Genomic DNA, 124,663 nt, shown 5'->3' with positions numbered 1-124,663 from the left:
AAAGTTCCTGGGTATCTTGGTGGTCTATAAATGATTAGGAAGATAACTTTTGGATCCCCCTTTACAAAAAACAGAGATATTCAAAAGAGCTAAAATCACCAAGTAAAATTTCTTTGCACTGAAAGACTGATTTAAAAATGGCGGCAACTCCCCCGCCCTTCTTACCACTTCGACACTTATTGATAAAACTGAAATTTGTTGGTGCGGCCTCATTGAGAATGGTATCACAGCTACATTCAGTCAGCCATGTTTCACTAAGAAATAAAAAGTCTAGATTATAGGTCATGATCATGTCATTTACTACGAGGGATTTGTTGGCTAGTGATCTGATATTGAGTAGGGCTAATCTCGTGGAGACAACAGGTGATACTGGTGTGTTTCGGGGTTGACACACTATATTCAATAGATTGGTAGATTTAACTGAACCTTTTTTATTTCCCACCAGTTTGACCACTTTTCTGTTACCTGTCATGCAGTGGTGTCAAAAGTACACACATTTGTTACTTAAGTAGAAGTATAGATACTGCAGTTTAAAAACACTCTGGTAAAAGTTGAAGTATCAACTTGACCTCTTTACTCAAGTAAAAGTGAAAAAGTATGTGCTCCAAAACCTACTTAAAGTATAAAAGCATAAAGTAACCTTTAAATTAAAAAAATTTTAAATTTAAAAAAAAAAAAAAAACACACACAAAAAGGTAGCTGCCACTATACGAATTGCAAGCTTAATTTGAAAACTGGTTAGTTCTACATGTGGCCCAAGACAACAATCATAAAACCATTCCTGTCAAAGACAAAGTCACTCAAGGAGCATGTTCTTTCTCAAACTTTATTGGAATTTAATTACACGTGAGGTAGTATTCAAGAGGTAGGTCGTGAGGTATTCATGTTCGTCCCATCCATGCGCGTCGAGAGACCTGGTCATTCGGGGCTTCAGCCCCGAATCTCTCTGGACTGACATAAAGAAAAATATGTATAATAATAAGAAGAAGAAGAAGAACGAAGAAGAAGAAAAAGAAGGAGAGCTCCGTCACGGGACCACACTTTGAGCGGTGATAGACTACCGCGGCGCTGCTGTCATCATGCAACTTTGTAACCAGCTCAGACCGCAGGATTCTGAGGTGCAGTGAGGAGCGGTGCGGTGATGCGGTGGCCGCCGCGCGATTGAAAATATGCGATTCGCGCGAGTTCAAAAAATCCAACTTTGGCGATATATTCGCGCCAGACAGCCTATCAGCGTTGAGATTCTGGACGACAGTGACGTGGAGACAGATGGACAGGCGCTGTCTGTGACATGCAGATGGGACTGCAGATGGAAATTAGCTTCTAAGCTACAATCTGGTGCAGGTCATCTCTTTACTTTGTAATTAATGTACTTTGCACATGGTCCCTGACAAAATAAAATAAAAAAATTAAATCACCGCCTTTTCCAGGAGTTCCGTCTGGATGACGGCCGCCTCCAGCGGCACCCCAGGCCCACCAGGACCCAGCCCGACGACCCGCTCGGGAGGATCGGTGCCGTGATCTCTCGGCGGGACGCCGGCTGCAGGCGCCGGTCCTCCCGAGCGGGTCGTCGGGCTGGGTCCTGGTGGGCCTGGGGTGCCGCTGGAGGCGGCCGTCATCCAGACGCAACTCCTGTAGAAGGCGATGAAATTATCCGAGCTGAATGCACCACCGGATGATGTCACTGACCCAGACACGACGGCGTGTGCGTTTCAGACGAATCTCGGACTGCCACAGCAGGTACAAGGAGCGATCAGCCATGGATAGCCCCTTGAGCTATTCACTCGTTTTTTACTCGCGCGAAAGAGGCGTTTGAGGCGATGGAATTTAATTTACACCTGCGGCAACGATCGCGCGATGAAGGCGGTGCGAATATTCGCATCGCGTTTGGTGTGAACGCACCGTTAGGCTAACAAAGACACAATGTCAGCATTTGGATATATGGATCTCGGCATTTTATCAAAACATGAATGCCAACATTCACAGCTCGGCATTCAACATGTTAAGCAGCTGGTCATGAACTGTGTTAAATTTTCATTTTAACACCCCCTTTTTTTAAAAAAAATCCTGGGGGAAAAACCCCCTGACCCCCGTTAAAAATTATTTTCATGTCTGGGCTACAGCCCCAAATGTTTGCTCAAGCTACAGACGCCCCTGGTCCCATCAAAAAAACAAACAAAAAGTCTTACTGCCTGAAAAATTCAAAGAAAAAATGTTATACACACGCACGTTCCCCCCTTTGTCATAGCTGACAGTCAAGACAAAAACTGAAATGAAAATGAGCTCTTTATCACTACATACAGAGCACCTAAAACGCTCTGAAAATGGCACGGAGTAGGAGAGTGCAACAATTTTGCATACACACTAAGATTATGTTAGACGCTTCACGTTTGCAGTTTGTAGAACATCTGCTTGCTTCTGACGAATGACGATTTCCTTGTGTGTCAGCACAAATTTGATGAATAGCCTAACCGATGAGTGTTTGCGTTATATGATTCATCCAATTACACTCGTTCTCACTAGGTGTGGATGGCGCCACTGATCTGTATTGGATGGCGCACATGATTTGAAATACATAAACATTAAACTGAAGCCAAGAGTAACGAGGCTGTTTGTTTTGAAAATGTAAGGAATAGAAAGTACAGATACTTGTGTGAAAATGTAATGAGTAGAAGTCAGAAATAGGCAGAACAATAAGTAATGGAGTAAAGTACAGATACATAAAAAGTGTACTTAAGTACAGTAACAAAGTATTTGTACTTTGTTACTTGACACCTCTGCTGTCATCACAGGGATTGAAAAGGCTGTCTGAACTCCATAGGGCCCTGACTTTATCTGGGGAAGAGCATTCTTGATATCAGTATTACAGCCTGGACCCGGCACATATCAGTCAGACTCACAGATATGATGATTCAGAGGAGGTGGGGGGGCTTGGTGACTTTTGTTTGAGGGTTGTTTCCAACGTGATGGACGTGGTGGAATGGGAGGGGCTGGATGAGGTGGGATGTTAGGGGGGAAGAATATGGGATTTTGGCGTGGAGTCAATTGGATTCCAATATTGAGAAGGCTCTTCATCCTGTCAGGGAAATCCAGAAGTGAGGAGTCCAGAGTTGGGGGCTGGGTGGGGTCCGGGGGGGGCGAAGGCTGGGGGTTTCCCACTGGGGCTGGGGGAGACTCCACTTGTTGGGCTGTTGGGGCTGGTGAAGGTTTTGATTAATTGGTTTTGATTGCATTTCTAGTGTTAAAAAGTTGTGTTTTTCCAAATCTTGTACCTAATTAAAATGTTTTAGTATTCCTTATGGTAATAATTTCCACCTTACATTTAGGATCCCATTAATTATGTTTATATTCTAATAATGTAGATATTTCACATCCAGAAGAAACTAAAGTATCAGCTGGTGCTCATTTTACTCTTTAACTCTGTTTTCTGACAGATTTACCAACCTGAGCAGCTGAAACACATCATTAAATATTGAAAGCTATCTTTACCAGCTCCAGCAACCAAACGCTGATTTGGAAAATAACTGGGTCGAACTGTTTGGACTTTAAAAATAAAGTTAAAATGACTGAAGGTAAGTTTATAAAGTTTACGACATTCCCAACTAATAAATACCAAACAGTTCAACTTATTTATCCCTGTTTTAATAAAACAACAACTGCATTATCTTCTATGTTGCTAATAATTAAAAAGAAAATCATTAATGTTGTTATAAAGGCAGGAAACAAAATAAATCTGAGTCTGGTCAATATTTTCCTGCTGTTCGCTGATTTAAAACATCCAAACTTTGGTGACATCTGGTGGAAACAACTAACATAACAACACTGTAGAACTTTAGTTTTACCACCTTTCATATTACAGCAGATGTTTAGCTCTCAGGTGAGAGAATGAACACATCCTGTTGACCTAATTCATCTCCAAACTACGCCGAGGAACACAGAGTTATGTCACATCTACAGTAAATGTTCAGCCTGCCTCCTTGTTCAACTCCTTAAAGAAGACAAAACTGAGACTTTAAAGAGTTTGAAAATGTTCTCACATTCATTGTTTGTCTTTGGTTTTGATTAATTGGTTTTGATTGCATTTCTAGTGTTAAAAAGTTGTGTTTTTCCAAATCTTGTACCTAATTAAAAGGTTTTAATGCTCCTTATGGTAATAATTTCCACCTTACATTTAGGATCCCATTAATTGTGTTTATATTCTAATAATGTAGATATTTCACATCCAGAAGAAACATTTTACTTTTTAACTCTGTTTTCTTTGACAGATTTACCAACCTGAGCAGCTGAAACACTTCATTAAATATTGAAAACTATCTTTACCAGCTCCAGAAACCAAACGCTGATTTGGAAAATAACTGGGTCGAACTGTTTGGACTTTAAAAATAAATTAAACAAGTTTAATTAAAGTGCTTTGAGATGTCTTTTGTTGGGAATTGGTGCTATGAAAATCAAATTATTTGAGCTGATCATCAACACAAAGATATGGCACCTGCACGAGGCCATAAATAAAAATACACAAATAAACTATTAAAGAGTAGACTCTGATGGAAGAAAAAGTCTAAAAGGCTTATGTTTTGTGAATTATTTTGAATTTTTAAGCACTTGTTGTAAATATCAACACACTGACCTCACTTTCAAATAAAAATATCCAATTTTATATGTAAATGTTGATTAAATGTCTCTTTCTCCAAACATAGACATTGTGCACCAAGACTCCATTTAAAAAATGACCGTTTTAAAGCATTTTCTGGTCTCCTGGTTATTTTACAGAGTTGTGAAAAGAACCCGCTAAATCATAATAATCTCTAATGTCTTCTAAAATGTTCGGCATGGATTAAATCTTGTTATCCAATAACAGATTTTAGATTTTAAAGAAATATTAAGAAGTTTTCAATTAACGTTTGGTTTTAAAGTAGATTTGTGTCCTGATTTACTTGAATTTTTCACGGAGCTTTTCAACATCAGTCTGTCCATATTCGCTGTCACTCTTACTGTATTTAGAGGATGAATCTTAAATGATCTATAACAATATTTTTCTGTTTAACACTTCTAACGATTTCTCTGAGCGACGAGAAGGCAGGAGAAACTTCTCGCAGATGACGTCATGACGCAGAGCGCCGCGCCGAGCTGTGATTGGACAAGAGAGTCGACGGAAAGCTCGAGAAACAACGAGAAGGGAGCGAAGAAGAATAAAAACGGTGCTGGAGGTGAACACCGGCAGTTCAGACAAGAAGAGATCCGAGAAGAGACACAGAAGATTGGAGCTGAAGACGAGCTGCGCCGCGGAGAGGAACTGATTTTAATTCAAATCCAATCCATCTTCATTTTTAACTTCCAGCCAGAGTAAGTGCTCATCTAAAGTTTTCCCTATTTTAAAGGTCTACTTATGTATATTTTTCTGTTTGTTAACTCCAAAATAAATCATTTACGACTACTTAGTTACTTTATTTAAAAAAAAATGTTTGTATAATCATACTTGTTTTGTACAGTAAGAATATAAGAAGCTCTGACTTATCACAGAACTGTTCAAATCTGTCAGTAACCTGCTTTTCTGACTAATTTTGCGGTTCTGTAACATTAAAGTGAACAGAAGCTTATTGTGTATATCTAAATAATTGTGTCTTGTTGAAGATTTAACAGTTTAATGGTTTTGTTTTTGTTCTGTGTTGATATATTTAATTCATGTGATTTGAAGTAAAAAGACTTGATGATGCATTCACTCTGTATGACCTCAGTCCTCTGATGCTGGGACTCAGTTTCTTTTGATAGAAAACAGCTGAAGCTCCAACAGCTGCTGCAGATGTTCACTTACTTTTCTCACGCTCCTCCTCATTTGTGTCTCTGCACCTTTAGGACACAAAGCCAACACAGCCAAGATGTCTGCAGCCAAAGGCGTAGCGATCGGCATCGACCTGGGCACCACCTACTCCTGTGTGGGGGTTTTCCAGCACGGAAAAGTAGAGATCATCGCCAACGACCAGGGCAACAGGACCACCCCCAGCTATGTGGCCTTCACCGACACCGAGAGGCTGATCGGGGACGCAGCCAAGAACCAGGTGGCCATGAACCCCAGCAACACCGTGTTTGATGCCAAGAGACTGATCGGGAGAAAGTGTGACGATCCGGTGGTGCAGGCGGACATGAAGCACTGGCCCTTCAAGGTGGTTTCAGAGGGAGGGAGGCCCAAAATACAAGTAGAGTACAAAGGGGAGGACAAAGCCTTCTACCCCGAGGAGGTTTCCTCCATGGTCCTGGTGAAGATGAAGGAGATCGCCGAGGCCTACCTGGGCCAAAAAGTGTCCAACGCCGTCATCACGGTCCCGGCGTACTTCAACGACTCCCAGCGACAGGCCACCAAAGACGCAGGCGTCATCGCGGGACTCAACGTCCTGCGGATCATCAACGAGCCGACGGCGGCCGCCATCGCGTACGGTCTGGACAAAGGCAAGTCCGGGGAACGGAACATCCTGATCTTTGACCTGGGCGGGGGCACCTTCGACGTGTCCGTCCTGACCATCGAAGACGGCATCTTTGAGGTGAAGGCCACGGCCGGAGACACTCACCTGGGCGGAGAGGACTTTGACAACCGCATGGTCGACCACTTTGTGGAGGAGTTCAAGAGGAAGCACAAGAAGGACATCAGCCAGAACAAGAGAGCCCTCAGGAGGCTGCGCACAGCCTGTGAGAGGGCCAAGAGGACCCTGTCCTCCAGCTCCCAGGCCAGCATCGAGATCGACTCTCTGTTTGAGGGCATCGACTTCTACACCTCCATCACCAGGGCTCGCTTTGAGGAGCTGTGCTCCGACCTGTTCAGGGGAACCTTGGAGCCGGTGGAGAAAGCCCTGAGGGACGCCAGAATGGACAAGGGCCAGATCCACGACGTGGTCCTGGTGGGAGGCTCCACCAGAATCCCCAAAATCCAGAAACTCCTGCAGGACTTCTTCAACGGCCGGGACCTGAACAAGAGCATCAACCCGGACGAGGCGGTGGCCTACGGCGCCGCCGTCCAGGCCGCCATCCTCTCGGGCGACACCTCGGGCAACGTTCAGGACCTGCTGCTGCTGGACGTGGCGCCTCTGTCCCTGGGTATCGAGACGGCCGGAGGGGTGATGACGTCCCTGATCAAACGCAACACCACCATCCCCACCAAACAAACCCAGGTGTTCAGCACCTACTCTGACAACCAGCCCGGGGTCCTGATCCAGGTCTACGAAGGGGAGAGGGCCATGACCAAGGACAACAACCTGCTGGGCAAGTTTGAGCTGACGGGACTCCCACCCGCTCCCAGGGGGGTCCCGCAGATCGAGGTCACCTTCGACATCGACGCCAACGGGATCTTGAACGTGTCGGCGGTGGACAAAAGCACCGGCAAAGAGAACAAGATCACCATCACCAACGATAAGGGCCGACTGAGCAAAGAGGAGATCGAGAGGATGGTGCAGGACGCTGACAAATACAAAGCCGAGGACGACCTGCAGAGGGACAAAATGGCCGCCAGGAACTCCCTGGAGTCCTTCGCCTTCAGCGTGAAGAGCACCGTGCAGGACGAGAGCTTGAAGGGCAAAATCAGCGAGGAGGACAAGAAGAAGGTGGCCGAGAAGTGTGAGGAGACCATCGCCTGGCTGGAGAACAACCAGCTGGCTGAGAAAGACGAGTACCAAGACAAGCAGAAAGAGCTGGAGAAGGTGTGCCAGCCCGTCATCAGCAAGCTGTACCAGGGAGGGATGCCCCAGGGAGGGATGCCCCAGGGAGGGATGCCCGCTGGGTGCAGAGAGCAGGCGAGGGCCGACAGCCAGGGGCCGACTATTGAGGAGGTGGACTAAAGTGGCCCTTAATGTGGACTCTGATCTCTGCTCAACTCTTAGCTCCGGCCTCGTGTGCCACAGACACTTTAAGAACTGTAAATATTTTTAATATCTTCTGGAGTTTGAACAGACACTATAAATTTATATTTAATGTCAGTAGCCTATGTTTGGTTCATGTGGAATAAGAATGACGAATGTTTGGATGAGTGTTTTCATCCCTGTTGTGCTGGGCATTGCAATAAAGATGAAAATGAATTGAATAACTAAAGTTGTTCTTGTGAAAAATATTTAATTTTCAAATATCAGATGATTAAAGGGACAGTTCGCCTCTTTTGACATGAAGCTGTGTAACATCCCATATCAGCAACATCATTTATGAACATCTTCTTACCCCCTGCTGCGTCCTGTGAGCAGAGTTCCAGCCTCGTTTTGGTGTTGATGAAGGTAGTCCGGCTAGTTGGCTGGGGTTTAAAAAATAAAGCGTTTTGCTTCTCAAAACAATATGCGTTCAAAAGAGTAGATGTCGAGGACAGGATGTCGATGGTTTAAGATGCTGGACTGTTTCTTCTATGGTTTTTTGGTCAACTGTATTGAATTCTGACATCATAGTTGATTGATTCCTAGGTGGTTTTAAGGATTGCGTCATTTTATTATGTTGATATTTAGCCTTATAGATTTGATGTTTTCATTGAAAAAAGAAACAAATTCATTGCATTTTTCTGTGGAACAGAGTTCTGAAACTATCTGTTTTGGGGGAGTTGTCAGCTTATTAACCATAGCAAACAGAGCACGAGTGTTGTTGATGATCTTATTAATCATTTCAGATAAGTGTTGCTGTCTAGCGCGGAGTAACCCGTGGTTAAAATTACAAAGACTTTGTTTGTAGAGGTCATGGTGAATTTGAAGTTTAGTTTTTCTCCATTTACGCTCTGCTTTCCTGCATTCTGTTTTCAAGGCCTTTACCATAATAGTGTTCCTCCATGGTGTTCGCTTTCTGCTCAAGATCATCTTATTTTTAACAGGTGCAACAGTATCCATGACATTTGAGATTTTCAAGTTAAAGTAATCTAAGAGTTCATCAACTGTCTCTGCACTCGCAGTTGATGACATAGCTATAACTTCCATAAACTTAGCACTGGTATTCTCATTTATGTACCTTTTTCTAACAGACACACGGGTTAACTGAATGTTTGGAGTTAACTGTAAGTCAGAGAACACACAGAAATGATCAGAGAGCGCCAAGTCCTTGATATCAACAGAAGAAATGTCAACACCTTTACAGATAACCAGATCCAGTGTGTGGCCTCGAGTATGTGTGGGTCCATTCACATGTTGAAGGAGGCCAAAAGTGTCAAGTAGAGAGTAGAGTTCTTTGGCATTAGTGTCCATGTTATTGTCCATGTGAATGTTAAAATCCCCAGTTATGATAAAAAAGTTATAGTCAGTGCAGATAACTGACAGCAGTTCAGCAAACTCATCAAAGAAAGTTCCTGGGTATCTTGGTGGTCTATAAATGATTAGGAAGATAACTTTTGGATTCCCCTTTACTAAAAAACAGAGATATTCAAATGAGCTAAAATCACCAAGTAAAATTTCTTTGCACTGAAAGACTGATTTAAAAATGGCGGCAACTCCCCCGCCCTTCTTACCACTTCCACACTTATTGATAAAACTGAAATTTGTTGGTGCGGCCTCATTGAGAATGGTATCACAGCTACATTCAGTCAGCCATGTTTCACTAAGAAATAAAAAGTCTAGATTATAGGTCGTGATCATGTCATTTACTACGAGGGATTTGTTGGCTAGTGATCTGATATTGAGTAGGGCTAATCTCGTGGAGACAACAGGTGATACTGGTGTGTTTCGGGGTTGACACACTATATTCAATAGATTGGTAGATTTAACTGAACCTTTTTTATTTCTCACCAGTTTGACCACTTTTCTGTTAGCTGTCATCACAGGGATTGAAAAGGCTGTCTGAACTCCATAGGGCCCTGACTTTATCTGGGGAAGAGCATTCTTGATATCAGTATTACAGCCTGGACCCGGCACATATCAGTCAGACTCACAGATATGATGATTCACAGGAGGTGGGGAGGCTTGGTGACTTTTGTTTGAGGGTTGTTTCCAACGTGATGGACGTGGTGGAATGGGAGGGGCTGGATGAGGTGGGATGTTAGGGGGGAAGAATATGGGATTTTGGCGTGGAGTCAATTGTATTCCAATATTGAGAAGGCTCTTCATCCTGTCAGGGAAATCCAGAAGTGAGGAGTCCAGAGCTGGGGGCTGGGTGGGGTCCGGGGGGGCGAAGGCTGGGGGTTTCCCACTGGGGCTGGGGGAGACTCCGCCTGTTGGGCTGTTGGGGCTGGTGAAGGTTTTGATTAATTGGTTTTGATTGCATTTCTAGTGTTAAAAAGTTGTGTTTTTCCAAATCTTGTACCTAATTAAAATGTTTTAGTATTCCTTATGGTAATAATTTCCACCTTACATTTAGGATCCCATTAATTATGTTTATATTCTAATAATGTAGATATTTCACATCCAGAAGAAACTAAAGTATCAGCATGTGTTCATTTTACTCTTTAACTCTGTTTTCTGACAGTTTTACCAACCTGAGCAGCTGAAACACATCATTAAATATTGAAAACTATCTTTACCAGCTCCAGCAACCAAACGCTGATTTGGAAAATAACTGGGTCGAACTGTTTGGACTTTAAAAATAAAGTTAAAATGACTGAAGGTAAGTTTATAAAGTTTACGACATTTCAAACTAATAAATACCAAACAGTTCAACTTATTTATCCCTGTTTTAATAAAACAACAACTGCATTATCTTCTATGTTACTAATAATTAAAAAGAAAATCATTAATGTTTTTATAAAGGCAGGAAACAAAATAAATCTGAGTCTGGTCAATATTTTCCTGCTGTTCGCTGATTTAAAACATCCAAACTTTGGTGACATCTGGTGGAAACAACTAACATAACAACACTGTAGAACTTTAGTTTTACCACCTTTCATATTACAGCAGATGTTTAGCTCTCAGGTGAGAGAATGAACACGACCTAATTCATCTCCAAACTACGCCGAGGAACACAGAGTTATGTCACATCTACAGTAAATGTTCAGCCTGCCTCCTTGTTCAACTCCTTAAAGAAGACAAAACTGAGACTTTAAAGAGTTTGAAAATGTTCTCACATTCATTGTTTGTCTTTGGTTTTGATTAATTGGTTTTGATTGCATTTCTAGTGTTAAAAAGTTGTGTTTTTCCAAATCTTGTACCTAATTAAAAGGTTTTAATGCTCCTTATGGTAATAATTTCCCCCTTACATTTAGGATCCCATTAATTGTGTTTATATTCTAATAATGTAGATATTTCACATCCAGAAGAAACTAAAGAATCAGCATGTGCTCATTTTACTATTTAACTCTGTTTTCTTTGACAGTTTTACCAACCTGAGCAGCTGAAACACTTCATTAAATATTGAAAACTATCTTTACCAGCTCCAGCAACCAAACGCTGATTTGGAAAATAACTGGGTCGAACTGTTTGGACTTTAAAAATAAATTAAACAAGTTTAATTAAAGTGCTTTGAGATGTCTTTTGTTGGGAATTGGTGCTATGAAAATGAAATTATTTGAGCTGATCATCAACACAAAGATATGGCACCTGCACGAGGCCATAAATAAAAATACACAAATAAACTATTAAAGAGTATACTCTGATGGAAGAAAAAGTCTAAAAGGCTTATGTTTTGTGAATTATTTTGAATTTTTAAGCACTTGTCGTAAATATCAACACACTGACCTCACTTTCAAATAAAAATATCCAATTTTATATGTAAATGTTGATTAAATGTCTCTTTCTCCAAACATAGACACTGTGCACCAAGACTCCATTTAAAAAAATGACCGTTTTAAAGCATTTTCTGGTCTCCTGGTTATTTTACAGAGTTGTGAAAAGAACCCGCTAATTCATAATAATCTCTAATGTCTTCTAAAATGTTCGGCATGGATTAAATCTTGTTATCCAATAACAGATTTTAGATTTTAAAGAAATATTAAGAAGTTTTCAATTAACGTTTGGTTTTAAAGTAGATTTGTTTCCTGATTTACTTGAATTTTTCACGGAGCTTTTCAACATCAGTCTGTCCATATTCACTGTCACTCTTACTGTATTTAGAGGATGAATCTTAAATGATCTATAACAATATTTTTCTGTTTAACACTTTAACACACAACGATTTCTCTGAGCGACGAGAAGGCAGGAGAAACTTCTCGCAGATGACGTCATGACGCAGAGCGCCGCGCCGAGCTGTGATTGGACAAGAGAGTCAACGGAAAGCTCGAGAAACAACGAGAAGGGAGCGAAGAAGAATAAAAACGGTACTGGAGGTGAACACCGGCAGTTCAGACAAGAAGAGATCCGAGAAGAGACACAGAAGACCGGAGCTGAAGACGAGCTGCAGACGAGCTGCGCCGCGGAGAGGAACTGATTTTAATTCAAATCCATCTTCATTTTTAACTTCCAGCCAGAGTAAGTGCTCATCTAAAGTTTTCCCTATTTTAAAGGTCTACTTATGTATATTTTTCTGTTTGTTAACTCCAAAATAAATAATTTATGACTACTTAGTTATTTTATTTAAAAATAAAATGTTTGTATAATCATACTTGTTTTGTACAGTAAGAATACAAGAAGCTCTGACTTATCACAGAACTGTTCAAATCTGTCAGTAACCTGCTTTTCTGACTAATTTTGCGGTTCTGTAACATTAAAGTGAACAGAAGCTTATTGTGTATATCTAAACCAGTGATACTCACTAATTTATTTCACCAGAGCCACATTGGCAGCAAAATCAAGGGAAGAGCCACTTTTACCACAACATACTAAAGTCCCCTTTTGCAAATATGCATTTCTACATATAAAACATCCCACAAAAAAAGAAACAACACAGCCAATACATTTTCAATTCAGACCACATTTACCTTAATACTGGGATGAGTGGAAGCTGGCGTGCATGTGCTCGACTTTCTTCATGTTGTATTTGTAGTTTGTTGTTGTAATCATAGTGAGACATTCAGGATGAGCATGGTTTTTGTGCTGATTTTTGCCCTTTTTTAATTAAAAACCGATCCATGGTGCCTGCATCTCGCGCTGGCTAAAGGAGCTAGCGTGCTCTGCGGTCAAGTCTGAGGTGGTTTAAGCGGGCTGCGTTGCCAGGTTTAACAGTTCCCTCTTTAGGAAACACCATTAAGCCTTAATTAATAATTAATAAAAATACTTAATACTGTGCAGTATTCTCTGTATGTTATTTGAAAAAAAATATTGTTATTTTTACCAGATTGTTATAAGCTACTATGCGAGTGCGAGCCGCCAATTAAAGCTTGAGGAGCCGCGCAATGAGTATCTCTAATCTAAATAATTGTGTCTTGTTGAAGATTTAACAGTTAAATGGTTTTGTTTTTGTTCTTTGTTGATATATTTAATTCATGTGATTTGAAGTAAAAAGACTTAGTGATGCATTCACTCTGTATGACCTCAGTCCTCTGATGCTGGGACTCAGTTTCTTTTGATAGAAAACAGCTGAAGCTCCAACAGCTGCTGCAGATGTTCACTTACTTTTCTCACGCTCCTGCTCATTTGTGTCTCTGCACCTTTAGGACACAAAGCCAACACAGCCAAGATGTCTGCAGCTAAAGGCGTAGCGATCGGCATCGACCTGGGCACCACCTACTCCTGTGTGGGGGTTTTCCAGCACGGAAAAGTAGAGATCATCGCCAACGACCAGGGCAACAGGACCACCCCCAGCTATGTGGCCTTCACCGACACCGAGAGGCTGATCGGGGACGCAGCCAAGAACCAGGTGGCCATGAACCCCAGCAACACCGTGTTTGATGCCAAGAGACTGATCGGGAGAAAGTGTGACGATCCGGTGGTGCAGGCGGACATGAAGCACTGGCCCTTCAAGGTGGTTTCAGAGGGAGGGAGGCCCAAAATACAAGTAGAGTACAAAGGGGAGGACAAAGCCTTCTACCCCGAGGAGGTTTCCTCCATGGTCCTGGTGAAGATGAAGGAGATCGCCGAGGCCTACCTGGGCCAAAAAGTGTCCAACGCCATCATCACGGTCCCGGCGTACTTCAACGACTCCCAGCGACAGGCCACCAAAGACGCGGGCGTCATCGCGGGACTCAACGTCCTGCGGATCATCAACGAGCCGACGGCGGCCGCCATCGCGTACGGTCTGGACAAAGGCAAGTCCGGGGAACGGAACATCCTGATCTTTGACCTGGGCGGGGGCACCTTCGACGTGTCCGTCCTGACCATCGAAGACGGCATCTTTGAGGTGAAGGCCACGGCCGGAGACACTCACCTGGGCGGAGAGGACTTTGACAACCGCATGGTCGACCACTTTGTGGAGGAGTTCAAGAGGAAGCACAAGAAGGACATCGGCCAGAACAAGAGAGCCCTGAGGAGGCTGCGCACAGCCTGTGAGAGGGCCAAGAGGACCCTGTCCTCCAGCTCCCAGGCCAGCATCGAGATCGACTCTCTGTTTGAGGGCATCGACTTCTACACCTCCATCACCAGGGCTCGCTTTGAGGAGCTGTGCTCCGACCTGTTCAGGGGAACCTTGGAGCCGGTGGAGAAAGCCCTGAGGGACGCCAAAATGGACAAGGGCCAGATCCACGACGTGGTCCTGGTGGGAGGCTCCACCAGAATCCCCAAAATCCAGAAACTCCTGCAGGACTTCTTCAACGGCCGGGAGCTGAACAAGAGCATCAACCCGGACGAGGCGGTGGCCTACGGCGCCGCCGTCCAGGCCGCCATCCTCTCGGGCGACACCTCGGGCAACGTTCAGGACCTGCTGCTGCTGGACGTGGCGCCTCTGTCCCTGGGTATCGAGACGGCCGGAGGGGTGATGACGTCCCTGATCAAACGCAACACCACCATCCCCACCAAACAAACCCAGGTGTTCAGCACCTACTCTGACAACCAGCCCGGGGTCCTGATCCAGGTCTACGAAGGGGAGAGGGCCATGACCAAGGACAACAACCTGCTGGGCAAGTTCGAGCTGACGGGACTCCCACCCGCTCCCAGGGGGGTCCCGCAGATCGAGGTCACCTTCGACATCGACGCCAACGGGATCTTGAACGTGTCGGCAGTGGACAAAAGCACCGGCAAAGAGAACAAGATCACCATCACCAACGATAAGGGCCGGCTGAGCAAAGAGGAGATCGAGAGGATGGTGCAGGACGCTGACAAATACAAAGCCGAGGACGACCTGCAGAGGGACAAAATGGCCGCCAGGAACTCCCTGGAGTCCTTCGCCTTCAGCGTGAAGAGCACCGTGCAAGACGAGAGCTTGAAGGGCAAAATCAGCGAGGAGGACAAGAAGAAGGTGGCCGAGAAGTGTGAGGAGACCATCGCCTGGCTGGAGAACAACCAGCTGGCTGAGAAAGACGAGTACCAAGACAAGCAGAAAGAGCTGGAGAAGGTGTGCCAGCCCGTCATCAGCAAGCTGTACCAGGGAGGGATGCCCCAGGGAGGGATGCCCGCTGGGTGCAGAGAGCAGGCGAGGGCTGACAGCCAAGGGCCGACTATTGAGGAGGTGGACTAAGGTGGCCCTTAATGTGGACTCTGATCTCTGCTCAACTCTGAGCTCCTGCCTCGTGTGCCACAGACACTTTAAGAACTGTAAATATTTTTAATATCTTCTGGAGTTTGAACAGAAACTATAAATTTATATTTAATGTCTGTATGTTTGGTTCATGTGGAATAAGAATGACGAATGTTTGGATGAGTGTTTTCATCCCTGTTGTGCTGGGCATTGCAATAAAGATGAAAATGAATTAAATAACTAAGGTTGTTCTTGTGAAAAATATTTAATTTTCAAATATCAGATGAGTTAAAGGGATAGTTCGTCTCTTTTGACATGAAGCTGTGTGACATCCGATATCAGCAACATCATTTCTGAACATCTTCTTACCCCCTGCTGCGTCCTGTGAGCAGAGTTCCAGCCTCGTTTTGGTGTTGATGAAGGTAGTCCGGCTAGTTGGCTGGGGTTTAAAAAATAAAGCGTTTTGCTTCTCAAAACAATATGCGTTCAACAGAGTAATACATTTGCATCACAAAATCGTTCTACAGGAAAAAGTCAGACCTCACAATCGCTTGGCCCTATTTTCTCTCCCTTCGTATCACTGCCTGCTGTGCAGACCGAGCAGCAAACACCGTAACAGGCGCGGCTGTCGGCAGGCATCAGCAGGCAAAAGAGGCGAACTATCCCTTTAAAAGCAACAGTTCCGCTTCGGTTCTCATTTGGAGGGAGAAGGACATTTTAATTGTGCTGAAGAAGCCACAGCTGAATATTTCTGAGTTCGGATGCAGTTTTTTATTCATATTTATATCTGAAATTTGGTCACTTGCTGTTCAGTCTTTGTTGGACCTTCTTATAAAAAGTTGGTAAATAAATCTCAATGTGTTTTTCTATTTTTAGTTTGAACTCTGGTTTAAATCATTCATGTCGGCAGATTAATCACATTCAAACTTTCACTTTCCCCCCATAAGCTGAGATGAAATCACAGCATTTCCACCTTCTTGCTCCTTGTTGACGAAACCGAAACGGGCAGCACAGTGTGCGTTAGCACCACTAGATGTCGCAGTTGAACTGTGTTACTTCAGCAGCCTGCATGACACGTTTCATCAGGAAACACGGGCTTTCAGATGCTTCACATTTCAGAAATATCCTTGGCAGTGAGACCCTGTGAACCGGTCCAGCTGCTCTGCAGTCCTCTGAGGGATAACCACACTCGGCTCATGGATGGAGTCCACACTGAATATCCAGTCATGAACAGCTTCTTCCCTTTTATTTACCATTTTGGTCATTTAAAGTGTCATGTTGTGAAAGCTCCTCCTTTAAAGTATGTTATCCTGTGAATTGACTTTTAGAGCATGAAAAGTAGTGCAAAGGCAGGGATGGGCGTATCCGGGTCCTTTACTTAAAGAACATAGAATAGTTCCCTCCAGATGTAAACGATGCCTCAATGATAAACGTGTACAGAGTGTATTTATGTCATTCTGTCACATGCTCTGATGTTTGATTTGATAATCATCTTATAGACCAAGCTCAGTTTTAACAGATTTAATGTACTTTTTAATTGAATAATTCCCAATTTTGTAGTAATACCTGCTCCTGTGAATATCTGTTATTAAAAAAAAAGATTAAATGGTTAGTTTCCAATCAACCTGTTTCTGCAATGCCGCCAGCGTCTTCTTAGCAGACGTCTTATTTCCAACAGACACATGTAATCTGGGTATGTACAGCCCAAAGTTTATGAGCTATGTCTTACATGGGTGATCCAAAGAAATGCAGATTTGTGCCATGTCTGTTAGAATTGTGGATGAGTTGAAGCAGCTACGGTCTTTCAGGGTCAAATCTGAGCAAAAAAGATAGGCAAGGCAAGGCATCTTTATTTATATAGACTGTTTCTTCTATGTTTTTTTGGTCAACTGTATTGAATTCTGACATCATAGTTAATTGATTCCTCGGTGGTTTTAAGGATTGCGTCATCTTATTATTTTGCTGATTTATGTTGATATTTAGCCTTATGGATTTAATTTTTTTTCATTGAAAAAACAAACAAATTCATTACATTTTTCTGTGGAACAGAGTTCTGAAACTATCTGTTTTGGGGGGGTTGTCAGCTTATTAACCATAGCAAAAAGAGCACGAGTGTTGTTGATGTTCTTATTAATCATTTCAGATAAGTGTTGCTGTCTTGCCCGGAGTAACCCCTGGTTAAAATTACATGGGTGATCCAAAGAAATGCAGATTTGTGCCATGTCTGTTAGAATTGTGGATGAATTGAAGCAGCTACGGTCTTTCAGGGTCAAATCTGGGCTAAAAAGATAGGCAAGGCAAGGCATCTTTATTTATATAGCGCATCTCATACCTCAGGCAACTCAATGTGCTTTACATAAAGACAAGGCATTTAAAAGAACAGCATAAAGCAGCATAAAAACAAGCAATTTAAAGAGAATTTAAAAATTAAAACACAGTTAAAAGCAATCAAAGAAGAAGGGAAAAGAAAAATATAAACTCAACCATAAGCAGACGGAAAGAGAAATGCTTTTAACCTGGATTTAAAAGTGCTTCCAGTTGAGGCTGATTTCAGTTCTGCTGGTAGTTTGTTCCAGTTGTGTGCAGCATAACAGCTAAAAGCTGCTTCACCGGGTCCAGTTTGAACTCTGGGCTCCACTATCTGACCTGAGTCAGCAGATCTCAGAGCTCTGCTGGGTTTATACTCTGCCAGCATGTCATTCATGTGTTCTGGACCTAAACCATTCTGTGATTTGTAGACGAGTAGCAGAACTTTAAAATCTATTCTGTATCTGACCGGGAGCCGATGTAAAGACCTGAGAACTGGGGTGATGTGATGTGATCTCTTTGTTCTGGTTAAAACTCGGGCTGCAGCTGTTTGAGACTCTTTTGGGGGAGTCCAGTCAGAAGACCGTTAGCATTAGCATGTAGCATGAATTAGCTTCTCCCGATCTGTTTGGGACATGAAACCCTTAATTCTGGATATGTTCTTAAGTTGATAAAAGGCTGATTTGGTGACTGATTTGATATGATTGTTGAAGGTCAGGTGTGAGTCTATCAGCACGCCGAGGTTCCGGACTTGGTCTTTAGTTTCTAGAGACAGTGACTCAAGATGTTTACTGACAGCAAACCTCTTCTCTTTGTTGCCAAACACAATGACCTCAGTTTTTTCTTGATTTAACTGAAGGAAATTTTGGTTCATCCACTTTTTGACTTGCTCTAAGGAGTCGCACAATGACTCTATAGGACTGCAGTCATCTGGAGACAGTGCCAGATATATCTGTGTGTCATCTGCATAGCTGTGGTAGTTGACTTTAGAGTTCTTCAGAATTTGACCCAGAGGCAGCATGTATAGGGTGAACATAAGGGGTCCAAGAACTGACCCCTGAGGAACTCCACATGTCATAGCCACTCGATCAGATTGTTTACTTTCAATAGTCACAAAATAACTCCGCTCCTCCAAGTAGGACCTGAACCATTCTAGGACTGTCCCGCTGAGTCCTGCCCAGGTTTCCAACCTGTTCAGCAGTATAACAAACAAATTCATTGCATTTCTCTGTGGAACAGAGTTCTGAAACTATCTGTTTTGGGGGGGTTGTCAGCTTATTAACCATAGCAAACAGAGCACGAGTGTTGTTGATGTTCTTATTAATCATTTCAGATAAGTGTTGCTGTCTGGCCCGGAGTAACCCGTGATTAAAATTACAAAGACTTTGTTTGTAGAGGTCATGGTGAATTTGAAGTTTAGTTTTTCGCCATTCATCTGCTTTCCTGCATTCTGTTTTCAAGGCCTTTACCGTCATAGTGTTCCTCCATGGTGTTCGCTTTCTGCTCAAGATCATCTTATTTTTAACAGGTGCAACAGTATCCATGACATTTGAGATTTTCAAGTTAAAGTTATCTAAGAGTTCATCAACTGTCTCTGCACTCGCAGTTGATGACATAGCTATAACTTCCATAAACTTAGCACTGGTATTCTCATTTATGTACCTTTTTCTAACAGACACACGGGTTAACTGAATGTTTGGAGTTAACTGTAAGTCAGAGAACACACAGAAATGATCAGAGAGCGCCAAGTCCTTGATATCAACAGAAGAAATGTCAACACCTTTAGAGATAACCAGATCCAGTGTGTGGCCTCGAGTATGTGTGGGTCCGTTCACATGTTGAAGGAGGCCAAAAGTGTCAAGTAGAGAGCAGAGTTCTTTGGCATTAGTGTCCATGTTATTGTCCATGTGAATGTTAAAATCCCCAGTTATGATAAAAAAGTTATAGTCAGTGCAGATAACTGACAGCAGTTCAGCAAACTCATCAAAGAAAGTTCCTGGGTATCTTGGTGGTCTATAAATGATTAGGAAGATAACTTTTGGATCCCCCTTTACTAAAAAACAGAGATATTCAAAAGAGCTAAAATCACCAAGTAAAATTTCTTTGCACTGAAAGACTGATTTAAAAATGGCGGCAACTCCCCCGCCCTTCTTACCACTTCCACACTTATTGATAAAACTGAAATTTGTTGGTGCGGCCTCATTGAGAATGGTATCACAGCTACATTCAGTCAGCCATGTTTCACTAAGAAATAAAAAGTCTAGATTATAGGTCATGATCATGTCACTTACTAAGAGGGATTTGTTGGCTAGTGATCTGATATTGAGTAGGGCTAATCTCGTGGAGACAACAGGTGATACTGGTGTGTTTCGGGGTTGACACACTATATTCAATAGATTGGTAGATTTAACTGAACCTGTTTTATTTCCCACCAGTTTGACCACTTTTCTGTTACCTGCCATCACAGGGATTGAAAAGGCTGTCTGAACTCCATAGGGCCCTGACTTTATCTGGGGAAGAGCATTCTTGATATCAGTATTACAGCCTGGACCCGGCACATATCAGTCAGACTCACAGATATGATGACTCACAGGAGGTGGGGGGGCTTGGTGACTTTGGTTTGAGGGTTGTTTCCAACGTGATGGACGTGGTGGAATGGGAGGGGCTGGATGAGGTGGGATGTTAGGGGGGAAGAATATGGGATTTTGGCGTGGAGTCAATTGTATTCCAATATTGAGAAGGCTCTTCATCCTGTCAGGGAAATCCAGAAGTGAGGAGTCCAGAGCTGGGGGCTGGGTGGGGTCCGGGGGGGCGAAGGCTGGGGGTTTCCCACTGGGGCTGGGGGAGACTCCGCCTGTTGGGCTGTTGGGGCTGGTGAAGGTTTTGATTAATTGGTTTTGATTGCATTTCTAGTGTTAAAAAGTTGTGTTTTTCCAAATCTTGTACCTAATTAAAATGTTTTAGTATTCCTTATGGTAGTAATTTCTACCTTACATTTAGGATCCCATTAATTATGTTTATATTCTAATAATGTAGATATTTCACATCCAGAAGAAACTAAAGTATCAGCATGTGTTCATTTTACTCTTTAACTCTGTTTTCTGACAGTTTTACCAACCTGAGCAGCTGAAACACATCATTAAATATTGAAAACTATCTTTACCAGCTCCAGCAACCAAACGCTGATTTGGAAAATAACTGGGTCGAACTGTTTGGACTTTAAAAATAAAGTTAAAATGACTGAAGGTAAGTTTATAAAGTTTACGACATTCCCAACTAATAAATACCAAACAGTTCAACTTATTTATCCCTGTTTTAATAAAACAACAACTGCATTATCTTCTATGTTACTAATAATTAAAAAGAAAATCATTAATGTTGTTATAAAGGCAGGAAACAAAATAAATCTGAGTCTGGTCAATATTTTCCTGCTGTTCGCTGATTTAAAACATCCAAACTTTGGTGACATCTGGTGGAAACAACTAACATAACAACACTGTAGAACTTTAGTTTTACCACCTTTCATATTACAGCAGATGTTTAGCTCTCAGGTGAGAGAATGAACACATCCTGTTGACCTAATTCATCTCCAAACTACGCCGAGGAACACAGAGTTATGTCACATCTACAGTAAATGTTCAGCCTGCCTCCTTGTTCAACTCCTTAAAGAAGACAAAACTGAGACTTTAAAGAGTTTGAAAATGTTCTCAGATTCATTGTTTGTCTTTGGTTTTGATTAATTGGTTTTGATTGCATTTCTAGTGTTAAAAAGTTGTGTTTTTCCAAATTTTGTACCTAATTAAAAGGTTTTAATGCTCCTTATGGTAATAATTTCCCCCTTACATTTAGGATCCCATTAATTGTGTTTATATTCTAATAATGTAGATATTTCACATCCAGAAGAAACTAAAGTAACAGCAGGTGTTCATTTTAGTATTTAACTCTGTTTTCTTTGACAGTTTTACCAACCTGAGCAGCTGAAACACTTCATTAAATATTGAAAACTATCTTTACCAGCTCCAGCAACCAAACGCTGATTTGGAAAATAACTGGGTTCTTTAATTAAAGTGCTTTGAGATGTCTTTTGTTGGGAATTGGTGCTATGAAAATCCAATTATTTGAGCTGATCATCAACACAAAGATATGGCACCTGCATGAGGCCAAACCATAAATAAAAATACACAAATAAACACACAGTAACTATTAAAGAGTATACTCTGATGGAAGAAAAAGTCTAAAAGGCTTATGTTTTGTGAATTATTTTGAATTTTTAAGCACTTGTCGTAAATATCAACACACTGACCTCACTTTCAAATAAAAATATCCAATTTTATATGTAAATGTTGATTAAATGTCTCTTTCTCCAAACATAGAGACTGTGCACCAAGACTCCATTTAAAAAATGACCGTTTTAAAGCATTTTCTGGTCTCCTGGTTATTTTTACAGAGTTGTGAAAAGAACCCGGTAATTCATAATAATCTCTAATGTCTTCTAAAATGTTCGGCATTGATGAAATCTTGTTATCCAATAACAGATTTTAGATTTTAAAGGAATATTAAGAAGTTTTCAATCAACGGTTGGTTTAAAAGTAGATTTGTTTCCTGATTTACTTGAATTTTTCACGGAGCTTTTCAACATCAGTCTGTCCATATTCGCTGTCACTCTTACTGTATTTAGAGGATGAATCTTAAATGATCTAAAACAATATTTTTCTGTTTAACACTTCTAACGATTTCTCTGAGCGACGAGAAGGCAGGAGAAACTTCTCGCAGATGACGTCATGATGCAGAGCGCCGCGCCGAGCTGTGATTGGACAAGAGAGTCAACGGAAAGCTCGAGAAACAACGAGAAGGGAGCGAAGAAGAATAAAAACGGTGCTGGAGGTGAACACCGGCAGTTCAGACAAGAAGAGATCCGAGAAGAGACACAGAAGACCGGAGCTGAAGACGAGCTGCGCCGCGGAGAGGAACTGATTTTAATTCAAATCCATCTTCATTTTTAACTTCCAGCCAGAGTAAGTGCTCATCTAAAGTTTTCCCTATTTTAAAGGTCTACTTATGTATATTTTTCTGTTTGTTAACTCCAAAATAAATAATTTATGACTACTTAGTTATTTTATTTAAAAATAAAATGTTTGTATAATCATACTTGTTTTGTACAGTAAGAATACAAGAAGCTCTGACTTATCACAGAACTGTTCAAATCTGTCAGTAACCTGCTTTTCTGACTAATTTTGCGGTTCTGTAACATTAAAGTGAACAGAAGCTTATTGTGTATATCTAAACCAGTGATACTCACTAATTTATTTCACCAGAGCCACATTGGCAGCAAAATCAAGGGAAGAGCCACTTTTACCACAACATACTAAAGTCCCCTTTTGCAAATATGCATTTCTACATATAAAACATCCCACAAAAAAAGAAACAACACAGCCAATACATTTTCAATTCAGACCACATTTACCTTAATACTGGGATGAGTGGAAGCTGGCGTGCATGTGCTCGACTTTCTTCATGTTGTATTTGTAGTTTGTTGTTGTAATCATAGTGAGACATTCAAGATGAGCATGGTTTTTGTGCTGATTTTTGCCCTTTTATAATTAAAAACCGATCCATTGTGCCTGCATCTCGCGCTAAAGGAGCTAGCTGCTCTGTGGTCAAGTCTGAGGTGGTTTAAGCGGGCTGCGTTGCCAGGTTTAACAGTTCCCTCTTTAGGAAACACCATTAAGCCTTAATTAATAATTAATAAAAATACTTAATACTGTGCAGTATTCTCTGTATGTTATTTGAAAAAAAATATTGTTATTTTTACCAGATTGTTATAAGCTACTATGCGAGTGCGAACCACCAATTAAAGCTTGAGGAGCCGCGCAATGAGTATCTCTAATCTAAATAATTGTGTCTTGTTGAAGATTTAACAGTTAAATGGTTTTGTTTTTGTTCTGTGTTGATATATTTAATTCATGTGATTTGAAGTAAAAAGACTTAGTGATGCATTCACTCTGTATGACCTCAGTCCTCTGATGCTGGGACTCAGTTTCTTTTGATAGAAAACAGCTGAAGCTCCAACAGCTGCTGCAGATGTTCACTTACTTTTCTCACGCTCCTGCTCATTTGTGTCTCTGCACCTTTAGGACACAAAGCCAACACAGCCAAGATGTCTGCAGCCAAAGGCGTAGCGATCGGCATCGACCTGGGCACCACCTACTCCTGTGTGGGGGTTTTCCAGCACGGAAAAGTAGAGATCATCGCCAACGACCAGGGCAACAGGACCACCCCCAGCTATGTGGCCTTCACCGACACCGAGAGGCTGATCGGGGACGCAGCCAAGAACCAGGTGGCCATGAACCCCAGCAACACTGTGTTTGATGCCAAGAGACTGATCGGGAGAAAGTGTGACGATCCGGTGGTGCAGGCGGACATGAAGCACTGGCCCTTCAAGGTGGTTTCAGAGGGAGGGAGGCCCAAAATACAAGTAGAGTACAAAGGGGAGGACAAAGCCTTCTACCCCGAGGAGGTTTCCTCCATGGTCCTGGTGAAGATGAAGGAGATCGCCGAGGCCTACCTGGGCCAAAAAGTGTCCAACGCCGTCATCACGGTCCCGGCGTACTTCAACGACTCCCAGCGACAGGCCACCAAAGACGCGGGCGTCATCGCGGGACTCAACGTCCTGAGGATCATCAACGAGCCGACGGCGGCCGCCATCGCGTACGGTCTGGACAAAGGCAAGTCCGGGGAACGGAACATCCTGATCTTTGACCTGGGCGGGGGCACCTTCGACGTGTCCGTCCTGACCATCGAAGACGGCATCTTTGAGGTGAAGGCCACGGCCGGAGACACTCACCTGGGCGGAGAGGACTTTGACAACCGCATGGTCGACCACTTTGTGGAGGAGTTCAAGAGGAAGCACAAGAAGGACATCAGCCAGAACAAGAGAGCCCTCAGGAGGCTGCGCACAGCCTGTGAGAGGGCCAAGAGGACCCTGTCCTCCAGCTCCCAGGCCAGCATCGAGATCGACTCTCTGTTTGAGGGCATCGACTTCTACACCTCCATCACCAGGGCTCGCTTTGAGGAGCTGTGCTCCGACCTGTTCAGGGGAACCTTGGAGCCGGTGGAGAAAGCCCTGAGGGACGCCAGAATGGACAAGGGCCAGATCCACGACGTGGTCCTGGTGGGAGGCTCCACCAGAATCCCCAAAATCCAGAAACTCCTGCAGGACTTCTTCAACGGCCGGGACCTGAACAAGAGCATCAACCCGGACGAGGCGGTGGCCTACGGCGCCGCCGTCCAGGCCGCCATCCTCTCGGGCGACACCTCGGGCAACGTTCAGGACCTGCTGCTGCTGGACGTGGCGCCTCTGTCCCTGGGTATCGAGACGGCCGGAGGGGTGATGACGTCCCTGATCAAACGCAACACCACCATCCCCACCAAACAAACCCAGGTGTTCAGCACCTACTCTGACAACCAGCCCGGGGTCCTGATCCAGGTCTACGAAGGGGAGAGGGCCATGACCAAGGACAACAACCTGCTGGGCAAGTTTGAGCTGACGGGACTCCCACCCGCTCCCAGGGGGGTCCCGCAGATCGAGGTCACCTTCGACATCGACGCCAACGGGATCTTGAACGTGTCGGCGGTGGACAAAAGCACCGGCAAAGAGAACAAGATCACCATCACCAACGATAAGGGCCGACTGAGCAAAGAGGAGATCGAGAGGATGGTGCAGGACGCTGACAAATACAAAGCCGAGGACGACCTGCAGAGGGACAAAATGGCCGCCAGGAACTCCCTGGAGTCCTTCGCCTTCAGCGTGAAGAGCACCGTGCAGGACGAGAGCTTGAAGGGCAAAATCAGCGAGGAGGACAAGAAGAAGGTGGCCGAGAAGTGTGAGGAGACCATCGCCTGGCTGGAGAACAACCAGCTGGCTGAGAAAGACGAGTACCAAGACAAGCAGAAAGAGCTGGAGAAGGTGTGCCAGCCCGTCATCAGCAAGCTGTACCAGGGAGGGATGCCCCAGGGAGGGATGCCCCAGGGAGGGATGCCCCAGGGAGGGATGCCCCAGGGAGGGATGCCCGCTGGGTGCAGAGAGCAGGCGAGGGCCGACAGCCAGGGGCCGACTATTGAGGAGGTGGACTAAGGTGGCCCTTAATGTGGACTCTGATCTCTGCTCAACTCTGAGCTCCTGCCTCGTGTGCCACAGACACTTTAAGAACTGTAAATATTTTTAATATCTTCTGGAGTTTGAACAGAAACTCTAAATTTATATTTAATGTCAGTATGTTTGGTTCATGTGGAATAAGAATGACGAATGTTTGGATGAGTGTTTTCATCCCTGTTGTGCTGGGCATTGCAATAAAGATGAAAATGAATTGAATAACTAAAGTTGTTCTTGTGAAAAATATTTAATTTTCAAATATCAGATGATTAAAGGGACAGTTCGCCTCTTCTGACATGAAGCTGTGTAACATCCCATATCAGCAGCATCATTTCTGAACATCTTCTTACCCCCTGCTGCGTCCTGTGAGCAGAGTTCCAGCCTCGTTTTGGTGTTGATGAAGGTAGTCCGGCTAGTTGGCTGGGGTTTAAAAAACAAAGCGTTTTGCTTCTCAGAACAATATGCGTTCAAAAGAGTAGATGTCGAAGACAGGATGTCGATGGTTTAAGATGCTGGACTGTTTCTTCTATGGTTTTTTTGGTCAACTGTATTGAATTCTGACATCATAGTTGATTGATTCCTAGGTGGTTTTAAGGATTGCGTCATTTTATTATGTTGATATTTAGCCTTATAGATTTGATGTTTTCATTGAAAAAAGAAACAAATTCATTGCATTCCTCTGTGGAACAGAGTTCTGAAACTATCATTTTTGGGGGGGTTGTCAGCTTATTAACCATAGCAAACAGAGCACGAGTGTTGTTGATGATCTTATTAATCATTTCAGATAAGTGTTGCTGTCTAGCGCGGAGTAACCCGTGGTTAAAATTACAAAGACTTTGTTTGTAGAGGTCATGGTGAATTTGAAGTTTAGTTTTTCTCCATTTACGCTCTGCTTTCCTGCATTCTGTTTTCAAGGCCTTTACCATAATAGTGTTCCTCCATGGTGTTCGCTTTCTGCTCAAGATCATCTTATTTTTAACAGGTGCAACAGTATCCATGACATTTGAGATTTTCAAGTTAAAGTAATCTAAGAGTTCATCAACTGTCTCTGCACTCGCAGTTGATGACATAGCTATAACTTCCATAAACTTAGCACTGGTATTCTCATTTATGTACCTTTTTCTAACAGACACACGGGTTAACTGAATGTTTGGAGTTAACTGTAAGTCAGAGAACACACAGAAATGATCAGAGAGCGCCAAGTCCTTGATATCAACAGAAGAAATGTCAACACCTTTACAGATAACCAGATCCAGTGTGTGGCCTCGAGTATGTGTGGGTCCATTCACATGTTGAAGGAGGCCAAAAGTGTCAAGTAGAGAGTAGAGTTCTTTGGCATTAGTGTCCATGTTATTGTCCATGTGAATGTTAAAATCCCCAGTTATGATAAAAAAAGTTATAGTCAGTGCAGATAACTGACAGCAGTTCAGCAAACTCATCAAAGAAAGTTCCTGGGTATCTCGGTGGTCTATAAATGATTAGGAAGATTACTTTTGGATCTCCCTTTACTAAAAAACAGAGATATTCAAATGAGCTAAAATCACCAAGTAAAATTTCTTTGCACTGAAAGACTGATTTAAAAATGGCGGCAACTCCCCCGCCCTTCTTACCACTTCCACACTTATTGATAAAACTGAAATTTGTTGGTGCGGCCTCATTGAGAATGGTATCACAGCTACATTCAGTCAGCCATGTTTCACTAAGAAATAAAAAGTCTAGATTATAGGTCATGATCATGTCATTTACTAAGAGGGATTTGTTGGCTAGTGATCTGATATTGAGTAGGGCTAATCTCGTGGAGACAACAGGTGATACTGGTGTGTTTCGGGGTTGACACACTATATTCAATAGATTGGTAGATTTAACTGAACCTTTTTTATTTCTCACCAGTTTGACCACTTTTCTGTTTCCTGTCATCACAGGGATTGAAAAGGCTGTCTGAACTCCATAGGGCCCTGACTTTATCTGGGGAAGAGCATTCTTGATATCAGTATTACAGCCTGGACCCGGCACATATCCGTCAGACTCACAGATATGATGATTCACAGGAGGTGGGGGGGCTTGGTGACTTTTGTTTGAGGGTTGTTTCCAACGTGAGGGACGTGGTGGAATGGGAGGGGCTGGATGAGGTGGGATGTTAGGGGGGAAGAATATGGGATTTTGGCGTGGAGTCAATTGGATTCCAATATTGAGAAGGCTCTTCATCCTGTCAGGGAAATCCAGAAGTGAGGAGTCCAGAGCTGGGGGCTGGGTGGGGTCCGGGGGGGCGAAGTCTGGGGGTTTCCCACTGGGGCTGGGGGAGACTCCACTTGTTGGGCTGTTGGGGCTGGTGAAGGTTTTGATTAATTGGTTTTGATTGCATTTCTAGTGTTAAAAAGTTGTGTTTTTCCAAATCTTGTACCTAATTAAAATGTTTTAATGCTCCTTATGGTCATAATTTCCACCTTACATTTAGGATCCCATTAATTATGTTTATATTCTAATAATGTAGATATTTCACATCCAGAAGAAACTAAAGTATCAGCATGTGCTCATTTTACTCTTTAACTCTGTTTTCTTTGACAGTTTTACCAACCTGAGCAGCTGAAACACATCATTAAATATTGAAAACTATCTTTACCAGCTCCAGCAACCAAACGCTGATTTGGAAAATAACTGGGTCGAACTGTTTGGACTTTAAAAATAAAGTTAAAATGACTGAAGGTAAGTTTATAAAGTTTACGACATTTCAAACTAATAAATACCAAACAGTTCAACTTATTTATTCCTGTTTTAATAAAACAACAACTGCATTATCTTCTATGTTACTAATAATTAAAAAGAAAATCATTAATGTTGTTATAAAGGCAGGAAACAAAATAAATCTGAGTCTGGTCAATATTTTCCTGCTGTTCGCTGATTTAAAACATCCAAACTTTGGTGACATCTGGTGGAAACAACTAACATAACAACACTGTAGAACTTTAGTTTTACCACCTTTCATATTACAGCAGATGTTTAGCTCTCAGGTGAGAGAATGAACACATCCTGTTGACCTAATTCATCTCCAAACTACGCCGAGGAACACAGAGTTATGTCACATCTACAGTAAATGTTCAGCCTGCCTCCTTGTTCAACTCCTTAAAGAAGACAAAACTGAGACTTTAAAGAGTTTGAAAATGTTCTCAGATTCATTGTTTGTCTTTGGTTTTGATTAATTGGTTTTGATTGCATTTCTAGTGTTAAAAAGTTGTGTTTTTCCAAATCTTGTACCTAATTAAAAGGTTTTAATGCTCCTTATGGTAATAATTTCCCCCTTACATTTAGGATCCCATTAATTGTGTTTATATTCTAATAATGTAGATATTTCACATCCAGAAGAAACTAAAGTAACAGCATGTGTTCATTTTACTATTTAACTCTGTTTTCTTTGACAGTTTTACCAACCTGAGCAGCTGAAACACTTCATTAAATATTGAAAACTATCTTTACCAGCTCCAGCAACCAAACGCTGATTTGAAAAATAACTGGGTCGAACTGTTTGGACTTCAAAAATAAATTAAACAAGTTTAATTAAAGTGCTTTGAGATGTCTTTTGTTGGGAATTGGTGCTATGAAAATGAAATTATTTGAGCTGATCATCAACACAAAGATATGGCACCTGCACGAGGCCATAAATAAAAATACACAAATAAACTATTAAAGAGTAGACTCTGATGGAAGAAAAAGTCTAAAAGGCTTATGTTTTGTGAATTATTTTGAATTTTTAAGCACTTGTCGTAAATATCAACACACTGACCTCCCTTTCAAATAAAAATATCCCATTTTATATGTAAATGTTGATTAAATGTCTCTTTTTCCAAACATAGACACTGTGCACCAAGACTCCATTTAAAAAACGACCGTTTTAAAGCATTTTCTGGTCTCCTGGTTATTTTTACAGAGTTGTGAAAAGAACCCGCTAATTCATAATAATCTCTAATGTCTTCTAAAATGTTCGGCATGGATTAAATCTTGTTATCCAATAACAGATTTTAGATTTTAAAGGAATATTAAGAAGTTTTCAATTAACGTTTGGTTTTAAAGTAGATTTGTGTCCTGATTTACTTGAATTTTTCACGGAGCTTTTCAACATCAGTCTGTCCATATTCGTTGTCACTCTTACTGTATTTAGAGGATGAATCTTAAATGATCTATAACAATATTTTTCTGTTTAACACTTCTAACGATTTCTCTGAGCGACGAGAAGGCAGGAGAAACTTCTCGCAGATGACGTCATGACGCAGAGCGCCGCGCCGAGCTGTGATTGGACAAGAGAGTCAATGGAAACCTCGAGAAACAACGAGAAGGGAGCGAAGAAGAATAAAAACAGTGCTGGAGGTTAACACCGGCAGTTCAGACAAGAAGAGATCCGAGAAGAGACACAGAAGACCGGAGCTGAAGACGAGCTGCGCCGCGGAGAGGAACTGATTTTAATTCAAATCCATCTTCATTTTTAACTTCCAGCCAGAGTAAGTGCTCATCTAAAGTTTTCCTTATTTTAAAGGTCTACTTATGTATATTTTTCTGTTTGTTAACTCCAAAAGAAATAATTTACGACTACTTAGTTACTTTATTTAAAAAAAAAAAATGTTTGTATAATCATACTTGTTTTGTACAGTAAGAATATAAGAAGCTCTGACTTATCACAGAACTGTTCAAATCTGTCAGTAACCTGCTTTTCTGACTAATTTTGCGGTTCTGTAACATTAAAGTGAACAGAAGCGTATTGTGTATATCTAAATAATTGTGTCTTGTTGAAGATTTAACAGTTTAATGGTTTTGTTTTTGTTCTGTGTTGATATATTTAATTCATGTGATTTGAAGTAAAAAGACTTAGTGATGCATTCACTCTGTATGACCTCAGTCCTCTGATGCTGGGACTCAGTTTCTTTTGATAGAAAACAGCTGAAGCTCCAACAGCTGCTGCAGATGTTCACTTACTTGTCTCACGCTCCACCTCATTTGTGTCTCTGCACCTTTAGGACACAAAGCCAACACAGCCAAGATGTCTGCAGCCAAAGGCGTAGCGATCGGCATCGACCTGGGCACCACCTACTCCTGTGTGGGGGTTTTCCAGCACGGAAAAGTAGAGATCATCGCCAACGACCAGGGCAACAGGACCACCCCCAGCTATGTGGCCTTCACCGACACCGAGAGGCTGATCGGGGACGCAGCCAAGAACCAGGTGGCCATGAACCCCAGCAACACTGTGTTTGATGCCAAGAGACTGATCGGGAGAAAGTGTGACGATCCGGTGGTGCAGGCGGACATGAAGCACTGGCCCTTCAAGGTGGTTTCAGAGGGAGGGAGGCCCAAAATACAAGTAGAGTACAAAGGGGAGGACAAAGCCTTCTACCCCGAGGAGGTTTCCTCCATGGTCCTGGTGAAGATGAAGGAGATCGCCGAGGCCTACCTGGGCCAAAAAGTGTCCAGCGCCGTCATCACGGTCCCGGCGTACTTCAACGACTCCCAGCGACAGGCCACCAAAGACGCAGGCGTCATCGCGGGACTCAACGTCCTGCGGATCATCAACGAGCCGACGGCGGCCGCCATCGCGTACGGTCTGGACAAAGGCAAGTCCGGGGAACGGAACATCCTGATCTTTGACCTGGGCGGGGGCACCTTCGACGTGTCCGTCCTGACCATCGAAGACGGCATCTTTGAGGTGAAGGCCACGGCCGGAGACACTCACCTGGGCGGAGAGGACTTTGACAACCGCATGGTCGACCACTTTGTGGAGGAGTTCAAGAGGAAGCACAAGAAGGACATCGGCCAGAACAAGAGAGCCCTGAGGAGGCTGCGCACAGCCTGTGAGAGGGCCAAGAGGACCCTGTCCTCCAGCTCCCAGGCCAGCATCGAGATCGACTCTCTGTTTGAGGGCATCGACTTCTACACCTCCATCACCAGGGCTCGCTTTGAGGAGCTGTGCTCCGACCTGTTCAGGGGAACCTTGGAGCCGGTGGAGAAAGCCTTGAGGGACGCCAAAATGGACAAGGGCCAGATCCACGACGTGGTCCTGGTGGGAGGCTCCACCAGAATCCCCAAAATCCAGAAACTCCTGCAGGACTTCTTCAACGGCCGGGAGCTGAACAAGAGCATCAACCCGGACGAGGCGGTGGCCTACGGCGCCGCCGTCCAGGCCGCCATCCTCTCGGGCGACACCTCGGGCAACGTTCAGGACCTGCTGCTGCTGGACGTGGCGCCTCTGTCCCTGGGTATCGAGACGGCCGGAGGGGTGATGACGTCCCTGATCAAACGCAACACCACCATCCCCACCAAACAAACCCAGGTGTTCAGCACCTACTCTGACAACCAGCCCGGGGTCCTGATCCAGGTCTACGAAGGGGAGAGGGCCATGACCAAGGACAACAACCTGCTGGGCAAGTTCGAGCTGACGGGACTCCCACCCGCTCCCAGGGGGGTCCCGCAGATCGAGGTCACCTTCGACATCGACGCCAACGGGATCTTGAACGTGTCGGCGGTGGACAAAAGCACCGGCAAAGAGAACAAGATCACCATCACCAACGATAAGGGCCGACTGAGCAAAGAGGAGATCGAGAGGATGGTGCAGGACGCTGACAAATACAAAGCCGAGGACGACCTGCAGAGGGACAAAATGGCCGCCAGGAACTCCCTGGAGTCCTTCGCCTTCTCCGTGAAGAGCACCGTGCAGGACGAGAGCTTGAAGGGCAAAATCAGCGAGGAGGATAAGAAGAAGGTGGCCGAGAAGTGTGAGGAGACCATCGCCTGGCTGGAGAACAACCAGCTGGCTGAGAAAGAAGAGTACCAAGACAAGCAGAAAGAGCTGGAGAAGGTGTGCCAGCCCGTCATCAGCAAGCTGTCCCAGGGAGGGATGCCCCAGGGAGGGATGCACCAGGGAGGGATGCCCGCTGGGTGCAGAGAGCAGGCGAGGGCCGACAGCCAGGGGCCGACTATTGAGGAGGTGGACTAAGGTGGCCCTTAATGTGGACTCTGATCTCTGCTCAACTCTGAGCTCTTGTCTCATGTCCCACAGACACTTTAAGAACTGAAAATATTTTTAATATCTTCTGAGTTTGAACAGAAACTATAAATTTATATTTAATGTCAGTATGTTTGGTTCATGTGGAATAAGAATGACGAATGTTTGAATGAGTGTTTTCATCCCTGTTGTGCTGGGCATTGCAATAAAGATGAAAATGAATTGAATAACTAAAGTTGTTCTTGTGAAAAATATTTAATTTTCAAATATCAGATGAGTTAAAGGGATAGTTTGTCTCTTTTGACATGAAGCTGTATAACATCCCATATCAGCAGCATCATTTCTGAACATGTTCTTACCCCCTGCTGCGTCCTGTGAGCAGAGTTCCAGCCTCGTTTTGGTGTTGATGAAGGTAGTCCGGCTAGTTGGCTGGGGTTTAAAAAATAAAGCGTTTTGCTTCTCAAAACAATATGCGTTCAACAGAGTAATACATTTGCATCACAAAATCGTTCTACAGGAAAAAGTCAGACCTCACAAATCGCTTGGCCCTATTTTCTCTCCCTTCGTATCACTGCCTGCTGTGCAGTACGATCAGCAAACACTGTAACAGGCGCGGCTGTCGGCAGGCATCAGCAGGCAAAAGAGGCGAACTATCCCTTTAAAAGCAACAGTTCCGCTTCGGTTCTCATTTGGAGGGAGAAGGACATTTTAATTGTGCTGAAGAAGCCACAGCTGAATATTTCTGCGTTCGAATGCAGTTTTTTATTCATATTTATATCTGAAATTTGGTCACTTGCTGTTCAGTCTTTGTTGGACCTTCTTATAAAGAGTTGGTAAATAAATCTCAATGTGTTTTTCTATTTTTAGTTTGAACTCTGGTTTAAATCATTCATGTCGGCAGATTAATCACATTCAAACTTTCACTTTCCCCCCATAAGCTGAGATGAAATCACAGCATTTCCACCTTCTTGCTCCTTGTTGACGAACCACAAACGGGCAGCACAGTGTGCGTTAGCACCACTAGATGTCGCAGTTGAACTGTGTTACTTCAGCAGCCTGCATGACACGTTTCATCAGGAAACACGGGCTTTCAGAAGCTTCACATTTCAGAAATATCCTTGGCAGTGAGACCCTGTGAACCGGTCCAGCTGCTCTGCAGTCCTCTGAGGGATAACCACACTCGGCTCATGGATGGAGTCCACACTGAATATCCAGTCATTAACAGCTTCTTCCCTTTTATTTACCATTTTGGTCATTTAAAGTGTCATGTTGTAAAAGCTCCTCCTTTAAAGTATGTTAACCTGTGAATTGACTTTTAGAGCATGAAAAGTAGTGCAAAGGCAGGGATGGGCGTATCCGGGTCCTTTACTTAAAGAACATAGAATAGTTCCCTCCAGATGTAAACGATGCCTCAATGATAAACGTGTACAGAGTGTATTTATGTTTTCTGTCACATGCTCTGATGTTTGATTTAATAATCATCTTATAGACCAAACTCAGTTTTAACAGATTTAATGTACTTTTTAATTGAATAATTCCCACTTTTGTAGTAATACCATCTCCTGTGAATATCTGTTATTAAAAAAAAAGATTAAATGGTTAGTTTCCAATCAACCTGTTTCTGCAATGCTGCCAGCGTCTTCTTAGCAGACGTCTTATTTCCAACAGACACATGTAATCTGGGTATGTGCAGCCCAAAGTTTATGAGCTATGTCTTCCATGGGTGATCCAAAGAAATGCAGATTTGTGCCATGTCTGTTAGAATTGTGGATGAATTGAAGCAGCTACGGTCTTTCAGGGTCAAATCTGAGCATAAAAGATATGCAAGGCAAGGCATCTTTATTTATATAGCATATCTCATACCTTCAGGCAACTCAATGTGCTTTACATAAAGACAAGGCATTTAAAAGAACAGCATAAAGCAGCATAAAAACAAGCAATTTAAAGAGAATAAAAAAATTAAAACACAGTTAAAAGCAATCAAAGAAGAAGGGAAAAGAAAAATATAAACTCAACCATAAGCACACGGAAAGAGAAATGCTTTTAACCTGGATTTAAAAGTGCTTACAGTTGGGGCTGATTTCAGTTCTGCTGGTAGTTTGTTCCAGTTGTGTGCAGCATAACAGCTAAAAGCTGCTTCACCGGGTCCAGTTTGAACTCTGGGCTCCACTATCTGACCTGAGTCAGCAGATCTCAGAGCTCTGCTGGGTTTATACTCTGCTAGCATGTCATTCATGTATTCTGGACCTAAACCATTCCGTGATTAGTAGACGAGTAGCAGAACTTTAAAATCTATTCTGTATCTGACCGGGAGCCAATGTAAAGACCTGTGAACGGGGTGATGTGATGTGATCTCTTTGATCTGGTTAAAACTCGGGCTGCAGCGTTCTGAATGAGCTGCAGCTGTTTGAGACTCTTTTGGGGGAGTCCAGTCAGAAGACCGTTAGCATTAGCATGTAGCATGAATCAGTTTTTCCTGATCTGTTTGGGACATGAAACCCTTAATTCTGGATATGTTCTTAAGTTGATAAAAGGCTGATTTGGTGACTGATTTGATATGATTGTTGAAGGTCAGGTCTGAGTCTATCAGCACGCCGAGGTTCCGGACTTGGTCTTTAGTTTCTAGAGACAGTGACTCAAGATGTTTACTGACAGCAAACCTCTTTTCTTTGTTGCCAAACACAATGACCTCAGTTTCTTCTTGATTTAACTGAAGGAAATTTTGGTTCATCCACTTTTTGACTTGCTCTAAGCAGTCGCACAATGACTCTATAGGACTGCAGTCATCTGGAGACAGTGCCAGATATATCTGTGTGTCATCTGCATAGCTGTGGTAGTTGACTTTAGAGTTCTTCAGAATTTGACCCAGAGGCAGCATGTATAGAGTGAACAGAAGGGTCCAAGAACTGACCCCTGAGGAACTCCACATGTCATAGCCACTCGATCAGATTGATTACTTCCAATAGTCACAAAATAACTCCGCTCCTCCGAGTAGGACCTGAACCATTCTAGGACTGTCCCGCTGAGTCCTGCCCAGGTTTCCAACCTGTTCAGCAGTATAACAAACAAATTCATTACATTTTTCTGTGGAACAGAGTTCTGAAACTATCTGTTTTGGGGGAGTTGTCAGCTTATTAACCATAGCAAACAGAGCACGAGTGTTGTTGATGTTCTTATTAATCATTCCAGATAAGTGTTGCTGTCTAGCGCGGAGTAACCCGTGGTTAAAATTACAAAGACTTTGTTTGTAGAGGTCATGGTGAATTTGAAGTTTAGTTTTTCGCCATTCATCTGCTTTCCTGCATTCTGTTTTCAAGGCCTTTACCGTCATAGTGTTCCTCCATGGTGTTCGCTTTCTGCTCAAGATCATCTTATTTTTAACAGGTGCAACAGTATCCATGACATTTGAGATTTTCAAGTTAAAGTTATCTAAGAGTTCATCAACTGTCTCTGCACTCGCAGTTGATGACATAGCAATAACTTCCATAAACTTAGCACTGGTATTCTCATTTATGTACCTTTTTCTAACAGACACACGGGTTAACTGAATGTTTGGAGTTAACTGTAAGTCAGAGAACACACAGAAATGATCAGAGAGCGCCAAGTCCTTGATATCAACAGAAGAAATGTCAACACCTTTACAGATAACCAGATCCAGTGTGTGGCCTCGAGTATGTGTGGGTCCATTCACATGTTGAAGGAGGCCAAAAGTGTCAAGTAGAGAGCAGAGTTCTTTGGCATTAGTGTCCATGTTATTGTCCATGGGAATGTTAAAATCCCCTGTTATGATAAAAAAAGTTATAGTCAGTGCAGATAACTGACAGCAGTTCAGCAAACTCATCAAAGAAAGTTCCTGGGTATCTTGGTGGTCTATAAATGATTAGGAAGATAACTTTTGGATCCCCCTTTACTAAAAAACAGAGATATTCAAATGAGCTAAAATCACCAAGTAAAATTTCTTTGCACTGAAAGACTGATTTAAAAATGGCAGCAACTCCCCCGCCCTTCTTACCACTTCCACACTTATTGATAAAACTGAAATTTGTTGGTGCGGCCTCATTGAGAATGGTATCACAGCTACATTCAGTCAGCCATGTTTCACTAAGAAATAGAAAGTCTAGATTATAGGTCATGATCATGTCATTTACTACGAGGGATTTGTTGGCTAGTGATCTGATATTGAGTAGGGCTAATCTCGTGGAGACAACAGGTGATACTGGTGCGTTTCGGGGTTGACACACTATATTCAATAGATTGGTAGATTTAACTGAACCTTTTTTATTTCTCACCAGTTTGACCACTTTTCTGTTAGCTGTCATCACAGGGATTGAAAAGGCTGTCTGAACTCCATAGGGCCCTGACTTTATCTGGGGAAGAGCATTCTTGATATCAGTATTACAGCCTGGACCCGGCACATATCAGTCAGACTCACAGATATGATGATTCACAGGAGGTGGGGAGGCTTGGTGACTTTTGTTTGAGGGTTGTTTCCAACGTGATGGACGTGGTGGAATGGGAGGGGCTGGATGAGGTGGGATGTTAGGGGGGAAGAATATGGGATTTTGGCGTGGAGTCAATTGTATTCCAATATTGAGAAGGCTCTTCATCCTGTCAGGGAAATCCAGAAGTGAGGAGTCCAGACTGAGTGGAGAGAGCAGGGGGCTGGGTGGGGTCCGGGGGGGCGAAGGCTGGGGGTTTCCCACTGGGGCTGGGGGAGACTCCGCCTGTTGGGCTGTTGGGGCTGGTGAAGGTTTTGATTAATTGGTTTTGATTGCATTTCTAGTGTTAAAAAGTTGTGTTTTTCCAAATCTTGTACCTAATTAAAATGTTTTAGTATTCCTTATGGTAATAATTTCCACCTTACATTTAGGATCCCATTAATTATGTTTATATTCTAATAATGTAGATATTTCACATCCAGAAGAAACTAAAGTATCAGCATGTGCTCATTTTACTCTTTAACTCTGTTTTCTGACAGTTTTACCAACCTGAGCAGCTGAAACACATCATTAAATATTGAAAACTATCTTTACCAGCTCCAGCAACCAAACGCTGATTTGGAAAATAACTGGGTCGAACTGTTTGGACTTTAAAAATAAAGTTAAAATGACTGAAGGTAAGTTTATAAAGTTTACGACATTTCAAACTAATAAATACCAAACAGTTCAACTTATTTATCCCTGTTTTAATAAAACAACAACTGCATTATCTTCTATGTTACTAATAATTAAAAAGAAAATCATTAATGTTTTTATAAAGGCAGGAAACAAAATAAATCTGAGTCTGGTCAATATTTTCCTGCTGTTCGCTGATTTAAAACATCCAAACTTTGGTGACATCTGGTGGAAACAACTAACATAACAACACTGTAGAACTTCAGTTTTACCACCTTTCATATTACAGCAGATGTTTAGCTCTCAGGTGAGAGAATGAACACATCCTGTTGACCTAATTCATCTCCAAACTACGCCGAGGAACACAGAGTTATGTCACATCTACAGTAAATGTTCAGCCTGCCTCCTTGTTCAACTCCTTAAAGAAGACAAAACTGAGACTTTAAAGAGTTTGAAAATGTTCTCAGATTCATTGTTTGTCTTTGGTTTTGATTAATTGGTTTTGATTGCATTTCTAGTGTTAAAAAGTTGTGTTTTTCCAAATCTTGTACTTAATTAAAAGGTTTTAATGCTCCTTATGGTAATAATTTCCACCTTACATTTAGGATCCCATTAATTGTGTTTATATTCTAATAATGTAGATATTTCACATCCAGAAGAAACATTTTACTCTTTAACTCTGTTTTCTTTGACAGTTTTACCAACCTGAGCAGCTGAAACACTTCATTAAATATTGAAAACTATCTTTACCAGCTCCAGCAACCAAACGCTGATTTGGAAAATAACTGGGTCGAACTGTTTGGACTTTAAAAATTAATTAAACAAGTTTAATTAAAGTGCTTTGAGATGTCTTTTGTTGGGAATTGGTGCTATGAAAATGAAATTATTTGAGCTGATCATCAACACAAAGATATGGCACCTGCACGAGGCCATAAATAAAAATACACAAATAAACTATTAAAGAGTAGACTCTGATGGAAGAAAAAGTCTAAAAGGCTTATGTTTTGTGAATTATTTTGAATTTTTAAGCACTTGTCGTAAATATCAACACACTGACCTCACTTTCAAATAAAAATATCCCATTTTATATGTAAATGTTGATTAAATGTCTCTTTCTCCAAACATAGAACCTGTGCACCAAGACTCCATTTAAAAAATGACCGTTTTAAAGCATTTTCTGGTCTCCTGGTTATTTTTACAGAGTTGTGAAAAGAACCCGCTAATTCATAATAATCTCTAATGTCTTCTAAAATGTTCGGCATGGATTAAATCTTGTTATCCAATAACAAATTTTAGATTTTAAAGAAATATTAAGAAGTTTTCAATAAACGTTTGGTTTTAAAGTAGATTTGTGTCCTGATTTACTTGAATTTTTCACGGAGCTTTTCAACATCAGTCTCTCCATATTCGTTGTCACTCTTACTGTATTTAGAGGATGAATCTTAAATGATCTATAACAATATTTTTCTGTTTAACACTTCTAACGATTTCTCTGAGCGACGAGAAGGCAGGAGAAACTTCTCGCAGATGACGTCATGACGCAGAGCGCCGCGCCGAGCTGTGATTGGACAAGAGAGTCAATGGAAACCTCGAGAAACAACGAGAAGGGAGCGAAGAAGAATAAAAACAGTGCTGGAGGTGAACACCGGCAGTTCAGACAAGAAGAGATCCGAGAAGAGACACAGAAGACCGGAGCTGAAGACGAGCTGCGCCGCGGAGAGGAACAGATTTTAATTCAAATCCATCTTCATTTTTAACTTCCAGCCAGAGTAAGTGCTCATCTAAAGTTTTCCTTATTTTAAAGGTGTACTTATGTATATTTTTCTGTTTGTTAACTCCAAAAGAAATAATTTACGACTACTTAGTTACTTTATTTAAAAAAAAAAATGTTTGTATAATCATACTTGTTTTGTACAGTAAGAATATAAGAAGCTCTGACTTATCACAGAACTGTTCAAATCTGTCAGTAACTTGCTTTTCTGACTAATTTTGCGGTTCTGTAACATTAAAGTGAACAGAAGCTTATTGTGTATATCTAAATAGTTGTGTCTTGTTGAAGATTTAACAGTTTAATGGTTTTGTTTTTGTTCTGTGTTGATATATTTAATTCATGTGATTTGAAGTAAAAAGACTTGATGATGCATTCACTCTGTATGACCTCAGTCCTCTGATGCTGGGACTCAGTTTCTTTTGATAGAAAACAGCTGAAGCTCCAACAGCTGCTGCAGATGTTCACTTACTTTTCTCACGCTCCTGCTCATTTGTGTCTCTGCACCTTTAGGACACAAAGCCAACACAGCCAAGATGTCTTCAGCCAAAGGCGTAGCGATCGGCATCGACCTGGGCACCACCTACTCCTGTGTGGGGGTTTTCCAGCACGGAAAAGTAGAGATCATCGCCAACGACCAGGGCAACAGGACCACCCCCAGCTATGTGGCCTTCACCGACACCGAGAGGCTGATCGGGGACGCAGCCAAGAACCAGGTGGCCATGAACCCCAGCAACACTGTGTTTGATGCCAAGAGACTGATCGGGAGAAAGTGTGACGATCCGGTGGTGCAGGCGGACATGAAGCACTGGCCCTTCAAGGTGGTTTCAGAGGGAGGGAGGCCCAAAATACAAGTAGAGTACAAAGGGGAGGACAAAGCCTTCTACCCCGAGGAGGTTTCCTCCATGGTCCTGGTGAAGATGAAGGAGATCGCCGAGGCCTACCTGGGCCAAAAAGTGTCCAACGCCGTCATCACGGTCCCGGCGTACTTCAACGACTCCCAGCGACAGGCCACCAAAGACGCGGGCGTCATCGCGGGACTCAACGTCCTGAGGATCATCAACGAGCCGACGGCGGCCGCCATCGCGTACGGTCTGGACAAAGGCAAGTCCGGGGAACGGAACATCCTGATCTTTGACCTGGGCGGGGGCACCTTCGACGTGTCCGTCCTGACCATCGAAGACGGCATCTTTGAGGTGAAGGCCACGGCCGGAGACACTCACCTGGGCGGAGAGGACTTTGACAACCGCATGGTCGACCACTTTGTGGAGGAGTTCAAGAGGAAGCACAAGAAGGACATCGGCCAGAACAAGAGAGCCCTGAGGAGGCTGCGCACAGCCTGTGAGAGGGCCAAGAGGACCCTGTCCTCCAGCTCCCAGGCCAGCATCGAGATCGACTCTCTGTTTGAGGGCATCGACTTCTACACCTCCATCACCAGGGCTCGCTTTGAGGAGCTGTGCTCCGACCTGTTCAGGGGAACCTTGGAGCCGGTGGAGAAAGCCCTGAGGGACGCCAGAATGGACAAGGGCCAGATCCACGACGTGGTCCTGGTGGGAGGCTCCACCAGAATCCCCAAAATCCAGAAACTCCTGCAGGACTTCTTCAACGGCCGGGAGCTGAACAAGAGCATCAACCCGGACGAGGCGGTGGCCTACGGCGCCGCCGTCCAGGCCGCCATCCTCTCGGGCGACACCTCGGGCAACGTTCAGGACCTGCTGCTGCTGGACGTGGCGCCTCTGTCCCTGGGTATCGAGACGGCCGGAGGGGTGATGACGTCCCTGATCAAACGCAACACCACCATCCCCACCAAACAAACCCAGGTGTTCAGCACCTACTCTGACAACCAGCCCGGGGTCCTGATCCAGGTCTACGAAGGGGAGAGGGCCATGACCAAGGACAACAACCTGCTGGGCAAGTTCGAGCTGACGGGACTCCCACCCGCTCCCAGGGGGGTCCCGCAGATCGAGGTCACCTTCGACATCGACGCCAACGGGATCTTGAACGTGTCGGCGGTGGACAAAAGCACCGGCAAAGAGAACAAGATCACCATCACCAACGATAAGGGCCGGCTGAGCAAAGAGGAGATCGAGAGGATGGTGCAGGACGCTGACAAATACAAAGCTGAGGACGACCTGCAGAGGGACAAAATGGCTGCCAGGAACTCCCTGGAGTCATTCGCCTTCAGCTTGAAGAGCACCGTGCAGGACGAGAGCTTGAAGGGCAAAATCAGCGAGGAGGACAAGAAGAAGGTGGCCGAGAAGTGTGAGGAGACCATCGCCTGGCTGGAGAACAACCAGCTGGCTGAGAAAGACGAGTACCAAGACAAGCAGAAAGAGCTGGAGAAGGTGTGCCAGCCCATCATCAGCAAGCTGTACCAGGGAGGGATGCCCCAGGGAGGGATGCCCCAGGGAGGGATGCCCCAGGGAGGGATGCCCCAGGGAGGGATGCCCGCTGGGTGCAGAGAGCAGGCGAGGGCCGACAGCCAGGGGCCGACTATTGAGGAGGTGGACTAAGGTGGCCCTTAATGTGGACTCTGATCTCTGCTCAACTCTGAGCTCTTGTCTCATGTCCCACAGACACTTTAAGAACTGTAAATATTTTTAATATCTTCTGAGTTTGAACAGAAACTATAAATTCATATTTAATGTCAGTATGTTTGGTTCATGTGGAATGACGAATGTTTGAATGAGTGTTTTCATCCCTGCTGTGCTGGGCATTGCAATAAAGATGAAATGAATTAAATAACTAAGGTTGTTCTTGTGAAAAATATTTAATTTTCAAATATCAGATGAGTTAAAGGGATAGTTCATCTCTTTTGACATGAAGCTGTGTAACATCCCATATCAGCAGCATCATTTATGAACATCTTCTTACCCCCGGCTGCGTCCTATGAGCAGAGTTCCAGCCTCGTTTTGGTGTTGATGAAGGTAGTCCGGCTAGTTGGCTGGGGTTTAAAAAATAAAGCGTTTTGCTTCTCAAAACAATATGCGTTCAACAGAGTAATACATTTGCATCACAAAATCATTCTCCAGGAAAAAGTCAGACCTCACAATCGCTTGGCCCTATTTTCTCTCCCTTCGTATCACTGCCTGCTGTGCAGACCGAGCAGCAAACACTGTAACAGGCGCGGCTGTCGGCAGGCATCAGCAGGCAAAAGAGGCGAACTATCCCTTTAAAAGCAACAGTTCCGCTTCGGTTCTCATTTGGAGGGAGAAGGACATTTTAATTGTGCTGAAGAAGCCACAGCTGAATATTTCTGCGTTCGGATGCAGTTTTTTATTCATATTTATATCTGAAATTTGGTCACTTGCTGTTCAGTCTTTGTTGGACCTTTTTATAAAGAGTTGGTAAATAAATCTAAATGTGTTTTTCTATTTTTAGTTTGAACTCTGGTTTAAATCATTCATGTTGGCAGATTAATCACATTTAAACTTTCACTTTCCCCCCATAAGCTGAGATGAAATCACAGCATTTCCACCTTCTTGCTCCTTGTTGACGAACCCCAAACGGGCAGCACAGTGTGCGTTAGCACCACTAGATGTCGCAGTTGAACTGTGTTACTTCAGCAGCCTGCATGACACGTTTCATCAGGAAACACGGGCTTTCAGATGCTTCACATTTCAGAAATATCCTTGGCAGTGAGACCCTGTGAACCGGTCCAGCTGCTCTGCAGTCCTCTGAGGGATAACCACACTCGGCTCATGGATGGAGTCCACACTGAATATCCAGTCATTAACAGCTTCTTCCCTTTTATTTACCATTTTGGTCATTTAAAGTGTCATGTTGTAAAAGCTCCTCCTTTAAAGTATGTTAACCTGTGAATTGACTTTTAGAGCATGAAAAGTAGTGCAAAGGCAGGGATGGGCGTATCCGGGTCCTTTACTTAAAGAACATAGAATAGTTCCCTCCAGATGTAAACGATGCCTCAATGATAAACGTGTGCAGAGTGTATTTATGTCATTCTGTCACATGCTCTGATGTTTGATTTGATAATCATCTTATAGACCAAACTCAGTTTTAACAGATTTAATGTACTTTTTAATTGAATAATTCCCACTTTTGTAGTAATACCATCTCCTGTGAATATCTGTTATTAAAAAAAAAGATTAAATGGTTAGTTTCCAATCAACCTGTTTCTGCAATGCTGCCAGCGTCTTCTTAGCAGACGTCTTATTTCCAACAGACACATGTAATCTGGGTATGTGCAGCCCAAAGTTTATGAGCTATGTCTTACATGGGTGATCCAAAGAAATGCAGATTTGTGCCATGTCTGTTAGATTTGTGGATGAGTTGAAGCAGCTACGGTCTTTCAGGGTCAAATCTGAGCAAAAAAGATAGTGTCCATGCTGGTTATTTTTGGGCCAAACATTCTTTTCTGTCTGGGTTTGCATTTGGAACAAATTGCTTGCTATCCAGAACAACAGTCCATTCCAAAAGTCCTGATCCAGCCCTCATTTCTTTCTGTTTCTCTCCAAGCAGCCAGACTTTCTCATAATCTTTTAAAGTGTTCCTGATCAACAGTTCTGCAGCTCCCTGAAGCTCTCTCAGAGTTTCTCTTTGGACATTTTCTGCTTCTTCCCTCATCTTCAGTCCAGTCCTTGTACCTGAGCATCTTCAGAGGAATGTGTTTTTTCTTTTTTAAGCCACTTGACTCTGAGCTGTGAACCATTCAGGCAGGAAAAAGGCTCCTAACTCAAGGGATGAACCAGTGTTGTGTCCACACAGAACAGGCAATTTAGCAAAGACTTTCTGTGACTTTAAGACTATTACACTTTGTTATGTTCACTTACTTTTAGGGCTGGGCGAGTTAACTCATTAATTATTTAACGCCGATAAATATTTTATCGCGCATTAACGCAGGTTTTATTTATTTATTTTATTTTTTTAAATTACAATTTTATTTTTTTTTATTTGGCAGAGAGAGGGGGAACAACACGCAGCACAGGGCCGTCCGATGTGGGACTTGAACCAGCTACAGCAAGGACTATAGCCTCTGTACGTGGGGTGCCTGCTCAACCCACTACGCCACAGACCACCCCTGTTTTATTATTATGGGTGCCAATCCCAAAGGCATTACACACATATTACTCTGTTGCCAGACTCTTATTTGGAGGCCTTATAACTCAGCCATCCAGCATAGCACAGACCTCATTCAAAGTTTTTATGTGACAGGAGACTCTCAGCTTTAACTGAATCGAAGGGTTTGTTGATATATTATACAGCTTTGACACAACGGCAGTTTACGTTTTAGGGAGACGACATCTCAGCTCAGGTGTCTCTCCCACTCTACTGCTCACTCTAAATTTGATACTGCACCAATTCCTCAAACAAATCTCTCTCATGTCCGAAATATCTGGCAAATCTGGACAAATTTTACTTCAAAACGTAGGCATTTTTGTCCTCTTTCACCCAAAGTCACACTTATTGAGCTCTGCCTCACAGATTTATCACAAATTGCCTCTGAGCGCAGAGAGTCGGCCCTCCAGCTGACATTCCGTCCTTTATAAACGCCTGAAATGATAAAATCAATGTCTAAAAATGATTTTAAAACTGCCATGAAAAACGAGCCACACATAGTAGCCCAATGAAAATGACACCGTTGGCTTCTGCCGTCTCTTGGGGCGCTCACGGTACAAAAATGATTCGGATACGACATTTACTTTTCGAACTGTGACCGTTTGTTCGAGACAGTAGGCTACAGTCAAAATTAGTCTAATTTTAAGAAGCATTAGTGTATGTACACATGTCAGTTTGCTCTCTGTCTCACACAGACGAGCCACACCTGCTCCTGTTACCGGGGCAACGCCTTGTTAGCCTGCTCTGTTCTAAGACTGCTTATGAGGGTAGAGCCAAGATGGCTGCCCTGTTATAACAGCTTAAAGTTATAAATCTGATCTGCATTTCTCCTTTAAACTGATAGTGAGGGGAAGTTTGAAAATACCCACAATGCAATGGGAAAATGTATTGAAAAGCACTTACCGTGACCATTTTGAAAATGCCATAAAAGCTGTATTTTAAACAGGACCTTGATAAAAATGACATGGCTGTCTACAGCAGACCTGTCTTATTAATTTTGGGCCTCGCAGAGGCAAAATCAATGGGAAAATCGATTGAAAAGCACCCAAAAATGCCAAAAACTGCCCTGTTTTGGAGGCCTCATAACTCAGTCATACGACATCAATCAATCAATCAATCAATCAATCAATCAATCAATCAATCAATCAATCAATCAATCAATCAATCAATTTATTTATAAAGCACATTTTAAATAAACACAAAGGTTACCAAAGTGCTGTACATTAAAATAAACACAATAAAACATCATAAAACAAAACTGAGCACATAAAACAAACCACCTAGACGGTGGTAAAAAGCCAAAGAAAAGAGGTGAGTTTTAGGACGACTTTTAAAACAGGACAAGGAAGGGGCCTGCCTAATGTGCAGCGGCAGCTCATTCCAGAGCCTAGGGGCGGCAACAGAAAATTCTCGGTCCCCCCCTGAGCTTCCGCCTTGCTTTAGGAACCCTCAGGAGCAGCTGATCAGCTGACCTGAGGGTTCGACTGGGTGCGTAGGGCTGCAGAAGCTCAGAGAGGTACACTGGTGCAAGGCCATTCATGGCTTTAAAAGCAAATAAAATCATTTTAAAATTAATTCTAAAATGGACAGGTAGCCAATGGAGAGATGCTAAAATCGGCGTAATGTGCTCAAATTTCCTAGTGCCAGTTAAAAGTCGTGCAGCTGCGTTTTGTACCAGTTGAAGGCGTGCGATGGAGGACCCACTAACCCCCATAAAAAGTGCATTGCAGTAATCAAGCCTAGTGGTTACAAAGGCGTGGATTACTGTTTCTAAGTGATGTCTTGGAAGAAAGGGTTTTATTTTTGCCAACTGTCTCAACTGGAAGAAGCTTGTTTTAACCACAGCTTTAATCTGGCTGTCAAACTTGAGGTACGCGTCCACTTTTACCCCCAGATCACTTATAACAGTGATATCATGTGATTAAATAGATTAAACATTTTAATCGTTGCCCAGCCCTAGTTACTTTTATTACATGCAATGAGAACAAAGGTCGATACAAGTTCAATATAAAGTAAAACATAAGTGCAATAAAGCATAATCAGGGAGAATTTAAGCCTCTGAGTCCATCACCATGGCTACGCAGCGAGCATAGATGCTCACTGAGTGAAATGACCACGGAAACGTGGTCGAATTCTCTAAATGTTCATGAAATAGATCAAATTCTGCATCAGTGAAACAGCACGAAGAGAACACAACAGGTGAGGCACTGATAGATTCAAACAGGGCCTGAACCTCAGTATTACTAAACCTAAATATCAGAGGACGGTGCTCAGAGCCGTGGATGCATCAGGCGCCACATGGAGTCCAGCTGAGGCTCAACATCCCTGGCTGACCAACTGAGGGGATTATTTCACATGAAGAATGAACAGAATTAACTGTGAAAGTGGAAAATAACTCAAAGAAACAGCGAGAAGTGAAACAGAGAAACACAGAGCTGTGCAGTAATGTGTCCCAGTTTAAGTTGTTCTGTGACTTTAACAGAGAAACTACATCAGTTTAGTTATTACACATCTCACTGAACGCTCTGCAGGGTCACAGACACCTTTCTAGGTAATATCTTCAGTGGGGAGGATGAAATGGTGTTAATGAATGGAAAAATCCTCTCAGTGAAGGTGTGTGCGAAGCTGTGAATGTGTGTGTTAGTATCCAGGTCAGAGAACGACAGCTTTCCTCTGTCCCAGTCCAGATTCACTCTGATCCTCCGGAGCTTCTTCTTCTGTTCTGAGAGTTCAATGGAGGAACCTGGAGGTGACCCTGCTGAGTATTTACCTCCATAGAACCGGATAAACCAAACTTTAGACAGCATCTGTCCTTTTCTCTGAGCGGACTCTGCTAACACACCCAACGCCCAACATGTTGCATCTCCAACATCGACCCCCCAGCTGTGAGTCCCTGAGTTAAAGCCCTCAGAACTCAGAACAGACCTGTGATAATCAAACCTCTCTGGATTATCAGGAAGCTGCTGTCTCTCTCCTCCTCTCACAGCGGTCAGATCCTCAGACAGGATGAGAAATGGACCAGCAGTGTTTGGGTCCAGAATGAGGGGAGTGTAGCAGACCGTGTCCTTCATCTTGTTCCAGATGTTGAAGGCCAGGTTGCCCAGGTGTTTGGCCTGGTCTATCAGAGCTCCTGCAGGCAGCTGTGGACCATCCAGCAGGGGGCAGCGCTGGACTCTTTGCACTGCAGCCTGGTAGTTGTTCAGGAATGAGACGTCTTCAGCTCTCAGCTCCTCCTCTGTGGCTCTGACTGTGTCTGACAGAGCTGCCATCTCTCTGCTCAGAGCCTCCATCTTCTCCTCCATCATCCCACTCTTCTGCTGCTCTTCCTCCCTCAGTGCAGCCAGCCTGGCCTCCTCTTCCTCTGCTAAAAACTGCCGAAGCTTCTCAAACTGCTCCTTAATCTGCCTCTCTGTGACTCGGGCCTGGGCCTTCATGTGTTCTGCTGTCTGATCAAACTTCTCTTTAACTTCCTTCTGGAGCTCCAGTTTCTCCTTTAAGGGCTCCAGAGATTTCTGAAGGTCCTTCCTGTGTTGCTGTGCAGCTTCATCGATGGGTCTGAATCTGTGGTTGGAGTGTTTTTCTGAGTCTCTGCAGATGTGACACACCGGCTGCTGATGGTCCAGACAGAAGAGTTTGAGCTTCTCAGAGTGCAGACTGCAGAGAGCCTCTGAAGCTCTGTGATCTCTGTCCTGTACGAAGCACTCACACAGATTCTTCAACGCCAGGTTAACAGGGGGCACATCATTTGAAGATCTTCTCTTACAAACTGGACACTCTTGTGTTTGCTTCTCCTTCCACCAGCTGCTCAGACAGTCTCTACAGAAGCTGTGGCTACATGACAGAAGAACTGGATCTTTGAAGATGTCATGACAGACCGGACAGCAGAGATCCTCCTCGGACCTGGAAGCCATTTAGTCTCCGAGTGAAGCTGAAAGCAAAGCAGAAACTCAGTATATTCAGTCATATAAATGTGGTTTGCTGTATATCAGATCTCTCCTTTCGAAGTCTCTGTTAGTGAATGAGTTGATCTGTGATCATCACATTGATATATTTTGTCTTACAGAAACCTGGCTGCAGCAGGAGGATCATGTTAGCATTAATGAATCAACTCCCTCTGACTGTTTAAATGTTCACGTTCCTGGAGCCACAGGCAGAGGAGGAGGAGTGGCAGCTATCTTCAGATCAGGGTTACTAATCAGCAGAGATGGGGACTCGAGTCACTAGCCCCTTTCACACTGAGGAAGAACCCACGTTTAATTCGCAAATTTAGCGTGTCCGCTGTTCCTTTCACACTGACGACCCAGGCTGGGGTGTCAACTCGATTCGCCTTTCGACCCACGTCGGACCCTAGTCTTTTTGCCGAGCCGAATTTGGTGTGAAAGCAATTGACGCGGGATGGACGTGGCGTGACGTGAGGAGTTTAAAAGAAAGGATGGACAGCTGGGTGCAATGATGGGGATATGTGTGCCATCTATAGCACCTGCACACATGGATAACCCCGTGCCGCAAATCCATCGATAGTTTCCCGAAGACGTACATCACTCGGCATGCAAACAAACCGACGAAGAAACGTCTTCAGCACTGCACTAACTTCGCGCACTATTGTGCACACAGTGGATATACCAACTCCAAAAATGCAGCGCATATGTTCTTCGGCGGCATCCCACGTTGTGACCATCCACACCCCGTAAAATAACATCTCCATGAACTGCATAAACACTTGCGTGACCGAACAAACAGCCAGCAACAAAAACAAGTCCTCAAGGTGTCCCGCCATCATTGGTTTGAAACATTTGATGCAGACAGGTGTATTTAACCCTACCTCCGACGCATGGGTTGTGCCTACGTCATTGTACACGCCCAGCATTTTATGTGTTTCGTGTGACGCTCTGCCACTAGGCAACGCCCCCTGAACTCGGCTCCAGGCAACACGGGTCACCAACACGCCAAGCGTTCACATTGCTCGACGTGGGATGAAGTGGTGATTTGGACCCGCGATGGTAGCGGATCTCAGTGTGAAAACAGCTACTGTGACTTGGACTCGAATCGACTCAAGTCGCTGTTTTGATGACTTGTAACTTGACTTGACAAAAAATAAAAGACTCGAGACTCGACTTGGACTTGGAAGTTAAAGACTCGGCACTTGACTTGACTTGAGACACGATGACTTGAATGACTTGAGTGTTATTCAGTTCATGTTTTCAGTTTAAATATAAAATTAATAAATTCATTTAAAAAATATCATTGATTAGCCGGTAGGAGCACAGGCTGAGAATGGCGTCATGATTGGATCCCTACCCTGTCAATCAGCCATGCCCCCTCTACATACCTTAGTGCTTATTGGAGAGAATAAACTCATATCAGATTAGGGTTGCCAACTCCCTGAAAAATAAATAAGGGACACCTCATTAGAAGGGCCGGCTGACCCGATTTCCTTCCCCCTTCCTGGCCGGGTGAATTTTTTAGCCCCTTTTTTTGTGAGTGAAACGATTTTTTAACTATTTGACTCGAACCTGAATTGAATTAGATGCATATTTTTTGAGTGACATGAACACATGGAAAACAAATTATTATTCAGGAATGACTTTAATACAAAATAACAAAATTAACTGAATAAAATAAGTATCTTTCTTAAAGGAGAAGTTTTTGGACTTCTGGACCTTATTTCTGGCATAAAATATGTTCATCTATTCACTGATAACAGTTTGGTGAAAGTCGGCGTCCTTCAGAAGATATTTAGGTCACTGGAGATCCATTTATATCCGTCTATTATTTCACCAATACTTTAAAGGGGAACTCCGGGGCATTTGAAGCGCATTTCCATTGCTAGAGGTTGTCAAATACTGATAGTAGGACACAGACAGGTGCAAATCTGCGCTCCCTGTGTGGAGATCGCGCTGTTCGCTCAGCCTGTCATGCGAGGCTAATACGTGGTGGCTAAGGGGCAAGCGCTAACCCTTCCACGTAAAACAACAACTTGCACACTGCAGAAACGTCACACCACTTTATAACCCATCCGACAATAAAGTCACAAGCCTTACCATCAAAACCATATGCATGGTTCTCACATTACTGGCATGGGGACGTTACAAAACAACTTTATAAACAGCATGTAACTCACCGGCTGGTTGTAGGCTCGCGCATGTGAAAGCCCAAAAGAGTCGATGGACGATAATCACATATACAAAACAATTATCTTCTCTAGAAAAACTGCGTTCAAGTATTTAAAACATTACAACAATACATGCCCAGTAATATTGTTGTAATGTTTTAAATACATTGTTAACACAGAAAATTAATATTGTATGGTTCGATATTCATGTGTCACAACTTTACAGATATTCATCTGAATTTTGAGACTCATAATCATCATCTATGTCATGTTATGTGTTGATTGATGTCTTTATATTATAAGTCCATGTTATATCTTTAATCTGCATATCACTGCGTCCAATGTAAACTGTGCAGACCGAAGTGCAGACCGAGCACTCCCCTGCTTCCGAGCAGCAAACACCGTAACAGGCGCAGCTATCGCTAGGTGGCTTGACGCATTGATATCAAGGGAGGTAAAAATAGCGCCAAGCAATGTGAAGTCTGACTTTTTCATGCAAAACCATTTTGTGATCCAAATGTATTACTCTTTTGAACACATATTATTTTGAGAAGCAAGACGCTTTATTTTTTAAACCCCAGCCAACTAGCCGGACTACCTTCATCAACGCCAAAACGAGGCTGGAACTCTGCTCACAGGACGCAGCAGGGGGTAAGAAGATGTTCATAAATGATGTTGCTGATATGGGATGTCACACAGCTTCATGTCAGAAGAGGCGAACTGTCCCTTTAAAGATGTTGTGGTGTTTTCAGAATCATCGAGACAAATGTTTTATGAGACGGAAGTAATGGAGAAATAGAGTTTCTTTGTTGTTTTCAAGCAACTTTTTGTTAACATTCTGTGAACTCCAGTTCACCTCATCAGAAGTTGATCAGCAACCGACCAACTCTGACACTCGGACGATTTTATCATTCTGCACGCTGATGTCCTCGATACCAGCCAGTTCCCATTTCCTAGTGAAAAGAAGCGACCGACCAGGCAACTGAAAAGTCCGCTGAAGTCAGCCACAACCAAAGGAAGGCCCAGAGAGCGGAACCGAGAGAAATCCCCTCGGACCCCACATGGCTACCTCCTGCTGTGTTCTGAGCTGACTAACAGGACTTCAGTGAGGTAGGGTTGACCCTTTTTTCATCTTACAGACGGTTAGATGGGTGTCTCGAGACTTTCACTATTAGAATGATAAATTAATCCAAGATGTCAGTCTTTAGCTACAAATAGTAAGCAACCCTAAACTATTTGAGTAAATCCAGTACCTCTCCATTCCCCCGTATTTTATTTTCAATTCACTAAGTGTTTTATATAATCACCCATATTCAACGCATCTCCAGTTTGTCTTAAGGTTCATGTTTTTGGTCTTATCGTTTTAATAAATAGTTCATCCAAGGTAAACATAAGGAACTTGTGCTAAAGAAGAAAAATAAATAAATAAATAAATAAAAGAATGGACCAGACTGAATAATTCCCTATAATATAGACCAGTGAGCAGTGCTGACCAACATGTCATTGGGGTCATCAGGTTTCATCAGTGTTTCGTCTAGTTGGGCCCACGACACCTCCAGGAGGCTATAGAGTGATCACTGGCGTCCCAGAGTCACCCCCCTAATGCCAGCCAACACTGCCCCTCACACCACAACAACCATCTTTTACAGCCACAAGCTACCTCAGCCTCTCACCAACTGCACACCAGTCACAGCGGGGTGGGGATGCAAAACCCTGGTTCGGGTAGGGGGAGAAATAAAAGAGGTAAGATAGTGCAATCTGTTGGTTTCCTTAGCTAGGAAATTGTTTTTGAATTGGCTCTATATGAATTAATTGGATTAGTTTGAAAATAATTATGATTACAATGAATTGAATTCCAATTGGCTTAAATTTAACTTTATTATTTAAGTGCCTTGAGATGACATTTGTTGTATTTGGCGCTTTATAAATAAAATTAATTGAATTAATGGCCGCCCTCCCTCCCCTGCTAAAAGCCCTCAAACGTACCTTCCCTTGGAGTGGAGTATCCAGTAAAACTCAGCTTCAGGGCGCAGTGGGAGCAGTCTGAAGCAGCAGTGTCGCAGATTCCCACTTTTCAGTTGTTGAGAAGGTGAATCCGACCGTCTGTGTCCCTCTGTGAGGAGGAAGAACGAACCGTCTGCAGCTTCCTATCTGATCAGCAGACCTTAAGGTGTGTTTTATTCCAGACTTTAACCTGCCAGCAGATCTAAAGGTCACTGGTAAACAGGTTTATGGGTTTTCTATTTGCACAGTGAAGTCAAACCATCTGTAAATCAGGAGATGAGCAGTGATAAAGAACATTTAAAGGAGCTGAATGGAAGCAGACGTTCAGTCAGGAGCAGAAATGCATGAAAAATTTGGATCTGACACCCGGGTTCATGTTGTCATGGGGACAGAAAGCCAGCTGGACCCTCAGGACATGTTTCAGGCTTCCTGATTTACAGAATCAGTCAGAAAGTTACTGCTAACAAAAGGCGCTGCAGTTATTAACTGTTAACTTTCTGATCCAATTCTGTACAAACAGTCCTGATCAGCAGTTCTGTAGCTTCCTGAAGCTCTCTCAGAGTTTCTCTTTGGACATTTTCTGCTTCTTCCATCATCTTCAGTCCAGTCCTTGTACCTGAGCATCTTCAGAGGAATGTGTTTTTTCTCTGTTCAGCCACTTAACTCCGAGCTATGAACCATTCAGGCAGGAAAAAGGCTCCTAACTCAAGGGATGAACCAGTGTTGTATAATCTAATGACTAATTATAGAACAATTAATATAAATGAAATGATTAAACTGTTTTATGCCACCAGAAATGAATAATCTAGAAGCTCTTTGTGGGTTTTAGACTGGAATTAAGATTTGTTCCCATTTCATTAGCTGCATGTGTGAAAAACAGCAAAGATAACACAGTGTGACAGACAGAAAACAGGATTTCTGCAGCAACAAGGTGATTCCCAAAGAGCTGTTAGCTGAAAACTTGGCATATCTCAGCATGGTGTGCAGTGTGTCCTTAAAACATTTGAGGAAACTGGACAAGTGGAGGACAGAAGAAGAAGTGTCAGGCCTAAAGAACTATCTCCAGCAGATGAACAGGATCTGAAAGTGATGTCCTTAAGAAAGAGGAAAACATCCAGCAAAGACCTGACACAGGAGCTGAGAGATGCATCTGGACCTTCAGCTCATCCATCTGCTGTTGGCCCAAGCCTCATCAGAAATGGGCTCCATGGAAGGGTGGCTGTCAGGAAGCCGTTCTTAAGGAAGGGAAACAGGGAGAAAAGGCTGAGCTGTGCCAAAGGACACAAGAAGTGGGCTGAAAATCAGTGCCAGCAGGTCTGATGGAGGGATGAATCCTCCCCAGAGCCCGGAGCTCAACATTACTGAAGCAGTGTGGGATCATGTTGGCAGAGAACGCAACAAAAGTCATTCAAGGCTAAATATGGGTCACAAGAAAACTGATACAAACTTGTCCTTCGTGCTCATAATATTCAAATCTAATACACTTGCAGCCTTTTGTAAAATTTCCGAATTTTTATTTTAGTAATTTTCGCCGCAAAACAAACATTTAAAAAAATAATTATTTTGGCTAAAATATATATTCCCGGTTCACAGCGTCTCATTGTTCAGTCTTGTAGAAACTAATCACCAACCCAAGCCTTCGAGCGACTGTACCAGATTATTAACATTATGTAGGTCGGTGTATTTATACCCTTTTATTTGTGAAGCGGAGCCCTCACCGGAAGTAGAATTAATCGGTTTCCGGTTACCGCTTGAGTCCCGCCCCGGCAGCCTGAGCCATCTTGTGTTTAGCTGGAACAAAAAAAAAAACGGTGTAGGAAAGGGCTCCGGTTAGGCTATGGGGCTCTGGTTTTAAGGCGAGTTTCGGAGTGCGTTTCAAACGGTGCACTCGGACGATATGTTTGGAGGTGTAGCACCGCAGGGAAACACAAGCCACACCCCGCTGAGCGGCTAACGTTAACGTTAGCTCGCAAGCTATCAAAGCTAAGCTAGCCAATTAGCTCAGGCTAGTAGCCCAGGAACAGCCGTTAGCTTCGGGTTTCCGTTTTAGCCCGCTAAACCATCAGTGTCCGTCCAGAAACCGGTGTTTTATCTCCACCATCGCTGTGAAATCAGGAGGGACTTTTGGCGGAAATGGACCAGACGTCGCATTGAGAGGAAACCCGGGCTATGAGGATCGGGGTTTTCTGCTAGTCCGGCTGCTAACGGTTGTTTTTCGTTCCAGAGGGGAACCACAATAAGTCGCGGTGAGTAATGCTACATCCAGATAGCAGTAATGCTACATCCTGCTAGCTTCCAGTTAGCGCTGATGCTAACTAACCTATTTAGCTGTTTTGGAGGGTTTTCAAACTTGGATCCAAGGACTTCTTTTTTTTTAAGTATGTTTTTTATTCAAGAAAGCACACAAAATAAGATTAATTTAAATACAATATCTTGAATTAGTTTTGTTTTCTTTTTAACAAACAGAACCCACCCACCCACAACCCCCATATACTGCTGTAAAGGAAAAACATAACAACATATAAGCATAGATAGCCAAGTTAAATAAATGAACAATGCAATAAATTAAATAAATAAATAAAGGGGAAAACAATAATAATGATAGTAGTAATGCTAGTAAGAATTAAAGTGTCCATACAGTGATGAGAAAATTGAGAAAAATAAATAAACAATAATAATAATAATAACAATAATAATAAAGACAGACACTGGGGGCATTACATAATCAAGTACATGTCAATAATTAGGCAAGGTCAACTATATATCCAAGGACTTCTGATTGTCTTTAGTTTATTTGCAGAGTATTTTTTCTAAAGTGGTAAATATTGCAAACGCACTCCAGCCATTCCTTAACCTACATCCCATTGTGATTAATTTTTTTTCCAACTCCCGTTAGCTGGCAGAATGAAATTTTAATTTCTCAGTGAAGAGCAGACATTTAATGTAATTTGGTTTCCATTTTGGGATCTTCTTGGTTCAGTCAACATGTGTCTGCATCCATAAGACGACAGTAACAGGAATCCCAACAAGCTCAAATGTAACTCACAAGCTTCAGTATTCAATTTCAATTCATTTTTATTTATATCACGCCAAATACAACAAATGTCATTTCAAGGCACTTAGATAATAAAGTCCAATTCAAGGTAATTGGAATTCAATTAATTGTAATCATAATTATTCATAAAATAATCCAATTCATTTATAGAGCCAATTCAAAAACCATTTCCTAGCTAAGGAAACCAACAGATTGCACATAAAGTTTTTTTTTTTTTTCGGTCCATTTGTCTCGTCAGAAAGGGCAGCAGTTTCCGTATAAACAGCACACTGTGGTGATAACCATCTAAACGGGGTGTTTCTGTTGTCCTGTTAGATGGAGAGCAGAAATAACTGTAGAATATAAAACAGTTCAGGTGCAAACTGAAAAAAAGTAAAGCAGAGTTTGAAAGCAAACTTCCAGCCAAAGCTTTGCATCTTTTTGTGTTTGGGTTGCCTTTAAAAAGCTGAATAATGTGGAGATTCAGCGTCTAATCACAGCTGTGTGGGCACGTCACAGGGCAGAAAGTTTCATTCCTTCAGATCTGATAACCGCCACCTTACACAAACACACGCGCCAGTGTGAGCGCTCATGCACGTCAGAACTGCGCGTGGACCGGGCCTGAATTCAGCCATGTGATTGTGGTCACTCAGCACAGCCGACACACCAGATTTTGGCGTCACACTTTGTGTTTTTAAAAAAAGAACAGCGTTGGGCTCTGTTCCCCTTTTTCTCCTCCCTGTTTTTTTTTTTTTTTTGGAGTTTGTTTTTTCCACATAGGAAGTGGAGGAATCTTGCTCTCCCAGAGGTTGCGTGTTTGAGAGCGGAGCTGTTCCCTGGAAGATGACAGAAATAGATACAAGACGACGACGTCGTCGTGTCTCGCAGATGCTGAACGATTACAGCGAGAGGCCGAGGAGTCAGAAAATGCTCCGCAGTGATGAAGTTTTCTCTCACCCACCAACACAGCGCTGGACTTACGCAATAAAGATAACATGACCCCATTTGGAGGTTAAAGTAAATTGATCCTTCATTTTTTTTTATTGTGAAGGGACTTTAAAGACCTTTTAAAGAGGTTTTATAATAAATTTTTATCATTCCAGGTTGTGGCCTGTCCCGGTTAGTCTCATTTCAGAGTGTTTCATGTCTCGGAAAGAGAAATTATATCGACCTACATCATTACTGCTGCTTGTTTCGGTCGTTCAGTAAACAGTGGTCGGTTTTTGCTTGTTAAGAGGCTGTTTTTAGATGGTTCATTCGTTCCATGGTATCAGCATGAGGAAACTATCATTATATATATTTTAATTCAGTTTGTTACCCTGTTAAATGTAAATGTATTTTATTTTATTTCTACAGCCCTTTACAAACAATCATTACGATGTACCAAAGTGCTTTACAGCAGGTAATAAATAAAGATAGATAGATAGGTAAGTGCTTTATTCATCCCAATTTGGGAAATTATTGTGTTGCAACAGCGTACAGTGTAAAACAGGTCTTCAGCAGGGGGTCCGCGGAGGTACTGCAGGGGGGTCGCGAAATCTTTTGTTGATTAGACGATTTTTAATTATTTTTATTTTTTTCAAACAGTTTTTTCTCACAAATTGTGTGCAAACATGTTCCATCCACAGATGGTTTGAGGATTCATTGTCCCATCTACATGCATGTTTAAAGTTCAAATCTGTGGATTATTGGAACAGCTCAGTGTTGAATGTACAATAACAGAGTAGCTATGTTTACACACAGCACTAGGCCCCCGTTCAATATAAAACACAAGTGTATGCCATATAAATAGTAGGGGGTCCCTGCTCCAACTCTCCATCAGTTTGGGGGTCCCTGGCCTGAAAGACGTTGAAGACCCCTGGTATAAAAGATATGTAAACAATTAAAGGAAAAACAAGCAAATAGAGTAGAATAAACATCAGCTATAACGAGAAGAAGAAGTAAAAGCAAATAAAAGAACAGTGAAAGTAATAAAATACAACAAAATCGAATAAGATAAAATAAGAAAATGCTCATGAAGGAGCCCTTGTTTTAGCTGATAGTTTTTTTAAAAAAAAATTCTGAGGAGGAACTGTGTTGGTTGGTTCAGAGTTAGTCACATTCAGGCTGTATTTCTCTGCGGTTTGCACAAACTGGACGAGCTTTCCTCGGATCGAACGCCATCAGGGTGCCACATGCTGTGTAATTGGTTCACCACGTTTTGGACTGTTGTTGTGTGGGGGGGCTGGAACCCCGTCTCCTCTGCCTTGGCGTTTGACGGCGGCGCTATAAAAGGAACAAACCTCCCAGCTGTGCATGAAGCAGGGACCCCGGGGCCGTGTGTTGGTGCGTTCACGGAGGCCCCGTCATGTTGTGGGCCCTCCTCGGGGCTCCAGCTGACGCTCAGAGGATGAGCAGCCCCATTAACCCCATTATTCAGCAGTGCTGCGTTTGTCAATACGGCTCAGTGTGCGGGCTGAGATTACATTCAGAGGGCTGATTTAGCCAGATGATTTGATTTGGGGCTCAGCTCGGCTCATCTCTGGATTTCATGGCTTTATTTAAATCTGCCTTTTGATTTTCAGCAGCTCTGATGCTTTAATCACATTTTATTAAACACGAATCGGTTCAGGTATGAGACGTGGTCACAGCTCCACTCGGCTGTCTTCGTCCCCGTGTTGGAGCATGAAATCAGAGCCCGTTTATTCACCTCACTGTGTTGAGTTGGATGGACGTCGTTCTCTGACTTCTTGGCCAAAAAGCCGTGGCGATGACCAGTCCACACGAAGCCGTATTTCAGTCTCACCTGATTAATGCTGCGTGTACATCAAGAGCGACCTACGCTGCCTGCTAGCGGAGGTAGCTGGAGAAGCTTCGCTTGAGAATTTGCTTTGGTAGCTTTGGTCGCTCGTGACGTCACATTTAGAATGTTCAATTTTTAAAGGCCCCGCCGCTGTGCAGCACCCCCGCGGTAAAAAACATGAGGAAAGAGAGGGCAGGGACACGAATAAACGTGTTGGTATTTACAATTTGTTATACAAGATATACATCACATTACAAATGATGTAAAACTACATTAGGTACACCTGAGAAGAGCAGGAATAGCAGAGGCAGCTGTGAAAAATAAACTAAATCCGAAATAAAACTTAATTGCAGTGAGAAAGGTATGCGTGGGGTTACTACATTATTGTATTGAAGCACTCGACACGGCAATTGCAACAGTCTCAGGATTAAGCGACTATTGTTTGGATAGGAACCAAAGTTTACACGTCTGTTTCCGCGAACCCCGCGGATTGTCGGACCCCTACAGTCTGTGGATTGTCATTGGTTTTCGCCGAACCGCGTCATAGCTCATTACCATAAAGGAAAAATACAAAAAATAATCATTAATTAATTAATTTAAAAGTGAAGAGTGCAGATAAAATCCTTTCAGGTGTCATATGCACAGCTAAATGGAACTGTTCAGAGTACACAGCCCTGTTATTCAGCGATCACCCGTAGCTGCAGGAGCGTGGCCTCGTGATGGAGTCCTCCGCGAGTTCAAAGGCGTCTCGTTGGGTTCTGTTTGACCACGGCGCCGCCTCCTCGCTGCCAGCCGCCGCTCTCTGAACGGTCTCATGACGACCTTCACGCTTCGCTGGTTAGAAGGAAAACCAACCGATTTCCTGACGCGTCTGAGGGTTGGGCTCCAGCGAGGATATCTGGAGTTACGCTTCATCGTTTATCTCAATCAGGTGGAGAAAACAAGAGCAACAAGCCCACCTTAGAATAATCAAGATCAAGTTTTATTTGTCACATACACAATGAAATTCTTCCTAATCGTGACACTTTCTGCTCATAAGCACTTAATGAGTGCAGAAAAATGCACTAAAGTAGTCTTAAACATATGTTTTTGGACAAAAATAAAGATTTTTCTTTGCTTTTAATTTGAGTTATGTGCTATCAGGTCTTTAATGTTGCGATGTCTTACAGTTACCTTTTTTCAAACCTCGTTTGTAGTTAAACTAACATTTAAAGCAGTTTTAAAGGTGCTATAGAAATTAAATTAGCATTTATAGCTAAAATAGTTGATCAGAAAGCTGAATCTGAAGCTGTTTTTATAATAATGGCAGAGAATTGTGCTGTTCCACCTTATTTTTAGTGTGTTAATCTGAATCCTTCCACTGTTGGATTTTTGTTGTGATTAAAAAGGGTTAATTGTTGATTTATATACATTGATAATCCCATTTTAAAAGCTGTAGTTCAGTCAGATTTAGTTATATTTAGTGTTTTTAATGCTCAGTGAAATCTCAAAGCTGTTGAGCTCGCATCATTTCTGCTTTAGATGTCAGAGTATCGGCACAGAGCGGCTGCTCGGGTCTGTTCTCTTCCTGCCGTTAAACATCCAGGCTTTCCCTGGAACTCTGCGCCTGCCTCGACTTGTCAGCTGGTTGCTGTCCAGAAAGATTAAATTAGAGAGAAAAGATTGCTGGTTCTCACCACAGAGGTGCCAACCCGACGTTAACTGTCAACAGTCGTGCAGAAAGCAGCCAGTTATGTAACTCTGCTCCGCATATTCAAACTGTCGGGAGGCTGCTCGGTGCACCAGAGGGACATTTTTTACAAATATCACAGTATATTTCAGGCTTATTTTTCTCAAACTGTATGTAGAGCAAACACTTGTCGTCCTTCCGAGACACAGCGAGCTCTGAGCGAAGCTTTGACCCCTAACCTGAGTGCTTTAACCCTGTCCTCCAGGCCCTGGCCATGCCCTCGAATGCACGGGCGGGCAATCTGAAGGACCCGGACGTGGCAGACCTCTTCTGTAAAGATGATCCGGAGAAGCTGTTCGCCGACCTCCGTGAGATCGGCCACGGCAGCTTCGGAGCCGTTTACTTTGTGAGTAGGACGAGATGTCTGTTCATTCCCTGCCAGCAGGTGTTTGTTTGGTCCTTTATCTTCAGCATCACCATCATCTGACCCACTGAGGTGGGCAGAGACGCCAAAAGTTGTACTCAAGTAAAAGTAAAAAGTCGTCAAAAGTGCTCTGTGAAAAAAACTACTCAAGTACTGAGTAACTGTTGAGTAACGTCTGATTTATTTGTTAACACAAGCATTCAATCAGACAGACAAAAATACTAAATAATCATCTTTAGGCCAATTAGAGTTCATCCAATTGATAAAATTAATTAAAATTAATTAATTAATAACAAAATAGCTTAAATTAAAATAATCCAGGTGAATTTAAGTACTTGAATAAAAAATAAAAGAGACTTAGGAAATGTTTAAAACATATGTAACCCATATGTAACCTAAAAAACAAACATTCACCTATCCATGGGGGGGAAACGAGTTTAGGAAACTTATCGCTACATGTTTCCTCAAGTTAGATGTTGAGTTTCTGCTGAAATGTGCGTTTGTTTTGGTTGACACAGAAGACACATAATGTAGCTGCTGTTTCTCACTCTTTGTAAGGTAAACATGCTTTCAGTATGAGGCCTCGTCTGCGTCTTCATTTCCCACCGTTGGTTCTGACATTTTTCATCTGTTTCTTTCTTTGTTTGCTACGACTGCTAATGCTAAAGCTAACCCGTCCCGCCGCTGAGATCGAGTACGGTCACGTGACCAGACTGCACGGCTGCGTCTGATTGGTGGAACACAGTCAGGTGGTAGAGCCTTTGGCGGAAGTCTCTCTCTCTGTCAGAATAAAACATTAAAATGAGGCGTACGCGGGGGGATAAAAATAATGAGGCGTAGAATACCAAAGAGGTAAGAAGAAAAGTAACCAGCTCATTGTAGCCTAATGTAGCGGAGTAAGAGGACAGTTTCTGCTGCACACATCTACTCAAGGAAAAGTAAAAAGTATAGAGATTTAAAACTACTCCTAGAAGTATAATGTTTTCAAAAACTTACTCGAGTAAATGTAACTCGTTACCACCCACCTCTGCTCACCCAGCTGCTGTTCAGCAGTTTATATGTAAAGCAGGGGATAATTATAGGTGTGAGCTCCTGTTTAACTAGCTGGACTACCTTCATCAGCACCAAAACGAGGCTGGAACTCAGCTCACAGGACGCAGCAGGGGGTAAGAAGATGTTCAGAAATGATGTTGCTGATATGGGATGTCATACAGCTTCATGTCAAAAGAGGCGAACTATCCCTTTAAAGCTAACTTTAACTGTTTTATTCCATCAAACACTCTTCTTAAAGTGAGTAAAGCTCCAAAAAGCCTGACAGGCTGTAACCATGTTATAATCCCTGCAGTTTTAATTGGGTGATAGTGATTCTGAACATTAGGCAGAGACGGCGAGGGGCTCATCTATGAGGAGCAGGTTACAGCTTTAGTGAGAATACAGATGCTGTCAATCCTAATCAGATCATCTCAAATCCTTTTAAATGTAGATCGATCGTGTGTCTGCAGGTTAGGACCCAAACAAAGGCTTTGACACTCTTTGAGTTGAGCTCCACGTGCACTCATCCAGGATGCCGCTCCACTAAATCCTTCTTTTTTTATATAAAACAAACAAACAAAGTCAATAAGTTGTGTCGTGAGGGGAAATGTACACAGATGGCATGAGATTACATCTGTATTGTCTAAATTTAGATGCTGTTTGTGGAAAAAAAACCCAATATTAGTTTAAAAAAGAAGCTCTACTGCCCCAGTTCCAGCAGCAGATTATCTTGCTTCTGTACCAGGGCTGAGCTCAGATTTACATTAACCCTTTAACTTCCACGCCCAGAAACGATGTTTCTTTGGGCTTTTCTTTCATTTCCTCAGAGCAATAATAATCAAATCAGAACATTTATGGTGAAAGCAGTGATTTAGCACGCTCTCTTTGAGCTAAACGCACCTAAACCGAGTCTCAGAGGCGGTTTAGTGGGGTTCAGTGCAGTCGGTGGAGCATGGTGGAGCGGGATGTTAAAGGGTTAACATGCTGAGACGTTGTGCTTTTACAGTGCTGTTGCTTTTTAATCTTTTAAACTTCAGACATTTCTAATCTTTTCTTGCATCTACGCAGACGTTAGGAGTGTAATTCCTCTGACTCTTTGAGCTGCTTTGAGGTGTCGCTGTGATGTCCTGAAGTCTTAAACGCACCGTTTGGAGTATGAGCGCCTGCTACAATTATTGCAACAAAAAATAAGTTCAAAACCTCTCATTTCTCTAAGAATCCAAGTGAGCGTTTAATCTATTTTTCATTCATCAACAATCAATTCCGACGTTTCTCATCATTTAAAAAATGATTATTTGTTATTAAAAGTTCTCATTCTGATAAACTTGGTGGCTTATACATATATATAGTATATAGATAAATATATAGTAACAGTGCACAATGTTCTTTGTTTAATTGTATCGCTGATATTAAGCAGTGGTTGGCCCAAAGTTTTCTTCATTTAAATGATGACAGAACTGAATGCATTGTGTTTGGGGACACTGTGACGGCCAGCTTTGGTACCTTGGCTGTGTTCGAAACCGCCTACTACATACTTCCATACTGCATACTGCATACTGCATACTACATACTACATACTTCCATACTGCATACTGCATACTACATACTACATACTGCATACTACATACTACATACTACATACTGCATACTGCATACTGCATACTGCTTACTGCATACTTCCATACTGCATACTGCATACTACATACTGCATACTACATACTGCATACTGCATACTACATACTTCCATACTGCATACTGCATACTACATACTGCATACTGCATACTACATACTGCATACTACATACTGCATACTTCCATACTGCATACTGCATACTACATACTACATACTTCCATACTGCATACTACATACTGCATACTACATACTGCATACTGCATACTGCATACTACATACTGCATACTACATACTGCATACTGCATACTGCTTACTGCATACTTCCATACTGCATACTGCATACTACATACTGCATACTACATACTGCATACTGCATACTTCCATACTGCATACTGCATACTACATACTTCCATACTACATACTGCATACTACATACTGCATACTACATACTACATACTGCATACTGCATACTACATACTACATACTGCATACTGCATACTACATACTTCCATACTGCATACTACATACTACATACTGCATACTGCATACTACATACTACATACTACATACTTACATACTTACATACTACATACTACATACTTCCATACTGTATACTACATACTACATACTGCATACTACATACTTCCATACTGCATACTACATACTGCATACTGCATACTACATACTTCCATACTGCATACTGCATACTACATACTACATACTGCATACTACATACTTCCATACTGCATACTACATACTGCATACTACATACTTCCATACTACATACTACATACTGCATACTACATACTGCATACTGCATACTACATACTACATACTACATACTTACATACTACATACTACATACTTCCATACTGTATACTACATACTACATACTGCATACTACATACTTCCATACTGCATACTGCATACTACATACTACATACTACATACTTCCATACTGCATACTACATACTACATACTGCATACTACATACTACATACTGCATACTGCATACTACATACTACATACTTGCATACTGCATACTACATACTTCCATACTGCATACTACATACTACATACTGCATACTACATACTTCCATACTACATACTGCATACTACATACTGCATACTGCATACTACATACTGCATACTCCATACTTCCATACTACATACTGCATACTACATACTGCATACTGCATACTACATACTACATACTGCATACTCATCGATCAGACAGTATGCAGAGCGTTTGCCCACAATGCATTTCGCTCCTGCCCGAGCCGAAATCAGCCGGCCTGAAGCTGATTTCCCTTAAGCTCTAAACTCTGTAAACTTTAGCAACATTTGAAACATTTTCAGGTGAGAAAGTAGTCGTTTAGATCCCCAACGTGTTGAAAACCTGACAAAATACCGGCTGTTTACAATTCTGTTCCCACGAATTCGGCGCTACTAAAGCTAGCCGCAGTGAGCAACGCACTTCCGGTTATTTTCACAAAATAAAATACCCGTTGCCTTTTATCATAGGGAAAGCCATTACCATACAATTGGTGCTTTTGTTTTGGAAACAGGAAGTGAACCTACCCTCGTTGCAGCTAGCTTGAAACTGCCGTTTTGACAGGAAATGACGATCGGCGACGTCACGTTACGTTGCATCTTGGGTAATTTGAGTATGAGTAGTAACCTCATGATGCATACCCAACATTTAGGAGAATCTAGTATGCATCCGGGAACTTAAAAAAAGTTAAAGTTAGTAGGAGTAGTAGGAGAAGTATGCGGTTTCGAACACAGCCAGTGTCTTCAAAGCTCAGTTCAACCGTCAGAAATCTGGGAGTGACCTTTGACCTTTGATCTGAGGTTGGACAAACAAATGAACAATGTCGTCAGGACTAGTTTTTTCCAGCTGCGTCTCCTGGTCAAAGTTAAAATGTTTTTAAGTCGTCATGACCTTGAGAAAGCCGTCCGTGCCCTGATAAGTTGAAGGTCAGACTGTTTTAATGCTCTTTATGTGGGCGTCTCCCAGTCTTCTCTCAGCCGCCTTCAGCTGGTGCAGAACGCTGCTGCCCGTCTTTAACCAACACCAACAGACGTGTGCACATCACTCCTGTTCTTAACTCCCTCCATCGGCTTCCTGTCCTTTATGGAACTGATTTTAAACTTTTAATGTTGGTTTTTAAAGCTCTTAACGGCCTCGCCCCATCCTATTTATCTGAGCTTTTAACAGTCCTGGTAGAGCTCTGAGGCCAACGGATCAGTTTCTGCTGGAAGTGCCCAGGTCAGAACACAAACCCTGGGGTGAGCGAGCCTTTTCCCAAAGCTGCCCCCAGGCTCTGGGATAAGCCCCCCGTCCAGCTGCCTCTTATTTCTGACCTGGGCCTCTTCAGATCCAGGCTAAAAACCTGCTTATTTAGGATGGCTTTAATACCCAGTAGCATGATGATGCTTTTATCTTATTTTATCTTATTCGATTTTGTTGTACTTTTATTGTTTTTATTTGTTTTTACTTCTTCTTCTCTTTATTTATTACCTGTTGTAAAGCACTTCGGTACATTCGATTCGTCTGTAAAGGGCTGTAGAAATAAAGTACATTTACAAATTGTAACTGAGACTGTGCTTTATCTGAAGAGGAGTCTCAGTAACAGGAACTAGTTCCCTTTAGTTTTTAGCTAAACAAACTGAACTGAAACCGGGCGGCGGGCGCGGCGCTGACGCTGCCCGACCTGCGGCCGACTTGGTCCAGTTTCTCTCTGCCGTGGCTTCCTTTAAGCGAGTCCTTTGCAGCTCCCGCTCGTCTCCTCTCCGTTAGGCCGTAACTCTGAGCTGTGTGTGGATTAAACAAAGAAACGAAGCAGATCCTGTTGCGTAAGGCGAGTTACTGGATGAATCATCGCCTGTAGAGCTGCTGGAAACGTCCTTCAGTGGCTGTACAGTCAGCTGCTTTCTGTATTTTTAGGTCCTTTCTTCTTCTTCTGTGTGCTGATTAGATGATGATAAACACCAGAAGGTGTTCAGAAGGTCATTTCTCCTGCGAACGCTGGCCGAACCCACCAAGCCTGAGCAGCGTTAGTTTCCCCTCAGGTACACCGACACCTTCACCGCGTCTGAGAGACGCAGAATCCGTTTAATCAGCTCAGTCAGGGCGCCACGTTGAAGATGTTTGGTTAAAGACGCCTCATTGTTACATGTGGTGATGCTGAGCTCAGGACCTCTGGCTATGAAGTGGAAACAGCGGGTGAAAATGTGACTTTAGGTGGATTATGTGGTTTAAAATGATGCGGTTTGGTTGGCAGATCATTTTTATTCTGGGAAACCTCTTTCAGCAACAGGAATGATGTAAAAGAAACAGATTCTCCAACAAATTAAAGGGCTCAAACAGCCCAGAAAGCAGCATTCAAAGGCTGAGATCCCACGATGACGGAGCTGGTTGTCCTGTGGCGTTTCCGGGTTTTCTTTTCCTCTAAACCCTGAAAAGCCTTCAAACGCACTTATATCTGAAGGGAAGCTGAAATAATTACAAATAACCAAACTCCTTTCTCTCTCTAAGGACGCTCCGGTGTTTCCTAAAGGAGATCGTTAAGGAAGCATGGAGCTCCTTTCTCTCTTTAAGGAAGCATGGAGCTCCTTTCTCTCTATAAGGATGCTCCGGTGTTTCCTAAAGGAGATCGTTAAGGAAGCATGGAGCTCCTTTCTCTCTTTAAGGAAGCATGGAGCTCCTTTCTCTCTTTAAGGATGCTCCAGTGTTTCCTAAAGGAGATCGTTAAGGAAGCATGGAGCTCCTTTCTCTCTTTAAGGAAGCATGGAGCTCCTTTCTCTCTTTAAGGAAGCATGGAGCGCCTTTCTCTCTATAAGGACGCTCCGGTGTTTCCTAAAGGAGATCGTTAAGGAAGCATGGAGCTCCTTTCTCTCTATAAGGATGCTCCGGTGTTTCCTAAAGGAGATCGTTAAGGAAGCATGGAGCTCCTTTCTCTCTATAAGGATGCTCCGGTGTTTCCTAAAGGAGATCGTTAAGGAAGCATGGAGCTCCTTTCTCTCTTTAAGGAAGCATGGAGCTCCTTTCTCTCTTTAAGGAAGCATGGAGCGCCTTTCTCTCTATAAGGACGCTCCGGTGTTTCCTAAAGGAGATCGTTAAGGAAGCATGGAGCTCCTTTCTCTCTATAAGGATGCTCCGGTGTTTCCTAAAGGAGATCGTTAAGGAAGCATGGAGCTCCTTTCTCTCTATAAGGATGCTCCGGTGTTTCCTAAAGGAGATCGTTAAGGAAGCATGGAGCTCCTTTCTCTCTATAAGGATGCTCCGGTGTTTCCTAAAGGAGATCGTTAAGGAAGCATGGAGCTCCTTTCTCTCTATAAGGATGCTCCGGTGTTTCCTAAAGGAGATCGTTAAGGAAGCATGGAGCTCCTTTCTCTCTTTAAGGATGCTCTGGTGTTTCCTAAAGGAGATCGTTAAGGAAGCATGGAGCTCCTTTCTCTCTATAAGGATGCTCCGGTGTTTCCTAAAGGAGATCGTTAAGGAAGCATGGAGCTCCTTTCTCTCTTTAAGGAAGCATGGAGCTCCTTTCTCTCTTTAAGGAAGCATGGAGCTCCTTTCTCTCTATAAGGAAGCATGGAGCTCCTTTCTCTCTATAAGGAAGCATGGAGCTTCCTGGTTGGGAGGTTTACCAGGAAAACTTTGGGATCTTATTACCTGTGAAATGTCTCCTGGTTCCTCGGCTGTTTGCACACGTGCAGATTAAATAATCGTGTTTGTTCAACAGGCCCGTGATGTGCGGAACAATGAGGTGGTGGCCATCAAGAAGATGTCGTACAGCGGCAAACAGACCAATGAGGTAAGGAACGGCGGGGAAGCCCCGGCTGCCGGCCCGGCTGCCGCCCCAGCTGCCGCCCATCACCTTCTGTTTAACTGATTAAAGATGGTTGGATGTGTCACTGACTTCCTGCTCATGTGCAGAAATGGCAGGACATCATTAAAGAGGTGAAGTTCCTGCAGAAGCTTCGCCACCCCAACACCATCGAGTACCGAGGCTGTTACCTGAAGGAACACACGGCATGGGTGCGTATTCTGTTTCCATGTTTCCTTAAACCCTGACAGCATGGCGCTCCCTCCTCACCTCAGTCCTGTTGTGTGTCCCTCAGCTGGTGATGGAGTACTGCCTCGGCTCGGCCTCAGACCTCCTCGAAGGTTTGCTCAGCTTCGTTTTACACTTTAAAATCACTCTTCTGCTTTTCTTTCTCACTCTTGACTGGTGTTTCCTCTCCCCGCAGTCCACAAAAAGCCCCTCCAGGAGGTGGAAATCGCTGCTATTACCCACGGTGCTCTGCAGGGCTTAGCATATCTTCACTCTCACAACATGATTCACAGGTAAGGTCTTTGTTTCACTGCGTTCTGCTGCTTTGTGTCGTCTCTGATGTGCTGTTTCAGAGCTGGTGTCAGAGCTGGTGTCAGAGCTGGTGTCAGAGCTGGTTCTGGTGTCAGAGCTGGTTCTGGTGTCAGAACTGTTGTCAGAGCTGGTTCTGGTGTCAGAGCTGGTGTCAGAGCTGCTGTCAGAGCTGGTTCTGGTGTCAGAGCTGGTTCTGGTGTCAGAGCTGGTGTCAGAGCTGGTTCTGGTGTCAGAGCTGGTGTCAGAGCTGGTTCTGGTGTCAGAGCTGGTGTCAGAGCTGGTGTCAGAGCTGGTGTCAGAGCTGGTTCTGGTGTCAGAGCTGGTTCTGGTGTCAGAGCTGGTGTCAGAGCTGGTTCTGGTGTCAGAGCTGGTGTCAGAGCTGGTTCTGGTGTCAGAGCTGGTGTCAGAGCTGGTTCTGGTGTCAGAGCTGGTGTCAGAGCTGGTGTCAGAGCTGGTGTCAGAGCTGGTGTCAGAGCTGGTTCTGGTGTCAGAGCTGCTGTCAGAGCTGGTTCTGGTGTCAGCCATGATGAGAGCAGGCTTCCCTGCAGAGCTTCCTGGTACAATCGGGTGACGGTGTTTTTATTGAGGTCGAGCGCAATAAAGGTTGAAAAAAGGCTCACGTTTGGGGAGGTGGGATTAAACTGTTTCAGCTAAACATCTCACAGCTTCTTGCGTCAGTCACGTAAGGTTTGAGAAGTTTGTGAACCTTAAATTAGGTGCTTGTGACTCGTTTTGAAGTGCCAGTGTTTACCAGCTCTGCACCACAGCTTCTGCTTTACTGTCGCTTCACCTGTAAGGCTGTGCACGGCTCACACAGAGGTGTGTCTTAATAGTTGCATTCGGACAGAACAGTTCTAAGAATTCCATTCTGATAGCTACCCTTCTCCAGTGGAACTGTTTCATTCTGCAACGAGGGCCGCGGTCCCGAGTTCCTGTATGTGCGAATGAGGGGAAAAACATCCCCATTCCTGAAAAGGTTAAAGGAACTGCAGAAGGTTCCTACAGCGGGAATGTGGCTTATGTCACATCCCACAACTTTAGGAAGAGCAAAACATGAGCCGGATTCTCTGGTGTTCCTTTAAACGTTGTCGTAAGCTGCACAGGTGTGATTAAAGGTGCGATGTGTCTGCCTGCAGGGATGTGAAGGCAGGAAACATCCTGCTGACGGAGCCGGGTCAGGTCAAACTGGGGGACTTTGGTTCTGCCTCCATCGTGGCTCCAGCCAACTCCTTCGTGGGGACCCCCTACTGGTGAGTGTTCAGCCGTCCTCTCCTGCAGGGAAGAGCAGCTGGTAGGGGCAGATAAAATACTTTCAGGTGTATATACACGTACAAAATCAGCAAGATGACAGGTAAGCGAATCGCGTGTTTGAAATAATATTTCTTCTGTTTTAATGTCTCTGTAAAGCACCTTGTAGTTGAACTGTGCTGCACAGATAAACCGGCCTTCCTAAAGCCGGCGTGAGTCTGTTCAGAAACCCTGGCTCACCTCTGCTGTGTGCTGGCTTGCAGGATGGCTCCAGAGGTGATCCTGGCCATGGACGAGGGTCAGTACGACGGCAAGGTGGACGTCTGGTCGCTGGGCATCACCTCCATCGAGCTGGGTACGACCCGCTGAGCCAAACACGGGCGTTTACCAGTCAATGTGAAGCTCTGTGATCCTGAAGGTCTGTTTGTTTTCCACAGCTGAGAGGAAGCCCCCGCTGTTCAACATGAACGCTATGAGTGCCTTATACCACATCGCTCAGAATGAGAGCCCCATCCTGCAGTCCAACCACTGGTGAGTGTCCTCCCTGCAGAGCTGGGACTGATGGTCCGTGATTTAACATGTCAACCTTTGGTTTGAGTCATTTATTATTATCAGTTAGTAGTAGTATTTTTATTAGAATTGGTATTACTATTGTTGTTGTTATTATAATAATAATAAATGTATTTATATAGCACCTTTCATACATAAAATGTAGCTCAAAGTGCTTTACAAATAAGATCAATATACAAAGTAAATAAAGTAAAACAACCACAAGAACAACAAAATAGAGCACAATAGAGAAACAACAAATGCAATATACAAATAATAATAACAGAATCCATAAAACTAGTAGAAGGCGAGGGTGTATAGATGTGTTTTTAGCTGCTTTTTAAAGTTTGTAATATCTGTTGACTGACGAATGTACACTGGTAGAGAGTTCCAGATTTTTGGTTATGAATGAATGAATGAGTTTATTTAAAGGACAGCATGCAATACCATAAATCAGCCATTTCATGAACAACAACAACAAGATGGTTACATCGGATTTAGCAGGAGTGCTATTTTCCATCCGTAGTCCTTAAAGGGGGATGGGGTAAGGAGAACAATTACTATCTTTTTTTTCCCTTTCTTTATTTAAAAAAACAACCTAATTACCAGTGGGTCTATTTTAATCAGTTTAATTTGTTCATTTCTGAATTATACATTTTGATTCATATTTTATTTAATATTCTCTTTAAAAAAGTCTTTAAGAAGTCTGATTAAAAAAAATAATAAATAAATAATAATAATAAAAATAAATAAAAAAAATACAATCATTGTAAATATTAATACATTTTTTTGAGCTACTTGACTAATTTGGGATGAATAAAGTATTTTTCTATTTGTTTATCCTGAAACTTTCTGTCTGTTTTGCAGGTCTGATTCCTTCCGTAACTTCGTTGACTCCTGCCTACAGAAGATTCCCCAGGACCGGCCTACCTCGGACGTGCTGCTGAACGTGAGCGCCCGCACGCCGCTCCTTCCCCTTCGATGCTGACGCGTACGCGGCCCTCACTCACCTCTCGTCTCCTCCCTCCACCCGCAGCATCGCTTCCTGTGCCGCGAGCGCCCGCAGACGGTGATCATGGACCTGATCGCACGGACCAAGGACGCCGTCAGGGAGCTGGACAACCTGCAGTACCGCAAGATGAAGAAGATCCTCTTCCAGGAAACCCAGCAGAACGGGCCCGTGTCCGAGGGCGGCGAGGACGAGGAGGTGAGGACGCGGAAATGTTATTCATACAGTCGCTCACACAGATGTTTAAAACAAAGCTCAAATCAAACATCTGTAAGTTAGAATGATTCACTTCTTAAAGCCAAACCAGGCGGTTGTTTAGTCTCTGCTGCGGGTCACTTATTTTTATTTTATAGAAGCTGATGTGAGCAACATGTAATGATTCATAAAGTCTGTTTCCCCACTTGTACGTATCGACTCCACACAGAGAAAAACCAAGAAAAAGCACCTAAAGAGGGCAAAAAAAAGTCTGATATGTTGTAGTTCTGAGGCTTTAATCTCCAGAAAGAGAGGAAATAAGTCACCTGAAAAGGTGATTAAAAAGACAAAAACGTCGGTGTGTTTGTAGCTCGAACCAGATGTTAAATTAAGCTTTTTCTGTGCAGTTAAAACCAGCTGTACAGCTTTACAGCTTTCACACTGTCAGTGAAAAGAAAAAGTTGTCAAAGTTACATTTTTTTTAGCGGTTGTAGCGCCATCTTGTTGTTGTGAGGAGTCCTGCTGAGATTAGTTAGTGAGATAACTACCGACAGCTAAAGTGGGCGCTGCTTTATTGTCCCAGGATGCAGAAAACTGTGAGAATATTCGTCCAGTTTCATAATTAACCTCTGAAGCAGCGAGCTGCACTGATGCTCGCTTTGTTTTCAACAGTTTAGATGATAAATGCTTTCAGATCCAGATCCATCCACCAACAAGCTGAAGTCTGAGGCAGCTTCCTCTGTGTTATACTTTTCCTCTTTTAGTGTCGATATACGGCCCGTTCAACACAAGCTGCTAGCAAAGCTGCAGCTCTGCGCTTTATTGGTTACAGAATAACCAATAAATCCAATCAGCTGCCTTTCAGAACCTCAGTCTGACTTTTAAATGATACCTCAGCTTTATTCCACCCTTCTGTTGTCACGTCCAAACACAACTTATGGAAAACATATCTCACATACAACCACAAGCAAATTAGCAGAAATGGGACTAATATCCAACATCTCACTGGAATTAAAAGATATTATTCACCCAGTTTAGCCTTTTTTTTAAGTACAACATAGTAATAAATGCACAGTGCATTGAGTTTCCCTCTGGATCAGTGAAGTATTTATCGATCTATCTCGTAGCAACAGATGACGAAACCAAGATGGCCGACGTAACGAAAAAGAAAAAAAGATTTTCTGAACCACTTGGTGGCAGAAATGAATGAAAAATGAATAAAAACTTAATTAAAAACCAAACAAACAAAAGTAAAAAGAGGAAAAAGACGAAGTGTTGGGGCGGGGGTTCGACAGAAGCTGAACTGACGGGGTTTGTGTGTCTCAGGAGGTGGAGCCGTACCTGCTGCAGACGGGCACCGTCAGCAGCATGGAGAGCTCCCAGTCCGTCCCCAGCATGTCCATCTCAGCCAGCTCCCAGAGCAGCTCGGTCAACAGCCTGGCCGACGCCTCGGACGACAGCAGCAGCGAGATGGCCATGATGCAGGAGGGGGAGCACACCGTCACCTCCAACAGCTCCATCATCCACCGGCCTTCGGTAAGCTCCCGCCCAGCTGGGACTTCTTACTTTTACCTCCCCGTGAGCTGGGAGAGTCTCACCCTTCTCCCTCCCCCTCAGGGTCAGGACAACATCTACGACGACCCGTACCAGCCGGAGATGGATCAGCCTCAGGCCCCGTCGGCCGGACGCCGCCGAGGTTACTATCGCAACCGGGACCACTTCGCCACCATCCGCACCGCCTCCTTGGTGAGATTTTTACTGTGTGATTGTAGCCGAGAGTTCTGATCTGTGAGCAGCTGCAGGTTTCTGCTCTTCTTAAGCTGGAGTTACAGCCGACCCGTGACGTTAGAATGGCATTTCAGGCCTGGCGCTTTGCCTTGAAAAGGCGGCGCAGCACGTTGTCGTGCACCACTCGATTTTTGTAACTTGGCTGCGCCGAGAACAACAGACCGGATGGACCGATGTGAGACCAGGCTCAGTCAGGAGGTGCGTTTGTACAGGCAGCTGTACGACACTGCAGTGAAACAGCACAGGGAGCACGTAAACTCCCAAAACTGGTGCACAGAGATTGGCAGAACTTTGGGGAAAGAGGGAGAGTTCTGTAAGAATGTGTGGAGGAAGCTACGGGACAGATACCTGAAGGCAAAGAAGAGGGCAGAGACTCTGTTGATGCCGGGGGCTTCAGACCTTCACCTCTATTAACTTAATTAAAAAATTAAAATGATCCAGATACTGCAGCAGCATCATTAATTACAGTATTCCTGCTCTTCATTGTTTTCTTCTCCACTTTCCTGGTTGTAGAGTAGTTAGCGGTAACCTTAACGTAGCAAGATTGCAACTACTGGCGCATCGACTCGCGCCACTATATATAGCCGGCACGAAATCGTGACGTCATCAACACCGCTCGCGCTAGCAGACGCAGCAACCCTGCTAGAGCCTTTAATCTTACTTTGTAGGAGCTGGAACAGTGGGGGAGCAGGGGGAGGTGGGGCAGGTGGGGCAGGTAGTCGAGCTCCAGCGGTGCGCCCAGCGGCTCTTCCTTCCCTCTGGAGACACATTTAATCAGCCACGGTGCAGATATGTTATCACGCTTTCCACGACACAGCGGTAGAAGCTGAGAAATGTTTATGTGACAGCTGGGCTCTTTTCAACCTCCTCAGAGGGTGGAGGTGGTGCTGGGCCCTCTTAATCAGAGAGGAGGTGTCCGGGGGCCACATCCGGTCCTCAGAGGGGCGAACATGGAGGAACTTGAAGCTTGTAAAGCCTCGTTCCCACTATGCAGTCCGGTACGGGTCGGGTCTCTTTGGGGTCAGCTTGCGTTCCCACTGTACAAAGGGGACCCTCAGGGGTGGGCGGAATGCGTGCCGAAGTGTAAATAGCAAATAACATCCATAATGTGGAACCACCTCCAAGCTTCTTCAGCTTAATGCCACACTGGCTCGCGGTCCGGTTGAAACCACTCTCTGTCAAGGAAACTAGCGGAGAACAGAAGGAAGCTAGCAGTGAACAGAAGGAAGCTAGCGGAGAAACAGAAGGAAGCTAGCGGAGAAACAGAAGGAAGCTAGCAGAGAACAGGAAGCTAGCAGAGAACAGGAAGCTAGCAGAGAACAGGAAGCTAGCAGAGAACAGGAAGCTAGCAGAGAACAGGAAGCTAGCGGAGAAACAGAAGGAAGCTAGCGGAGAAACAGAAGGAAGCTAGCGGAGAAACAGAAGGAAGCTAGCGGAGAAACGGAAGGAAGCTAGCAGAGAACAGAAGGAAGCTAGCGGAGAAACAGAAGGAAGCTAGCAGAGAACAGAAAGCTAGCAGAGAACAGGAAGCTAGCAGCTAGCGGAGAAACAGAAGGAAGCTAGCGGAGAAACAGAAGGAAGCTAGCGGAGAAACGGAAGGAAGCTAGCGGAGAACAGAAGGAAGCTAGCAGAGAACAGAAGGAAGCTAGCAGAGAAACAGAAGGAAGCTAGCAGAGAAACAGAAGGAAGCTAGCAGAAAAACAGAAGGAAGCTAGCAGAGAAACGGAAGGAAGCAAGCGGAGAACAGGAAGCTAGCAGAGAACAGGAAGCTAGCAGAGAACAGAAGGAAGCTAGTGGAGAACAGAAGGAAGCTAGCGGAGAACAGAAGGAAGCTAGCGGAGAACAGAAGGAAGCTAGCAGAGAACAGAAGGAAGCTAGCAGAGAACAGAAGGAAGCTAGCAGAGAACAGAAGGAAGCTAGCAGAGAACAGAAGGAAGCTAGCAGAGAACAGAAGGAAGCTAGCAGAGAACAGAAGGAAGCTAGCAGAGAACGGAAGGAAGCTAGCAGAGAACGGAAGGAAGCTAGCAGAGAAACGGAAGGAAGCATGCGGAGAACAGGAAGCTAGCGGAGAACAGGAAGCTAGCGGAGAACAGAAGGAAGCTAGCAGAGAACAGAAGGAAGCTAGCAGAGAACAGAAGGAAGCTAGCAGAGAACAGAAGGAAGCTAGCAGAGAACAGAAGGAAGCTAGTAGAGAGCAGAAGGAGGCTAGAAGAGAACAGAAGGAAGCTAGCAGAGATCAGAAGGAAGCTAGCAGAGAGCAGAAGGAGGCTGTGGTAATTGGTGTTTATCGTGTTGGACAAATAGTGGTCATAGGTTAGAGAAAAATAACTCTTTTCGGAGCATCGTTCTGAAGTTCGGGTTGTTTTGTCTCCACTTTAAATGCTGTTGAGCTTTTTTAGATTTGATCATAAAACACAATGATTGTCAGAGCAGTCCAACGTGATATGTTGCACTCGCTGCTGCTTCCACCTGAGATGCTCTATCAGGTGTTACAGACGGTTCCCTCTGCCCTCCTCCAGGTGACCCGTCAGATCCAGGAACACGAGCAGGGCTCGGCGCTCCGGGAGCAGATGTCCGGGTACAAACAGATGAGGCGGCAGCACCAGAAGCAGCTGATGGGCCTGGAGAACAAGCTGAAGGCGGAGATGGACGAGCACCAGCTGAAGCTGGACAAAGAGCTGGAGAACCAGAGGAACAGCTTCTCCACCGAGGCCGACAAGTTGGCCAAGAAGCACCAGGCCATCCTGGAGAAAGAGGTCCATGTTCACAAAATGTCTTTTAATGTCACAGTGGTACCTTCTCTGAGGTTCTTTTAAAGAATAAACATTTAGTAAAAGGAATGTCAGTAAGAATCAATGAAATGTCGCCGCCGTGATGAGCTAATAACCGTTAGAAATCCGGCTTTAATTCTCTCACTTCCTCATGAACTAACTGGAACATTTTGAATATGAACACACCTTAATTCAGGGGTATAAATCAGATAAAACATGTCTGCCATCTAGTGGTAGTGAGTAGAAACGAGTTATGATGTGTATCCCTGTTTGGTGGTGCTTTAACCCTTGTGCCGCCCTACCAAAGCCCCAAAATAAAGCAACTTAATTGAATTTTAAATCCAAAATCTATTTTGTATGATGAAACCACCTGTTATTTATCTATTCAACTCAATTCAATACATTTTTTATCATGTATTTTTTGTTACACAATACAAAAAGACAATCACCAGTTTTCACACATGGAAAAAATGCCCTCCAAAAATAAGTAAAAAAAAAACAGCAAATAAAAGACGTTTTTGCTTGAAATAAGCAAAAAAAATCTGCCAATGGAACTAGAGAAAATCGGCTTGTCAAGATTTCTTGAAATAAGATGTGATATTTAGGACTTTTGAGATAAAAGTGATCTTGAAATTAGCTTAAAAACCTCTTCAAATGTCAAAAAAAGCTTGTTTCATATGATATGTGACTCAAAACTATTTGTTTTCAAGACTTTTTCACTTAACAAGATATTCCAGATGTATTGTATTAAAACAAGTCCCTATATCTGGCTGAAATGGTGCTTGTTAGGCAGTTGTGTCTTATATTATATTATATCTTATAAGTGTAATGAGATATTTGGACTAGAAATGAGACAAATATACTTTTTTGTTTTTTGTTTTTTTTTTTTACCACAAACCAGCTGTCAGTTGGACCAACAGTTTTCTTGTTTTCTCAGTTTTCTTTTACATAATAATGGTTTATTATTGCTATTATATAAATGTGAAGTAATTACTTCTGAATTAATTATATTGAAAGGGAAAAAAACTTTTTTCTGGTGTTTAAATGTTTTTATAATTCACGGGTCAAAAATGCCCCATAAGACAATCTTTGTACCCTAGTGGTGTACAGCCCACATGGAAACATAAACAAAAATAAAGTGTGACTGTTTCTAATGATGGGGTCCCTTTAGGAAAAGTCATAACATTTACAGTTGGAAAAAGATAGTTTAAGGTATTTTTTCTACAGCTAAACATGGTGGTGGCTCACTTTGGACCCGCAAGACAACAGGAGGGTTAACCAGCAACTGTTTGTGTCCTGCAGACTAAAGCAGCTTTGACGGAGGAGAAGAAGTTCCAGCAGCACATTCTGGGTCAGCAGAAGAAGGAACTCACCAGTTTACTGGAGTCCCAGAAGCGGCAGTATCGCCAGCGGAAGGAGCTGCTGAAGGAGGTCTGAACTCACTCTTATTCCACTCCTGAAATAAGTGAACACGGATTTAAAAAAAAGACTCGAATTAATCGTAGTTAATTATCTGTCTGCAGTAGAAAAACCAAATCAAGAAGAAGTGAACTAAATGTATTTTATTATCATTTGTTTCTGTTTGTTAAATCATGGATCAGATGAGGAAAGAAGCTTCGGTCTGATGGATAATAATCCTCAACCAAACCGGAATCATCAGAATAACGGAGTAAATAGAATCAGGTCTTAAAGTGATAGAAACTGCACTGTAACGGGGGCGTTTCCTCATTTAAACTTAAAGGTGACATATTATGCCTTTAATTGCCCTTTTTTTTAACAGTTTAAAGGGATAGTTCGCCTCTTTTGACATGAAGCTGTATGACATTCCATACAAGCAATATTGTTTTGAGAAGCAAAACGCTTTATTTTTTAAACCCCAGCCAACTAGCCGGACTACCTTCATCAGCACCAAAACTCGGCTGGAACTCTGCTCACAGGACGCAGCATGGGGTAAGAAGATGTTCAGAAATGATGCTGCTGATATGGGATGTCATACAGCTTCATGTCAAAAGAGGCGAACTGTCCCTTTAACACAATTTTCTGAGATGGTTTTGAGATGTAAAAGCATCCTGGACCTCTGCTGTGTGATTTAATGCAGAAACACAGACATAATGAAGCTGTTCCTGCAGTCAGAGCAACAACCCTCCAGCTCTACATACAGATACAGATAGTTCCTCTGTTGAGCCCAGAGGGAAACAGGTTAGCATGTAGCTGTAAGCTAGCAGCAGATGCTAGCAAACAATGCTTTCTCATCAACAGAGATGGACCAAGCCAGAGATGTACACAGCGTAACTCGTAATAACGCATGTGTACCGTTAATTACTGCGTTTAAAGTAGGGCTGGGCGAGTTAACTCGTTAATTATTTTAACACCGATAAATATTTTATCGCCCATTAGCGCAGGTTTTATTATTGTAAAAGTCTGTCGCTCACAGGCTTTTATTTTGTAAAAGTCTGCTGCTCACAGGCTTTTATTTTATAAAAGTCTGCTGCTGTCTGCTGTGGAACAGGAAAAGAAAGTAATCGGCGGATCCACCAAACATGGAGAAGGGTACGGAACTTTTACTCGGCCATTTTCATTTTAAAGTTCTTCCAGACGGCGGAGTCGACAGAACCAAAGTCATCTGTAAACACTGCCAAGTTGAATTGTCTTCTCAGCGTAGTAGTTCCAGTCTAAAATATCACTTAAAGGCAAAACACACAACTGATAGCAGCAAGTCATTCAAGGAAACAGACAGTGGAGCGAGGCTTCTACATAAAAACTACAGAAAGATGCTGATGTTAAAAGTGTGTTTGCACAACAAATGTTATGGCACTTTCATTCATATGGCAGCACATTTAAAATAAAGCTAAATGCTAAAAGCTATACACTACTTTTGGATTCATTTTTGGATTCTGCGTACAAATGCGATTAATCGTGATTAATCAGGGAAATCATGTGATTAATTAGATTAAACATTTTAATCGTTGCTTAGCCCTAATTTAAAGATGGTGGAGATAATACATGAAGAAAGCTGGAAAAATGTATTCAAAAGATTAATAATCTGTTGACCAATGACGAATGGAAGCGAGTTTAAATGAAGTAACTCAGTTGTAGACAGACAGGACTCAGAGGTCGCTCGTTTTGGGCGGAAGAACAAACATTTGGTTAATTTCCCCGAGTGTTTTCTGTCCGTCAGACCAGCTGCCGGGTTTAAAGCAGCCGTCTCTCCTCTTCTTCTTCTGCTCAGGAGCTCAGCGAGAACCAGTCGACTCCGAAGCGTGAGAAGCAGGAGTGGTTGATCCGTCAGAAGGAGTGTCTGCAGCAGATGCAGGCGGAGGAGGAGAACAGCCTGCTGAGGAGGCAGCGGCAGTACTACGAGCTGCAGTGTCGCCAGTACAAGAGGAAGATGCTGCTGGCTCGCCACAACCTGGAGCAGGACCTGCTCAGAGAGGTACAGCAGGGCGCTTTGTGCAAGTCTTGAAAGTCTTAATAAGTATGGCATTTTGAAGCACTGTTTTCCAGACCTTGAAAAGTCTTGAATTTTGTGTGAAAGTCTTAATAAAGTATGGAAAATAAATGTGTGGTAGAATTTTACAGTATGCCCAAAGGCATTGTGAAATGAGAAATAGGAAGGTAGGCTATAAAACTATAACTTTACTCACTGGTCACGTACTGTATCAGCCTAATGGGATGAGATGTGAGTGCAGAGACTGAATTCTACATCCATCAGAGGGGAACCCTTAGGGCCTTCTACGCCTTCAGAGAAGGCCTTAAAAAATTCAGAACAAAAACATATTAGGATTAAATAATACATGTATACATAAAAAAAAACTCAATCACTCTCATTTAATTTAATACAATACATTTAATACTACATTCTCGCTCATCTATGTTCCAAAGTTAAGTTTACTGTCAAATTCACATCGGCAATGAAAGGGTTACTGTCCTGAAACATACTATCCAATCAGAATCGTCCATCTCTATCGAAGCAAGATTAACCGGCTCATTGATTGGTTAGGACTTCACGCATCTCGGGGAAGGCCAAGCTATGTGTTTTGGTTTGGAGAGTGATGGGAAAATTGACCAATCATGGTTTGATTTGAAGTGGGCGGGACAAAAAAAAAAGATCGTAGGCCTTCGTGAAGTCCGAAAAGCGCGCAGAGTGGAGCGGTTGAGAGACAGAATGGCGGAAGACGAGACCAATGTTGTGGCTAGCTTGATAGCATCGCCTTTTTCTTCAGCAATGAGGGCTGAGGTGAAGGCCCAGCCGTAGTGCTCACGGTTCGCTACTGACATTCATTCATTTTTTTTATGACACTTGTTTGATGTGAAATTCATGTACTTGTGATTTTCATGTTTTGAAACGTTTTCATCAGTAAAAGCATAATTTACTGTGAATAATGCATTTGTTCATTGAATACTAGCCTATACAAATGAACATTTCTAATAAACACAGTTGGTACAATCTCAACCAATGAAGTAGGCGCACAAGTATATACAGTTAAGGTTTTGGGGGGGGGGGGGAAGTATCAGTTTTAAAAAAGTCTGGAATTTTAATTTGGAAAAAGAGCGAGCACCCTGTACAGGCTCCGCCTCCGAGCAGGAACTTCCTCTGGTGTCTGAGGCGGTTTCATGATGGTTTCTAGGGGTGGGACGATGTGCTTTGGTCACGATTCGATTGTATCCCGATTCTTGATAATTGCGATTCTACATGTATTGCGATTCGATATAATCAGTAATTGCAATTTTCTTCCTCCTTAAAAAACAAACAAGTTGAATCGTGCACTCCCAGAATGAATGTCGTTCCCATAAACGATGCACATCAGTCTGTGTCAGTCCAGCAGCTGACATTTATTTCAACTCAGACAAAAAGAGGTAGTTAAAGATAAGGTAGGAGATCCTGGATTTTGAGTCCAGCGAAGCTGCATTTTGAAAATACACAGGTAAAAAGTCCCAACCCTTTTCTTCACTTTCCCCCCGAAGCCACGCCTCTAGAGTACATGAACGAGCACGAAGGTGCACGAGCGCTGTTCTGACAGCAAGCATCGATCGTTGCCGTATTTAGTATTTAGTTTATGCTAACTATACGTTTAATAATGCTAGGTCCTAGCCAAGCTGGCTCTAGTTTAGCTTCCTGCCAAGCTTCGTTCACGGAGCAGGGTACGCACACAGGGGGAAGGAGGGGGAAGGAGGGGGAGGGAGGGGGAGGGAGGAGCAGATCGCAGTTTGATAGACGGCATCAGTATCCAATCATTGTGAACGGTCCGTTCAGTATGATTGGATACTGTTTTTCCTGTCCTGGATTGTTCGTTCTAGAGGCCACTAAAACTTTAAATTTTTGTGTCAAAACTTTTAATTAATTGGTTGCAATGGGGGTGTGAAGAGTATTTCAAGCAATATGTAAAAAAATGTTCCAGAAAAAGATCCCCTACCCCGCCTTTAAAGGGATACAAGGTAGTTTAGCGGCAGTATAGCGATCTCTATTGGTCAAACTGAAATTCTACACTGTCGTAAAAATGCCCACCTGTACACACCCACTAACTAACCAACTAACCATCGTGGCGAATGCTGCCGTTGTGTTATTTAGTCAGTGCAGTTAGGTCATCTGATTCACAAGTGTAGACTGCCCATGTAAGATACTATAATCAGAGATTTTCTGTAGAGAGAACTCAAGATAATATGCTATAATCCTGTTGCTGGAGGAAGTGGCCGGGGACAGCTCGTCTGAGTTTCTCTGCTCAGGCTGCTGTCCCCGCGACCCGATCCCCGGACAAGTGGCAGATAATGGATGCATGGATGGACTGTTGCTGATCTTGAATGGGATTCTTCCCTCATCATGGTGTATTCGTGGAGTGATTCCTTTGTATTAGCAGACACTTACAAAAGTTACATCTTAGACAGATGCGCGCAGGCACTACCAACACACGCCGCAATAAACGCAGACTAGCTCTACACTATTCCGATTATAATCACAAATTAATCAATTTTCATTTGTAGATAACAATTCTTGTTCGGATCAAAACGCTATTCTTATTCTAATCAGGTCAGTCCGTGTATTTCTGAAGCTAGGCTACGTCTCGAACTCAGGAGGAATTAGAGCACCGTCATCACCTGTCTCTTTACGATCTAAAACGCAGATCACTATGGTAGATGAACAAGATCACGCTTGGAGAAATTTCACAAAGATGGGAAGTGCCAACATCGAACGTTTCATGTTCAGTCTGTGAAAGGCAGAATATGAAACGCTTGGTGTTGGCTCTTCAACGCAAGCGAACACATAGCTACAACTACAGCTAGCATACAGTACCTAGCTAAGTGCCGTAAACACAAACGACTCTTCTCGCGCATCACGACACTTCAGAAGCGGGTCGCTCCTGCCGAAGTTACATATGGGATTTTCAGCATACAGACCCCTGTTGGGAGCGAGACAGGCTTCATTCGCTTACCTTTGACTTGTTTAACCTTTGTTAAACTCCTGAAGGCTATAATTTTAGGTGAAAATGCTACCTAGTGCCCCTTTAAGGTGTACAGCATTTTTTTTTACAGTTTACAGTTACAAAATGAATTGAAATGTCCACACAGCACAAATGTTGGCTAGTTTCAACATAACTTAATGTAATGAATTGATGAAGTTTTTCTGGACACGGATATAACGTAATATAGTCGATTCAGGGGAGAAAAATCGATTTTTAAATCATCCCATTAAAAATCACGATATGTACATGAATGGATTTTTTCCCCCTAATGGGTTCGTGCTGTTGGTTCCTCCAGGACCTGAACAAGAAGCAGACCCAGAAGGACCTGGAGTGCGCCATGCTGCTGCGGCACCACGAGTCCACGCAGGAGCTGGAGTTCCGGCAGCTGAGCCTGGTGCAGCGGACCCGGGCCGAGCTCATCCGAACGCAGCACCAGACCGAGCTCACCAACCAGATGGAGTACAACAAGAGGCGCGAGCAGGAGCTCCGCCAGAAGCACACCATGGAGGTCCGGCAGCAGCCCAAGAGCCTCAAGGTACGCAGGAGTCCCGTTCTACCCCGGAACACCTTAAAGGGACAGTTCGCCTCTTTAAAGGGACAGTTCGCCTCTTTAAAGGGACAGTTCGCCTCCTTAAAGGGACAGTTTGCCTCTTTAAAGGGACAGTTCGCCTCTTTAAAGGGACAGTTCGCCTCTTCTGACATGAAGCTGTATGACATCCCATATCAGCAGCATCATTTCTGAACATCTTCTTACCCCCTGCTGCGTCCTGTGAGCAGAGTTCCAGCCTCGTTTTGGTGTTGATGAAGGTAGTCCGGCTAGTTGGCTGGGGTTTAAAAAATAAAGCGTTTTGCTTCTCAAAACAATATGCGTTCAACAGAGTAATACATTTGCATCACAAAATGGTTCTCCAGGAAAAAGTCAGACCTTTCCTTTCCTTTTGCTTCCTTTCCTTTCCTTTTGTTTCCTTTCCTTTTGTTTCCTTTTGTTTCTTTTCCTTCCCTTTCCTTTCCTTTTGCTTCCTTTCCTTCCCTTCCCTTTCCTTTCCTTTTGTTTCCTTTTGTTTCTTTTCCTTCCCTTTCCTTTCCTTTTGTTTCCTTTTGTTTCTTTTCCTTCCCTTTCCTTTTGTTTTGCTTCATTTCCTTTTCTTTTCTTTTCTTTCCTTTCCTTTCCTTTCCTTTTGTTTTGCTTCCTTTCCTTTTGTTTCCTTTTCTTTCCTTTTGTTGTTTCCTTTCCTTTCCTTTTTGTTTCCTATCCTTTCCTTCTCTTTCCGTTCCTTTTGTTTATGTGCTGTGCAGACCGAGCAGCAAACAGCGTAACAGGCGCGGCTGTCGGCAGGCGGCAGCAGGCAGTGATACGAAGGGAGAGAAAATAGGGCCAAGAGATTGTGAGGTCTGACTTTTTCCTGGAGAACGATTTTCTGATGCAAATGTATTACTCTGTTGAACGCACATTGTTTTGAGAAGCAAAACGCTTTATTTTTTAAACCCCAGCCAACTAGCCGGACTACCTTCATCAACACCAAAACGAGGCTGGAACTCTGCTCACAGGACGCAGCAGGGGGTAAGAAGATGTTCAGAAATGATGTTGCTGATATGGGATGTTACACAGCTTCATGTCAGAGGAGGCGAACTATCCCTTTAAAAATCTGGTCGCTGAGTAACTAATTCTTACCAACTTCTTCACCTTTCAGTCCAAAGAGCTCCAGATAAAAAATCAGTTCCAGGAAACCTGTAAAATCCAGACCCGCCAGTACAAAGCTCTGCGGAACCACCTGCTGGAGAGCACTCCGAAGTCCGACCACAAGGCCGTCCTCAAACGCCTCAAGGAGGAGCAAACACGTAAGCTGGCGATCCTGGCCGAGCAGTACGACCACTCCATCAACGACATGCTGTCCACGCAGGCTGTGAGTAAGGCAAGAAACCCCGCCCACCTGTACACACCTGATACACCTGAACACACACCTGTACACACACCTGATACACCTGAACACACACCTGTACACACACCTGTACACACCTGAACACACACCTGAACACACACCTGTACACACACCTGTACACACCTGAACACACACCTGAACACACACCTGATACACCTGAACACACACCTGAACACACACCTGTACACACACCTGTACACACCTGATACACCTGAACACACACCTGAACACACACCTGTACACACCTGTACACACCTGAACACACACCTGAACACACACCTGTACACACACCTGTACACACCTGATACACCTGAACACACACCTGAACACACACCTGTACACACACCTGTACACACCTGATACACCTGAACACACACCTGAACACACACCTGTACACACACCTGTACACACCTGATACACCTGAACACACACCTGAACACACACCTGAACACACACCTGAACACACACCTGTACACACACCTGAACACACCTGATACACCTGAACACACACCTGAACACACACCTGTACACACCTGAACACACACCTGTACACACCTGATACACCTGAACACACACCTGTACACACACCTGAACACACCTGAACACACACCTTCTGTTCTACTGCTTCACACACTGACGAACACACCCAGCTGCCACTCAGTGAAGCTGCTTTTCTTTCAGAGCCTGTGGGAAACCTCAGAATAAATGAATAAGTCTCAGCGTTGCTTTGGTCCCGTTTCTTTCTGCAGCTGCGGCTGGATGAGACGCAGGAGGCGGAGTACCAGGTGCTGCGCATGCAGCTGCAGCAGGAGCTGGAGCTGCTCAACGCCTACCAGAGCAAGATCAAGATGCACACCGACACCCAGCACGAGCGGGAGGTCAAGGACCTGGAGCAGCGGGTGTCCATCCGCCGGGCGCTGCTGGAGCAGAGGGTAGGGCCGCATGCACGCCGCCTGCACGCCGTCGTTGTTTTAACCACGGAGCTGTCCGACCGGCGGAGCTGTGAGGGAGAAACGGATTTAGTGTTTAATTGGTTTCAAACACAGAGCGTTTGAATGAGATACGAGCCAATGAGATGATGTCGAGACTGAGAAGTTAAAGGGACAGTTCGCCTCTTCTGACATGAAGCTGTGTAACATCCCATATCAGCAGCATCATTTCTGAACATCTTCTTACCCCCTGCTGCGTCCTGTGAGCAGAGTTCCAGCCTCGTTTTGGTGTTGATGAAGGTAGTCCGGCTAGTTTGCTGGGGTTTAAAAAATAAAGCGTTTTGCTTCTCAGAACAATATGCGTTCAACAGAGTAATACATTTGCATCACAAAATGGTTCTCCAGGAAAAAGTCAGACCTCACAATCTCTTGGCCCTATTTTCTCTCCCTTCGTATCGCTGCCGCCTGCCGACAGCCGCGCCTGTTACGCTGTTTGCTGCTCGGTCTGCACAGCAGGCAGTGATACGGAGGGAGAGAAACACTGTCCCTTTTTTTCCCCCCAGAAAATGATGTAATCGCATCGAATAGTATCGTATTGAATTGTGAGATTAGTGTATCGCTACAGCCCGAGTTCAGAGGTCTGACCATCAGAACTCTGTGTCGCCAACAGCTGTGGCTAAAAGCTGCTTACAGTTTCCACCAGGTGCATTATGGGAAATTATGTCAGAAAGCTGTAGTTGTGCTCGTAGAAATTGTGACCCTAACTCAGAATCTCTGCAGAATCTTTAGTCTTGTTTAGTGAAATGAAAGCTGTGAGTTCTCTGACCTCTGAACCTGCTCGTTGTTTGTGTTTTCGGGGTCAGAACTGACGCTGTCGCCGTTTTGTGTCTCAGATCGAGGAGGAGATGCTCTCCCTGCAGAACGAGCGCTCGGAGCGGATCCGGACTCTGCTGGAGCGCCAGGCCCACGAGATCGAGGCCTTCGACTCGGAGAGCATGCGTCTGGGCTTCAGCAGCATGGCGCTCTCCGGCATCCCCGCCGAGGCCTTCAACCAGGGCTACCCGACCCCCAGCCCGTCCTCGGGCTCCGGCGGCTGGCCGTCGCGGCCCGTGCCGCGCTCCGGCAGCCACTGGAGCCACAGCGTGCAGAACTCGGTGGCCACGCCGTCCTGGCGCAGTCAGAACCACGGCGGAGGAGGCTTCGGCCGGGCCGAGTCCGTCACCTCCTCGCACGGCCTCGGCCGGGACGGCGAGCTGATGAAGAGCAGCAGAGGCCACGCCCCCTCCTCCCACCACCAGCAGCACTACCTCCCCCAGCACTACCAGCACCACCAGAGCACGCCGCAGCTCTACCGGGACGACCGCGACCCCCGGGACCGCGAGCGGGCCCGAGAGTGGGTGGGAGGCGGGGGCCACTACTCCCACCACCCCCAGGCCCACCACCACCACCACCACCACCTCTCCGCCCACTCCTCCTCCCAGTCCCTGGCGCTCCTGCCCCCCCCGCCGGCTCCGCCCCCTATTTCCCTCTCCACTTCGTCCCCTCCCTCCTCGGCGTCGTCCTCCTCGTCGTCGCAGGGCGGCTACGGCGGCGGCGGCCTGAGCGTCAGGGGCCCCGGCCTGATGGCGCTCAGGAACAGCCCCCAGCCGCTGAGGAGGACGGCGTCCGGGGGGCCGGGCGGCGGCGGCGGGAGCGACGGCGGGCTCAGCCGGAGCACGTCGGTCACCTCCCACATCTCCAACGGCTCGCACCTCTCCTACTCCTGAGCCGCCCGGCGGCCGCGTCCCGCCGCCATGTTCTGATCCTTCCAACAGAACCGGGTTTAAAAACGCCAGATTTTCATTTCTCCTTCATGGACGACCAGAAAGACACAAAAAAAAGGCGGTTCAACGTCCACGTTACAAAAAAAAGCAGAAAAAAAAGTCGTGTTACGAAACGAACGAGTCGAGCCGCCGTCGCTTCCATTAAAGTCCAAACTGGAGCCGTTCGTTGGTTCTGGAACTGAACTGGGCTTTGAAACCACTGTAACTATGTACATACCTGTAGACCCGGTTTCTAAATGTTTCCTACGTTCTGAGGGGCGGGGCTTAAGAGGCGGGGCCTGGGGGGGCGGGGCCTGTCGAAGGGAAGAGTTCTTTAAAGCAGGATTTTTATTTGTAGTGATAAGATTGTGTATAAGACCATAAAAGAAGAAACACTGCCATCTTTTGTTGGGCCGACCCACGACTACTCCGCCGCCGCCGCCCTCTGGTCCTTCCCTGGAGCCCGTTCACCGTCAGGATGATCGATCAGTTCGATCAGTTCGTGTTCAGTACAGAAGCAGAACAAACGCTTCAGAACAATCACATTTACAGCGTTTTGTCACACGTTCAGAAACCTCAGAAATCAGGAAATCTGCTCAATGATTTGGATAAATTGGGGAATTTGGCGCCCCCCGCTGTTCATCACGTGATACGACACCAACAGGCTTCTTCTTCTTCTTCTTTGTGTTGGAGCTGCTTCTATCTCCAACGTTCACTGCAAACCTGAATTATTTGGTTTGTGTTTCACCAACATAAAGAAGCTGCTGAAACATTGGAATTAATTTGATGTATAAACGCAGTTTTATAAAGTTAAAGCTCCTAAAAAACTCCGTCCTGGAACACGTTGGATGTGATGTTCGCAGCAACGGAATTTAAACTCATCCTGAGTAAACGTGAGAATCGCTGCTTTAATCTTTAGTTTTTACTCATTTTACTGGTGTGAAACACTCCTTTAAAGCTGTTTTTAGTCTTTTTTAATTTTTTTTATTTTATCTGCTGCTGCTTTCAGGCTCCTGAACTGAACACAAACATCTGACAGAAACCAGAGAATCAGGCGAAGCGTCCGCGGCGCCGAGCGTTACGTGCGTGTTGTGAGTTTATCTGCATCTGTAGATAAGATGTACATGTGCATTACAAATTAGTACAATTCAGTGCATGGGACTCGTGTACAGACGGCATTTGTATGAATAAACATGCACACTACCTATTTATATAAATGCATATAAATGTAGAAACGCCTGTAAATGCAGCAGGTGAACTGAAGATTGTTCACTGTCCAACACTTTGACTCACATTGTACTTACAGTGTATATAGAAGCACTAACTTCGAGACTGTGTTAGAGTAATAATGATTATTTTGTCACGTGAGTTGAACCGATTTGTACTAGATGCAGACAAATAGACGCCATCATCATCATCATCATTATTATTAATAATACAGTTGGAATATTTATGCTAATTTTTAAGTTTTTAAAATGTTTTTTGCCAATTTTTGACCACTAGGTGGGGAATAAGCGCAAAGTTACTGTGATAGAGCTATAAAATATAAATGTTTTTAAAGGAGGACTACGTTTCCCAGAATCCCGTGAGGGGGGTCTCAGGGGGCGGGGTCTCCGGTTCTGGGCAGGGCCGCGTTCTACTTTTTACTCTTTACTCTTTGTTTTTGAGCCAGTATTAAAAGGTCGAGCTGAGTTACGCACGTTTTCTCAGATTCTTTCACTACATTTGTGCCAAGTTTTTATTATTTTTAACGTTTATTTTATATTTGGGGCCCTTTACGGGCGAATTAGGTTCCCGAAAACACTGTAAACGCAACATCTGGAGCCCAGAACGTCGTCGGTTTTATCCAAGTAAGAAGAAATGAGAGAAATGATCACATGAATGAACCGGGTTGAATATTTAAACCAAACTTTCCCTTAAAAGATGTTTTTAATCGGTCAAAAAAGATTCAAAGGAACGCTGTGAAAATACAAAGAAAAGAGAAATTTGTGAGAAAAGATTAAAAGTGAATTTAAAAAGTTTAGAATAAATTTATATTTGAAAAACAGACGTTAATGTAAACTCAAAAAATTTATTTTTTAAAACTAAATTTGATACTAAATTGTCATAAAATGAAAGACTAAGTTTTAAAAAAAAAAAGAAAAACTGGACAAAGTGAAAAATTAAGAAAAAACATCAAAATAAATCGAATATTTTAAGATTGAAAAGAAAAACTAAGAAATTCAACTGATTGTTAAAAAACTTTAAGAAATTAAATTGTTCTTTAAAAGTTGAAAATTTTGTTGAACTGAAATTTGAGACAATTTCAGGAAAATTTCAATCGTAAAAAGTGACTTAATTTTTGTTTTCGGTTAAAAATTATAAAGTGAAATAAAATAAAAACGCCTTATTTAAAAGATGGAAAAAAATTTTTTTTTTTTACTTAATTTAAACGTTTCGATATTTGACCGTTTTTACATGTGATTATTTCTTCCTTATTTGTGGTTTTTCTTTGTTTTCCGTGTTTTCCAACAAACACCTCGTGGGTTGGTTTTTGCACTCCGAATGGGCTGAAAATGGCCGCCGCCGCCGTGGCGTGCGGACCTCCGTGTGGTCGACGCCGTCTCCAGTTGTCATTCCTACCTCATTTGCACTGATAGTCAAAGAATGTTCGGGCGGATTTTCGAGGAGGAAACGTTTTCCTTTTTGTTCTCATGTTTGTGCAAATGTTGAGATGATGAGCGAGAGCAGGACGGACGGCGGCAAACGGACGCCACGCTCGGAGCGGAGGCCGCTTTAACCTCCGTCTGATGGGACTCTGCCGGCCTTCCGTGGATGAACCTTGAAGCTTTTCTTCTTCTTTTCAGAGCCGTGATGTTTGATCTGACCATCGTTGTTTTTAGTGCGTTGTTGTGACACGTCGACCATTCCTGAGGTGTTTTCTCCGCCCGTTAAAGCTGCAGCAGGAAATTTAAAGTCAATATTATCTTTTTTTGTTCGATTTACGCCCAGAAAACGATTGTTTTACCGATCGAAGGATTTCTTCTTTCAGCTCGTTGAAGAAACATTTTGGGAAACTTTCTTGTTTGGCTTAAGTTTGAAAAATGTATAGATTTTCTGCTCGTTCGACACTTTAAATTCGAGCTGAAGCTCGTTTTCAGCATGAAATAACGTGAAGAAGAAACTTCTTCATCACAGCAAACTGAATCTGTTGGTTTTAGTCACCATTTAACACCTCTTATGATATGAAAACATCCCCTGAAACTGACTTTTCATTAAATAATCAGAATCTAAACCCTTCAATCATCCACAATTAAAATATTTGATGTACAAACTGTCAAAATCTATTAAAAATGCAGCGTTAATCACTTTAAATTATTAACTTTAAAGCAACAGCTGAAAGTTAATTAACTTCTTTGATTGTTTTACATGTTTTATTCATTTAGGAGCATTTTTAAGTGATGGATTCACACAGATTGTTTGTTAAAGACTTAAAGAAAAATGCTGGTTTTAGTTATTGAAAGCCAAACGAGCACTTTTCCCAAGATGTCGACACAAATCCTATTTTGGTGTGCGAGTCCGAAGGTTTCCTGGTGCAGTTTTACAAAGAAAACAAAGAAAACAAACCCTCTCTCTTCCTGACTGTTGTGATGTTTGTGGCCGGCAGGTGTGATGATGATGATGAAGAGGAGGAGGGTGGAACTGTGTCAGGGGTTTAAAATGTTCAGGTTCAGTGCAAAGTGTTCGGAGGAGTGTTGGAAAATGACTTGTACAGAAACGTAACAAAATACTTTTGGAGAAATAAAAGGAAAAAAACAAACAAATGTGCATTTGTTTTTATTTTTTGTGTTCAGTTAAAGCTCAGTTTTTATCCTTTTTTTTAATTTAAAATTAGTTTAGAATTATATATTTTCTTCCTGTTAAAATGTCCCAAAACGTGTATGAAGAACTCACAAAATATGTTAACTGCTAAGTTCATGTTTAAAGTTTATGCATTTATTTTGAAAATGCGCACCGGATGTGCCCAACTTGTGGCTTCCGGTTCTAAAATCCGCTGCCGGAAGTCATCGCTCCAAACTGATTCAGCTGTCATTCGCGGAGTTTGGCCCCCCGGTTTCAGCTGGCAGCGGACCCACAGAGACGCCGTGTTTGAGCCTACAGCCGCCGCAGACTTCCAGGATGTCGCAGGAAAATATTTTCTTCTTCGTTCCCAATTTAATCGGTGAGTTTAAACCGTCTCCTTTCAGCTAGCTTAGCGTTAGCTGCTGCCGAGAGGCGCTCACACCAAACCTCATTCAAAAAAGGGCGAAATTAAGGGAAAAGCTGGTTTATTACGTTGAATTTTTACATTTAGTTTGACTTACCAGACTCTTGATGTGCGGAGGTCAAATCGAGCTAAGATTTTAAAATAAAAACAAGCTAAGTTTTATTTTATTTTTTTTATTTTTACCTCGATTCGGTCTTTCTAAAACAGTAAATGTTGATTAAAATTTGGCTGGAACTGCTCAGGGGAGGATTTGATTTGCTAAAAATAATTAAGTATTGCGTCCCAGAACTGTCAGAAAATTATTTTAGACCTAATTAGGTTTTGGTTCACCCATTTCTACGGTGGCCCTGAAGGTCAAAATGAAAAGCAAAATATTCTCGAGGAAATATTGTGTTTGAATGATTCCGGTTTGCTGATTTATTCTCGAGTTAAAAAGGTTGTTTTGTTCAAACTTTAGCTTCAGAGCAACTTGTTTTATTTTAACTCTAAATCTTACAAAGTTATGATGCCATGAAACATTTAAACAGAAATAATAATAATTATATTTGCTTTGCATATTCCTTGTTTTGTCTCATTAAACTCTGTTAAATTCTGCACTTTAGAGGCAGAAATATGTTTTTAATCACATTTGTGGACAAACATTTGTTGACAGATCCTCAGACTCATCCCGCCATGGAGGCTGATTTTGGACCATTTAAAAATCACATTTAATTTGTCTTCCTCGTTAAAAATCGCTCTAAATTCCTCATTTGTTTGTTGGAGGTGATAAAACAGATGCATATAATCAAGTGACTACACATTAGATGTATTTGATTTAGATCAAATAAGTGTCAGAATTACCACTTTAACATTTTCTGATTTGAGGATGTAAAATTTAGATTTTCCAGAAGTTCAAACAACTCAAAGAAATAAAGGAAAACCTCATTTTGCCTCATTATTCATTCTGAACTGAGGCATAAGTTGTTTTGATTTGTACTGAAGTGAACCTAAACAAAACGTTTGCCCCTGTGTGTTCAGGCTACGCCCGGGTGGTGCTGGCCCTCCTCTCCTTCTACCTGATGCCCTGCTGTCCCTGGCCGGCCGTCTTCTGCTACCTGCTCAGCGCTCTGCTCGACGCCTTTGACGGCCACGCCGCACGAGCGCTCAACCAGTGTACGTATCTGCAGCCGTTCCACACCCCCACCTTACCCCCACCTAACTTTAACCTTACCTCTCTGCCTCGGTTTAGCAGCAGTGATCTGTAACGACCAACGTGGGGTTCGGGTTAGATGACGCAGTGCCCAGTCTGGCCTGAGGGGGGCGGTGTTGTCACTGCGTCAGACATTTTTAACTGAATTTGTCTCGTTTATGTTCCGTATTTTTGGGTTTTAGCTGAAAGAGAAACGCATTCAGGCAGCTGCCACACCTTGGCTCCGGGGGAAAATGGAAATGTTCGTTTTTCTTTTTTTTTAAATGAATTTATGGAATTACTCTGTGTCACTTTGTATTGATTATTCTATTATTTAATACATATAAATGAACTACAACTGAAATTCTGAACAACAAAATTAATTGATCTAAGTATCATCTTCCCTTTTGAAATGTAGTATGTCTCCCCCCTCCCTCCCACGAAGATGACGGAGCCTGAAGGTCAAAGCTGATGTTATTAGCGGGATTTGTTGTTTGCTAATTAATGTAAAATATGAAAAGAAAGCAGAACACTTTAGATTTATTTATCACCAAAAAAAAAGGGCAGGTGATGATGGGTCCCATGTTGCCCCAGCGGCAGAGGAAGGAGGACCAGGTAGTGAAGGCGGGATTTAGGCTTTTAACGAGGCTAATGCTAATGCTAACAGGGAGACGGAGACGAGTCCATTGTTATGTTAGCAGCTATGTGAGTGAGACTGCATTTGCACACAGATAAGCAACATAGCAGACTTTTGTGGTGATTATTTGCTGGGCATGTATATTTATTCCAATCCAATCCACTTTATTTATATAGCACATTTTAAACAAACACAAGGTTTCCAAAGTGCTGTACAGCCAGATAAAAACACATTAAAAAACTAAATCAAATCCAAAATAAAATAAAATACATAAAGATATTTATTGATTGATACTGTAGTCATGTGACCATAGTGACCTTTGCCGTACCTTAGCTGTGGCTGAATTGACGCCGCTGCATTCAGGGTGTTTTGTCCAACTCTTCCTTCAGCCACTAAGTTCGGCGCCATGATGGACATGCTGACGGACCGCTGCGCCACCATGTGTCTGCTGGTCAACCTGTCGCTGATCTACCCCTCCTACACCTTCCTGTTCCAGCTCAGCATGTGTCTGGACATCGCCAGCCACTGGCTGCACCTGCACAGGTGACCCGGCGGCTAAATCTCAACACGTTGGTTTACACCTCAGGTGGAACGTCGCTCCATCTTCCTGTGTTGATCTCTATTGATCGGTGTTGATGTCTTCCTCAGCTCCACCATACAGGGATCAGCGAGTCACAAGACCATCGACCTGTCCGGGAACCCGATCCTCCGGATCTACTACACCTCAAAGGTCAGAGCAGCGAACTCAGTCAGTCTGTTTGTGTGAAGTTGAGCAGAAACTGAAGCGGTCTGTGTTCCCTGCAGCCGGTTCTGTTCGTGATGTGCGCCGGGAACGAGCTCTTCTTCTGTCTGCTCTACATCCTTCACCACATCCAGGACCCGGCACGTAAGACCTCACCCTCCTCTTCCTCATTCAGTTCAGTTCAGTTTTATTTATATAGCGCCAAATACAACAAATGTCATCTCAAGGCACTTAGATAATAAAGACCAATTCAAGCCAATAGGAATTAAATTCATTGTAATCATAATTATTTGCAAAATAATCCAATTCATTCATATAGAGCCAATTCAAAAACAGTTTCCCAGCTAAGGAAACCAACAGATTGCACTGAAACTTGTCTTCAGTCCAATCTCCCGTCCTGAGCGTGCCTGAGGCGACTGTGGAGATCCACAGAGAGGCGCCTGATAACTGAAGGCTCTGCCAGCAAAGTTAAACTGTGAGTCAGCAAAAAGGTGTCATGACTCAAAAAGTTCCTTCTCTGATTTCCACTTTTAAAGTTTCAGGTTAACGAAGAGAAAGTCAGAATTTGGGCTCGTTTTGGGTTCATTCTTCTTCTTCTTCTTCTTCTGTTTCTGAGTCTGTTTTTACGGGTTCATCATCAGCATCTGTCACAGAAGCTGTTGGATTGGCTTTCAGGCTCCCGAGAATCATCCAAACTCTGTTAAAACCGTCTTAGTTTCAGTGAATCTCTGCACCTGCTTCCTGTTTCCCTGTAGAAATGTGCAGAAATGTTCTGTGAGAGGAGGATTCACAGCTTTTTTCTCCGCCTTCTGACCACATTAAACAGTTTCAGCTCAAACCGGCCGACTCTCTGCGGATTATCATGGAAAAGGATTTAATGGGTTAAATTCCTCCTTTGTCTGGTTTGTGGTGGATTCTGACGTCCGCAGAGAGTCCGAAAAGAGACGACCAGGAAGGTGTTTGCAGCTGGAGCACGTTTTCAGAGGATCCGGTTAATAATGAGGTCATCGGATAATGAGGTCATCTGAAGCCTCTGATCTCCCACAGAGGAACTTCAGCAGCGGCGGGGGGGTCGAATTAAAACGTGTGAATCGGTTCAGAGCAGAATCAGCTGTTCTTCTTCACCACATCTGTGTGCCTTCCTGTTTCTGACGGTTCCTGTGAAGAGGATCCGTCTTTCGGTTCTTCGTTCTTATTTTGAGATCCAGACGCGGTCCTAAACCAGCGATACTCACTATTTATTTCACCAGAGCCACATTGGCAGCAAAATCAAGGGAAGAGCCACTTTTACCACAACATACTAAAGTCCCCTTTTTGCAAATATGCATTTCTACATATAAAACATCCCACAAAAAAGAAACAACACAGCTAATACATTTTCAATTCAGACCACATTTGCCTTAATACTGGGATGAGTCCTCGACTTTCTTCATGTTGTATTTGTAGTTTGTTGTTGTAATCATAGTGAGACATTCAGGATGAGCATGGTTTTTGTGCTGGTTTTTGCCCTTTTTTTCTTTTTTTAATTAAAAACCGATCCATTGTGCCTGCATCTTGTGCTGGCTAAAGGAGCTAGCGTGCTCTGCGGTCTGAGGTGGTTTAAGCGGGCTGCGTTGCCAGGTTTAACAGTTCCCCCTTTAGGAAACACCATTAAGCCTTAAAGCAATACTATGTAACTTCTCAAAAAGCCCATTATGGAGCTCCCCCTACAGGCTGTTCCGAGAGCAACTCTAGTCCGGTCTCTTGCTTTGTCGGCCTCTCTCTTTCTCTTCCTTGCTTCATCAGTCAGCGTCTTCTTCTGTTTCTTCGGTGCCTCTGCCATGATGATCGTACTGACAATGTTGCGCTAGCTTAGCCTTATACCTGGGAGCGTGAGAGGGGTCTATTTGTTTCTGCGGTAGGTGTGCCAGAAAGCAAGTCGAAGTACTTCCGCTCAGCTCCCGGGCCGCTCCAGCAAAGTTACATAGCGCAGTTATTCCAACTCAGACCCCCGAAGGGCATAGGAGACAGGCCGATCGTAATATTAAAACTCATTCTAGCCGCACAATTTTTTTCAAGCTGTTATTTTAAGGTAGAAATGTTACATAGTATTGCTTTAATAAAAATACTTAATACTACAAAAACGCAAACTTAACACATTGACTACCGGCGGTTTTTAACAGAATTATGTCGTAGAATCCCAGCGTTCTAAACCATTTTTTTTTACGTTTTTTGTACAGTCACAGCATATTATGTGATAGGGCCACTGAAACATGTTATGGCTCGTTTGAAAGCTGAGACTTTAAACTCTTTGTGGGTCAAAACTGCGTGTCTCTAGGTGCCGCCATTAGCGAGCTATCCTTAGCTAAACCAAGGCGGGTATCCACCAAAATCAACAACAAACTGAGATATCGGCTTCCCTTTCCCTCCAAGCGTGATCGCATGTTGCAAAGCTAAGCTAAGCTAACCTGTTCATAAGACCGCCTCCTGACTTGTCGCGTGTCTTCTTCTCCTTCTTGTTGTTTGTTTATGTTACTTTACCGCCACCCTCTGGAAACCGACATGTGCGATTGGACAACAATCAATGCAGCGTTATCAAAATTGTTCTTGAGTTGACGCAAAGCCATTGGCGTAATGATCAAAATGTCCAGATGATGACACCAGTTTTTGACTGCCATCTATGTCAGTTCTGTTCATCACATAATTACAAAAATCACACAGAATGTGCATTAGAATGTATAGATTCAGAATCCATAAAAAAACGTAAAAACGTATTTTTACCATGTGGGAGCCAACGCATGGGCAGTAAAAACGTAGTTTTACGTGACTTGGGAGTCAATGTGTTAATAAAAATACTTAATGCTACAAAAACGCAAACTTAGTAAAAATACTTAATACTACAAAAACGCAAACTTAATAAAAATACTTAATACTACAAAAATGCAAACTTAATAAAAATACTTAATACTGTGCAGTATTCGCTGTGTGTTATTTGAAAAAATATATTGTTAGCATATTGTTATAAGCTACTATGCGAGTGCGAGCCGCCAGTTAAAGCTTGAGTATCTCTGCGTTAGGTGCATCAACCTGATGATGTCATCAGGTCTGAGGCGCTTACGCGTCAGATTTTGATGAGTATCTGCTTTCATTCTGCTGCAGTTTTTTCCGTAAAGATGAAAAAATGAGGTAAAACGTTGCTGATCTGAAGCTCAGAGCCAGCAGACGGTGGAGTAAAAGCTTTCTCTGGTGTGTGTCTGTGCTGCAGCCTGGCTCTACTGGCTGCAGGGACTCTGCGGGATCATCTGCCTGCTGAAGTCCGGCATCAGCGCCCTGCACCTCGTCACCGCCTCCCAGAACATGGCCGCCATGGACGCCGCCGAGCGGGAGAGCGCCGCTAAGAGGCAGTGAGAGGTCAGAAGGAGGAGGAGGAGGGGAATCCACAACACCTTTTATTTGTTTGTGTTCTCTGAGGTAACGGGAGGCTGAAGTCAGACGGTTTAGGACCAAATATCACCGAATATTCCAAAACCAGGAAGATGGAGTCGGAGCTTCTGGTCTGTTTTTATTTATTTATGTCCCACAGAGACAGAAACGGGGTGTTGTTGAACTGACACGGTTATCAGAGGCAGCTTTTCTTTCCCCAGATTTAAACCGAGGGGGCGGGGTTTATGTTGAAAGGGGGGTGGGGCTTATGGCCACCAGGAGGCGGGGCTTATGGACAACAGGGGGCGTGGTTTATGGCCACCAGGGGGCGGGGCTTATGGACAACAGGGGGCGTGGTTTATGGCCACCAGGGGGCGTGGTTTATGGCCACCAGGAGGCGGGGCTTATGGACAACAGGGGGCGTGGTTTATGGTCGCCAGGGGGCGGGGCTTATGGTCGCCAGGGGGCGGGGCTTATGGTCGCCAGGGCCCAGCTGCACAAAACACCTGAATGTTCTCAGAGTTTATCATAGAAGCCAAAGTTTTGTTCCTGAATTAAACGTCAACCGACCTCAGAAAAAAGCTCAGAGTCGATGATCTGCTCATGGTTCAATGTTTCCAGATGTTTCCAGATGTTTCCAGATGTTTCCTCTGGTATTAACCAGCGATTTCACGTCTATAAGTCAGAGTCTAAGTTGATCTTGGTGCCCGCTGAGGCGAATCAACAGTTTGACACGTGAAATGTTTTCTTCTTGTCGCTTAAAGCAGGAAATAAACGGCTGAATGAAGCTAAAGCTAAAGCTAATAACGGCTCCATGAAAGCTAAACCAGGAGCTTCCTGGTGGATCGGCTGTTCTGAAGCCTCCCGTGTGGGCAGGTGAGCGGCCCGCTGCGAGCTGTGCAGGTGGGAGTCCTCAGGACGAGCTTCCATTGGCTGAGGGGAGAGTTAAAGAGTTACAGCAACAGACTACAGGAATAAGCAGCCAAACATCAGGAACAGCAGCCGGTGTGTGACGTAATAACAGCCTGACGGCGAGTATTTAAGTCTGAAGTGTCACGTTTAAGGAGAAAACTCAGGTGTTTTGTACATCTGGGCCCAGATGTTTTAGCTTCCTCCGTCTTTGCACAGATCGTTGCTCGGATCGTTGCTCGGATCGTTGCTCTGATCGTTGCTCAGATCGTTGCTCAGATCGTTGCTCAGATCGTTGCTCTGATCGTTGCACAGATCGTTGCTCTGATCGTTGCTCTGATCGTTGCTCGGATCGTTGCACAGATCGTTGCACAGATCGTTGCTCGGATCGTTGCACAGATCGTTGCTCGGATCGTTGCTCGGATCGTTGCTCGGATCGTTGCTCGGATCGTTGCTCTGATCGTTGCACAGATCGTTGCTCAGATCGTTGCTCGGATCGTTGCTCGGATCGTTGCTCGGATCGTTGCTCGGATCGTTGCTCGGATCGTTGCTCTGATCGTTGCTCAGATCCTTGCTCTGATCGTTGCTCTGATCGTTCCTCAGATCGTTGCTCTGATCGTTGCACAGATCGTTGCTCTGATCGTTGCTCTGATCGTTGCTCTGATCGTTGCTCAGATCGTTGCTCAGATCGTTGCTCAGATCGTTGCTCTGATCGTTGCTCTGATCGTTGCTCAGATCGTTTCTCTGATCGTTGCTCAGACAGATCGTTGCTCTGATCGTTGCTCAGATCGTTGCTCAGATCGTTGCTCAGATCGTTGCTCTGATCGTTGCTCAGATCGTTGCTCAGATCGTTGCTCAGATCGTTGCTCTGATCGTTGCTCAGATCGTTGCTCAGATCGTTGCTCTGATCGTTGCTCAGATCGTTGCTCTGATCCTTGCTCTGATCGTTGCTCAGATCGTTGCTCTGATCGTTGCACAGATCGTTGCTCAGATCGTTGCTCAGATCGTTGCTCTGATCGTTGCTCTGATCGTTGCACAGATCGTTGCTCAGATCGTTGCTCAGATCGTTGCTCTGATCGTTGCTCTGATCCTTGCTCTGATCGTTGCTCAGATCGTTGCTCTGATCGTTGCTCTGATCGTTGCTCAGATCGTTGCTCTGATCCTTGCTCAGATCGTTGCTCTGATCGTTGCACAGATCGTTGCTCAGATCGTTGCTCAGATCGTTGCTCGGCCATGTTTAAGGTCTCCTCTGCACAGTCTCATCCTTAAATCTGCAGGATGTAAAATCGGAGCTTTTATTGAAGGTTTTTAACGGTTCTCCAGGTGGCCACGCAGCCTTTAGTTTCTTTAGTTTCTTCCTTTAGTTTCTTTAGTTTCTTCCTTTAGTTCTTTTCCAGAAGCTCAAACGATCCATTCGACCTGGTTTTAAAGGTGAATTCTGCTTTATTTCGTCCCCACGCTGACGACTCTCGGCAGCAGAATCCTGAGGCGGCGGGCCGAAATAAAGCCGGACCACCTGTTTAATAACGGTGTCGCCATCCGGAGCGCTCGGTCCTCATTCCTTTGGATTTGATCGTTTTTTCATGGTTTTCCACGACATCCTTCTGGTTCGTGTGAAACACGACACGCACTCTGAGGGGAGCGTGTGCCTGAATATTCCCTTTTTGTTCTGCATCCGAGCCACTTTTTGTTGGTGTTTGTTTGTTTTTTACTGCTCACTTTCAGATTTCTGCTGTTGATGCACCGGTGAATGGACAGCGGCGCTTATTTAAGACCTATAATGTTTTTTAATTGTGGTAGAAAACGTGTTTTTCCTCTTTTAGTCGCGTAAAAGCTCACCTGAGGAGCACCAAGTATTCAGTCTGTGCTGCTGACGTAAAGCCGTGTGTCTGATGGAGCTCTTCTCCTCGAATGTATGAAGCTGAGATGTGTTTGTATGTGGACATAAAAGCCAAACTTTAAAGTTATATTTAAGAGAAATTTCAGTATTTTGGAGGGATTTTGTGTTTGAATTTGCTGTAAAAAATCAAAAAAAGAAGCTGTAGAATAAAGAAAAGATGAAAGTGTGAGTTCATGTCTCATGTTTGGTCCTGAGCTGAAGAAAGTAAAAACAGGAGTTTCTGCTAACTTAGCGGTTAACAACCTTTTTCCCTGAAGGTTTCTGTGGACGTCTCCGGATCGCCAAAGTAAGAGCTCAGCTGAAATTTCCTCTTTCTGATCTGAAGCATTTTTATCTTCAACAACCTGGTTCCTCGGCCCTAAAATAACCTTTAAAACTCTCCTTTATACGTCTGAGGAGGAAAACCTCGATTAAAAAGAAGGATCGAACCACTGTTTTGCTTTCTTTGAGGTGTTTTGGACCTCTGGGCTACCATAGCTTCTTCCTGTAGTTTCTTCTTCTAATTGCCATTAAAACTGTTATAAGTAAATATTAGTTAACTTCGTCATCACTTTTAAAATATCTACATGTGATTGTGTTACAGCTCAAAATAATTCAGATAAACAGTTTTAACACAAAACGACCCATAAAGATGCAAATGTTTCACATCATTTAGTCACTTTTAAGCTAAATTTGTGTCTCATTCGGTAGTTTATGTATAATTAATATAATATTAGCTTTACGTTGGTAATTTAATGCTTTTACCATGATCATTAGTGATATTGTCCCATTTTGGTGCAAATTTTTGGCACATTTTTAAAATAATTTTGCATCTCTTTGTGTACTTTGACCATTTGGTTTTATTTCAGGGACTTTGTGTATCAAACAGATATTTAGTTTCTCTTTTTGGCCGTTTTCCATCTCTGTTCATTTAATGACACATTTGTAGACTAATTTAGCATACATGTGATTTATTTGTCAATTCATTTTGTGTTTATTCCAACATAAAAACGTCTAAAACGAACCACATGATGACATGTATCATTTTTAGGAATAAAATGTTTTTTTTCTTTTTTCCATGTAAGCCGGATATATGGTTGCTTTGTATCAAATGGTAAAAAGCCGTTTTCGTGCATCAAATCATGCAGACGAAGGAGAAATCCTAAAATCCGAAATTTTTTAAATGGAGTCTTGCGGGCGGCTCCGTGCCGGCCTTTCGGGGATGGACGTCATGTGTAATGGAGGTTAGATCCAGCTGTTGCACTTGCGCGAATCGTTACCTTTAAGATGCTCGGGGGATAAAGCCTTGTTTTAGCTAAACCCGACACCATTTTATCGAAGAGTTTGGCGAACGCGGTCCGGACCGTTCGGCCGTGTGGGTTCGTGACGGGCGGCGGCGGATATTTCTGTAACGGCTGAGCGGAGGGATTTAACGGCCGCGCTGATGGTGTAAATGTCGGATTTCATTATTTGTCGGCGGCGGCGGGGGCGACTGGGACGGCACCAAATACTTTCCCTTTAAAGCAGAGAGGGACAGAGGGGGCGAAGAGGAGATAAAAAAAAAAAGAAAAGGAAGAAAGACAGAGAGGGAGGGAGGGAGTTTGAAAAAAAAAAAAGAGAAAGATGTCATCCTGCCGATCGAAACACCGAGGCGGAGCCACGGACCGCGGCCGACCGGGAGCCCTCTAGTGAAGGGACGAGCTGTACGCAACGCCGAGGCTTGGATCCCGCCGCCGCGGCCTTCACGGAGCTACCGAGAATAAATGACTCCCGAACAGCCGCTGAACATGATTGGCACGGTCCGACTGCTCATCCGAATTAAAATTATCTCTACTTTGCATGCAATTCACTAATTTTTTACGACAGTAGACATAAGCAAATTGTATTAAAAATGCACCTTGAAAGCATGATACCAACCATTTTGTCGCATCTACAAAAATCATCCACGTCAGAGCCTGTTTTGTCGCCAACAGATTTTCACGCAAAGTCATAATTTATAGCAGCGAAACGGCCAAGAAGTGTTAAGTTTATTTAATCTGAGCATCGTCCGGTGTCATCACATTTTTCCACTGAATAACCCGAGCGGGCAGAGAGCCGCGCCGCAGGCCTCAGGCTGTGTTTTTGGAGCCGCTTTGGAGCGCTTCTCCCCGGGCTCCGTCGCCCTCCTCCCGCCCCTCTGTGGTCCCAGGCGGGGTCACTCTCAGCCCCTCAGGATGGATACCTCCTGGAGTAATTTCCTCTTTCAGGTGAGTTGTTAATTGTGGCTGGAGCTGCTTGTGGTTGAGCTTTTTATATGTGTGGGGAGGAGAAGACGGAGGTGGGTGGGGGTGTTTCACATCCCTGGATGGGGTCAGAGAGGATGGTGGGGGGGGGTCATTAAGGGGTCAGGGTGAAGTTGTTGCTTTGGTTCTCCTTGGAGACGGATTTAAACCTCAGATAAGGGTTCATGACCTGATCCGTCGACCAAAACTGTCCTTAAACTGTCCTGACAAATATAAACTGAATTTGGGTTCAAATCAACTTGAACTGAACTCTGACAGACGATGACATCAACAGGCACAAAGCAAAGCAATCATTGGTCTCGTAACCTGTCGGTTTCAGAGCAGATTTAACATTTTCTGTCGGTTACATCATCATTTTCATGGCAGAACATCGAGATTCGCCTCTTTAAAGACTCCAAAGCTTCACAGTTCGGCCGCACCAACACGTCTTGGTTCAGCCCGACCAAAGTACACCTGAGTGAGGCTTTTAAAATGTGCAGAAATGTCAGAAACTGCACCAAACCTAAGAAATAAATGGAGAAAATGACCCACTTCCTGTAGGATTGAAGCTCCGGGTCAAATGTTGTGGTACGGAGTGCAAGGAGTGCCACAAGAAGGAATAAAATAAAAATGGAAACACAGAAAAATGAATGAAATAATTTTTCCTATTTCGTTGATCGATTGGATGTTTTGCAAAAGATAATCACACAAATTTACAATTTAAGCTTCTTTTATTTTGACTAAATAGTAAAAAAAGAAATGGAAAAAAAGTTTTCCATTAAAAAAAAAAAAAAAAAAAAGAAAAGCTGAAAATTTGTGTATTTTTTTCCAGTTTGCCCGCAAAGAATGATTCAAATCTTCATTTGTTTACACATTTATGTGCTCGTTCATGTCTATTTCTTTTTAAACATCTGTGATTATTGTTATTATTTGTATGATTTTATCTTTTTCTCCTTTTTTTTCATGGGTTTTTGCTTTCTTTTTGTAAAAGAAAAAACTTCCTCTTGCTTTTTTTTCTGTTTCTGAACACATTTGAGACGAGAAATAATCGTCACAGTTGCAGAATCTTGGCTCAAAATAACGCCAACAAGGCGGAAATCAAAACTTTGTGACGACTGATGTCGAGTTCAAAATGACAGAAATCAGAAGAGTCGATAAATCTCATCGTTTAGATGCTCAGATTAGTTCATAAAGTCACTCATATATTTTTGTATTTATTTGCTTTTATTGAACAGAAACGAGTCCAAAGAAATGATTTCAGAGTCTTCACTGACCAACTTCTTTGTATTTAGAAAACAGAACCAAATGTAGAACCTGATGCAGCAACACTCAGTGAAAGTTGTTCTGGAGTCACAGAAAGACAGAAAGTTTACAGAATCTACAGGAACAGCGTTCTGGAAGCTTCTCCAACCAGCAGGTTACCTGCTGACAGGTGAGGGTGTCAGGATTGGGTATAACAGCAGCATCCACCAAAGGTTCAGTCTCTCCAACAAGGATGGGTCGTGGCTCAACGCTTTGGGTCAAACTCCATCAGAGAATCATCAATAAGTTCAGCAAATATTTCTCAGAGTCAGACTGTAAAGAACTTTGGTCTTTCAGCATCTGCAGAGCAGAATATTGTGAATTCGGGGAGTCTGGGGAAATCTGGGATTCAGCAGGAATGGACCCAGATTCCTCTGAAAAACTGCAACAATCAGTGTCCTCAGTTCCCAAAGCGTTAGAAAGAGTTGTTAAAGGAAGCTGATGGAAACATGACTCCATAAGAACTTTTACTGAGTGTTGATGCTTCAGATTCTACGTTTGGTTCAGTTTTACAGCCTGAGATCAATGAAGTTGATCAGTGAAGATACTGAAAATCATTTATTTGGATTTTTGTCTGTTAAATAAATCGTTTGACAAACTACAAACTCAAGATTTTGTTGTGTTTCATAAAACTTTTCTGTAACTTTTCTGTGAAACGTTTCGTCTCCTCGGTTCAGGTCCGTGTGCTTTGTGCTTAAACTTCTGGACTATTAATACAGATGTTGTTGAACCATTGCAGACGACGCCGAATCAGAACCAAGCGGACACGCCTCTGCAGTCCGAGCTGCTGCCCGAGCTGACCGGCCCGGCTCAGAGTCCTCCGGCCGAGCACATCGTGGCGCCGCCGTCCACCGTGGACACCGCCGCTCTGAGCGAGGAGCCGCTGCCCGGTGAGGAGTTAGAGCGGTCTGTAAACACATGAGACTGTGTGGTGGAAACATGAAGAACTGCCAACATCAGGAGATGAGGACCCAAACTATATCCTAATAGTTCGAAAATCCAAATTATTCTCTTTCCTCTTGGTGTTTTTCCTCATTTTAACTTATTTCAGGTGGAAAAATCCAAATTATTCCAAATTATTGCTGCAAAATGTAAAAAAATAAGACGTGGTGCACACACATGTGATCAGACCTTTAATATGAAGCCTGAATCTTATCTGGTGCCACATAATTAGTTAAAGTCCACCTGTGTGCAGTCACATGACCTCTGTAAATACACCTGTTGTTGTTTTTATGTGGATAAAATGGCAAAAAAAAACGATCAGAACTTTAGATTTGTTCATCGCTGTGGACATGAATTAAAAAAAAAGTCCTATAAAAAGTAAATATAGGCTCCTCCCCCTCCCTCTCTGCTGTGCTTCGGCTCCTAGGCAAGGCAATTTTATTTGTAGAGCACAATTTGTACACAGCTACATAAAATCACAAGAAGGCAATAAAGTCACTGAAAAAAAACATAAAAAATAATCATTAATTAATTAACTTAAAAGTGAAGAGTGCAGATAAAATACTTTCAGGTGTCATATGCACAGCTAAACAGAACTGTTTTCAGCCTGGATTTAAACATTGTCAGAGTTGAGGCCTGTCTCATTCTGGAAGGCTGTTCCAGATTTTAGGAGCATAAAACTGAAACGCAGCCTCACCTTGTTTAGTCCTAAAGCCCCTCCCTGCTCAGGTTAGTAACCATAGTAACCGTCTCTGCTGTGATGGGTTGATTTCCAATCGTAAAACTATGCGACTGACTTTTGTTGTGCACATTCCCGGGTTTGAAACCGCCTCTGATGACGTCTTTAACATGAAATTCACGTGTGTGGCTGTACGTGTGCAGAGCTCACACTGAGATGATGGCGGTGTTACATCACGCAACTGTGGGCGGAGCCAAAGAGCAAAAAGGAAAAAGGGTTGAACCTCACTGGTGTTCTTTCTTTCAGTCGTCTGCGCACAGATGTTGAAGTTAAGTCGGATCTGAACTGTTGATGTCATGTCTGCTGTGTCCGCCAGTCAAACCGCTCGCCAAGCCCAGCCGGCCGGCCCACATCTGCGCCACCTGCAACAAGGAGTTCAAGAACAGCTACAACCTGCGGCGGCACCAGTCGGTGCACACGGGCATCAAGATGAAGGACCGAACGGCGCGGGAGAAGGAGGAAGCGGCGAAGGCGGTGCGGGTGGAGAAGCAGACCATCCCTCTGTCCCTCCTCCAGCTCACCCTGCCCCCACAGCCTCCGCCTCCCGCCCCCGCCACAGAGACCCTCCCCCAACCCGGGCAGCACACCAACCCGGAGGGCCAGCTGGTCCCTGTGTCCATCGCCCCTGCAACCGTAACCATGGCTGCGCCGCCTCAACCCATCCAGGCAGCTGTGGTCGTTGTTGGGTCCATGGAGCAGGTGGGTGTGCAGCTCGACAGCCGTCAGATGATTCTGTTACTGTCTTCTTCTTCTTCTTCTTTTGTTTAAAAGTGTTTGGACCGAGAGGTATGAAAGCAGTTTCCATGGTTCCGGTTACAGTCTCAGGTTTTATTGTCTGCTCTGTGGAGGACAGCTCAGCTTAAAGGTGACACATTCAACACAATTCTGAGGTCTGACTGAGGTGTGTGTGTGAGGCGCTTTGGTCAAAATGCCCGTTGGTTTAAGCAGGTTTTAGTTTGAACTGGAGGGAAGGAGCGACCGGAGAGGTTCAACCAACAAGGCTGCAGCAAGACGCCGGTGAAGGGTCAGTTTCTGTCTGTTTGTAGTGATGGTATGGGGTTGGAGCAGGGCCCACTTCCACCTCTGGGATGGTATGGGGTTGGATCAGGGCCCACCGCCACCCCTGGGATGGTATGGGGTTGGATCAGGGCCCACTTCCACCCCTGGGATGGTATGGGGTTGGATCAGGGCCCACCGCCACCCCTGGGATGGTATGGGTTTGGATCAGGGCCCACTTCCACCCCTGGGATGGTATGGGGTTGTATCAGGGGCCACTTCCACCTCTGGGATGGTATGGGGTTGGATCAGGACCCACTTCCACCCCTGGGATGGTATGGGGTTGTATCAGGACCCACTTCCCCCTCTGGGATGGTATGGGGTTGGATCAGGACCCACTTCCACCTCTGGGATGGTATGGGGTTGGATCATGGCCCACTTCCACCCCTGGGATGATATGGGGTTGGATCAGGGCCCACTTCCACCTCTGGGATGGTATGGGGTTGGATCATGGCCCACTTCCACCCCTGGGATGGTATGGGGTTGGATCAGGACCCACTTCCACCCCTGGGATGGTATGGGGTTGGATCAGGACCCACTTCCACCCCTGGGATGGTATGGGGTTGTATCAGGACCCACTTCCCCCTCTGGGATGGTATGGGGTTGGATCAGGACCCACTTCCACCCCTGGGATGGTATGGGGTTGGATCAGGGCCCACTTCCACCTCTGGGATGGTATGGGGTTGGATCATGGCCCACTTCCACCCCTGGGATGGTATGGGGTTGTATCAGGGGCCACTTCCACCTCTGGGATGGTATGGGGTTGTATCAGGGCCCACTTCCACCCCTGGGATGGTATGGGGTTGTACCAGGGGCCACTTCCACCTCTCGGATGGTATGGAGTTGTATCAGGGGCCACTTCCACCTCTGGGATGGTATGGGGTTGTACCAGGGGCCACTTCCACCTCTGGGATGGTATGGGGTTGTATCAGGGGCCACTTCCACCTCTGGGATGGTACGGGTTTGTACCAGGGGCCACTTCCACCCCTGGGATGGTATGGGGTTTGTACCAGGGCCCACTTCCCCCTCTGGGATGATATGGGGTTGTACCAGGGGCCACTTCCACCTCTGGGATGGTATGGGGTTGGATCAGGGCCCACTTCCACCTCTGTGATGGTATGGGGTTGGATCAGGGCCCACTTCCACCCCTGGGATGGTATGGGGTTGTATCAAGGCCCACTTCCACCTCTGGGATGGTATGGGGTTGGATCAGGGCCCACTTCCACCTCTGTGATGGTATGGGGTTGGATCAGGGCCCTTGGCAAAGCTCATTTCCACTTCTGTGATGGCAGCATTGATGCAGAAAAGTTAACTGAGGTTTTACAGCAACATGTGCTGCCTTCAGGACTACTTTTTTTCCGGGGACGTCCGTGCATTGTTCAAGCAGACCATGGAAAAGGACATTCTTCACACAAACCAAGAAGAGGGTACGGGTGCTGGACTGGCCTGCCTACAGTCCTGGCCTGTCCCCAACAGAGAATGTGGCAGAACTCTGTCTTCATACTGTCTGTAATAGAATAAAGTTCTCATATTTTCTCAGCTTTTTCTGTAAAAGTTCAGCTTCTCTTCTTCTGTCCACCAGAATCCCAACCCCATTCCCAGCTCCAACCAGGTGAGGAAGAACCACGCCTGCGAGGCCTGCGGGAAAGCCTTCAGAGACGTGTATCACCTCAACCGCCACCGGCTGTCCCACTCGGACGAGAAGCCGTACTCCTGCCCCATCTGCCAGCAGCGCTTCAAGAGGAAAGACAGGATGAGTTACCACGTGCGCTCGCACCAAGGCGGCGTGGAGAAACCCTACGTCTGTCCGCACTGCGCCAAGGCCTTCTCCAGGTACCGCCTCCTCCTCTGCTGCCGAGCCAAACGCCTGAAACAGAGACGTCAGTCTGAGGTGTTTTCTTCTCTAAATGCTCTTTGGCATCAATCATCAATAGAGCTGGGCGAGTTAACTCGTTAATTATTTAACGCCGATAAATATTTTATCGCGCATTAACGCAGGTTTTATTTTTTTTTTTACAAAAAAATTTTACACTTTTTTTTGGGGGCTTTTGTGCCTTTAATGGAAAGTTCAGAGAGACAGGAAGCAGGGGGCAGAGAGAGGGGGAACGACATGCAGCACAGGGCTGTCGGATGTGGGACTCGAACCAGCTGCAGCGAGGACTGTAGCCTCTGTACATGGGGCGCCTGCTCAGCCCACTACGCCACGGACCACCCCTGTTTATTATTTATTTTATTATTGTAAAAGTCTGTTGCTCACAGGCTTTTATTTTGTAAAAGTCTGTTGCTCACAGGCTTTTATTATTGTAAACGTCTGTTGCTCACAGGCTTTTATTTTGTAAACGTCTGTCGCTCACAGGCTTTTATTTTGTAAACGTCTGTCGCTCACAGGCTTTTATTTTGTAAGTCTGTTGCTCACAGGCTTTTATTCTGTAAAAGTCTGTTGCTCACAGGCTTTTATTTTGTAAAAGTCTGTTGCTCACAGGCTTTTATTCTGTAAAAGTCTGTTGCTCACAGGCTTTTATTCTGTAAAAGTCTGTTGCTCACAGGCTTTTATTTTGTAAAAGTCTGTTGCTCACAGGCTTTTATTTTGTAAAAGTCTGTTGCTCACAGGCTTTTATTTTGTAAAAGTCTGTTGCTCACAGGCTTTTATTTTGTAAAAGTCTGTAGCTGTCTGCTGTGGAACAGGAAAAGAAAGTAATCGGCGGATCCACCAAACATGGAGAAGGGTACGGAACTTTTACTCGGCCATTTTCATTTTAAAGTTCTTCCAGACGGCGGAGTCGACAGAACCAAAGTCATCTGTAAACTCTGCCAAGTTGAATTGTCTTCTCAGCGTAGTAGTTCCAGTCTAAAATATCACTTAAAGGCAAAACACACAACTGATAGCAGCAAGTCATTCAAGGAAACAGACAGTGGAGCGAGGCTTCTACATAAAAACTACAGAAAGATGCTGATGTTAAAAGTGTGTTTGCACAACAAATGTTATGGCACTTTCATTCATATGGCAGCACATTTAAAATAAAGCTAAATGCTAAAGGCTATACACTACTTTTGGATTCATTTTTGGATTCTGCGTACAAATGCGATTAATCGTGATTAATCAGGGAAATCGTGTGATTAATTAGATTAAACATTTTAATCGTTGCCCAGCCCTAATCATCAACCATCATACCTGCTGGTCCACCAACCAGAGGCCTTGAAACGTCCCAAAAACTGCCTGAACACAGCGAGGTGATGGTGGAAATATCTGTGGCACGGATTTCCTCCCCACACCTCTTCTCCTTGGCATTTGGCTCCAATCTGACGTTTTATTTGGGTTATTTTCTCTTACTTCATCCTCAGCTCTGTGAATGAACTCGACCTTCTTGCAGCATCTTTGGTTTGGAGTGATTTCTGTTCTGCTTTGTGTCCTCAGGCCGGACCACCTCAACAGTCACGTCCGACAGGTGCACTCCACAGAGAGACCCTTCAAGTGCACGGTAAGGTCTGCTGAGAGCTCTGCTGGCTTTATATTCTCTGAACAGATCACAGATGCATTCTGGGCCTAAACAGTGATGAGAGAAAACAGCCTGCAGCCTGATCCAACAGAATGCTTTCACATTATTAGCTGGAACAGAGCGTGTTGTTGTTTCTGCGACACATGAAGCATCACGAGCTGCTGGAGTTTAACACAAAGCCAGCCCGTCCCGACTGAGAGCGAGCGATAAAAAGTGATCAGAATGACTGGGAGCTCCACCTCCTGAGACACACAAACTCCGTCAGTTCACCGTCTGTCAAACCTCCGCCACAACACTTCGTCTTTTTACTCTTTTTACCCTTTTTAAAGGGGCACTAGGTAGCATTTTCACCTAAAATTATAGCCTTCAGGAGTTTAACAAAGGTTAAACAAGTCAATGGTAAGCGAATGAAGCCTGTCTCGCTCCCAACAGGGGTCTGTATGCTGAAAATCCCATATGTAACTTCGGCAGGAGCGACCCGCTTCTGAAGTGTCGTGATGCGTGAGAAGAGTCGTTTGTGTTTACGGCACTTAGCTAGGTACTGTATGCTAGCTGTAGTTGTAGCTATGTGTTCGCTTGCGTTGAAGAGCCAACACCAAGCGTTTCCTATTCTGCCTTTCACAGACTGAACATGAAACGTTCGATGTTGGCACTTCCCATCTTTGTGAAATTTCTCCAAGCGTGATCTTGTTCATCTACCATAGTGATCTGCGTTTTAGATCGCAAAGAGACAGGTGATGACGGTGCTCTAATTCCCCCCTGAGTTCGAGACGTAGCCTAGCTTCAGAAATACACGGACTGACCTGATTAGAATAAGAATAGCGTTTTGATCCGAACAAGAATTGTTATCTACAAATGAAAATTGATTAATTTGTGATTATAATCGGAATAGTGTAGAGCTAGTCTGCGTTTATTGCGGCGTGTGTTGGTAGTGCCTGCGCGCATCTGTCTAAGATGTAACTTTTGTAAGTGTCTGCTAATACAAAGGAATCACTCCACGAATACACCATGATGAGGGAAGAATCCCATTCAAGATCAGCAACAGTCCATCCATACATCCATACATCCATTATGTGCCGCTTGTCCGGGGATCGGGTCGCGGGGACAGCAGCCTGAGCAGAGAAACCCAGACGAGCTGTCCCCGGCCACTTCCTCCAGCAACAGGATTATAGCATATTATCTTGAGTTCTCTCTACAGAAAATCTCTGATTATAGTATCTTACGTGGGCAGTCTACACTTGTGAATCAGATGACCTAACTGCACTGACTAAATAACACAACGAACAGCAGCATTCGCCACGATGGTTAGTTAGTGGGTGTGTACAGGTGGGCATTTTTATGACAGTGTAGAATTTCAGTTTGACCAATAGAGATCGCTATACTGCCGCTAAACTACCTTGTATCCCTTTAACCTTTGTTTGTTTGGTTTTTAATTAATTTTTTATTCATTTCTGCCACCAAGTGGTTCAGAAAATGTTTTTTCTTCTTGTTAAATTGGCCATCTTGGTTTTATTATCTGAGCGGCGTTGCTACGAGATAAATACTTCACTGATCCAGAGGGAAACTCAATGCACTGTACATTTATTACTATGTTGTACTTCTAAAGAAAAAAAAAGGCTAAACTGGGTGAATAATCTTTTAAGAATCTTTTAATTCCAGTGAGATGCTGGATATTAGTCCCATTTCTGCCTCTGAACGGTGGGAAAGCCGGTTGCTAATTGGCTTGTGGTTGTAGTCAAGTGAGATGTGTTTTCCACAAGTTGTGTTTGGACGTGACAACAGAAGGGTGGAATAAAGCTGAGGTATCATTTAAAAGTCAGACTGAGGTTCTGAAAGGCAGCTGATTGGATTTATTGGTTATTCTGTCGGTGGTCCTTCTCTGCTGCAGCGGTTACACCTGACTGAGAGCGATTGATAAAAAGTGATTAGAAAGCGTACTTTTTCAGTCAGTCTGTCCTGACATGTCGCTCCGTCCAGCGATGACTTCGCCCTCTTATAAAATCGCCCGCGCTGTCTCCATCTGGACGACATTTCGCAGCAGTGTCCCGCCCCTAAACACTTGTTATTGGTTGAAATGAACACGCTGCTTCCTGTTGACAAGCTAGTTAGCAACAGGTTAGCATCACTCAGGGAATAACGGACGAGGAGAAGCTGATCTTTACTGTGGAACAGCACCCGATGGTTTATGACCCCAAACCACAAAGATCTGAACCAAAGGGCATGGTCGGTAATCGCAGGTAATTACTGGTTTGGATTCTGAACCAATAGAATCACGCTGCATATCAGGACACCCTCGCAACATTTAGTCGTCGTTTGGCGTCAGTTTTGCTCGCTTTCAGTCAGGACGCTCACGGTGGGCCCTCAGACCCCTAAAATAATGTTGAAGCTGTGGAGGAAAGAACAACTGATCAGTCAGATTAAAGCAAATCGAGACTGATCTGAGAGAACGATGCAGAGATTTATAACCAGATATAAAGTCTGTTTCATCCCAATTTGATGTAAAAACCCAAAATGATTCATTTCAACATGGCTGAGCCTCCCAGATGGAGGGAGGAGCTCCACTGAACGATGATCAGTTAATCAGCTCCTGGCTGCTACTTAGTTCCTGTGGAAGCAGGAAGGGTTCACTTACTTCTTCACAATCTGCATCTTTTGTTCTATAAATAATGAGACGGTTTGATCTGTCATGTGATCAGTTTGAACACCTGATGAGGATCAGATGTTTAAAAAAGAGAGGAATCCCCGAATGATTTTATGAGAATATCCAGGTCGTTGAAAAGGTTGATGACATAAATAAATTTTAAATAAATAAATCCAGAAGTTACTTTGTTTTTCATATGAGTGCATTTATGAATCATTAATTAATCACTTATGAATCACTTATTAATCATTTATTAATAATTAATTAATCATTAAATGGTCGTAGAGGAGGATGAAAAAGTTTTCTGTTTGTGTCAGTTTTTTGTCATTTTCCCTAAATTCAGGATATTTTGGTTCTAAATGTGAAATAAGTGACTTTATTTTGCTTAAACTTCCTAAAAAATGCGTGTTCGTGTCCACGTTTCTTCCTCAGACGTGCACGTCGGCCTTCGCCACGCGGGACCGCCTCCGTGCGCACCTGATCCGTCACGAGGAGAAGGTGCCGTGTCACATCTGCGGGAAGCTGCTGTCGGCCGCCTACATCACCGACCACATGAGGGTCCACAACCAGTCGCAGCATCACTCCTGCCACCTCTGCAACCGCAGTAAGACGCCGCCGCCGCCGCTGAACGCAGTCCCAGAATGCACCACTCTAACAGCCTCCTGTGTTGCAGGCTTCACCACCCTCACCTACCTGCGGGTCCACGCCCAGAAGCACCACGGCCAGGAGTGGAAGGAGAGCGGCGGGGCGCGGGGGGGCTTCGGCGGGACGGGAGCCGGCGGCGTGCTGCTCTGCCAGCTGTGCGGCGTGCAGTGCAAGACGGCCACGCAGCTCCAGGGTCACATGGGCACCCACGCCCAGCAGGGCGACCCCAACCCCGACCCCACGAGCGCCGGGCCCGTGGGCACCACCAGCGTGGCCATCACCGTGTCCAGCCCGAGCGCCGTGGGGCTGCTGGTCACCGACTGCTCCAGCATCGCCCCCCAGCCCCACAGCTAGCACGCCGCGGGGGGCCGCCGGGGGCCGCCGGGGGCCGCCGGGGCGGGCGGGTGGAGGAGAGGACCGAAGACACAGCAGCCAGTAGAGGTGCGTAAATCCATCGGCTCAGACGGCTTCTTCTTCTCTTTTAAACAGAATACTCCATTTCCTGAATAAATGAAAGTTGCTTTTTATTTAGTTTCCTGTTTTATTTGTTATTTTAACTGAATTATATTTTATTTATTTTTTATTTTAACTGAATTATATTTTATTTATTTTTTATTTTAACTGAATTATATTTTATTCATTTTTTATTTTAACTGAATTATATTTAATTTGTTTCTTATTTTAACTGAATTATATTGAATTGATTTGTTATTTTAACTGAATTATATTTAAATTTATTTGTTCTTTTAACTGAATTATATTTCATTTATTTCTTATTTTAACTGAATTATATTTAATTTCTGTCAGAAACAGAAGTGAAAACACAAACCTGAGCAATAAAGTAACTCTGACGTTGCTGAAAAGGACGTTATTGGCTTCTTCTTCTTGGGTTTTATTAAAGAGAACAAAGCTGCTGCAGCAAAAAGCTAAAAAAAAGATGGAGAAGAAGCTTCTTTATTCATTTAATCCGTCACATTCCTGCGGCTGCTCCGTGTGTCTGATGGTGAAGGCAGCGTTTCAGACCAGTTTTAGGTGTAAACGCATCACAGATTGACTCAGAACATCAGCAGGAAGCTCGCTCAGACGTCACATTGAGTTAAAGGGACAGTTCGCCTCTTCTGACATGAAGCTGTGTAACATCCCATATCAGCAGCATCATTTCTGAACATCTTCTTACCCCCTGCTGCGTCCTGTGAGCAGAGTTCCAGCCTCGTTTTGGTGCTGATGAAGGTAGTCCGGCTAGTTGGCTGGGGTTTAAAACATATTTACGTCTTTTAACTGGCTCACGTAAATATGAGCATATTTCCCCCATTTTAAGCAGTGTGAAAGGGGCTGATGCTTCACTTCACTGGCTGCCCGTACATTTTAGGATCAGTTTTAAAATTCTTTGATTTACTTTTAAATCCCTCAATGGTCTCGCACCAGCCTTCCTCTCTGAGCTGCTAGACGTTTTGTCTATCTTTTTAAATTGTTGCTCTAAAGAGAGCGAGGTGTAACCAGAGTCAAATTCCTCGTGTGTGTCCACATACCTGGCAATAAAAAGCGATTCTGATTCTGATAAACCCTCCCGCTCTCTCAGGTCAGCTGATCAGCTGCTCCTGAGTCTACCAAAAAGCAAGCGCGAGCTCAGAGGTGAGCGTGCCTTTGCTGTGGCGGCTCCTAACCTGTGGAACGATCTGCCTCTCCACGTCAGACAGGCTTCCTCGCTGTCTGTTTAAATCTTAAAACGCATCTCTTCTCCCCGGCTTTGGACACGATGTGAGATGTTGAAATGTGAAATTGCTATTTTTAGTATTATTATTGTTTTAAATTATATTGCTGTTTTGTGCCTTTTAATTTATTCTTGTGTTTTATTCTTTTAAATTTCTTTGTTTTTATTTTTTGTACAGCACTTTGGTCAACTGAGGTTGTTGTAAAGTGCTTTAGAAATAAAATTGGATTGGAAAAGAGGCGAACTGTCCCTTTAAAGCGGTGTGCGTCTGAAAGAAGCTTCTGTTTGGCTCGGTTTCGCTGTAACGAACAGCGGCGCCGGCGTGCTAAACGAGGACACACTCTCTCATCGACCTGCTTCTGTGTTTCAGATGGTTTCCCACATGAGCCTGATCCGGACCTTCCTGCTGCTGCCGCCTCCGACAGAGAAGAGGCGGAGCTCCCAGCCTTCCTGCTGGAGGAGGATAAACGTATTTCTGTTGCCGCCGCTTTGCATTTAGCTCCCATCATGTCCCGCGCCGCCTCTCATGGTTTTGTACAGCTGTTTTTAAAGCGTTTCTACTCCGTGTTTCCAGTGTTTGTCCCTGAGCAGGTACTGATCGGTCCTCTCTGAGCGGGCCGAACCCTCGCCGCTCCTGTACAGAAACTCTTTTCTAAAGCCTGGAGGCGGACCGACCCTGAACTTTCCCTCCGAACGCTGAATGTGCGTAACTTCTCTGCTTCTTCTGACCTTTGTTCCTCCTCTGGATGCTGATTTGTAACTCTCTGACATGTACTTTGTAGCTACCTTGGTGACACATTTCTGTGGCCGTGCATATTGATTGTACTTGATGCATAGTGCGAAGCGCCTCGTTCCTCTATTAAAAAGCAGTAAAATGCATGTGTGCACTGGAGTGTGTCTGAGTGATTGTTGCCTCCTGGAAGGAAAGGAAACGACTTGTTGTTTCTGGTCATGTGACACCTTTGGTTGCATCTATCTGTTGCTATTTAGCATCTTTTTTTAGGTAATTTTCTACCTTTTTCAGCCATATTGGCTGTTTGTGGTCATTTTCCGTCATAATGTTGTTTTCTCTTTCAGTCGGGGCATCAGTTTGTGTCTCTTATGAAGGATTTAGCATCTTTTTTAGCCCATTTTCTATCCTTTTTTAGCTGGTTTTGCATCTACCTGATAACTGTTCATCTCTTCTTTGTTCCACTTTTATTCATTTTGACTCTTTAACGTCTCATTTTGCGTCTCTTTTAAGCCGTTCTGTGTGCTTTGAAGTCATTTTTATCATTCTGTGGTTGGTTTGCGCCTCTTTCTTTCTTTATGGTCGTATTTTGACCCAGTTTTATTGTTTTTGTCTCTTTCGATGTGATTTGTTGCCGTCTATTTTTTTGATTTGGTTGTTTTGTTTCTGATCTGAGTTATTTTCCTCTTTAAAATACAGTTTTACGTCATGTGGCTTTATTTCATCTCTAACAGCCGTCTGTGGTCGTTTTATCTCTCTGTGGTCGTTTTGTTTTGGTCTGTTTGTTGGTCCCTTTGCTCACATTTAGCCTTTTTTCCACCTTCATTCAGCTTTTCTTTTCTTTATTTTATATTATAATTGTTCTGTTTTATCCTTCAGGTCATCACAGTTTCTCCCACAAGTTATTTTTCATATTTTCTTCTCTTAGTTTGTAACAATCCTGCATCTCTGGTAGATTTAAATCTCCTTCTAAATGTTTGTTAATATTCTATTTGTCCTATTTTCTTCATTTTCATTGTGCAACAACTCATTTTTTGTCATCTTGCATCTTTGTAGTGAGTCTTTGAGGTCATTTGGTACGTTTTAAGGACTGAATTTGTGCCTCATTTTTGTTATTTTGCATCTTCTCGAGGTCGTCGTGCGGCCCAGTTTGAATATTTTTAATAATTTGTTTCCTTTTGTTGTCTGTTTCCATTCTGCTTCTCCTGATCAACCTGCTTCTTACATTTGTAGTGGAGCAATAAGGAAGATCTTTGAGCTATTAATCTAATTTTAATCTTGATTTTGTCACGATCGTCTGACATTTAAAATGCGTCACCCAGCACCGACTGTGTTTTCTCCAGGTTTGAATCGTTTAAACACAAAGTGGAAGAGAAAGCTTTTTATTCCGTCAGAATCTTTTTATTTCTGTGTTTCTTCTCTGAATGAGGATCAGCGGTTTGGTTCTGATGAGAAGAAGCAGGATATCAGGAACTAAAACTGCATCTCTGATGGGGTCTCTGTCATTAATGCAGCCGGTCAGATTACCACCATAAAAGGCCAGCAGAAGAAGAAGAGCACTGTTCAGAGGACCAAAGAAGAAGAAAGTGTAGGAACTGGCTGTTGTTTTTGTGGGAAGTTGGAGGGAAAACAGAGAATTTGTGCCTCATTCTTATTATTTTGCATCTTCTCGAGGTCGTCTTGAGGCCCAGTTTGAATATTTTTAATAATTTCTTTCCTTTTGTTGTCTGTTTCCATTCTGTCTTCTTGTTATTTTCCATCTTTGACCCCACTTGTTTGTTTTTTGCCTTTTAATTTACTTAACTTGTTCCTGATGCGAGTTAGATTTATATTTGCTGTCTTGTTTTTTTGCTGCTTGTCATTTTCAGCTCCTTAATAACCCTCCGGTGTTTCTTTGTGGGAATATTTTTGTTCTTTCTGGTTGTTTAGAGCCAGATTTTGGTGGATTTGCGTCTCGGGTCATTTTTGCATCTGCTGAATGTTGCTTTGTGCCTCATTTAGCTCATCTTTGCATCTCTCTGTGGTCGTTTTGTTTTGGTCTGTTTGTGTCTCTGATCATTTTTGGATCCTTTTGCTCACATTTATCCTTTTTTCCACCTTCATTTTCTTTTCTTTATTTTATATTATAATTGTTCTGTTTTATCCTTCAGGTCATCACAGTTTCTCCCACAAGTTATTTTTCATATTTTCTTCTCTTAGTCTCTAACAATCCTGCATCTCTGGTAGATTTAAATCTCCTTCTATATGTCTGTTAATATTCTATTTGTCCTATTTTCTTCATTTTTATCGTGCAACAACTAATTTTTTTGTTATCTTGCATCTTTGTAATGATTCTGTGAGTCTTTGAGGTCATTTGGTACGATTCAAGGGCTGAATTTGTGCCTCATTATTTTGCATCTTCTCGAGGTCGTCTTGAGGCCCAGTTTGAATAATTGTAATAATTTCTTTCCTTTTGTTGTCTGTTTCCATTCTGTCGTCTTGTTATTTTCCATCTTTGACCCCACTTGTTTGTTTTTTGCCTTTTAATTTACTTAATTTGTTCCTGATGCGAGTTATATTTATATTTGCTGTCTTGTTTTTTGCTGCTTGTCATTTTAGAATAGAAATACTTTATTCATCCCGGCCGGGAAATTACTTCGCAGTTGCAGCATACAGACAAATAAAAATAAGAATAAAAATAAAAATAAAAATATATGTACAGCAAAAGTGCAACAACGCAGTTGTGCAAGATTAATAACCCTCCGGTGTTTCTTAGTGGGAAGATTTTTGTTCTTTCTGGTTGTTTAGAGCCAGATTCATTTTTGCATCTGCTGAATGTTGCTCTGTGTCTCATTTCGCTCATCTTTGCATCTCTTTGTGGTCATTTGCATGTAATTTAGGTTGTTTTTGTCTCACATTGTGGTCACTTTGCATCTGTTTTGGTTGTTGTGATGCATTCTAAATCACGGGATGTGAGTTTCAGTGCCCCTGGCCCCGTGCCCGCTCTGACTAATCTGTGCACGGTGGCATGGAGCTCCAGCAGGACTAGTTAACGTTGTTTACAGCGCAGTGCAAAGCACCACCCCTCCCCCATCCGGCTCCTCCAGCTCCTCCTACTCACAGCTAGCCTGCTGCTAGCTGTAGCTGCTGCTGGAAAAGCGACCAGAAGTCCAACTGGGCTGCAGGAAACCGCCTTCATTCTGAGCCTCCTGGATGCGCCATTAATCCACAAAACACAGAAAACTGCTTTTATGGGAAGCTGAAGGGTTTAAATATCGCGATGCTATGGACAGCTAGCAGCTAGCCGCAGCTAGCTCCGGGAGACCCGGGGCGACGAGCGTCCAACTGCTGCCTTTACCAGCCGGATTTTGTGCCATGTCATCAACCTTTTCAACGACCTGGGTTTGTATGTTCTCATAAAATCATTTGGGGGGGGGGTTCCTCTCTTTTTTTAAAAAACTATTCAGGTCACCGTAGTCGTCTGGCTGAGATTATGTGGGTCACAGACATCGTTGGGTTAACTAGTTAGCTGGAACAGCTGGTTAGCACGGTAGCTGCTTATTGATTTTTATTATTTTCCTTTTGGTAAAGTTTAAAATAGATAAAAAAATATATACATTTTGTTGGTGATGCATGCCCTGCAGATTGAGTGGCTCAGATTAATATCTGGTTGAATTTGTTTTGGTGAAGCTAACTAGGTGAAGCTATAACTCGGCTGCTTGTTAGCTTGTTACTGTTAGCAGCTTCACTAAACCAGCTCGATGCTAACAAAGGCATTTAAACTAGCTGGTTAAAGTTAGTTAGTAGATTTGAGTTTAGCTGTTGACCCACATCCAGTCCAGTGTCAAATGTATTTATTTTCTGCTTCAAAACGCGTGTTTTTTAGGTGTCTGTCTGCACATGTTGGAGTAACAAATCGAGCCCGACTCCGGTGGAACGGCAGATTCTGTTCCCTTCAGATTCTGTGACCCGATAAGGATTTTCTGGCCGTTTCAGACGGTGTCAGCAAACTTTCTGATTTTAAATTACAGACACGGTGGCGTTGATAAAGAGCCACAGCTCCTACCATCCTTTTGGACCCAACGTTTCCACTCTGTTTATGCGTGTTTTACGGTGAACTGTCAGATTTGACAGCCGAGTTAAATACACCAACTGAAATCTCTCCATGTATGTGGGTCACAGAATCTGACGGTCACGGAATTCCGCGTTACACCTGCTGCGGTGGGAGTACCTAAACACCGAAACGGACCCAGATTTAGCCAGATACACATTAAGAACTCTTGTAGAAGTCATCTGTATATGTAATATCCAATGATTATAACACCAAATTATTCCATAAAATATGAAAAGTTGTTCAAAACGTTACCTTGGTTTGAGAGTATAGATGGGAATCCCTCTCCTTTGTTGTGATGTCATGAGTAGGGGAAAGCTTTTATTTTAGTTACCTAAACCAAGGTAACGTTTGTGTCTGTGTATCTGGCTAAATCTGGGTCCGTTTTGGTCCATTTCGGTCCATTCCGGTCTGTTCCGGTACGTTCCGGTGTTTAGGTACTCCCGCTGTGGTTGCATCTCTTCTTCGCGGCCTCTGCTCCCGTGTTTACGGTAGATCTCTTCTTCGCGGCCTCTGCTCCCGTGTTTACGTTAGATCTCTTCTTCGTGGCCTCTGCTCCCGTGTTTACGTTAGATCTCTTCTTCGCGGCCTCTGCTCCCGTGTTTACGTTAGATCTCTTCTTCGTGGCCTCTGCTCTTGTGTTTACGTTAGATCTCTTCTTCGTGGCCTCTTCTCCCGTGTTTACGTTAGATCTCTTCTTCGTGGCCTCTGCTCCCGTGTTTACGTTAGATCTCTTCTTCGCGGCCTCTGCTCCCGTGTTTACGGTAGATCTCTTCTTCGCGGCCTCTGCTCCCGTGTTTACGGTAGATCTCTTCTTCGCGGCCTCTTCTCCCGTGTTTACGTTAGATCTCTTCTTCGCGGCCTCTGCTCCCGTGTTTACGTTAGATCTCTTCTTCGCGGCCTCTGCTCCCGTGTTTACGGTAGATCTCTTCTTCGCGGCCTCTGCTCCCGTGTTTACGTTAGATCTCTTCTTCGTGGCCTCTGTTCCCGTGTTTACGTTAGATCTCTTCTTCGTGGCCTCTGCTCCCGTGTTTACGGTAGATCTCTTCTTCGCGGCCTCTGCTCCCGTGTTTACGTTAGATCTCTTCTTCGTGGCCTCTGCTCCCGTGTTTACGTTAGATCTCTTCTTCGCGGCCTCTGCTCCCGTGTTTACGGTAGATCTCTTCTTCGCGGCCTCTGCTCCCGTGTTTACGTTAGATCTCTTCTTCGCGGCCTCTGCTCCCGTGTTTACGGTAGATCTCTTCTTCGTGGCCTCTGCTCCCGTGTTTACGTTAGATCTCTTCTTCGCGGCCTCTGCTCCCGTGTTTACGGTAGATCTCTTCTTCGCGGCCTCTGCTCCCGTGTTTACGTTAGATCTCTTCTTCGTGGCCTCTGCTCCCGTGTTTACGTTAGATCTCTTCTTCGTGGCCTCTGCTCCCGTGTTTACGTTAGATCTGTTCTTCGCGGCCTCTGCTCCCGTGTTTACGGTAGATCTCTTCTTCGCGGCCTCTGCTCCCGTGTTTACGTTAGATCTCTTCTTCGCGGCCTCTGCTCCCGTGTTTACGTTAGATCTCTTCTTCGCGGCCTCTGCTCCCGTGTTTACGGTAGATCTCTTCTTCGCGGCCTCTGCTCCCGTGTTTACGGTAGATCTCTTCTTCGCGGCCTCTGCTCCCGTGTTTACGGTAGATCTCTTCTTCGCGGCCTCTGCTCCCGTGTTTACGGTAGATCTCTTCTTCGTGGCCTCTGCTCACGTGTTTACGTTAGATCTCTTCTTCGCGGCCTCTGCTCCCGTGTTTACGTTAGATCTCTTCTTCGTGGCCTCTGCTCTTGTGTTTACGTTAGATCTCTTCTTCGTGGCCTCTGCTCCCGTGTTTACGTTAGATCTCTTCTTCGTGGCCTCTGCTCCCGTGTTTATGTTAGATCTCTTCTTCGCGGCCTCTGCTCCCGTGTTTACGTTAGATCTCTTCTTCGTGGCCTCTGCTCCCGTGTTTACAGTAGATCTCTTCTTCGTGGCCTCTGCTCCCGTGTTTACGCTAGATCTCTTCTTCGTGGCCTCTGCTCCCGTGTTTACGTTAGATCTCTTCTTCGCGGCCTCTGCTCCCGTGTTTACGTCAGATCTCTTCTTCGTGGCCTCTGCTCCCGTGTTTACGTTAGATCTCTTCTTCGCGGCCTCTGCTCCCGTGTTTACGTTAGATCTCTTCTTCGTGGCCTCTGCTCCCGTGTTTACGTTAGATCTCTTCTTCGCGGCCTCTGCTCCCGTGTTTACGTTAGATCTCTTCTTCGCGGCCTCTGCTCCCGTGTTTACGGTAGATCTCTCCTTCGCGGCCTCTGCTCCCGTGTTTACGGTAGATCTCTTCTTCGCGGCCTCTGCTCCCGTGTTTACGGTAGATCTCTTCTTCGTGGCCTCTGCTCCCGTGTTTACGTTAGATCTCTTCTTCGCGGCCTCTGCTCCCGTGTTTACGTTAGATCTCTTCTTCGCGGCCTCTGCTCCCGTGTTTACGTTAGATCTCTTCTTCGTGGCCTCTGCTCCCGTGTTTACGTTAGATCTCTTCTTCGTGGCCTCTGCTCCCGTGTTTACATTAGATCTCCCTGTGTCCACAGGAAGCTGATGGGTCATGCTGAGTGAGGAGCGGTGTTTCCTCCGCGCCTAGCCGGGAGCAGCAGCAGCAGCTCGGTGCCGCTCGGTGCAGCTCGGTGCCGCCCAGATTAAAGTGGACTGTTTCTGGGTTCGGCGGCGGAAGGATGGCCTTTCACGGCGCAGGCCGGCAGACCGTCTGTGGAGATTTGTTTCCGGGCTCTGAGCTGGGCCACAAGTATTTCTGTGTGAACTCCTCCTGCGGAGCTCCCTCCACGGGCCTCAGCGCCACGCCGTGCCTAACTGGACCCACTGCCCCGGCCGGGACCCCCCGACACCCCACGGCTCTCGGAGGAAGCGCCGGCGGCGGAGCGGCGGTGCCTCAGCCGTACAGTAACCCGGCCAGCGAGGTGCCCAGCCCGGCCGAGATGGAGCCGGACCGGCCCATTGGTTACGGCGCATTCGGGGTTGTTTGGTAAGAAGAAGGGCCTCCAGCATTTTTACAGACGTCTTATATAAGTGTAAAACTTTTGAAATGGAGGCTTAATCAGAGCTCCAGCCAGCTGGATGTTAGTTTCCATCATGTCAGCATCTTAACTGCTTTAATTTTTAGGAAAGGTTTGTTTCTGCTGGAAAAGTCAAGCAGAGGAAGAAAACTCAGTTTTATGGGTGATTTGTTTTGTTTAATTAATTGCGGCGCTTTACACTGAAATGGTCACGTTTCCTTCAAAAAGCAGAAAAGAAACATGATAATTATACTTTCTGGAGATTTACGCAACATACTCAACTCAACTTTATTTATAAAGCCCTTTAAAACAGCACTGAAACAAAGTGCTGTACATGAATAACAGCACAAAGTATAAGGCATAAAACATAAGAACAATGTAAAAACAACAATAACAGAAACAGTCTCATGCTTGGATAAAAGACAGGGAATAAAAATGGGTTTTAAGACTGATGTGCCCAGCAACATATTATTCATGCATTGATCAGCTGTTCATACTTTCTCTGTTTTTTGTTGTCGTTTTACTCTTAAGTTTGGTTTCCAGTTAGTGTTTGCTTCTGTTTGTTGCGGCCAGGTGAGCGCAGCCTGCAGAGCGTCCTGATCAACCTGCTTCTTACATTTGTAGTGGAATAATAAGGAAGATCTATGAGCAATTAATCTAATTTTAATCTTGATTTTGTCACGATCGTCTGACATTTAAAATGCGTCACCCAGCACCGACTGTGTTTTCTCCAGGTTTGAATCGTTTAAACACAAAGTGGAAGAGAAAGCTTTTTATTCCGTCAGAATCTTTTTATTTCTGTGTTTCTTCTCTGAATTGATCTGAATGAGGCTCAGCGGTTTGGTTCTGATGAGAAGAAGCAGGATATCAGGAACTAAAACTGCATCTCTGATGGGGTCTCTGTCATTAATGCAGCCGGTCAGATTACCACCATAAAAGGCCAGCAGAAGAAGAAGAGCACTGTTCAGAGGACCAAAGAAGAAGAAAGTGTAGGAACCGGCTGTTGTGGGTGTTGTTTTTGTGAGAAGTTGGAGGGAAAACAGAGAAATGGAGGATGGAGTGTTACATAATGCAGGAGCAGACAACCAGAATAAATATCGCTGTAATCGCTCCAGCTGACGGATGATCTTACATTTAGTTGTTGGACGGTGGGTGAACTATCAAAGCAGATCTGAAAGCACAAAAGAGAAATGTCACTCAGACGAGTTTCCTTTCCCCCGAATGTGCTTCAGGTTCTCCTCAGAGACTCGGCAACAACACCAGGTCAATAATGATTTAATTATGTTTCCATTCAGCTTCTCTGATTCATTTCTACTAAATAATAATGGAAGCAGCAGTCGGTGCCTCCAGATGTTTCCAAACCTCAGCTGGTTAAGGGCTGGGTTACAGACTGGTAAACGGCAGGGTTAGGGGCTGGTTAACTGCAGGGTTACAGA

General features: G+C 43.9%; 10 protein-coding genes across 13 annotated transcripts in view; 9 read left to right on the top strand and 1 right to left on the bottom strand.

Moving 5' to 3' along the window:
* Positions 1-5,250: 5,250 nt before the first annotated feature.
* LOC142371048 (heat shock 70 kDa protein 1-like) lies at positions 5,251-8,073 on the top strand. The gene is made up of 2 exons (XM_075453641.1): positions 5,251-5,343; positions 5,854-8,073. The coding sequence occupies exon 2, from the start codon at positions 5,877-5,879 to the stop codon at positions 7,821-7,823; it is 1,947 nt and encodes a 648-aa protein (XP_075309756.1). The 5' UTR covers positions 5,251-5,343; positions 5,854-5,876; the 3' UTR covers positions 7,824-8,073.
* A 4,203-nt stretch (positions 8,074-12,276) lies between these two features.
* LOC142371050 (heat shock 70 kDa protein 1) lies at positions 12,277-15,544 on the top strand. Its single transcript, XM_075453643.1, has 2 exons — positions 12,277-12,341; positions 13,466-15,544. Exon 2 carries the CDS (start codon positions 13,489-13,491, stop codon positions 15,418-15,420), a length of 1,932 nt encoding a protein of 643 aa, XP_075309758.1. The 5' UTR covers positions 12,277-12,341; positions 13,466-13,488; the 3' UTR covers positions 15,421-15,544.
* Positions 15,545-23,867: 8,323 nt separating this feature from the next.
* On the top strand, positions 23,868-26,094 carry LOC142371045 (heat shock 70 kDa protein 1-like). Its single transcript, XM_075453638.1, has one exon. It carries the CDS (start codon positions 23,885-23,887, stop codon positions 25,859-25,861), a length of 1,977 nt encoding a protein of 658 aa, XP_075309753.1. The 5' UTR covers positions 23,868-23,884; the 3' UTR covers positions 25,862-26,094.
* Positions 26,095-30,236: 4,142 nt separating this feature from the next.
* LOC142371046 (heat shock 70 kDa protein 1-like) lies at positions 30,237-33,103 on the top strand. Its single transcript, XM_075453639.1, has 2 exons — positions 30,237-30,369; positions 30,883-33,103. Exon 2 carries the CDS (start codon positions 30,906-30,908, stop codon positions 32,850-32,852), a length of 1,947 nt encoding a protein of 648 aa, XP_075309754.1. The 5' UTR covers positions 30,237-30,369; positions 30,883-30,905; the 3' UTR covers positions 32,853-33,103.
* Positions 33,104-39,601: 6,498 nt separating this feature from the next.
* On the top strand, positions 39,602-42,459 carry LOC142371043 (heat shock 70 kDa protein 1-like). Its single transcript, XM_075453637.1, has 2 exons — positions 39,602-39,744; positions 40,257-42,459. The coding sequence occupies exon 2, from the start codon at positions 40,280-40,282 to the stop codon at positions 42,254-42,256; it is 1,977 nt and encodes a 658-aa protein (XP_075309752.1). The 5' UTR covers positions 39,602-39,744; positions 40,257-40,279; the 3' UTR covers positions 42,257-42,459.
* A 4,409-nt stretch (positions 42,460-46,868) lies between these two features.
* Positions 46,869-48,745, bottom strand: LOC142371053 (nuclear factor 7, brain-like). Its single transcript, XM_075453645.1, has one exon. The coding sequence runs from the start codon at positions 48,728-48,730 to the stop codon at positions 47,333-47,335; it is 1,398 nt and encodes a 465-aa protein (XP_075309760.1). The 5' UTR covers positions 48,731-48,745; the 3' UTR covers positions 46,869-47,332.
* A 5,946-nt stretch (positions 48,746-54,691) lies between these two features.
* taok2a (TAO kinase 2a) lies at positions 54,692-91,373 on the top strand. 3 transcript variants are annotated; one of them, XM_075453635.1, is made up of 20 exons: positions 54,692-55,181; positions 60,686-60,826; positions 68,258-68,329; positions 68,452-68,553; positions 68,637-68,682; positions 68,766-68,862; positions 70,018-70,131; positions 70,393-70,484; positions 70,567-70,660; positions 71,546-71,627; positions 71,715-71,885; positions 73,209-73,418; positions 73,500-73,628; positions 76,190-76,426; positions 77,744-77,872; positions 79,671-79,874; positions 83,195-83,434; positions 84,591-84,803; positions 85,589-85,771; positions 86,662-91,373. In XM_075453635.1, the coding sequence occupies exons 2-20, from the start codon at positions 60,695-60,697 to the stop codon at positions 87,532-87,534; spliced, it is 3,420 nt and encodes a 1,139-aa protein (XP_075309750.1). In that variant the 5' UTR covers positions 54,692-55,181; positions 60,686-60,694; the 3' UTR covers positions 87,535-91,373. The 3 variants fall into 3 exon arrangements, with proteins under 3 accessions (XP_075309750.1, XP_075309749.1, XP_075309748.1); XM_075453634.1 differs by having other exon boundaries at positions 84,591-84,812; XM_075453633.1 differs by having other exon boundaries at positions 73,209-73,628.
* A 222-nt stretch (positions 91,374-91,595) lies between these two features.
* cdipt (CDP-diacylglycerol--inositol 3-phosphatidyltransferase (phosphatidylinositol synthase)) lies at positions 91,596-98,017 on the top strand. Its single transcript, XM_075454534.1, has 6 exons — positions 91,596-91,771; positions 92,834-92,968; positions 94,011-94,164; positions 94,270-94,351; positions 94,426-94,507; positions 97,608-98,017. The coding sequence occupies exons 1-6, from the start codon at positions 91,729-91,731 to the stop codon at positions 97,748-97,750; spliced, it is 639 nt and encodes a 212-aa protein (XP_075310649.1). The 5' UTR covers positions 91,596-91,728; the 3' UTR covers positions 97,751-98,017.
* Positions 98,018-101,787: 3,770 nt separating this feature from the next.
* Positions 101,788-114,062, top strand: maza (MYC-associated zinc finger protein a (purine-binding transcription factor)). Its single transcript, XM_075454782.1, has 7 exons — positions 101,788-102,799; positions 104,856-105,006; positions 106,114-106,496; positions 108,436-108,686; positions 110,269-110,332; positions 113,424-113,595; positions 113,665-114,062. The coding sequence occupies exons 1-7, from the start codon at positions 102,767-102,769 to the stop codon at positions 113,988-113,990; spliced, it is 1,380 nt and encodes a 459-aa protein (XP_075310897.1). The 5' UTR covers positions 101,788-102,766; the 3' UTR covers positions 113,991-114,062.
* A 5,096-nt stretch (positions 114,063-119,158) lies between these two features.
* Positions 119,159-124,663, top strand: part of nlk1 (nemo-like kinase, type 1) — a 23,238-nt gene continuing 17,733 nt past the window's right edge. Inside the window, exons 1-2 of one of the 2 annotated variants that reach the window (XM_075453786.1) lie at positions 119,159-119,458; positions 122,748-123,196. In XM_075453786.1, the coding sequence (XP_075309901.1) occupies positions 122,889-123,196 (308 nt within the window). In that variant the 5' untranslated portion in view covers positions 119,159-119,458; positions 122,748-122,888. Of the gene's footprint in view, positions 119,463-122,747; positions 123,197-124,663 lie in introns of both variants that reach the window. The other variant, XM_075453787.1, reaches the window with a different exon arrangement.

This window comes from Odontesthes bonariensis, chromosome 21 (assembly GCF_027942865.1).
Source record: "Odontesthes bonariensis isolate fOdoBon6 chromosome 21, fOdoBon6.hap1, whole genome shotgun sequence".
Lineage (NCBI taxonomy): Eukaryota > Metazoa > Chordata > Actinopteri > Atheriniformes > Atherinopsidae > Odontesthes > Odontesthes bonariensis.
Note: the sequence above shows the minus strand (reverse complement) of the source record. Positions and strands in the feature narration are given on the sequence as shown.

Bases quoted from the DNA above. Each gene is read 5' to 3' on its own strand.
- LOC142371045 (XM_075453638.1), top strand. From the start codon at position 23,885: ATGTCTGCAGCCAAAGGCGTAGCGATCGGCATCGACCTGGGCACCACC.
- maza (XM_075454782.1), top strand. From the start codon at position 102,767: ATGGATACCTCCTGGAGTAATTTCCTCTTTCAG. The intron at 106,497-108,435 runs GTGGGTGTGCAG...TCTGTCCACCAG, and splicing joins TTGTTGGGTCCATGGAGCAG to AATCCCAACCCCATTCCCAG. The intron at 110,333-113,423 runs GTAAGGTCTGCT...TTTCTTCCTCAG, and splicing joins AGAGACCCTTCAAGTGCACG to ACGTGCACGTCGGCCTTCGC.
- LOC142371053 (XM_075453645.1), bottom strand. From the start codon at position 48,730: ATGGCTTCCAGGTCCGAGGAGGATCTCTGCTGTCCGGTCTGTCATGAC.
- taok2a (XM_075453633.1), top strand. From the start codon at position 60,695: ATGCCCTCGAATGCACGGGCGGGCAATCTGAAGGACCCGGACGTGGCA. The intron at 70,485-70,566 runs GTACGACCCGCT...TGTTTTCCACAG, and splicing joins CATCACCTCCATCGAGCTGG to CTGAGAGGAAGCCCCCGCTG. The intron at 73,629-76,189 runs GTGAGATTTTTA...GCCCTCCTCCAG, and splicing joins CCATCCGCACCGCCTCCTTG to GTGACCCGTCAGATCCAGGA.
- LOC142371043 (XM_075453637.1), top strand. From the start codon at position 40,280: ATGTCTTCAGCCAAAGGCGTAGCGATCGGCATCGACCTGGGCACCACC.
- LOC142371050 (XM_075453643.1), top strand. From the start codon at position 13,489: ATGTCTGCAGCTAAAGGCGTAGCGATCGGCATCGACCTGGGCACCACC.
- LOC142371046 (XM_075453639.1), top strand. From the start codon at position 30,906: ATGTCTGCAGCCAAAGGCGTAGCGATCGGCATCGACCTGGGCACCACC.
- cdipt (XM_075454534.1), top strand. From the start codon at position 91,729: ATGTCGCAGGAAAATATTTTCTTCTTCGTTCCCAATTTAATCG. The intron at 91,772-92,833 runs GTGAGTTTAAAC...CTGTGTGTTCAG, and splicing joins CTTCGTTCCCAATTTAATCG to GCTACGCCCGGGTGGTGCTG. The intron at 94,352-94,425 runs GTCAGAGCAGCG...TGTTCCCTGCAG, and splicing joins GGATCTACTACACCTCAAAG to CCGGTTCTGTTCGTGATGTG.
- LOC142371048 (XM_075453641.1), top strand. From the start codon at position 5,877: ATGTCTGCAGCCAAAGGCGTAGCGATCGGCATCGACCTGGGCACCACC.